Below are 144,179 nucleotides of genomic sequence, written 5' to 3'. Positions count from 1 at the left end.
CTGTGTGTAATAAATTGCAACCACTCACATGACAGAATGCAGGTGAGGGCCTGTAGACATGTTTGGGTGATCACAGCCAAATATAAATTGTTTGGGGTGCAGGCCCGCGCCTTTGCCAGTGCAAACACTCCAGAACACAGGACTTCATCAGTAATGCGCAAATGAGAACCACATAGTCGCAGCACAGCCATTGTGGCACACCTGCTTTTCTGGGTGCTTCCAAGTCACATCAGGATGAAAACATCTAAACTTTTGGGAAAACAGCGAACGCTTTCAAAGCATACCAGGCCAAAGAAGTTGGTCAAACTGGTCTTTTTTTGACTCAGAAATGAGCTTTGAACCTCCATCATCCAGATGAATCTCTTGAAGGAGAGGATACACACAGACACAGCTTTTCCACACATGCATCGAGCAGCAAAGCTGCAGTGAGGGAAAGGCTGTGCTGATAATCCATCGTTTTTGTTTAGTTTCATGATCTTTCTTAGTGTAATGTGTTAATTAAGTCAGAGACGCTGAAACAGTCTTCATAGCAGCTCCCAGGTTCTGGTTGCTTAACGACAGTAAACCTACAAGCTTCTCCTATGTGTTTGTCATTTGTTTTTGGAGCCGCATGTGAACAGCCTCTTATTGACGCATACATAGTTAGGTAATACAACAATTCTGAAACAAACCATTCCTGACGGTTTCTGAACATTGTACAAAGCTCTGTAATTCACCAATGTATATACTGATTTGCTTCACATTGAAGGACAAAATTGAGTTAAAGTTGTGTTAACCGCAAAAATAATTTCAGGCTTTTAACCAAAGCCCCATTTTAAATTGTAAACCAGACACTAAAAATGGCAAAATGAGCTGACTCACTGCTGGTTGTCAGTGCCAAAACCCAAAGCAACAATATTTAATTTTCATTTCACCAACTTGTCAGCTTGGTTTAATGTGGTTCTCTGGAGTTATTGGTGTATAAACAGGCAGATTCTGAAGCAGAATAAATCCAGAATTTTATTTGTGTCTGTGATTTGCCAATGCTCTGCAGAAATATGCATTAGTGAGCAATAATATCCCTGGTAGGTAGCTCATTAGAAAGTGTTGTTTGACATGGCTTGACTGAAAAACATTGTTTCTAAACTGGCGCCTGTGTTTACAGAAAACAGCATTGAAGTAAGAGTTTTACTTAAGTCTAAATGTATGTAAAGAAGAAGTATTTTATTGCTGTGTTGAGGAGTACCATATGCATTTAGCTTTTTTTCCCTGCTTGGAAAAAAATGTCAACTGCCAACTATTTTCTGATTGTGGTATAAAGCACATGATATATTTAGAATAGTTGAGGTTAATTAGCCAGCTCATAAATTAGTGGTTGGGTTCAGATCAAACCAACATGTCACAGATGCTTGTGAACCTCAGTGCAATGAGGTTACAATTGTAGGATGTTTTGGGATATTTGTTGTTAACGATGTGTGTTCTACAGTTAGCGGTAATTGATTGCTGTGATGGTGTGTGTTGGAACATGTTGTATTTTTCCGTATGGCCAGTGGCTCAGACGGTGGGGGGGTGGAGGGGGCTGGGTCTGCAGCAGATAAAAAGCCCTCTAGGACTGTCCAACCTTCCCAGGAATTCCCAGAATTCCAGTTCCTAATTATGACATCTGCAGAGCAGAAGCTGAATCCCCACCACCACCACCTCCATTACCCCATCACCCACTGCAAATACTACTATGTGAACGCATGCACACGCACAACACACACTCATTCCGATTGCTCCTGCACGACCATCATCCCAGATGACAGACCCACAGTGATGGAGAAATAAAGGGAGGAAGACGAGGAAAGTCATAGAATTACCCAGAGTTGGTAGTTCAATCATTAATATTTGTCCTTCTGTCACTGCAGGTATTTTGAATACATGCCATGCTTGTTCCTTAAACGTCAAATGTCAAGTACCAGGTCTTCTAGAGCTGTAAACAGCTCGAATGCCTTACCTTATATATTGATAAGGTAACAAACAGTGCCTCTCTAGCACATAAACAAATAACACCATTAGCATTCATTTGAACACATTTCCACTATAGAAATGATGATATTCACTCTCTTTTCAATTGTGCTTAGCCGCTGTTACAACTGAAACACCCAATAAAGAAGCAAATTTAACAACGAGTTTGCCAAATGTGCAGTCCTCGTACTCAAGTGTAACTTGAACTGATTTGTCCGGTCACTAACAAATCTGACAAGAACAAATTGAGATTGGTGGAACACTTGACACAAATTGGCACTGAGAACACACAGAATAAAAATATTCAAACTTTAAATTTAAAAAAAAAAGTATTATTCAGTGATCCAAACACTTGCTCCCATATTTCCCATTCACATGAAACAGGTTAAAGCTGGTTAACAGTGTTGTCAGCCTGGCTTTATGTACAGCTCATTCATCTAAGAGAGCTTTGGGACAAAAATTCTGTGGTGTGAGTCGTGGGAGGTATGGACTGAGCATGGGTGTTTCTGTTTGCTCTTTGTTCCTTGGGGAGATCTCACTGATTAAGTGCTACTATTTTGACAATATGTCAACTCACAGTGAGCAAAGATGAATTTATGAGCTTGGCAGTTCTGTAAACAACATTGCTGACCAACATGTTCCCAACCTCATCCCAATGCTTTCTGAAAAAAAAAAGGGGGGGGGGGGGGGGCAAAAGACTGCCTATTAGTGCTGCTGTCAGACTGTGTCTGTAGTGAATCACTTTAATCATATCACAGTAAGTGGCCCCTGCTTTTTTCTTTAAAGGTCCACTGTGTAGGAATTAGAGACATCTAGTGGTGAGACTGGAGACTGTAACAAACACAGGAGTCCACTCACTGCTCCCTTTCCCTAGCTTGTCAGAGAACTACAGTGGCCTTCACATACTAAAATAAATGTTGTTTTTTGTTGAAGCCTAAGTTTTTATTTTCAAGTGATTATACATGTATACAAATACATTTAAGGAATATTCAGTCAGTTTCTGTCAATACTCCAGTCACACTGAACCTGTAATTTATCTATCGATGGTCAGACCACTCGGAGTGGCCTTCAAGATAAAAGAGCCCGTATTTAGAGGGGGTACACTGGGGACCTCCATAATTCCCCCATGGCCACTTCATAATATCTGACATAAGCAATTGTGAGTGCGGTTACTAATGCTTGTGGTTCCATCACTGACGTTGCGTGGCTGATGGAGACCGGTCTTATGGGGTTGGACGGCACTCTCCTCTGTTTCTCTCCCCGCCACCACTGTGCTTCACCCCAGAGAAAGATAAAGGCAGGGAAAAAAGCAGATGGAATAAATATGGGACCAGGAGAAGGTTAAAGGCAAATCGAGTGATGCTAATTAACATTAAAAATGTCATATAAAAGCTCAGAGAGAGCTTTGGCTGAAAGTTTTTTTTACCTACAATTGTCAGCCAACAACAAATGACTTTCCATCAGAGGTTGTTCTTGTATGAAGTTCACACAATTAATACTACATTGTCTATAGCTGTAAAATGGACACACTAAGCATTGTTAGTTTGTTTCTATGTGTTTGCCATGGGATGGACCGGCGATCTATCCAGGGTGTACCGTGCCTTTCGTCCTATGTCAACTGGGATTGGCACGAGCGGCCCCACGACCCTCACGTGGTGGATAAAGCATCTTATTTTATTTTTTTTGTCAATGTATTTGCATATGGTGAATAAAAAAAACAATGTACAAATCAATGGTGCAAAATTCAGATGATTGCAAAAGTTAAAACCAACGACCACTTTATCCTCCACATGATTGTACACCCTGGACAGGTCGCCAGTCCATCACAGGGCCATATAGAGACAAACAACCGTCCAATCTCACACACACACCTACGGTCCAATTTTCCTAATCCCAAAATGTGCATGTTTGTGGGAGGAAAATGAAGAACTAAGAGAAAAACACCCCCCAACGAAGGCAATCTAAGCAATATTAATATTTCGTGCCACATCAAAAACACAGGAATCATCATCTGGAGATCACTGAATGATTTGTCAAATTTGTTCTGATCCATCAAGGATATGTTTCGATAAATTATCGTGGACATAACTAATCAAAGGACTGACATTTGGTCAAAAAAAGGTTTTGTTTTTAAAACCCTATGCGGTTCAGTTTAGGGCATGATGATATCATGGTTTAATATAGCAAAGTACATAGCTGGAAGTAAACAAGTATCAAAGTTTACCAAACACTAACAGAGACCCTTTGCCATGGATATTTTATGGAGCATAAACAACGTCACACTGCTTCCACCATTGCTTTTGACAAACAACAGTTATAATTCACATGGCCACACGAGGTCCTTCTCAGAAAATCAAGCCTAGGTCATTTAAGGCATTTGAGCTAAAAAGGAGTGCTGTGACTCTGCTGGTAAGGACCGGTCTCCAAATTTAGCCAATGTCTTCCAGGTCAGGAATGTTAGATAACCTGCTACCAGTTTTCAGGCCATGCCTGAGTGTTTGTGTTTGTAACCGTATGTGTGAACATTCCTTGAGCTGAGTGCACAGAGGGGAGTCAGTAGAGTGCTTGTAGATCAACTCAGTGAACCCTGGTAGGCCAATTCATTACGTTGTGTTGAAAGATTGCAGTAAGAGAGAAGCAGACTCCCTTCAGTTGTTTGTGCACACTCAGAACACACTTTTATCCCTCTCACAATCCCTTATCTATCCCTTAAACCCTTTCTCATCCGTTGCCTCTGAGCACCTTTTATTGACTCATGTAATAAATCTGTTCTTTGTTCGCTTGGTTGGATTTCAAGACAAGTTATTTCTTATGTCTGAATTAGGGCTTCTCAACCTCTCTGACCCAGTTTTCAGGTCACCAAATTCTGTATGTTACCTCTGTTTTCAAGAGCTCCAAATAAATCACTTTTGAAGGATTTAAACCCCCTTATTTTTCATCTAAATATATCAGACATCCATGTATCGGTTTGACAAATCTCCTGTGAGCTTGTTTGTGGTTGTATTAAGCAACCACAAATAGCATCTCAACCCCAAGGTTGAAAAATCTGCTGTAAACATTTGAAGCTCTGCTCCTCTTGTGCAATGATTTGAAATAAACTGGACCTGTGAGTACTTGTAGTAACTGCAATGTTGATGTCTTCCTCCAGTGTTTGGCGCTGAACTCTCTAAACAGGGGACCGGGCACTTTGCAGAGTGTGACATTTTCAAGGACCAGGGAGCTTCATCGCAGTGAGGTGCAGCTCGGTTTTCATGATATTGCGATGGTGGGCGCCACTCATCTTCATGGCTGCAGATTCCAACCCCAATCTGATGATTACTCGGCCATTCCAGCATGCATAGCCATACCTGTGGGTTGGATGGGAGCTACAGACAGCTAGTGAATTGAAGTTGAGTGTTTATGCTCCTGGGGTCTAATCGTTGGTCTTAGTGGAGTCTGTCACGGTAGGTTTGGTGAGAGAGGCAGACAATGGCTCCTCCGGTGCCTCAGTGGTTTTAGGCCTCTGTGGTCGGAACTGATTCCCCGCTGTGGTATCACATGATTCGTGCTAGCTTAAACCTATATGTCTGTGGGCTAATCCTTATGGTTAACAGCTAGCCGATCTGTATGTGTGTGGGTTAGATTGAGCTGCTAACCCAAAACCAGGCTTGTGAGACCTAAGCTGTGTGGGCTCTCTGCTGGTTGAATGTGCATCGTTGGTTTGGGTTAGAGGGAATTGGCCTGAGGAGCTGAGGATGTAGCAGACATGCACAGTGGTGGGAAGTATGTGGTAATTATTGTGTTCAGGACTGCCATCTGTCAACTCTCCCCTTCTAGATATTTACTGGACCCACATTCCTTCTTGGTTAGTGGATGGGATACACTTTGTAATGTGTGAGTGCGGGGTGGGGGTAAATGGATGTATGCAGTCCACAAAGTGGTGCATATGGTGTGTATGCCAAATGCGCTGCCCTGGGCCATCTTCCATTATAATAGCTCATTGTCCAATTCTTCACCAACTCTCCTATGGGACAGCGTTCACATTTTCTCATGGTCAATATCCCCTCTCAAGATTCAGTTTGTCTGAGTTATTTACATTTCTCAGATGTGCAGTTATTCATTGAATATACAAAGATAACTCAGTCTGTTTATGTTTGTTTTGTGTATGTTAGATTCCAGGCGTTCTCCTTTGAATGCTGTGCATGAGCTGTACTTGTCTGTGGACATGATTTTCATAGGGAAAACAAAATCCTCTTTGGTTTATGTAGCTACACACAGTCTTTCCAAGAAAAACTAATTAGAAATCTCCTGGGTTGATTTGTCTTCAGTGTTGTTTTAAGTGTACCTGCCATGGTATGTCCTGGCTTCACCTCGACAGATACTATAAGACCTGAGCCCTTGGCTTTGCAAAAGGAGCTCTATCAAGAGTTTAAATGGTACGTGGGCATTTGAGTTTTTTTGTGTGTGCGCAACAGAGGGTAGAAAACGATTAAAAGTTTGTGTTTGAACTGATTTTACTTTGCAGGGAGTGATGAATAAACAAAGGCAGATATAGACATGTGCTTGCCTTCCTCTTTGTCACTCTGGATCTGTCTCGCTGTCTGATAAATGAACAGCTGTAATGGTCTCAGGAGGGAGTGGCCTTAGTTGCATCCCCTGAGAAGCCGGAGCTGATTTGGAGGATTATTATAATCCAGTCATCCAAAAAAAGATGTGAAATTGTCCCACTGCAAAAGAAAATGCACAAGACAGACACCTGGGACAGAAGGAAACAATAACCGGGACAGGCAGAGGGTCTTGCAAGACAGCCTGGCATGAACCAAGTATCCACAAACGTGTCTCTCTGGATGTTCTGTGCCTATGGAGACCAGTAATACACGTGCACATGCCTGATGCTGGTTTCTTATAGCTCCAATAAGTCTACCTATCATTCACCCACAGACAGAGATGAGTGGTGATGTCAGACAAATGATTTATGCTCTTGGCAAACAGCCAGACAGTTGGTCAGTAAACACAGCACAGGTCCCCTGAAGATCGTCTGATGTTTGAAGTCTGTACAGCAGGCAAGGCCCAAGGAGTGGTCTTGGCTGTCATGGCAGGACCCTCGAAAGAGTCTGTGTTGTTGTAGGAAGGGTCCCAAGCCACGGCATCAGCTCTTATTCCCCACAGTCACTCATGACAAACCAGCAGGCCTCAGATGTGGCTTTTCCACACGTACAAGAGCAGAGTGGTTCAGACTAATATTTTATAGACCTGTAAAAACAACACCATAAACAGAGGCTTCACTGAGTAACACGTGGGGGTCTTGTCCTGTAAACTAACAACTCAATGAGGCAATGATTTTTGTATACGAGTGTGCATGTGAACACAGATGTTATGAAGCTGAGTTTTTAACCCCCATCTGTAAAGCTGGGTGGGAGCTTCTATGTTTATGAAGCCAGCAGTTTGTGAGAGCTGGCAGTAGGTGCTGCACATCCCAAGAGTTCAGTGTGGATGTCGTCTCCTGTCAGCCATGACTTTGCTGACATTTCAGCTTCTCCTTGATGGTGTGTTTCTCATGGTAATAAACTTTATTTGTTGGCTGCATCTATCGCTGGCTTGACTTACTCAATCACACTTTCCTAAATCAAAATTTCATTTGATATATAGTTGTCTGAAATACTGTATGATGGAGTTTTCCCAGAAAATGTTGTTCCTAGAAAACTGGGTGTTAAATCTCAGGAATGCATCTTAAACCAAATGTGGGCCAAATGGTTTCTACGAAAGCTCAGCTTGGAAACTGGAGTCACCGCGACTTTTTTGGACTATCAATAGACAACATTATGAGATGGGATGAGGTTTCCTAAGGGGAGGAGGCGTATCATATAACGATCATATCGCTCATGATTTGGAGTAGTGAAATTATTGATCCACTGAGAGGGCATTCTTATACTGCTACCTTATCCGCTGAGGCCAGGACACTTATCTGAGTCACGCGCGTGCACACACGCATGCACACACATTGCAGCTCAAAGCCAAGTAAGAGTGCCACCACATATAAATGGAGATAAATGCAGTGAGTGCCTGAGGTTTCCAACGTGGCTGTGTTATATGAGTAAATGATTAATCCGCATAGTTGGACACTGTCTCCTGTCCGCAGCAGCATACTCCAAGGCCACACAGCTGGTACCAATTTGCATGCCCTCGCCACATCGGGATCCAACTGCATGTGTAGGAATCATGGCTTATCGCAGGAGTAATTCACTCCTTCCTCTCATGCTGAGGCTATTCTTGGCTTTTCTGTTCCTTTATTTTTACTCAAGACCGTGTGTCTGGTTCATTGAAGTGCTTTTGATGTGGTGTGTCAACTCAAAGCTATCAACTCCGCCAGGGTCCTTAACTGTCATGAATAACCTTAGGGATCCACGCTTAAATGCAGTAACAACCTTGCTGGCAACACAAAAAGTGTTTTGTGTGTTGCTTTGTTCTTCTTGAAAGCTGCAGATGTTACCAGTCACCTGGACGTGATGGAACCAAGAATGCACCTGCTTTTTCATGTGTAACTACATGTTTACATGCAAAACTTCCCCCGAGTGCGTCACGTTTAATATCTTGCACAAAACAATCTGGCCCCATTAAAGCGGAACTTTGCAAGTCTGGTTGCTTTTTCTCGACAGAGTGAATATTTTTAGGAAACCACCATAAACATCCATCCAACCATTGTCTACTGTTTTATTCTCACTGTTGTAAAATCTCACCGCTGACACTCCTCCCTCCCTTCCCGTCTCCTGGCCATGTGCATTTGTTTTCAACAGAGCCGGCAAACACAAGCCATGAAGCCATGAAGTCCATACCGGTCAAATCTGTTTTTTAACGCTTCTGTATTTTTAAATTCTCGCCATTTGAAAAAAAGTCGATGCAATGTTTACTCATGTGTGGCCGCTCGCTATGCCAGGACGACCGTTTAAAATAATGCTATCGCTGCCTTGATCTCATGGCCCGTACCTGTATGTGTGTGTGTGTGTGTGTGTATTGCCCTGAAGCAATTTGTGTTTCTTGCAAGACCCCGAAACTTTGTGAGACATCCTGATTCTGTGGATTACAGGTTAGTGGCCCTGATCTTGCAAGGCTGGTTTTCCGCTATCAGACAGTAGGGGGAGTGGAGACAGCCCCCAGTCTCCCACAACAAGACAATTGACCATCACAATGACTACAAGGCTGTTTCATTTGGGTAAAAATCCTGTTTGAACCCTAACCATAACCCTGCTCAGTTTCGCTTAATATCTTTGGGCAAAAGATAACACACACAGAAAAGACACAACACAGTCTCTGATAAATCTTCATTTAAGCATTTCTTCTACAAAGGCATCACAGTGGTCACTGTGGTCTGTGCAGACACTGAGAGGACCTCACAGGAGAGAACGGAGGACCCCAGGCTTCTCATTTCATGACCTCATTAGCTGTCCGGCAGGAAATTAACTTGTCTCCCTGTCCTCTGTGTCTTGGCTTATCCCGGGTTGCTGGGTATACTGAGCCACAGGGAACATGGAGTCCATCCCAGATTAACATAATGGAGTTAATTGATCAGCTCCAGTTGAGTTTGGGGACAGTCCTTCCTTTTCTGTGTGTTTCATCATCCAACATTACCTCACTCCATTAGTCACTTCATATCTGAATCTGAGCTCTCTTGGTCACATCGATAGTAATGACAGCTCCCTTTGTCTCTTTCTGTTGCCTTTCCTTTTTTCAGCTCTTATTTCTGTAGGGCTCAGACTGGACACAGAGCAGATGGACCGCTAACTCTTGCGTCTTGGCCGTGAATTGGGAACAAATAGATATTTTAAAAAGTTTGATATTGTGAGAAACACAATTATTTGTCAGATTAGAAAATGCAACTTTATAATCTATATTATATATATCCTGAAGTCCTGTCCTGCAATTAAAAACTCTACTACAACCTTGTCCGTAGGCAAAACTGCTAATAACTATATCAACTATAAGGCACCTAGTGTATTAATTAGAGTAGCATACACATTTCAAAACAAATACCAACCCTCCATCTAATTCCTGGTTAATATAACATGAGAAAAACACTGGGATTTCCTCAAGTTGAGGATAGTTATATCTTAAAGATGGGTTTAAACAGTTTTACTTCAGATTTTCCCATTCCAGATTTTTGCATTGTTGCCCCATCATCATTTTCATCGGCTTTCATCAGATTTAAAATACTGTATGAGCCTGACCTCCATGAGAGCTATCCCAATGTGTTAAACTCCATCTTAACTTCAAAATGTTTTATAGGAACAGACCCAGTCAAAAGCCTTCTGTCTTTTAGCTCTTTTAGAAATGAATTCTGACCATCCTGGGAGCTTAAAACCATGTTTAAAAACCTCAAGTGACAAGAGACACTCGGAAGAAACCAAAGTCTTGCTGAATCTTCATGTGTGCTGTCAAAACACTTTTGTTTGAATGGCATATATGGACACGGTGCCAAGTGCAATCTTAATGCTGGAAGCTCTACCGCCCTTCTACACACACACACACAGGTTTGTGCAGCTATTCTTCTTAGGGCACTGCATTGACTTCCATTCATTTTGACAGCTTAAACAAAGCATTATCCCTAACCAAGTAATGCCTAACTCTAACCTCAACCTATCCACAATTGTGTATGCCAGAAAAGGGCCCTAAAGAAGAAACAAACAAGCACACACACACTCACTTGCAGGCATATGCAGACACACAAACACATATACAGTATTCCACCACATCACTACAAACTTTAGCATCAGAGGAGTAAAGTGACTTGAGTGAAAGAGACTCCCACTGTGAGGGTGCTGTGTAGTCGAAGGGGGAACTTAGCTTTCACTGTGGCCAGTCATAACCCATTAGCAGCAAGACTGATGCTGATGCTTGAGCCGACTCCAGAACTGTCATTAGGCTTGTTTTATATGGTCTGACAAAGTGCCTATAGGGGGTATTTAGCCAGCTGCCTCTTACACGGGTGAGCCAAGATGCTATCCATCCTTCATCTTGCCTTTCTTCAGCAGTGATGCCGCTCTGACAGATAAAAGGTGGAGTAAAGGTTGAGAAGAGACATGGAAAGTCAGTGGAATGGATGGCAAAGCAAAGCCAAAAGTTCTCACAGCACAGCCAATACACCTTTACCAAGATTTAGAGAGTGAGTTACATGGTTTGAGAAATGCGTGGGATGAACTGAGGTAACGTCTAATGCCCTCCCGTTTACTGGCTTATGTAGATCTTTGTTAGCTCATTAAAGTAACTCCACAAGATGGACCTCAAACTCAGCTCGAGGGACAGCTCCAATCTCTTTAAAGGATTGATACTGGCTTCACATTAGCTTAATAAAGTGTGTGCATGCATGCGTAAATGTGTGTTTTTGCAGCTACATGTGTGAAAAAGAGACAAGCTGAGAGAAGGTTACTTAAGGTAGCTCCTGTTGTTGCAGATAAGCTGCCACCGGCTATCCGGGGATTTGCCAACGTGTCAATTGTACTATCAGTGTTAGAGTTAATTATTACTCCTGAGGAGAAAAAAGTATTAGATCAATATTGGATTAGGAAGGCAAGTGACATGCTGACAGACACTTCCTGAATGTTCATTTAGTCGAGGTACAAACACTTTAAAGGTGTGTAAGTGAAACTTATTGGCTTTAAAAACAGTAAATAAGTCTTAGTGATGCCGCAAATCAGTAACAAGCCATTGTTGTGAAAAATATCTTTGGCTTATATTTATCCTCCTCCAGCATGGCAGTTTGACCTTAAACTATGCAGGATTGTGACCCTAATTAACAAAAAAAAAAAACATGGGCCACTGACCCAGAGTTTTCAGAATCAGGAGCTGTAGATGCCGACGGGCATGGACAGTGAGGATGAAGCAGTTTATGGTGGCGTTGTAAAAATATGCACTCCAGAACTGTAGGGGGAGCTGTGTAGAGGAAAAAAAAATCTCACTTGCCAAATTCGCTTTTAGCTTCTCTTTCCACCTGGAAACAACTCTTTATTGAAGACTTATTACCAGCAGACTTTAGTTAAGTCTTTAATAAAGGTTTGTGACTTTTTCACATTTTAATGAGCAATCATCTCTGCAGTGATACATGGTATTAATTAGGTACTGAGTGAGTTTTAGAGCAGTGGTTGGCAACTGGCAGCTGCCAGACAGTTTTAATCATTGGATGTGTTTTTTTTATTATTATTTCACAATGTTGTACTGACACAAACGTTCACAGCTGCTGCGAGTGTTGATCTCCATCATGGCAACAAATTTCATAGGACTGCTTCCTCTTTAGCAATTTTGTATACTAAATAAAAGTGTGGGAACATTCCAGTCTTTTAGCTGCAACGCTTTATTCCTTCCTGAATTAGACATACAATATGTTATATGAAAATAATAATATCCTTAAGGCAATTGCAAACTGGTGAATATACATTACTATTGTGAGAATATTCTTTAATGCTGCACAAATTTGACTTTTTGGGTTTTTTTGTTGTCAGCGGAGGGCGTTCATGACGTATTCTGAAACAGTTACAAATTCCAGGTGCATCTTTTAAATGAGTTTCTTAAATTATCCTTGGATTATGTTCTGGCCCGTCATCTAATGGCTAAGAAAAATGTTGGCCTTCAACCAAACGAATGCTGTTTTCACACTGGATACATGCACAGTGTGTGATGGCAGCAGCGCTGATCTGCCGCATCTCGCACGCATCTCTGCTCTGGAGCTTCTGCTATGTTTTATGCAGCGTTTGCCTTTGAAAATCATAAAAAAAAGTATTTTAATACTCTAAATACTTCTCTGTACTCAACAAAATACCAGGACACTTCAATTATGCATCCATCTGCATACATAAATGGAATCAGGGAACTGAAAGACTTTTACTTTGAAACAGCATGTGTTGTGTTTGCAGCACATGCTGTTTGTGTTGAGAGATGATGAAACTGTGTTGAAAAAACATTTTGACTGTATAATTTTCACTAAAAGAGCCACGCAGTAGTGTGTTTCTGTCCCAAATGGAAGAAGATCTCTTCTATCTCTTCTTCCTGGTTAAACTAAACAATTGTCTTCCACTGTGTCGATCGTTTAACGCGCCTCCAACTAACTTCCGTGTCTCTGGATCATTGTTGTCATCGTCGTTCGAGCAACCAAGATGTTCAGAATAAAACGGATCTGTAAAAATCCGATCAGAATGGCATTCAAAACCACCTCTGAATGTGGTTTGAATCAGCTTTGGAAAAATCAGATCTCATGGTTTTTTTTTTGCTGTCCAGACTGCCTAAAAAAATCAAGCTAGATTCAATCTGGATGTGCTTAAAAATCCGATTTGGGCTGCAGTCTAAACAAGGCCTTAGTTCCTGGGGGTTATTCCATCAAAGTCGCTAAACAAAGACAGACTCACCCAAAAAAAGTCTAAAGACTAAAACTAGCACCATCTCCCAATTAAGCCTGAAGTCGTTCCACTAACCCAACTCAGCTTTGTCTCATCCAGGCTGATGCAAGACAGACTTGCATCGTCTCACTTAGTGCACGAACCTGGGATATTAAAGAAGATCTTTTCTTCATCAAACACTTCTAATGGAGCTGTATGAAGAATGCAAACATATAATCATGAAAAAAGTCAATACAACAGCCATTACCAAAATTTGATTTTGTCGTTATGCTCAAAATCTTACAAAGAAAAACACCCTTTGGTTACAGAATATATATGTTGTGTTTTGATCTAAGTAAAGTCCTTTATAACAGTAAAAGGTCCACATAGTTATACCTGAAATCAGCGCATACTAAAGCCTATGTAGAAGGACATTGACTTAACATGGTATGATTCACAAACATTACAACATAAAATAATAAAGTCTAACTTTGACCACTGACTAAGGATATACTAGCCTATATAGCATGTATTGTCCCATTGCATGCAGGTTCTGAAAATAGTTTTTAATAAGTAAAGAAACATGGACAAAACAGGGGTCTTTGTATAAAACTGCTCCCTCCTGTGGTACATTATGGAAACTGCAGTTGTATGGAAGTCTCTTCCATACAACTGCAGTATGCCTAGGCAATTTTACATAAAAATATAAAACTTTTGTGTAACATTACAGATAATATTGGTGCAGATGAAACTGAGCATGATTCTATAGTGAGAGACGTGTAAACATATAAGTAATATTATGAGTTTATTATGACTGTGTGTCCCTCACACTCTCTGTCGTCATGCAGGGTTTGGTCCCAGCTTAAAAAGGCCTTGCTTTATTTATTTATTTTTTTTACCAACCAATAATATACAGAGTGGGGTGGGTCTTTGTGGAATTAATGAAATAAGGATTTTTTTTTTTAAACAATTATAAATATATGTTGCCACTCTTTGCATTTAATGTTTGACTTTTGCAATATTGTTAAGGTTTTCATTAAATCAAATTTATTCTGGAGACAATGAAAGTGCTGAGATGTTAATAGGCTTTATTATTTTTATTACATGACTGGAAGTCTGTTTCCACCTGTTGGACGAAGCTAAAACAAAGCTTGACAGTTAGCCTGGTCCGGAGCAGACTTGTTCACCAGCACAGGTTACTATGGTAACCGAGTGGTGATTCATTTAAGCCATGGTGAAGGAACGGAACTCCCACTTAAATGAGACTTTCCCTTAATCCTGCTTCATGGAATAATAGAATAATGGAATAATGGTGTTAGTTTTGCTTTTCTTCCATGCTAAGCTAAAAGCGCGCTAACTCCAGTTCCAGCCCATGTACCATATCAATCTTTTATGTGATCATAAACCGAAAATTAATAATGCTTTTAAAATGTCATGTTCATTTAGTCTGAAAACACAATGCTACTACATAACAATTCTTCTTAAAGTACTGCCAATACTGTAGTGGTTTGATGAGTGTGTGTGTGTGTGTGTGTGTGGATCCTGGGTCCCGAGCCGCCACATCAGACAGCATCTAAAACTGACAGAAGCCAAAAACCTAATTTTGTTTATGAGTCATTGCACCTGTGACAGATTCGGGGTACCTCGGGGCATTTTATAAATGTGTGTGTGTGTGCATGTGTGTGTTAGAGAGTGTGCGTGCTGCCAGCACCTCAGTTCTTCTCATGTCTGTCCAAGCACAACACTAGCATGGTAGCAAAATGGCCATAGCGGGCGCCTGGCGAGGCAATCCAGTGGGACAGCGCCAGGCTGAGGCAGCAAGAATCAAGTCTATGCAGAAAAAGGTCACACCCTCACCTCTGCCCTACATTCCACGCTGCCACAACACACGCTTGTCGGACAAATTAGCAGCTCATTGTAGCAAATTACACACCTGGATATCAAATGGCATGGAGTTCATGTTCGGATTATCAAATATATTCTTAACGGTTATTATTCAAATGTAGGTCTATGCCGTGCAAAGGTCTTAGGTAGTAAGATGCTAGTTATTGGAACACATCTAGACAATATGGGACCCAGTGACCCTGGTTCTCTTAAACTTGGAGTGAAACCGTGATTAATGGTATCGGTAAAACCCTGTGTTTGTCCTACTATTTCATCTGTTTCATCAATATTTGCTGAGAAAAAAATCTACTATATCAGATTTATTCAAAACATGCTTGACCATTACATACACATGTTGTATGAGTTAAAGTCGGTTTGCAACATGACAGAAATGAGACATACAAAGCTGCTGGGGCCTTTGTACATATGTATATATATATGTATATATATATATATATATATATATAAACATATGTATATATATATGTATATATATATATATATATATATATATATATATATATATATATATATATATATATACATATATATATATACATATATATGTACACATATATACAATACTGTGCAGAAGACTGGCTTTTGTCTCAGGAATTTGACATTATTGAAACAGAAGCACAGAAATCATCCCTATATGTCTTTGGGTTGCAACATAACTATTTCAAGGATTTCTGGGAAAAAAGAACCACTGATGGATTATTATTTGTCAGACCAAGCTTTACCACTCTCCACCACAGGGGAACAGTAATTAAACAACATATGGAATATTCAATTCAGGGAGGAATGGCAGGGGGTGGATAGATAGATTCAGCATCCCTTCTGTGCTGGACAGAGCCTCCGAAATGTCCTCCATTAAGGCATATGTTCTGATGGGTGATTCAGTGTGTCTATATAGGGCAGGAACTTGAAACAGTGACATGAAAACGCACTTGGCAGCAGCTTCACAAATCCCACATCAGGCCCAGGGAAACCATAATCACCACTTTCATTTTTCAGCCTTGTTTATTTCAGAGGCTGGGGTTACAATTAAGACCATTTGCCTTGCAATTACTGTGTTAAAAATAATAAAACAATTTCTCCCTACCTAAAATACCTGCATTTTGTGTAATGATTCAGGGCGTGCAAATTGAAATTGCAATGTTTGGACATTGTCAGGGAGCTGTGTGAAGCTGCCAGAGTGATAGAACTATGTTTGTCTGGATGTTTGTCTGCCTCTGGATTGCTAGCACTTTGTCAGAATGCAGCCAAACCCCTGGTCACAATTTCTGCCTGACCTTCACAGGATAATTTTAGCTGTGTGGATGTATAATGTCATGATTTACAGCAGGGATTAGTTTTTCAACAGCCACAACGTAACTGAGGAACGTCTCCCAAGGGCCAGTAAGTAAATTCTCCTGTCAGTAACAACCCCCCCCTGCTCCGAACAGCTCCCTCTCCACCCACATGCTCCCCACCACAACACTTACCCTAATTTTCCCAATAAAGTCACACAGCTCAGCCAGTCTGTGCCCTCAGCCAGCACCATATACAACCACTGTGAAGGGCAAAGGCTTGGTTCACAAACTGACCCTTACACACACATCAGGCTGTCACCATCCGAGTCCAGGGTTTGGCTCTATATAATGTATATAAAAAGTGAATGACAAACCCTTCTATAATTGAAGAGGTTGGAGCAGAATTACACCCTTTTTTTCTACATATGAGAAAGCAGAATATTCACTGTCCACCGAATATGGTTGAAATTCACAAACTTTTATTATGATTTTGAGCATCCAATAATCATAAATCATATCATAAGCCTGGAGCCGTTTATACTCTGTCACTCAACACTTTCATGTTGCACCTTTTAACATCTTCCCTCTGTTGCTCTTTTGACTTTCAACTGATGCACTCCATTTCTTGTCCTCCCATTGTCCTCTCAGTAAATTTAAAATATGCAACTTTTGTCAAATCCATCTATTCTATCCATCTACAAAATGAAGAAAAACAAGCAGATCTGTACCAGTCCAATCATACAATGTGCAAAATGCAGGACCCAAAGGCAGGTTGTGCCAAAAGAAATCCAAATGAGGAGGGGACGGCATAGAGAAAAACATTTACAGAAAAATACCAACAAAACAGAAACTTAAGCAAATGAACCAAATAAGACATTGAGGAGCACAGAGATTAGAGAGGCAGGGATAATCAAACACAGTTCTTGATTGTAGACTCATTAGTGTGAGGCACACAATCAAGACAGAAGACGGGACCAGAATTAAAACAAGGGGCAACTACAAAATAAAACAGGAAACAAAGAATAGAAAATCAGACACAAAGAACTAAAAACCTGAGGTTAAAAATAACACAAAGACCAAAAAAAGTCCAAATACAATAATCCAATGAAAATCACTTGGAGTAATCCAGAGGTCATGGCAGTTACAGTGTAAACTGGTGACAACATGGCTGTCAGAGCGCTAGTAGCTTCTGCATCTTTACGTATATATTTATAAACAATATGTCCTGATACAACATTTTCACTTTCGATACGATACCGATATTGCAGCCTTGATTATTGGACGATACCGATCCAATATGATATTAGCACAAATCATACATACTTTAATTACTTATTTTGTATTGTGGAATGTTAGAATAGGCTTGATCCAGTGATATTACTTAAACAGAGAACAATAGTCAGCAACAGTAGGTATGAAAAAAACTGACCCATATTATTATTTATTATACAGTCTATGGTTAATTTCATCAGGAGGAAAGTACCAAGTGCTATGTTTCACAGGTTACAGCGTGTGATCAGAGAACACCCCCCCCCCCCCCTGTTTTCACTATTTTGGATTAGCAGCTTCTAGCGGCTTCATACCCTCTGATTTCAGAGGTTAAAGAAAATTGTTTATTACCTATTACCGCTGAAATAGCAGTAGCACACACACACTGTTGTTGTGATCATGTGATCATCTACATGCATCCAACACGCAGAGCCCACGTGATCACAAGGGGCGCTGCTGGATAGAAGTGCTGGAGCGGAATGGACTGCTTGTATCAGAGTGCTTATATCGGAGATTTTAGAGTCCGATATAATCCGATACTCGTTTTTGGCTGATATCGGACCGATATCAATACCTGATCGGGACATCCCTAAAAACACAAGGAACATCAGTCTGTCTGTCTAATAATTACATAGTTCTGCCCATCAGTTTGCTTGACAGCCTCCTCCAACAAAGCAAACAGCAAACATATTGAATGGGTAGTGCACTAGTGATGATGATGACTCATCATGGGGACTACACTGATTCCCATTCCAGTCAAGCAATGTGCCGCCCTAATCGGACATTCCATTCAAATGCATCAACTCCATTGCATGGATGAGCCTGCATTTCTCCGGCCTCACTCCAGAAATGTCCTCCTCCTCCTCCTGTAGACAAGAAGCTGGTTGTTGTGTGTTATTTGCTCAGCAATATAGCCCATTTTCATTTGTAAAATTTGCCTAATCCCCAAATCTGCATGTCTTTGGACGTTCTACACTGGAGCATTAACACAGCCATGACCAAATGACTATCTAATATTGACATTTAATATAGCTTTAATTTAGCTTGGAAACTAGATTGTAATACAATCTGTGTATTGAGAAAGAACCCATACAGAAAGGATAGTAAATACTACTTTATTACTTAATAAGTACATGGAAAAACTACCAAGAAAATGGATGAAATACAATCTATTTACTACGAAAGTACCCATATGGAACGGATGTAAGTACTGAGTTATAACATACTAAGTACATGAAAATATACTAGAAAAGCAGATGGTATTTCAATATACATATTAACCAAGTACTTGAAAGAAAGATTAAAATCTTGGACTACTGCAACTCCCTCCTTGCTGGTCTCCCTGCATGTGCCATACGACCTCTGCAGCTCATCCAGAATGCAGCAGCTCGACTGGTCTTCAACTAACCAAAGTTCTCTCACACTACACCGCTCCTCCACTCCCTTCATTGGCTTCCTGTAGCTGTTCGCATTCGCTTCAAGACTCTAGTGCTTGCATTCCATGCTGGATCCGGTCCAGCCTACATCCAGGACATGATCAAAACCTACACCCCAGCCCGCCCACTCCGCTCTGCATTGGCAAACCGGCTTGCTGCCTGCTCACTGAGAGGATCGCAGAGGCATTCACTGAACTCAAGACTTTTCGCTGTCCTAGTTCCCAAATGGTGGAACGAGCTCCCCATCGACATCCGGACAGCAGAAAGCCTCCACATCTTCCGCCGCTGACAAAAAACACATTTCTTTCGACTCTACCTCAACTAAGACAACAACGACGACAATAAAATAGCACTTACTTACTTCGAGACAACTTGTTCTCCAACTAAAGTAACACAAACTACTATAACTTGCCCCACAATAATAATACAATTCCAATAGTATTACAATTTTTCAACTTACAGTTAGAGTTTTGCAGATTCTTATGGCTGTTAGCTCACTTTCACAACGATGAGCATCAAAGTTCATAGTCGGTGGAGCCAGAGCAGTGTAAACAGAGTGTTGCCTCATCTCCATTCTGCATTTTGAACTTTCGTTGATGCAACCATGTACCAAGTATGTTATAACTTAGTACTTACATCCATTCCGTATGGGTTCTTTCTAAGTAATTAGATTGTATTACCATCTAGTTTCTTGGTTGTTGTTTTTTAATGTACTTACTAAGTAATAACTTAGTACTTACTATGCTTTCCGATGGGTACTTTCCTGGTACATAGATTGTATTACATCTAGTTTCGTGGTTGTTTTTTTAAAGGCGACATAGAATGCTTGTATCACACATATATGTTAGTTATGGAGGTCTACTTACATATATTAACTTGTTTTCATGGTTATAAACCTCCTAGTCGCTGCAAACGAGCCGATCAAAATATCTCCTCACTGACGCTCTCGTCAGCCAAGCTGTTTCAGACCAAAACCACACCCCAAGAACGTGGACTGTGTTGTGATTGGCCAGCCAACGAGAGCTTTCCCACTCTCCTGTGATTGGCTAGGTACCTGGAAGTGACCTAATAGATAGGCCAGCTCTCAGATACACAGCTCCCCCTCTGGCACGGTGGATGCTCTGCATCTCAGCAGCTACAACGAGAGTAGTTCTTCTTCTTCTTCTGCGGTTGAATGTACGCAACCGGATGTGCCCGGACTAGTGCCCGCACCAGGAGGCGCTACGGTGGTGAGAGGAGTGGTGAGGATTTCTGATGACGACATTAAACTACGGAAGTGCCGATCCACTTCGCAGAGCCCAGGAAAACAATAAAACACTATTTTCTCAGCAGTGGCTGAACTGTTGTTCTGAAAATTTAGAGTTTCATAAACGAGGTAATGACGCAGATACACACACAAACGCAGCGTTAATTGGAGCTTCCGGTCTATGTGGCCTTTAATGTACTTACTAAGTAATAACATAGTACTTACTATCCTTTCTGTATGGGTACTTTCTTAATACAGAGATTGTATTACCATCTAGTTTCCTAGTATGTTTCCATGTACTTACTAGGTACTAAGTTATTAATTACATCAAGTGATTTTGGAACTTTCCTATTAATTATGTTTCGTTATCATCTAGTTTCTTAGTGAATACCAGGTAACATTTCTTCTGAGGGGTGAAGGGTCCCAATCTCTAGTTACAGTTTTGGAAATTATGTTCCCATTTAGAGGAAAATAGACAGTTAAGCACAGGACATTTGAGCGATTGACCGCTTGTACTGTCTAATACTGGTGGCAGGTGACATCTGTAAACTTGCAGTTACAAAAACTGACATGATGCCAGTCAAATTGCAAATTTTGAGGCTTGTTTTGCCACCAAAGGAGAAAAAGTCGAGGCTCCAAACGATTTAAAAAAAAAAAAAAACTGTCTTCAAAGAAATTAAAAGGAATAAAAAGTATTTATCATAAAACAACTTTTTTTTTTTTTTTTACATTACTTGATTACTTGATTTCATTGCAGTAAGCAAACCCAAGACAGGTTTCCACTGTCTTGGGTTTGGTTCTGCATGGGCAGGTTAGTGCATACAGTAAATATATCAGAGTTTTTGTGTTGAAAGCATCTGTCTTACAGTGGTGTGAGAGTGAACCAAAACCAAAAAATCTTGGACCATAAATCCAAAACAACGAGCTGCAAAATGCTAAACAGACTTCAGTCATAGTTTCGGTGCACTTGTCACCACGAGCAAATCATTTCCCATCGCGCGGTGATTTCATTAAATGCTGGTGTGAAGACGTGTTTTCAGCAAATTGTGAGACAAAGAGCAGATGATCTTTTTTGACATTACTAATTACACTGTGGTCATTATTTTACACATTCAAACCCCTTTGTGATTTTGCTTTATTTTAATGCTTTCTGACAAGCCATTCACTTTGCTGCACGCCGTGAACTTTACCCCACAGCTTTACTTCTCTCCGGCCCTCTGTTGTCTTTCAAAAGCTCCAATACAAATCCTCCTGCAAGAACTGTGAGACATTTGGCACTGATGAGCACCGCAGCGTGTTTGCGGGGGCGGCACACGGATATGGATGTCTGTGTTTCCGATGTTTGCGATCCAGTTGTTGTGGAATCTTATTCAGACTGTGACACGTGTGCTGCTGAGATGAGAAATAGTGAGCCCATAAAAGATGTGCGTCACATCCCACGCAATAAAAGCCGTATACGCATGAGAGTCTGGCCGTGTCGTGCCGGGGACAGATCACGGTGCACGGAAAGCTCATGTCTTACACCGAGCTCTGTGCTGCAGGCCCACGTTCACTAATTAGACCTGATATACAGTCTGATGTGCGCTGATTGAAAGCAGGCTCATGTAACTCAGGACAGGGTCCTGTTGCACTGCCGTGCAACGCCGGAGGGTGTCATTTCGTTGCCAGGCAGTGGCCTGAGGTCAGTGTCATGGTGTCCTGATAAATGTCTTTGGTAGTGATTTAGTGAGAGCGTTCTTCCCCATCTTATCGACAGTGTTGTGCTCTCTGCAGCTCGCAATAAGCTGTCCATGTGGCGTCAGCCTCAGCTTCACACAGAAATGAGTGGCATTCCCTAGGAAGCACAGACCACGGCAGTATGCCAACCATGCCAGGCACTCCCTCTGTGCCTCTTGCAGCATGCACCCTGTTGAATGTGCTAGATTTTAACTCCTTGCCAAGAAAAGTGATAACATAGACAATAAGCCCTCATCTTCCATGTTTAATCTGTGTCGTCCCGTTTCATTCATGTCATACAGTTTGTGTGTCATACATCATAGCAAGGTACATCCATTATCCTCTCTGTCTCATGAAATGGATCAGTTGGTAGGTGATGCTCTCGTTTTCACTAGAGCATCTGGAACGTCCATAATCAACCTTTTAGCTAAGGCTTTGCTATTTTCTGTCATGTCAGTTAATGTATTGGTTCTTTGTTTCGATGTGGATTCCAGTAGGAATGATATGATATGAGCTTGGATGTAAGGCTTTTACTCAGGACGTATCCAGTGCATGCTCAAGAATAGAACAGAAGCATCCTCAGTGACCTTGAGCAGTTTTGCCAAAGTGAAAATGTGCAAAATTTCTTCATTCCGACTGGTATTTATATTTCCATTGTTTACATAGTCGGAAAATTAAACAATCTGAGTGTGGTGTGCATACACATGCATCAAAGGTTTAGTCAGAATGGACTATTTTGACATGCGCTTCCATTGTAAACAAACGTTGAATGTGTCTGCTCGTCCCCTCGCTGTCCTCCTCTTCCACGTCTGTATGTATCTGCTCGTCATTCTTTCTTGGAATGGTATTTTCCAGCAGTAACAAAACAGACATATGTCACGTTTACGTGGATCAGACACGCGAGGACCGGATAGACTGTTTATTTGAACACCGATCCGAATGATGGTCAGCGTATAACAGCCCTCTTGTTTCCAAATGAGCTGTATCGGATCAGATTGACATGTTTACCTGACATATTTTCATTCCAGTTTATTATTCCCTATATTTGTGTCCATGAAAACATAGCTAATGTTGCAGTCTGGTGAAAAAAACAACAAAAATTGTTATGTTTAAGGTTGAAAAACCACTATGATCCTTTTCCCAACATTTGTCTTTGTAATCAACCAAAACTGGAACAGGAACCAAAGATAGATTTTTGTACAAAGCTTTTTGTACAAAGCCTAAACACATTGTGTTCCAGTGACACGCAGGTGATTTGAATTTCCTACAATGTGCACATCATTAGTCAAAATATCTCATTGTGTGTGCAATCAGCTCGGTTGCTGAGTTGACAGGTGGTGGACACTGCTGAATAAAATAGAATCACCTGTGGTTTGTGGGTTTTTTTCCAAGCTCATAGGCATGGCTAACACTGCTGGCACATCTGACTACCTAACAGTATGGGACTAATACTGAGAGGCTACGTTACAGATGGGATCACCTGAAGCTATAAACGCACTTCTCACTCTTGCTCTGATGTAGTTAAAGTTAGTGTGTAACATTGAGGTCGAAATTGAATAGAATACCCATAATTGTGTTGCTATAGGTGTTTAATTACTTATACATATACTTAAAGCAAGGGCTTTTCTTTACAGAGGCCACCATTTTGTGCCACAATGTTTCTACAGCAACTCAGACAGACAAGAGAGCGAGTGTGTTTCACTTTTTGAAGCAGAAGAGAAGAAGAACATCCTTTCTGGTGTGTGAAGGCTACCGTAGTTACAGTCTGTGGTCTCACAATTAGATTTCACAGACTCTTAGATACTGGACGTTTTGTATATAATATGCACCTCTAACTACCAGCACTCATTTATTATATTTGTAGTGTAAAAACAACTACAATCTGTTACACTAGACATTCACACACAACCCGTAACTCAAAGAATTTCTTTAATTTAAGTTGTCAGTTGTCCTTTTTTGCTGTGTCCTTGTCGAGTTTTGTTCTGTAATCTCCGCAGTGTGAATGCGTTGTGCGGTTGTACAGAAAAAACAGCATAAATATAGAATGTGTTTGGAACTGGTCCCAGCCAAATGTAGCACGTCAAGGCAGATGTCATGAACACTCCCACCACAAATGAACTTTTCATGTCATTATTGCTGCACTTCAAATTTAAAGCTCTCTCTCTCGCTCTCGCTCTCTCTCGCTCTCTCTCTTTTGAAATACCAGACATCTTACAGAATGACATGCCTATGAGCCAACATAGAGACACAAGTCTGGTGGAAGGATATGCTGATTCAGCTGTTATATACTGAACACTGTGTTTGAAAGAGAGCAGGCTGTGCAACTGACAGCGGATGAATGTGGGAGAGATGCATGATGGGGGGACACTGGCTTGACCTGTGATTAAGCTACCAGATGGAACATCTCGCAGTGACACTGTTTCACTTATACAAGTCATTTCAGTAGCGCCGGCTAAGGCCAGCGGTAATCATGAGTTGCAGGATGCCAACCACATGGTGGACACTGTCTCACTAACTGCCTCCTTAGTCTGTCTGTGCAGACTTACACCTGGAGTGTTTGGGAAGGGAGGAATGTGCCAGAAAACACCCTGTCATTTTTATCCCCTTATCAAACTGAGCGTTCCTACTGTCTGCGCGTGCACAGAGGAAGCCATTGATGCAAACATGGAGGGCTGTATCAGGACACATGGCTCTTAAAATGTTTTACACACAGGTGATACCGTTGACACGGTTAATATTTGACTCTATTCGTGTTGTCTTACTTGCTCTTCTTCCTCGCCATCTAAATGTCTTCTTCCCGTCTCTCCTCCTCCACCTCCTCCTCCTCCGTCCCTTTTCTGTCTCCCACTTGAAGCTGCTTCTCCTCTCTGTTGACAGCTTTGCTCAGCTGAAAAAAAGAGGCAGAATTACTGAGTAAAAGGGAAAAAGAGAGCAAATAACAGCTCTTAGAATGTTTGGATTGTGAAACCAGAACATTAGTACAAACCATAATGGCTGGCCCAGAGAGTCCTGCAGAGCCTCTCCAGAACTTCACTCTCACAGGCAATGATGTAACGCCAGCCATTTCACATGAAGCATTCGCTTGTTGCACTCCTCAAAGTCTATTTATACCTTGTTCGTCTACTCAAAATAAAGCAGTCTATGTTCGACTGATGTCCTTTAAATAGCTTTAGATAGTTTGTTAAAGCTGAGGGAAGTAGGGTGTCACTCTATGGTGGCGATAGCTCGCAGTAACTCAGTGAAACGTTGAATGGCTGAGTTCTCGCAGAGACGGATAGAGACACGAGGCATCTATCACAAGCTCACCTGTTTGTGCTGATGTCCTGCTCTCAGATAACTATAAACGACTTAATTAATGGACATAAAATGCAAGTGACTCACTCAACTGGCAGGTACAACCTGCTGCGCTGTCCAGGATAGATACTTTTACTATTATTACAAAGCAGAGAGTGTGTGTGTGTGTGGGTCAGTCAGTGGGTGGGTGGGTGGGGGTTGCGGGGGGAACACGTGTGTTTGTGGTGCCAACCAGGCCTCAGTGTATACTACGCAGCAGAATAAACAAGTCTGTCTGTGTTCACAGTCTGTAATTAAAGCCGTATAAAAGTGCACACGCATGCAGTAACAGCACACGTCATGGCCCTGAGCGACTCTGTTTCCCTCAGCCCTCAGCCCTCAGCATGGGTTTGACAACAGCTGACCTAAACCACCTATGGCTAGCTTCTCCGCACATATGAAACATAAAAACCTTGCTTTTTTTGTTGTTTGTTGTTGAAAAGGCCACATCTTAAGTGTCTTAAAGCTGGAGTGACAGAGCAACTCTCTGTATCTGCCTCTGCAGGGAGGTTTGATCGTGCCGACTTAATTTCAAAGGGCGATCAGACCTCCCAATGACTCGACCACCACCTCAGCCATAAAAATAACCTAGACATGAGAAACGATCGCGTCATGCCGAGTCCTGCCAGAGTTTGGCTTGAACCAAGACAAACTCCAGCAGCTCATAATCTACCACGAGGACAGCTTAAAAAATGAGTCTGTATGAAGACCTCACAGCTCACACACACACATCAGCTACCTGTTAAAGTATGACCACTGTGAACACTGAAATAAATTCAGGGCCCAATTCATCATCACACTAAATGGGATATTTTCATCAAAGTCAGCTGTAAGTGCCAATCAGGAGAAGGAGGTTATTTCAGTGTTCGCTCAGACTGGTATACATCCACATCTACAGTATATGCACCGCAGAATGTGCAATAAACTGTTCACGCTGTGAACTGTTTAGACTATATGTTACCACGGGTGAAAGAATGCAAATGCTGACACGAGGGGGTTTATATGTGTGTGTGTGTGTGTGTATACATGCACGGGAGCTTGAGAGAGACTCTCCATTATAGTTTCTGACCAGATTTTGCCCTCTGCTGGTGCACTCTAGGCAGCACTGGTGTGGCGTCAGCTCACTCAACAAGTGGAAAGCGTCACAAAGAGAATGCAGACCACACACGCATGATGAGATTTCACTGCTTAAATGCACACATGTGCCACAAATTGATCAGCAGCTTTAATGTTTCAGATCTCCCAGAAGCAGAGTGAAGTCAGACAGATTGTGACTGAGAGGGCAAAGCCAGATCAAATGAAGGGCTCTGCACTTGGCTTTGTGCATTTTATCATTATTATTATTATTGTTATCATTATCATTATTATTATTGCAACCTTTATTTCATCAGAAAAAAGGATAATTAAAATTAAAGATCTCTTTTACCAGAGACAAAGTGGTCAACACAGTGTTCTTGTAGGTGTATGTTCGCGAGGACCCAAAAACTATAAACCACAGGGACTGAGGACATTTTGTCTAATCCTTACAACTTAAAAGGGCTTTTTATAGGTTAAGACCCATAAAGCTTTTATTATTATGGTTAGAATTAGGTTTAGGCTTGGGTTATATGGTAAGGTTAAGGCCTTTAGTTGTGATGGTTAAGGTTAGAGTAAAAGGCTAGGAATGCATTATGTTTATGAGTGTCCTCACTGCAAGTGTCTATTTTGGGCATAAACACTGAACTTGTCAGGACCAGTACTCCTCACCTCATGCAGACCAAAACCTGGTCCTAATGGGGCAGAACCTCATTTCTGGAAAAAAACAGTTGCATTTCCATTGTGGTTAGGTTCGGGTTAGGGTTAAGGCTTTGTTTAGGTTGTCTTAATGGAGGTCAATGCAGTGTCCTACAAAGTATAGCTGCACAAACCCATGTGTGTGTGTGTGTGTGTGTATATCCATGCATACATGTATGTCCGTTTGTGTGTGTCAGTCACCACCAAACACATCCCCTCGGAGATGGTCCAGAGGTCCCACGCATTTCCCATGCTCACTCACACCAGGCAGTTAGTTCCACCACACTCTCTCTCTCTCTCCTCTGCCTTGTCTCTCATATTCACCCTGTCATGTCCTCTTCTACTCTCCTTTTCACTCTCTCTCTCACCCTCGCTCTTGTCGTCTGAGCTGTCATTATCGTCCCACTTTTTTTCTCAGCTGATTTTCAGCCTGACCTCATCTCTAGAGGAGGACAATTACCAAATGGGGACACCGTGTTTTAACAGTGATTTTGAGGTCAACTCCTCGCTCACGTTTACTGGTCGTTTTTGTTCTCAGCTATGAAACTTGCCAATGTGCTTGTTCAACTCCCCCCCTTTCCTCCTCCTCCTCCATCTCTCCTCTGACCCCTGTGCATACATCATTCCATAGTGAGATTGCTTTAGGAATAATCACTGTAATCTCTCACTGTCGGAGGACTTGGCAGTGCAGCCTCCACGTCGTGGAACATTGTGTCCATGCAGTGCTAGATGTTAAAGAGTGGTGATTGCGGAGAATGTGGCATGGTTTCGCAGAATGCCAGCCTATTAAGTTCAGCCATGCCCAAGCTATATTTGTGTTCCAAATGTTCTGCTGAATTGCAAAATACAATGTACTGTACATTTCTAAATGTGCACAACACAAGAAAAGGTTTGACTTTCACACAAAACAATTAAAAAACTATATCTAGCCCTCATAATTGTCCGCATTTTATGTGTGTGTGTGTGTGTGTGTGGAGCCTGAGAGGCTGCTATGTGGCCACGTGTACTGTAGTTTTCGTTTGTGTGACCTGGTTAGGGGACGGTGTTGGAGCAGGTGGTCAGTGGGATGACAGGGCAGAAAAATGGGGGCGCTGAGGGAGTACTGCACCGTGCAGGGCTGACAGGAGCTGCACTGGCACTCCACTCACCTTCAGCATGTAAAACACTATCCCTGTGGAGGCGGTGTGAGGCTGGGGGAAGGATCAGCATGGGACTGAGGCTGCCTCGGCCATGGAGGTCAACTGCAGCAAAAGCTTCACATCAGTGTCACCTTGATCCTGCATGTGAATAAAACAAGAAAGAGGAAGTAGTGAGTTATCTGGCTAATAAATCAACATGACCCTCATAGCTGGCATGCCATTTTAATCAAATTCCATTCACGTGATGGTTCAGCTTTTTGATTTCTGGACGCTCACTCTTACTGATAATATGGCTGCCAACAGGGACAGGAGAAAAAAAGTGATAAAGTGAAAACTTTGGTTAATTTCAATGTTATTATTCTGCCTCTGTATGGTCTCATATTATTTGCAAGCTGCGTCCTTCATCTTGAAATGTGCTCTGTGACCAGACTGAGAGAGTGTTTGTGTGTATACAGTGGCAGTGCAGGGGTGGGCGGGGACAAGAAGCGTTTATCCCATCAAACTGCTGGACGACTGTTTTCTTTTTAGCAGTAAAATTCACTTTTGGAACTTTTTGTAGACCCCTTTTTCATTAGTAGTGCATTTTCATTCATTCTTCAACCTGTATGTTGCTTCTGCCTCCGTCTGTCTTAACATAAAACAAATGACTTCCTGAGTGTAGGAATGTTGCAGAGCGACACAAGATTTAAACACTGCTATATGAAGAAACACAAAGAGACAAGGCAAGTTTATTTGTATAGCACTATTCATACACAGGGCAACTCAAATGGCCCTTTATGGTCCCAGCTTGCCTCGGCACAGCACAGCATGGTTTAGGTTGGTTTTTCACTACAAAAAAAGTACGTACTCAACGCGGGCAGAGTCAGCACTGCACTGCACGGCTGCATGAAACTGTGGTGACTCGGTTTTAAACGCGACACACACAAACAAGTGACTAGTGACTTATAAAGCAGTTGTTTTCAGTGTAACTGAATCATTAGAATCAGTTAATTAAAACTATTAGTTCAGTACTTCCTCCCTGACTGCAGCACAGACTCCGTCTGACACAGTCACTGGACTGAAATACAGCGGCAGGGTTTGTGCTTTCGCTAAACACACCAGACTCCTCTCTTAAATAATGAGATTTAATGTTTGCAGGACTGTTAAGTCTTTTTAACTGAGCTACAGTTAGGCATTGCTCGGTTTGATTATCATGTCGGACGTCTCTTCCTGTGACGGCACTCTGACATCAGTGGTATAAAAAAGGTTATGAATTCATTATTGTCTAAGAAATGTGACAAAATCTGAAAATTTAAGAGAAAGCTTAAACAGTAATGTTTTCAGGCCTGATGTAAATGCATTGACAGTCTGAGCAGACCTCAGGTATTTAGGAAGTTTGTTCCACAGGTGAGGAGCAGAAACTGAATAACTGAATGCTGCTTCACTTTGTTTGGTTCTGCATCTGGGAAACACACAGTAAACCTGTCCCTGATGATCTTAGGGCTCTGGGAGTTTCATAGTGAACTAATAAATCTAGAATGTATTTTGATCCAAGATCATTCAGTGCTTCGTAGACCAAGAGTAAGATTTTGAAATCTATCCTTTGACTCACAGGAAGCCAGTTCAGTGATCTGAGGACCGTTGTGATGTGGTCCAGTTTCCTGGTATTAGTCAGAGAGAGTCGTGTGGAACTGACTTTAGCCACTTGTCCATAATACAGTTCTAGCTATACTTGGCTCTACTGTACTCAGTTTGGTGTCAGATTAGTTCAGTACTTCCTGCATGACCGGAGCACAGACTCCAACTGACAGTGACTGAACAGAAATACGGCTGAACAGGTTGTGCCCACTTTTTGCCTCACGATCGCCGGCTGTCGGCTGTCGCTAAATACACCAGACTCCTCTGTTTAGTATTGAGATTTTAGAAGTTTCCTTGCTAAATGTTGGATTTGGATTTTTAAGTCTCAGGTATAAAGAAAAGTGGCATTAATCAGCATTGTGTAAACTAATATATCAATAGTTTAAATTATACACACACAAAATACAGGTTTAAGGTAATGACATCTCAGTAGGTTTGCTGCTTTTTCTTGCGTTAGACAGACCTTTATGACTGGAAACTAAAGTGGGGACACAGGAGCTGCTGGTCTACTGGTCTCAGGCTGGTTCACAGGTTCCATGCCCTGCGGAGTCATTGTTGATGATGTGTCGATACCTTACACAACCCACTTCAAAAAACTTGCACTATCCCATTAATCCACACCCATCACTACCCTATTCATTCCACAGTGACGCCCATCACTGGCCTTTACGTGTCTGTGAGTGTGTGTGTGTGTGTGTGAGTGAAGGAGCAGCATTCAGGGAATGCAACTCATGTCGTACGTGCCTCGATGTTGCCACAAAAATGAAGCACATAGGTGTAAAGAAATGCCAGTCAGCCTCTCCATGGCTGCTTCAGTGCAGCTCCTGGCAGAGTACTGGTGAGGCCCGAGGCCCAGGAATCTCTGTGCCCATCTGTCAACACAGAGCTGCCTTCCCTGGCAGATGCCACAGAGAGGATTTTTGTAACCTGGCCCTGGGTGGATTTCATAACCTGGCCTGGCACTGAAGCAGCGAAGGCCTTAGGGCTACAGGAAGATTATGTGCTGGGATAAGCTGCATACCTGTGTGTGTGTCTATGTGTACTTGACTGTATATGTTTGTGAGGACCATTTTGAATTATAAACCTAGTAAGTAAGAATATTTTGGCTGGACAAGACAAACACTAATGCAGTAACTACGGCAACTTTCTATTGTCTATACGGAGACAGACGGAGCTTTTTTTTCATTGTACACCTCGCAGGGGAGCTTACAATAATGGACAAAATGGAGCAACATCTGAAATCGTGGGGGCAGTATAGAGTAAATAGTCCAGTCAGTCAGAAAAATGACCTAGAAGAGTATATAAGCCAGAGTTTGCTGGCTTATCCCTGCAGCCAGGAAATGGAGAGTGACTGGCAGGCTTCTGCTTGAGTCACTGTGCGCTGTGGTTTTGTCGATGTAAGGTGTCAAAACTCATGGGGGACACACTTAAAGGGACGATATAGTGGTCTTACATTCCACCACCACGAAATCTGCTAAGGTTTCAGTCTATTTTGGTTCAAGCACAATACATAACCTCTTCAATAGTTGCCATGTTTGTGATGCCTGCAACTTGGTACACTGTCCTCTAGAGGTAGTATTGCATAAATGCCCATACCAACACAAACAGTGCATGGAGGTATGTAGGGTAGTGATGGAGTGTGTGTGTGTGTGTGTGTGTGTGTATGTATGAGTCAAAGTTGTTATAGTTCAGTAGTTTAAAAATAAAAACTAGAGTTTTTTAAAAAAAACTAAGTGAAACTGAAATGTGTGTTTATAAAACTAACTAACGTTGTAGTGAAAATGTTTTTTTTTTAAATTGTGCTCATGTTTTTCATTATTGAGCTCCCTGAGACTCCTGGCTCACAAACAATGTGTTCTTATTATTTATGCTGTTATGTTTATGTGTGTCTTTAGTCTGTTGGCTATATTTTTTACGTTTCACACCAACTTCATCCAACCACAACAACTTTTTTTAACTGTAACCCTAAAGTTATGGTTAAAGTCAAAACTAAAGAAAAATCCCAAACTATTATAACCTTGGTATGGGTATCTTTGTGAGGACAAAAAAAAAAAACTTAGAAACCATAGTTAGGACATGTTGGGTTGTGGTTAGATACAATACGGTTTAGGTTATGGTTAGGGTTAGGTCATTAGTTGTGATGATTACGGTTAGGGTAACAGGTTACAGAATGTATTATGGTTATGATGTGTCCTGTGTCCTCACTAAGGGATAAAAACAAGTTTGTGTGTGTGTGTGTGTAACTTCTGGGATGAGTGGATTATAGAAGACACTAAACGTCTTGCCTCTGAAGAATTTATTGAAATGTCACCTAGCAGACATTTACCATCTACCTGTGCTGCACTCCTCCACTCTCATTGTCTGCATATCTCCTCCTCCGCCTCCTCCTCTGCTTCCTTGCCCTCTCATATCTCTTCCCACCACTCATGCTCTGCCCCTCTAGCTCTGATATTTATAATGAATGGTGTTCTCTATGTGGGGCCTAAATTTGTGCGGTGGAGCCAAGGGAACACCACCTGAGTGATGATTCTGTCTGCCCAACAAACACACACATACACACAAACACACATGCACACACTCACTCACACACTCTCACACACATATGCCTGAACTGCTGGGAACACAGGGTCTTGCTGTATCAGGCCTCTGTGGCAGGAGCAATTAGAAAGGTCCAGACAGAGCACAAGCTCTCTTCTCATACTGTCCCCATTAGAGATGGAGAGACAGGCAGTGAGGGAAGACAGGAAGAGGACACACATTAACACACTGTCGGTCTGCCTCCCTCTCCCTCGCTCTCACACACACACACACACACACACACATTGGCTGTACAGTAACCATTTGCCACCTTCTGCTTGCTTAAAGTGACTTTGTGGCTATGTCTTCACCTGCTCAACAGACTCCTCAGTGAGTGTCCAGGACCTGTGTCCAGCCTCCACGCTGCTGTCCCACAAGTCCACTGTCAGACTAATTGGCTGGTGTTGGATGCAGCACTGTTCAATTCAGGCCAGCCGAGCTCTCGGTGCCAAGATGACGACATGATGATTGATGCACTGAATGGTGCAGAACTCGCCACACAATTAGAGTTACTGAAAATGGGTTGAGAGTAACTGAACGATGTGTTTGTGTTTGTGTGCACTGCCAGAGTTTATGCACAGGAGCCACTCATACTGAGGCCAAGGATGTGGTGACCTCCCTGGCAATGTACAGTATGTACATCACAGCTTAATATGTGTCAGTGTGTGTGTGTGTCTGTGTGTGTCTGTGTTGCCTATTTAGGACCTTTTCTGACATAAACTCTGACCTTGCCAGGACCAGTAAGCCCTAATGGAGACCAAAACCTTGTCCTAATGAGGCAGAACCTAATTTCTGAGGAACTGGTTAAGTTTTGGGCTAAGATTTGAATCGTGGTTACGTTATGGTTAGGGGACATGAACTGGTTATAGTTAAGTTTGGAATATTGCTTTGTTCGGGCTATCCAAATGAATGGAAGTCCCAGTTTGCTGTCTGCTTGACTGGGGATGGGAGTGGCGTGAGCACCGCCTGTCATGTACTTTCAGTGTTGCCGTAGTTAACCCGGAAGTTGTTACATAGGTTAATGCACTGTCACTTATTTTTATCGTCTGGCATCGAAAAACATTAGCCTTAAGTATGTGAACGTTCTACCGCGTTATTATTGTTTGTGAAAACGGCGTGTGATGTCAACGAATGTTTGAAATACGTAGTAGAGTGTGTAACTGTTATATGACTCGCGGCCGATGCTAACCGCTAGTTTATGCGTGTATTTTGCTATGGACGTTAGCGTGAAGCTAACGTAGCGACTTTATACTGTGCTTTCTGTACACCGAATTAATGTGCGTGTTCTTGTGTGCTTAGTTTAACAGTGTTTCTCAAGAAAAGTTCTAATAATTAACTTCTGCAGCGGAATATGTCTTGTCGAGTTGTGATAGCAGCGACAGAATACAATGGAAGTCCTTGAAAGTGTAGCTACACGAGCCTGTGTGTGTGTTAGAGGTAGACAACCTGATGAGTGGCAGTGGCCTCACCCTTGACCAGACACTAGTGTTCTTTCCACATTACCTCTGTCTCCACATGCATTATCTATCAGGCCAACAGTGGTAATCAAGCTGCTCCGGCTCTGCCTTATTGCAATGGTGGTCATTTAGCCTATTAGCAAGCCTCTTACCTCATTTCTTGGTCAACTCCGATTGCATGGAAACCTTAGCAGTCAGCATGTTAAATGGGCTCAGGGAAGACTCTGCGAATTAAGGACCATAAAGCGACGGCAGCTGATACAGCACAAACGGGAGATATGCTGTAAAACCTCAGAGCACATAGTCGGTGCTTGGTCACTGAAACACTCTGGTATGATGAGATCACAATCATGAAAACTAATATTTAAAGAGGGGACACAGAGTTTGTCTGTATATTTACAAATATGCTAAGCATTAGGGGAAATTATATATCTGCTAGTACAGCAGTCAAGTGTAATTTAAAGTTTAAGTTTGGACGAGGAAGAGTTAAGATAAACAAACTCCAGACGCCAGAATCACTTGTAAAGAAGTAGGTAGGCAACATGGGATGGAAAAAATATCTGGATAAAGAAAATTCACATTCAATCGGAATATTGAAACGATGCAATGGTTATTAGTTGTGCAAAAAAAGAGTAAGAGATTACAGACATTTCAGTGGGACAGTTAATAAAGCGTTGTATGATGCTGCCCCCCTGTGGTCAATTTGCAGGCAAACGCAGCAAAACTCAGTCAGATGCCACAGTCGATCAGTCAGCAGCATTGTTAGTTATCAGTGTTATAGCAGCAAAGACAGTAAAGATAAAACATATTAAGCATACATTTCCAAGACAGTACAACATATAAAGATATTAGCAATCGAAATAATCTACATTATAGACAGTTTCCAGGATATATACAGTATGTGTTTGATATTTACAGTATAAACAAGGATTGAACGTGATATATTGTGTATGTATATTGCACTTATGTAAAGTATGTTATTATATATATACATTATATTGCACGTGAGATTTTAGATCCTACTGTCAAACACAAAATAATCTTTTGTCTTTTGTTCCCCCTTTACATGTCGCCACAGTGGATCATCTGCCTCCATCTTGTCCTATCCACTATGTCCTCTTCTGTTACACAAACTGTCCTCTTGTCCTCCTTCACAACATCCATGATCCTCCCTCTTTTCCTGCTGCCCTGCAGCTCTATCTTCTACCAAACAGGCAGAATAATAACATCAACAACAAAAAAAGCACTGCAGCTTTAAATGTTTAATATTTTTGTTTTTATTTCTTTTGCACATCCAGTCAACATATGTCATCGTAGCACAACCTGTCCCTTAAAGTCCATTCATCAGCTAATGAGCTGCAGCACAGCAGTATCCCACGAGTGACCTCTCACACATCAGCTGTAGACAAAACTAAATCAGGCACAGAGTAAGATCCATCCTCTCCAGTTCCCCAGAGGCCTTAACATCACCTTGAACTCAGCAGAGAACTGTGTGAAGCTCTGCCAAGCATCTGAACATGTGTGTGTGAAGGCTGTGAGAAGTAGGAGGGGTGGGGGGGATGGAGGGCAGATGAATGGGATGCTGCTCCCTCCATCACGGACAAGACAAATGATGCACAGACAGATGGCACTCGACATCGCTGCCATATCCAGCCAGTTTCCATTTGCTCAGGACCTGACTCTGGCCCAGCGGATGCTTATGGTTGCTGTCACGTCATGCAGTAAGTGACATGGTGTGCAGGATCTCTAAGGTTTTCTTTTTCACTACAGAACGTTGTCATCATCACCAACAAGTCATGTGTTCCTGCAGCAACCGTGTGGTGGCACTGTGGCTAAATACAGGGGTAAACAGCAGAGATAAAAGCATTTAACTCATCAGGCCTTCAACCACATCAGTCACAGTGCAGTTACTAATATTACATGACAGCAGAGATGGAGATGCAGTTGCCAAGACCTGACCTTGGACTATAAAGCACATTTGACTCTGCACTGGCCTCAGACTGCTACATGTAAGTAAGAAAACCCTCAAGGGGAAATAAAACACATAACAAAGTCTTTAAAAAGGAGGGTGGAAAAACAGGTGGTGATGTGAATTAATCACTGTATCAGGCTACAGATCTGATGAGCTGAGATGTCAGACCATGTCAAGATTTAGCTGTAATTCAATGAGATTATGTCATTATTAGATCAATTAAAGGGGACTGTTTTATTTTAACTTGATTTTCATAAATGACTGCCCTGTTGGGGCTTATTTTGTGTTTTAAATGGACAGGTCACATTTGAAGTTTTTTGTGTGCATGATACCACATTGTACATAGAATATATTTATTCTGGAGCAGTGTGTTGTTTCACTGGATTATTATTGCATTATTTGAGAGGTTGGTTGACTGGATGGGTTGTACTCCAGGATTTGTTAATGACAGTGGGAAAGTGATGTAATAAATTACTAGAGGATTAGTTTTTCATCTTGGCTTGTAATGTCAATTTCAGAATAAAATAAACTTGTAATATCCACCAAATTGAGCTGATTGCCTTTATTTTATTTTATATTTGTTTCAAATGAAAGAAACAATGGTATTTTCCTCTAATCTGGTTTATTTACATTTCCTCATCAAATCGCTGCAGGTAATCTGAATCTATCAAAACAGTGCACGTCTGTTTCTTATGTGCCAACAGGTACATAAGATACAAAAATGTGAAGTTTGCTCTCTCAACAACAAGAAGGAGACGAGAAATAATAACAACAGCATAAAATAAAATAAAAACAATTGTGCAATTGTGTTTTGGGCCGAAGCTAATGACTTTTTCCTGCATTTAATACTTTTCTGCTTCTTCTGCACTGTCTCTCTCCATCTCTCTCTCTCTCTCTCTCCCTCTCCCTCTCTCTCTCACACATACACACACACACACACAGGAAGAGAGAGAGACTCCACACTCAAACATCCTCAAAATCAACAGCTAAATGGCTGCAAATAGCATATAAGCTTAACATATTTGGTTTAATTTTGTAGTTGAATATTTGCTCATTTAGTGCTCATGTCTTCGATGTTTTAAAAACCAAAGGTTAGGTTACTTGTTTAATTCAAGTTCAGTATCACCACATTAATACTAGGCCACTTCTATAGGTGATTTTACTGCCCTCATTTGTGTCAATAATAGTCAAGCAGCTACTCCGAGGTGACTGGAGGGAGGAAGGGAGGGAGGCTCCCCCGAATCTAATTCTGCACAGGGCCCCATAAAGGCTTGGGCCGGCACTGCTGTAAATACTCACACATCGGTGCAGCGGAAGTTTTTAAGCAACCTTATCTGCAGCTTTATCTGAACTGGAGATGTGCTGCAGACAGACAGGTCAAAGGGGAGGACAGGCTGCTGCAGGACCAAGCATTAGGGAAATGAAACACATGCCAGACCTGTCATGTTCAATTTACAGTTAGAAAGTAGGGTTTTCAGTTTAAAAAGTGGATTCTTTTTGACACGTTTAACTGTATACTTCTTTCTTATATATATATATATATATATATATATATATAGGCAGAAAACAATGGAAAACAACATATACAGTCAAACTGCACAGGGACAGAGGAAATTAATCATGTCTTGTGCTTCTCTCCGCTGTGCGTTTACTTTATATCGCCTATTATTTCAGCGAGAGCATGGGCCCGTGTTGACTCTCAGCGCGCCCGGGGAAGATTTTACTGCCATTCATCAGCTGGCGACGCGCACAAATAGTCTTTAAAAACTATAAACACCATCGCTGGGTCGGAGACAGGGAGACCCATTTACCCCTGTGGCTGCGCTAAACGCCGAAGATAAAACAAACGATAATACTGTCTGTCTCCTGTGACCGTCTCCACAGGCATTAATAGCAGCTTTAGTGCCAACCGCGCGCGGGGGGGAACGCCGTGGAAGGCCATGCGTCATTGCGCACACTTGTCTCCATTTTACTGCCGCGAGGTGAAATGATTTGCACGTTGTTATTGTAACATATAAACAGCGCGTTAATCGTGTGCTAAGTTGAACATCAGCTCCCATAAGCTCGAGAATCCAGCAGTGGAGACGAGCTTTAAGGAGACATGGTTCTGGACAAAAATTCACCACGACGGTAAAAAAGGTTAAAGGAAACAAAATGGGGTCCATTAATTGGATAAAGCTTGGGTGTCATTTGCGACACTTCTTTCAGGATAACCTGCAGCGTGGGTGGGAGTGCGTGTGTGTGTGTGTGAGTGTGTGAGTGAGGTGCAGGTTTGTTGTCATCTGTTATCACGTCCTGATAAGACAGACAGTGGCTCCAGAATCTCTTGGAGGCAGACAGCACAGCAGAGTGTGTCGCTTGGTTTCACATTCGGTGTCCAGACTCTCGTCCTGCTCTCTGTCCTTTTTTTCTCTCTCCTTCCTTTAAAAAAAAAAAGAAAGAAAAAAAAAAGAGTCTTTGTCTGTTCCGTATCCGATGAAGGACAGACCAAGACCCCAAAACTCATCATCATACAAGTCCAGCTCCTCACTTGTTACTGCAGCACTGGATATATAATTCTTACTGGAAAATAATCTAAATAATCCACATGTCAGGGCTGGTGGAAGCCTGTATGGGGCCCCCTCCCACCACCTCAGAGTAGCTGTAACACTTTAAATTGCATCAATTATAGTTGTGTTATTTACACCAAACCAGTGTCACCCTTGTGTTGTTTTAACCTTAGAGGGCAGTAAAATCACTGTAATATGTCTCAGTGTTAATTTACACTTTCGTATTCAAAGTGTGGTTTCACTTAACTTGAATTATTAAACAAGTAAACCAGTTTTTATTAAAACATGAAAATGTGCAGTAAATGAGCAAATACAATAAAATAACTGAAGCTCAACACTATTTACATATCTAAATATATCAAAAAATATTCTTTAAGAAGATTTCTTTAATATGTTAAAGTGTTTTTTGTTCCACACACTACTGGCGGCCCCCTGGTCATCAGGGGCCCCCAAGCAGCCGCTTATAGTTCGCCTATGCCTTGGCCCGGCTCTGCCACATGTTACACACATCCACAAATATAGAAATGATCTACTTATCAAGGTGATTACACTGTCATGTAATGGGCAGCATTCTGACAGGTCACAGAGGGGAAAAACACAGGTGTAAATTGTGCAGTTAAAAACATTAACTGCACAGAGCAGCATACATGTGATCAGTAACACCCACAGCTGGCTCAAGGCATAAGTGGCTGCTTGCTAAAGTGTTTTTGTCTAAAAAAAACATTTGAACATATTAAAAAAAATCTGGAGACATCTAAAAAGTGTCTATCTTAAGTTATTTGGTTTTATTATGCAGTTGACAATTGCACATTTGGTGCACAACCGCACATCTGTTTTAATTTTAAACAAAATTCATTAAACTGGTTTACTTGATTACAGCAAATGCAGTGTCTGCTGTTGTGTTCAGTCAGTCATCATCTACCGCTTTATCCTCTGCCAGAGGGTCGCGGGGGGTGCTGTGCCAATCTCAGCTACATCGGGCGATAGGCGGGGTACACCCTGGACAGTTCGCCAGTCCATCGCAGGGCCACACACAGATAGAGACAAACAACCATTCACCCTCACACTCACTCCTATGGTCAATTTGGAGTGTCCAATTCACCTATCCCCACATTGCATGTTTTTGGACTGTGGGAGGAAGCCGGAGTACCCGGAGAGAACCCACGCACACACGGGGAGAACATGCAAACTCCATGCAGAAAGGCCCTTGTTCCAACCGGGGCTCGAACCCGGGTCTTCTCGCTGCAAGGCGAGAGTGCTAACCAATACACCACCGTGTGGCCCCTGCTGTTGTGTTTTGTTATGTTATTAATTCAAGCTCAGTGTCAACACACTTTGTGCTTAACTTAGAATATGAAAGTGCAAATGAATAGTGAGTTTTTAATGACCTCTAAGGTAAAAACAAAACAAAAAACATGTATAGTGTTACAACTGTATCAAGCACAGGTGACTCTGAGGTGGTGAAAGGGGGGCCCCAAAATCAGATTCTGCTTAGGGCCCCATACAGGCTTGGGCCGGCACTGGTAACACCTTACTTTTTTCAACATCAAGAGATGATTGGGCAAAATTGATCTGTCTTAATCAGACAGAGAAACTGGCTGATTTATGGAAATAACACAAGCATTTTTATTTTTATAACGGATGAACCCTTTCTCCTCCTCCTCCTCCTCCTCCTCCTCCATGCGTCACTGGGGAGGAGAGGGAGGCCATGAAGAGAAAAGTTTGGAGACAGAGTTGACATTCAAAATGCACACTTCACTCAAGCTCAGTCTGGTGTTCCAAACTGATACTTAAATCCAGTAAATATTACCAGACAAGAGAGGAAGTTTGTTGACGTCTCCCTGTTGCGTCCATATGACAGGTTAATAGTTTTTCTTCTTCTTTATTTCTAAGTCCTCGTGACAATGTTTGCCAGTGGCAGCACGTCCACTCCCTTCTCTGTGAAGGATATATTAAACTTGGAGCAGAGTCATGGCGTCATGGTGTCTTCTCTGGACGTTTCTGCGCGCATGGACTGCTGCACAGTGCCGGACTCTTCACTGTCCTCCTCATCCTCCTCCTCTTCTCCCTCCTGCATGCTGGCCCGCATGAAGCAGGAGCCTCTGCGGGACATGGCGACCGCAGCAGCCGCAGCTGCAGCCGCCGCCGCCGCGTCCTCGCTGTTTGGAGAAGAGCTGCAGGAGTCCAGAGCAGGCAGAGGGAGCTCTGCGCTCAGCTTTGCCTCCAACTTTTATGGCAAATCGCTCTTGGATATGGATTTAATGAAGGATGAGAAACCAGAAGGGTTTGAGGGGAAACGCAGAAAAGGTAAGATGATAACCTGGGGGTGACTTTGTGATTAGAGGCCTAAACTCTGTTGTTAACCAATTAAACAACAGACTAAACACAACCGAACTCCAAAAAAAACAACTAAATCAGAATCAGTTTATTGTCACTAAAAAATACAAGTCAGGCAAACCATGATACATGGAGAACATATTGTACACTAAGGTTTATACAAGAAAAACATGCCATTTTGAATCTACCGAATAATAGATATTTTTGTATAGTTCAGACATGCAGTGTAAGAATTATTTTAGAAAACAAATGCAGAAAACGTTGCATTAACATCAATTAAATAATTAAAATAAATTAAATTATTAAATTAATGTGTGTATTAAATTGATATGCATTAATATGTTGTTGTAATTGGTGGTTTTAGCAGACTACAAACAATCGGAATCCGATTATTGCCACTTCAGTTTGGCAACAATAATTAAAACAAAAACTAAATTTTCTACAGTTCAGACCGACAATTTAACAGTTATTAAAAAAACAATTACAGCAAAAGTTGCATTGGAACACTTTAAATGTATCATATACATTGTCCTGTAGACTGCGCATCTTTTTCCAAGCTTACTCTAAATGCATCTTTAATGGGAACTGAACCAACACACATGGTAGAATTTGCACCATAATATAATATAATATAATGTTGTATTTTGTTGCTGTTACAATTAAACGTGTGATGATGAACAAATGAAAAGACACTTAAAGTAAAATATAAACACGTCCTTTAAAAATAACCTCACATTTACATTAATCTTTTGTTTCGTGTTGTTATATCAGTGGAGTTCAGTTCTGCTCTCGGGTCCGTGGAGGACGTTAAATCCCAGGATGCGGATCCACCAAAGCCCCGCAGACGCAGGAAGCCGCGGGTCCTCTTCTCTCAGGCGCAGGTGTATGAGCTGGAGCGCCGCTTCAAGCAGCAGAGGTACCTGTCCGCCCCGGAGAGGGACCACCTGGCCGGGCTGCTCAAACTCACCCCGACCCAGGTGAAGATTTGGTTCCAGAACAGGAGGTACAAGTGCAAGCGGCAGCGGCAGGACCAGAGCCTGGAGATGGTGTCTCTGCCGCCGCCACGGCGGGTGTCAGTGCCGGTGCTGGTGCGGGACGGGAGGCCCTGCATGGCGGCGGACACGAGCTCCTACAACCCGTCCTACATCAACCATTTCAACTACAACAATTACCCGCCTTTCACTAACTACACCGGGCCCGGCTGCAACACAAACTACGCGTGTAATTACCCCGCAGCCACAATGCAAACTGTGCAGGGATCCAACAACAACAACAGCGGGACTTACATGAACTTTGCACCGGGGGATCTGAACAACGTGCAGAGCATGTTTCCCTCCACTAACGGCCTACATGGCATCAGGACATGGTGAATATCAAACACAGGATTATTATTATTATTATTATTATTATTATCATTATTATTATTGTTGTTGTTATTATTATTCTTTTGCTGACTGCATGCATTTGTAAACGTGGTGGTGTTTGTGTAAAGTCTCTCATATTTAATGACTTGATTTTGGTTGTGTCTGTTTTGTTTTGAGCACCATAAAATAAATAAATTACAATTTGCAATTTAGGTTCTATAAATAATTTAAAAATGCCCCACACTTAAGTGAAATGCCATTCTAATTATTACTTGTGGCTTTGGAGATAATTAAAACATTTGGATGAAATTGTATTATTATACCTATTAAGTCTTGTTTAAATTATACACTCATATTTCATTTGGAAACTATTAAACCTACAGTATATAATTTATATCAAAATTAACTTTTATAATGAAAGTCAGGAACAAAATCTTTGTAAGATTATGGTGAATGCAGAAATAAAGACTATAAGCAAAACAGTTGTCTTTGTGTTTTATTCAGAGCACACAGTATCACAGCAGTCACATTTGGGCTTAAATTGGCAGGAATCTACCTGTTTCTGCACATTATGAACAGCAAATAGTGAGTAGACGGTGGTACCATGACAGACAGAGAATACAAGAAATCAGTTAATATAGCGTAAACTTTCTATTACAAAATCTCCGACTGATTGAAATGGCTCCAGGTCCACGTAAAGGAGCCCAACATCTGCCACATGGTTTGTGTCTGGTTAAAATGTTCAAGTGGCTATTAGGATGTTTCCTTCAATATGCTCCTGAGGGTTCAAAGGTTGTTAAAAAAGTTTACACTTTCTTACAACCCCCGCTGTCAGCCACGTGTACACTCCACGGGTGTTCAAGAGTCACCGTAGGACAGTGACGCTTGAATAAATGTTTAAAAATGTTTTGAATTTGACAAGGAAATGGGGATATTATTGATAATTCTGCATTTAAAGCCACACTGAAAGTCACCTGTCATGTAACTGTTAGGACATTAGAGATGTGAGCCTGTCAATGACAGTACAACAGATTATTAAAAGTTCACTTTTTGTAAGGTAATGTGCCGAGAAGCCTGAATAGACCAGGTTTAGCAGGACTAGGGCTCAATGGTGAACAAGTTAACACTGGAGATTACAGCACAGCAACAATATGGTAACAATTTTGTATTTGGGGAGTAATATTATGGTAATACCATGTTATTACAAGTTTTGAAGTATATTCTGGAAATGTTTAACTCTGTAAATTTATTCTTATTTAAATAGTATTCTTTAACTTTGTCATTTTATTCTTATGTTTACTCCTACTTCTTCTTATAGTTTGTAATTTTGTAATTTCCAAAAAAATTGCTGTTACAACATTCGTTACCTTTGTACACTGGAGCGCTGTGACGAAAGAATTTCCCGCAAGGGATTAATAAAGTATTTTCTATTCTATTCTATTCTATTCTATGGTAATCACCAAGTAATAACAGCGGAAAAACATGCAACCAAGCTATGACCTGGTTATTACTGTGGAAATAACATAATATTACTGTTATTGTACTGTAAATCCCACTAGAAATAAGGTGCATTACCATAGTTTCAAAAACTGTAATGTAAATGTTACAGGTGAGGCTGACGATAATGTAGATAAAAGTAGCTGTTCAGTTTACTGCTCAGGTATCAGGTCACAGTTTGTTTCCTGTGTTAACAGCGTCAGTTTGGTGCCGTGTGTGTTCCTGTGAGACCTTGACCCACTTGTCCACATACAAACCAAAACACTCGACCGACACTGTCGCAGTGCTAAATTCAAGAATAGTCCAATTTGCTTGACAGAGAGCCAGAGGCCTGGTCTAAGTGTGCAGTTATATGAACAGGCTAAGAACTGGCTCTGCCCAACAGCGGCCACTTTACATGAGTATACAATGCTTGGGGGTCTCTTCACGCACTCTGTTGTCTTTTGTATCACTTGAAAAACAATATTCACTCACTAACACACACACACGTGTCCAACATGAAGGGAGACTTTGACTCTGTGTTTATTGGTAAATCAGTATTGACAGCTTTTACATACGAATAACAACGTAGCAATGCCAGGCGACTGCACAGAAGGGTGGCAAGGTCATGTAGCTCCTCTGGCCACCCTCTCTTCCGAGGCGCTGAAAAGGCAATGTCAGATAACAGCGCCATGCAAACCTAAAAATACTCCCACCTCAACCTCCACCCACGGTGGACAGGGAGAGGGAAACGGGTTGGAATAATCTGCTTTTCCGGGTCTTATCTGAAGAAAGGCAGGAGTGAATGCTGCTCTATATCTTTGCCAGTGTGATGACTGCCACTGCTTTTCTGAGCTTTTCTGCTGAAGACCAGAGACAGAGGACACTGTGTCCACTCTTACCAGGAATAAAGTTTCTTTTTTCCCCGCTGTTTGCTAATGAGTCAACAACTGTGAGCGAGTGCAGACGTGCTTAAATCATAATAAAGTTAAAAAGCATTTAAAATATCTCTCATTTAAAAATAGTACTAGCTCAATATGATCTAATAATAAATTATACCTTACAGTAATTATACAGTATAGCATTATAAATAACAATTACAACACAGGCTTGTTTTTTAGATTAATTGTCAAAAAACAACAAAGAAAACAGCCATTGGTCACTAGTTTGATTTAAGCAAATGCTACTGAGGAAAGTATGTTGATAAAAACTGATATGAACAGTGCTACTAGATAATCACATCAAACTGAAAATCATATTCAGATATTTTCCCCTCAAGATTCTGATTCTTTAGACTTGTGATTTCAATGTGTGAAATCCTACACTTTGAGTTCTACAGCTAAAAACACACAGGTACAGTGCTGTGCTTCCACCTTTGCTTCATAGGAGTGTGTAAGAGAAACTATTTGTATGGGTCGTCCCTCCTTCCATGTCTGACTTGCACAGCATCACTGTCTCACTCCCTGAACACGAACCTCTGGAATGATTCCTTTTGTTTCATGAGGGAAAAAAAATTAATTTACTAAAAAATTTACTTTTTTAGTAAATGAAAAAGCACAGCGTAGAGATATACAGTAGGTGCGGAGGTTGGTGTTGTGGTTAATACTTAGCCTCAGTGACATCACAGTTCAGAAGACAACATTGCTCGTTGATCATGCGAGTGCAATTTGGCACAAAGGAGTTAAGATATTTGTTTGAGGAAAGTATGGCATTTGTGGTTATGGGAGAGTTCCTCTGTGGTACCTTGGTCTACAAGAAGGGGAACAGTCTCTTCTTGAGGATGTAGAGGACTGTGGCGAGGAAGAGAGCCACTGCCAGGAAGATGAGCAGTTTATCTGTGAGCTCCCTGCGGTTGTACTTGGTGATGAGCTTTCTCCCGAGCTGGATGGTCCCCGTCATGGCCTTAAACTCTTCATTGGTCTCCTGGATTGTCCTTGAGGAGGTTGCTTCAAACAGAAGAGAAAGTCACTTTCAGCACAGAGGAGGGTGGTCTGCATTAAACCAGATTAACCTCAAAAACTAAACTTTAGCACATTGAGTTTATTTAAAGAAGCAGGATGATTAGGATTTGGGTAAACAATCCTTCACTAACCCAGTGATGTCATGGTCTCCTCGCTCTGCTGAACCTGCTGCGCCATCATCCGGCTGATGCTCATCAGGTTTTCTGTGATGTCGCTGCTCGTCTGTGCCAGACCCTCTTTGGTCATCTTCCTGGAATAAGAAATACAATATACAAGATTTTTATCTCTGTCCTAACGTTAAACACATCCCAAATGTGGTGTTCTAAATACAACCCTAATAATATGAGCAGTAAAATGCCTGTGTCTCTTTTGCCATGATGACAGAGTGTCAGCTCACCTCTGTCTCACTGTACTGTCTGCTTCATTAAGAAGTGCCTGCTTCTCCATGTTGTCTATAGACAGTTTGCTGGCAAGGTTAGCTTTCCTCCAAGCTGTCTGATTACTGTGAACACACATAAATCACAAAAGGAAAAATACTTAAGAATTTTAAAGGCAATTCAACAGCATTCACAACTCAGAAAACAGACGGTACCTCAGCATCTGTTTCCTGTGTCCCTCCACCTGACTGATCAAGGTTTGCCTGTCTGACTCTTTGTCTTGCTCCATCGCCATTTGCTCTAAATCCTGTCGAAGAAACAAAACACAAATGTTTTTGTTTGTTAATATGATGTTCCGACTTAATCTGCACCTAAAACGTAATACAGTATGGCTTGTAACTGGAGGGTCGCCGGTTCAAGTCCCCACCAGGTCAAAAGGGCTGGGGTACCCCTGAGCTAGGTACCCAACCCCATTGCTCCCCGGGCACTACTTAGTGTGGGCGCCCACTTCTCCTAATTCTAGGATGGGTCAAATGCAGAGAAATAATTTCCCTAAGGGGATTAATAAAATATAAGATTTAGATTTAGTAACAATGAGATGTTCTCATATTTGCAAGACATCACATTTCCTCTTTACTGTCAAAGAGAAACAACTGTATTAACGTTGAGGTTTTCCTTGATAATGTTTTCATCCTTTGAACATTTTCTTGTATGAAAAGATCTATATAAATAAGTAGTAATAATATATAATTTGATTTGATTGCTTTATTGGTAATTGATCATGTAACACCATATGAGACCATTACATATGTCCCTTGCCATGTTTCAGAGAAGTATCAATTTCTATTGCGTGCTGCATCATTATCATGTTCACAAATCAAGTGCTTCTTACCTGGATTCTTAATCTGAGATTATGGAAATTCTTCTTCACATCTGCGTTCAGTTCTATCAGCTTGCTCTGAGGACCTGCGCACTCATTAACATCCTGGTGACACGTTAAAGCAAAAACATTAGAAAAGTCTGCGCCTCATGCTCAGTGTTAGCTGAAGTAACGGTTATCAACATGCTGTGTAAAACAATATCACAACATTGTTGTATGAGCAGCCCAAGGTAAATACTTTAAGAGATCACAGTTTTTACATTCACCAAGGAGGTTATGTTTTTGGCTGCATTTGTGAGGAGCACAACTTGGAAAAAAAATTCTGGGGATGTAGTTGATGATACAAGGAGGAAATCATTTGATTTAGGTGATTTCTTTCTTAAAAAACAACCTTAACCTTGTGAGACAGGGGAGAATATTGACACGGTTGCCAAGAGATGCCAGGGCAGAGGTTTGCACTCTCCAAGTGCTTTCTCTAGTTTTCATTATCATTTTACCTGTACATTAGTTATATAATTCACTGTTAGGTTTTCAAATGTCAAAAAGCAAGAAAGCATATTTTGCTCTTAAACCCTTCAATAATTAAAAAAAATAGAGAAAAACAATTGTTATTAATTTCTGTTTATACAGACTTTCAATAATTATTTCCTAATGAAATAACTTATTTCCCATAACTTAAATATGTATATTGAAGAAAATCTCTAAAACGTAATATGTGTTACGCTAAAATAAGAATATACAGGATAAGTGCGATCCTAGAGCTACGTGGTTCTATTGAAAAACATCCAAAGATTCTTGGTTGTACAGATAGTTTATTTCCCACTTCACGTGATAATTTAAAGTCAGTCATAAATGTAACGACATGTAACGTTAAATGATTAATAACAGCTGCAGCTACCGCTGTTGGTGATGTGTCTACAGCGGCTAACAGCAGCTGCTAAAACGAGATGCTAACAGACAGAAAACACAGTTCTGCTTAATGACAAGCTCAAGCGCTCCCATGTTGCAACTCGACACAAAGTGGTCTTACCAAAGAAATACTCGCACCTGGATGAGAGCTTTAATTTCCAAGTCATATTTGAGTATTTCTTGCTCACATATTCGGACGTGGACATCTGAGGACGCCATGTTTGCCAACGTTGCCGGCTCAAGCTACGGGAAGCAGGAAGGCGGTTTTGGAACGCGACCTAAGAACCACTTTCATGTACAGGCGTAATTAGCATTTATTATTCAAACGAAAACACACACACACACAGTTTTATGTTCAGGAAAAGTCCACACAAAACACATTGGTCATGGACCAATGCATTTATTTATTTACTACAATCACGTGATTGCATTCATTAATATAGACAAAGAGATGAGATCAGCTTCCTTCATTCAGGCAAATGCATTCGTTAATAATAATATAATTAACACAACATATAAACATCATATATATATATACCAAACAACAGCAAGTGAAGGCCCTGTGAATTTAAAGTAAAGCACATCCAGTCAGATCTCTTGGAGCTCCTTTGGGAATCATTTGTTTGTACAAGGCACCAGTCTGGGCATTACTCAGTAATCACACAGGGACCTGATTTTAAGGCAAGTCAGGATGTATCGTCTCCGTTGGTATGCAGCATTGTCGGGTCTCCTCTCCTGCAGAGAAACACCACAACTTGGCATGTATATGCTGAAGGGAAATTCAGAGCTTTAGTCTTTCAGATGAAGAGATTTTTTTACCTGCATACTCAGGAGTTCAGGAAGTGTAATTTAAGGCCAGTGATATTTCAGGTACCAGATGGTGTCCGTGGACAGAGTAGGCCCCGCCAGTGGGTTGAGTTGGGCCAGAATTGCTATTAACCAGCTTTTGGAGAAAAAGGGTAAATAACATAGCACAAACTTATCAGCAACAAAACTGAGCTCTTCAATATCAAAAAGGGTTTATATTATTTCAATTGTTTGGATTATTATTATTTGCATTATTCCATTATTTTATTATTCCACTAAGCATCCTGGAAATAACTGGGCTGCAACACTCTGCTGCCCTCTTTTGTCCATCTGACATGAAACATGACACTTGTGAACATAAATAATTTATCACAGGACAGAAATACTATGTGGAAACCTGGGTTGTGACAGTATTACTCACAAATGATCAGGCAGTGACAGAAGAAATCCCTAGACTCAGTTAATTATCACACAGGAAACAGAAAGCAGCAAATGATCACTTCTTTCTTCTTTTGTGTTATGGCAGATGGCTTTATTGTGCATTATTGTCTTTTTTTTTTTTTTTTTTTAATCAAAGGTAATCACATCTGAGCAACAGAGACAAGTGATTTTGATACATTTTTGAATCTCCACTATTTTTTGTATGAATAGATTCAGAGGATATAGTGTATAACAAAAAACCAGGATGGCAATACTTACAACAGGTAGCAGCAAACTGCAGTTAACACCAGCATTGTGATTATAACTCTGTAGGAGTAACAGGAAAATAATTGTAAGTGATAAAATTCACATTCATTGACCTTCAAATGCATCTCAGGCCATTTTGATCTCGTGATGATGATTTAAGAACAAAAAAGGAAGTTGCACTTGGCACATTTTACAAAGTGAAGTCCATTTACTCTTAAACGTAAGGAGAAACGATTAGATTAAATTAAAACTATGGAGTTACTGCAAAAAGGTGTCAGTAATACTGACATAAACATGTAATAGTAATGTAAAGTGCTGTCAAATTAGCTTTAGTTAGCGAAACCAAACTTTCTTTACTACTTTAACGTTAGCTGCCAAGAGCTAGTTTTAAACCTTGTTCAGTTCGAGCTGTGTAACCCTTTTGGAAACAAATGTCACTCACTGTAAACATTTCAAGTCTACGCGTGTTGTCAAATGAGAGTTACGGAATAAACTAGAGCACCAAAAAACATGGCTAGCTCAATGCTAACGTGGAGCTAACAAACTTACCCTCGGTTTGGTCCTTTCGGGATAAACAGCGGAACTACTCCTCCAACAATAGCCCAAAACAGAGTCACCACCGACATGGCGATGACAAAACCTAACTCCGCCATTACGAAATTTAGTTTAAGGGCAAATATGAACCACAGATATCAACTTTTCACTTGAGATAACTTGAGATAAATACGACTGCGTTCAGTCGACAACAGGGAAGAAGCAGCACGGGATCACATGACCGTCATCAGCCAGAGGAGGGAGGTGGCGACACATCAGCCACGAGCGGAATACACGAGTGTCTGTTTACACACATATGGGTTAACACTCAACTTTATAAAGGTTTAAGGTTTATGGTGAAATATCAAAGAAATGCTTTGACAGTTTCAGCTGCTTTTGTTGTACATGTGCAACAACTTGCTCTTACGCTTCAGCATTTTGCTTTGTGCACTTCCCGAATATTTAGTTGGAGAAATGGTGACACCTAGTCGTCATTTGGTGAAATTACAGCCCTCAGCAGCATGCAGCAGAGCCAGTGATAAGTGTGGATGACTGATATAGCGTTATTGACAAACATGTCATTTTCAATTTAAGATGAATGTAAATTTGTGTTCACTCACACATTCCACACCAGCAGCATTTTTTGTACCATTATTGCCCTCTATGAACTTAGTTTTACATAATATAATTTGTTTGCTTTTTGCAATTAAAATTACTATTGACAAAGTCGAAATGGAAATCATTCCAATTTCAATGGAAATGTCAAACTTATATTTCAAATTTCCTATTCCAGTTCATTTCCCAACAGCCTTAGGAAATCAATGGACTAATAAAGTAATGAACACTGAGTTTTAGGATTGACAAACTAAATTAATCAGTATCTTGAATGTTTTTTTTTTCTTCATTCCAGCACTGGATTCAAAATTGCCATTTAATAGTGATGTATATGCTTGTGTTCTACACAGATCCTTAACTTCCATCTGACTTAACATAATAGTGATGTATATGCTTGTGTTCTACTCAGATCCTTAACTTCCATCTGTCTTAACAAAACAAAAACATGAGACAAAATGAGGCCCATTTACACAGTTTATTGATAGCAAAAGATCATTTTTAATCCTGCATCTTCTCAATGGTCTCCTCCTTGTATTTGCCCTTCTCCTTTCCATCAGCGCGAGACTTGGCCTTGCGCTCCAGGATCTTCTTGCGGTCCTTGTCCAGCTTTAGCCTGGTGATGACAACCTGTCCACAGAAAAATTGATCAGTAAACAGGTCACAAGATTTTCTCTTTGCAAAGCACAAAAAAATAAATCTGAAATCTTTGAGTGAATGATTAGCAAACCTACATGAACCATCCATGTAACATATACATGTATATAGGCTCTAACAGGCATTACACCATATCGACTACAATTATCAGTAATTGCTTGTGCTACTTCAGCCTTTAATATTCCAGTTATCGGACATCGGTAGAAATGTACTGTTCATCTCCCATTTGGGAGGGGTGATAATTATAATTTGCTCAAGTCATGCATGAAATGCTACATCCCATCTTCACAGTTAAAGCTTTCAACAGAAAAATTGACACGTAGTCAAAACTGTAAAAGCCTTATGGAAAACGTTAAATGTTAATGTTGCACAATACCAAACAACTGACAATCCAATTCCAACTCCCAAGTTGCTGTGCATGCTGTTTACCAGTATTGATTATACCAGAAAACTGAAATGGTAGGGAAAGCAACATTGCTTTGAGCCTTTTTTGCTTTACATCTCAAAAAATGCCAATAGTCGAGCCACACGCTCTCCTGTTAGAGTCAGCAGTGCAGTCCCTCTGCTCTGCTCCCTGACTGTGGGAAACAACCACCTTCAAATGAAAAAGTATTTGAGCATCTAAGAACACGCATCCTTTATCTTGTGGGCCATATTTTGACAAGAGTAATCGCCTGTAAACATGCAAAAAAGCACAATGTATCTGCATCCATGATGGAGTAAGCAGGTCACATAAAGCCAAGTTCACACACAATTTTGAGTCAGAATTGCTGTGAATCATTCACTGCACAACTTTTGCAGTCTATTTACAATACATGACTGACCAGTGAGGGCATCCAAACACTACATGATTTTTCACCAGGAGACACTGATGACAAACATACCTTACAACAACACAGATCGATATGCAAACCAGGCTTAACTGTTTCATGTTTACAGATGAGTGCTTTTACATTGAAAGGAGTACATGAGATTTGTGACATGCACAACAGATATAGATGTTGGTAATGTTAATTGTCTAATCTAAATGTCTATTTTTCTGTGAAATGCATGCAGCTCATGGAAAAAAGTAGTAGTCCAAAAATATTTGCATGTCTCACTTGTGGGAGACACGAACAGCACAGTGGAATAAGATTAGCGATTGTTGGCCATTACTCAAAGTCTAATGTTAAGTGTGTTTTGGTGTAATTGTGAATAAAAGGGACAAATTGAGGTCTGACAGTTTTGCTACAGTGAGCCAACAACATTGTCATTGGGCAATGGTTCAGAAATTTCAATATAAACATTTTGAACTGCTTTACTAAAAAAAGCACTGGTATAACAAGCAAAACTAACAATGGCTTTGTTCTATTCAGGTGTCCTGGTAATAGTAAAAGTAATAGTTGGTGAGCACTGTGAAAGGGTGGGGGGGAAAAAAGCAGCAGATTTCTCTTTTTGTGACTGAATATGTATGGGAAATAAGCTGCTACAAAACAAATACCTGACAGTAAAGAGCTCCTAAAATGTATAAAAGCATGTCCATAAAATACTATATATCACTGTCATAGCCAAAAGTGCTTCTTCATCATTTGTCTTTGTGACAATGTGAAATTAATTCATTTATTTGTATCATTCACTGTAAAGAAACCATTACAAGCCAAGTACCAACAAACATAAAAGGTAGTGAACAAGAATGCCCAAGCTTAGATAATTTAAAGTTATAAAAAGCCTACAAGTATAGAAACCCAGTTGACAGCTGATGGTACAACAGTTTCACTAGAGAAACACTACTACACGGATCACAATAAATGCACCGAACCATTAATTCAGTCATCTACCACTTTATCCTCCACATGAACATTATCAAACTAAATACAACCCAGCAAAATACACATACATGACTAACTACAGCCTAAAATCACCAGCGTTTTAACAAACATTTCGATATGATAGAATACTGGAACAATACCGTACTTGGCAGCAAATCTCTCACCTGTAAGCATACACTGTTACAGCAATTCATTGAGCATTTTTAACCTAATGCTGAACATGAAGCTGCACTGTAGTGCTGCTTACCTGCTCCAATCTTCACAAAGTGCTTACAATGTGATCCATTAAGATCACATGTCATTAACAAATACTGGATATCAGCATCTTATGTGTGAATGTTCTGGTGGCAGTCGTTCAATGGTTGTCTTTCAACAAGATGGTTGCAAGTTTGATACCCAGTTCTTCTAGTCTAACCAGGGACGTGTTCCTAGGCTCCCCAGGACTAGGCTAAGTCATTGGCTGTGCGGGCAGTGCTTTTTCAAAGAAAGACAAAGCGGTGCACATAGACGTGCTGTAAATATGTGTGAGTAGATGGTGTGAATAGCTTAATTGCACAACTGTAGTGTAAAGCCGCTTTAAGTGGTCACCAAGACTAGAAGTGCTACATAAATACAAGCTGTATAAATAAACAATGTTCCTACAACATTAAACTGATCTTTAGACAATAAATAACATTTTCAGGGTCGGGAAACACGACATTTAACCATTTTCATGCCATTTATGGAAAAACAGCTACTAGGGATGTCCCGATCCGATATCAGCCAAAAAAATGAGTATCAGATTATTAATCGGACGGCCTCTAAAATCTGCGATACAAGCAGTCCATTTCGCTACAGCACTTCTATCCAGCAGCGCCTGTTGTGATCATGTGGGCTCTGCGTGTTGGATGCATGTAGAGCCCACATGATCACAACAGTATGTGTGCTACTGCTATTTCAGTGGCTGCAATATTGGTATTGTATCAGAAGTGAAAAAGTTGTATCGGGACATCCCTACAACCAACTGCCTTTTTGCAAAAATAAGATGACAGATTAATTGACAATGACATTTGTTAGATGCAGTCCCACTTGGCTGCACAGTTTCTGTGTTAATCTTTATCACATCTCCTCAATCACCTGCCGATCACTCAGAAGAACAACAGTACAATCAGATTCACTTTTACACTTGTCCACAGTGAGGTAGACAAACATTTAATGACAGACATCTGCGTCTCACCTTGCTGGGGTGGATGCCGACATGGACTGTGGTTCCGTTGGCCTTTTCTCTCTGCACACGCTCGATGTAGATGACATACTTCTTCCTGTAGACCTGCACTACTTTGCCAATCTGCTGGCCTTTGTAGTGTCCACGGACCACCTGTTGATAACGCCACAAACATGTCAAGCAAGCCCAGCTTAACCTTTACAATCCGTTAAAAGCAACTTTCAGCAAACTTGAATACAATACCTGGACTTCGTCATCTTTGCGGATGGGCATGGACCTCACGTTGTACTTCTGACGGAGCTCCTTGGAGAGGGGAGAAGACATGATCTTCCTCCTGATGTGAGAAGGGGCATTGAAGTGCCTCTTGCGGTTCTTGCGGCGGGAGGATGTTACAAAAGGATTGAGCTTCATGGTGCTAAGAGGGAAAACAGGACATTCAAGATTTAAGAACTGCAGTTCTTTGAAGTTTTCCCCCGACGACTGACAACGTGACGCTGGCTAGCATAAACAAACCCAAATAAAAACCGAGTTAGAAGAAAATGCTCACGTGTAAATGTTACTATCAACATACTATTAACGATTTACGACTTCAAATCACGAGCTTTCAAACAACAGTGTGACATGATTTCAATGACGCTAGCTTCTCAACCGAATGCTAAGCTAGTGTACAAATGCTAAAGTGTTAGCACAATACAGAGGGACGGGCTGGAGTTTTACCACTACCAACATTCACCCAGGTTGCCAAAATTAACACTATTTACTAACAGTTAACACCACAGACGGTGAACGAAGCGAATAATTTACTGCTACCACCAAAACCGAGCAGCTCCGTAACCTGAAGCCGACATGCGGATACAGCCGCGACCGAGGGGGACTGAACAGTGAGGGATTTTATTTACTCATCTATCCTAAAATGGCTCCAATACTGGTCGCATTTCTTTTGTGACAAGTTATAAACTGTGTTTAGACTTTGACTTGGGATCATAGTGGCATTATAAAGAGGATGGATGGAGATACTTTAGTGAAATTGCCTGACAGGAAAGCATAACCTACCCTTAGCTCCTCTATGGCCGGCGGAAAAGAGGCTCGCAAACTACTTCCGCTGGCATTAGTTCACGCTGAAGTCTCGCGAGATATTAAGAGAGTAATTACAAACATGAAAAACCAGCGGTAACATCATGTTTAATTAATATTTCTCACACAGCTGCGTGTTTTTAACAGCTAAATTTGAGTTGTAACGTTTTCCCCTCGTTTTATTTACAATTGTTTTTAAATTATCCTACATTATACAGTCACAATACAAACATATTTTACAAACACGCTTTTTTAAAAATAAGTTTGCTATTGTTTGTTGTGTGCTGTGTTATTGCTAACGTTGCTGTTATTCTACATTTCGCCAAATCAACATCCTGTGCAGGTACAGCAAGTTATGTGTGTTGGCTTCACTGTATAAACCCACTGAATTGTAACTCCACGAATAACACAGTAGTAAATACTATAACAACTGTAAATACATACTAAACGTATATATAATAGGCGACTAAAACATTTTTCCGAGGACTAGTTTAATCGTTTGGCTACTAATCAGTTGTAATTGCTCTTTCCCCCCAAATAGACTAAAATAATTGGTTAAATTGCTTTTCTTACGCATTTCTATTTATTATATGCAGATTTTACTTTACTTTAAGCTCAGTCTTATTATGTTAATAATTTATCAATTCGTTTATTTGACCCTTTCAACGTTGTTTATTACTTGTATACATGTGTATATATATGTGTGTGTGTATATATAGATAGATAGATAGATAGATAGATGGATGGATAGATAGATAGATATGTTTATTTATGCATATGTATGTATATGTATATGTATATGTAAAGAGTATATATGTATATATATTTGTTAGTTCTTACGTGATTTTTTTTCATCCAATGCTTCTAATTCAGTGTATGCTCCCTTTTAACAAATTATTATGGACTGTATATTTTGCCCACTTTGTATTGATTTCTTCCAGATCCGTCTCTTGGTGTGTTTAATGTCTCTGGGCAGCACTTAAATTTATAAAGTGCTATATAAATAAAAGTGCCTTGTCTCGCTTCATACTTGGTGTAGATGGGGGGGTTGTGATTGGGACAGACCTCATATGTGACCTTATATCAGAGCGGACAGGATCGACACACACCGTGTTCTCACTCACGTGAACCACAGTGACACGAGTGGAGGCGCACTGACACCGTGCGCTGTTTGCTCCCCGGGCGGCGCGCAGTTCCACCACAGCCCGCTGCCTGACTCCTTCCCTGCCTTCCTTCCTGCGCTGCCTGAGAAAAAGTGATGCTGTCATAGCCTCCTGCACCGCGGACACACACAGAGCCTCTTCCCCCCCTCCCGCAGCTTCTTCTCTGGCTGGCTGTCGCGGCGGCAGTGCGGATGTGGAGCCCGCAACGCAACGCTTTTCACCCTTCTGCACGCACCGGAGAGGAAGATGAAATGTTTTTCCCGTTATCTCCCGTACCTCTTCCGCCCTCCGAGCACCATCCTGTCCTCCACTTGCCACACCGAAGGTAAGGGTGGGACGCCGAGAGGAGGCTGTCAGCGAGCTGCGAGTTGTTTACTTTGAGCGAGTGACATGAACGTCCAGGCTGTTTATCTGTCCGGCACATACATGTGTGCATGTGTGCAGAAGTTAGAGTGGACAGCTGAAGGGCCACACTTACTGACCACTGCATTTGTCACAGTGCATGAAGTTATATACACATATGGGACAGATGTAATGGATCCTGATGCAATTGTCCTGTAGAATCAAGTACATAGAGTGTTGAGTGTGCTTGTTTTGGAGACTACAGTGGCTGTCTCTGTTAAAGTAGAACTTATTTAGCTTTTAATGAAAGCTGTCAGCACACAGGCCTGCAGCATGCCTGCCAGGAGAGACCCTCTTGTTTGTTTGTGGAGTTGCATGACAAGCAGGGCTGGGTGATGTGGGCAAACATTTTATCTGGATAAAAGTAAATCAAGAAGGCCAATTCAGATCATAATTGCAATGCATGTCTGCTAATTAAAGTGCTGTTTTACCCATGTTTTTTTTCTCTTGGTCAAATGAAGAATACACTTAAAATGATGCTGATGCTGCTGCTGGGTTTGTTTAATTCACATGCTATTATATAGTTGAAGAGCAGTGCAGGGCTTTTATTTTCTGTTAAGGAAGTGACTTTGACATCGACCTTTTGTTATTTCATTTATTTCTTTCCATTTTTCAATCCCAACCTCCTCTGTTGTTTTGGGAACGAAACATGTCTCTCAGCTGTACTGTCTGATGACAAATTAACACATTTATCTCTGGAAATTATTACAAAACTGTAATTTTTGGGGGGTTAAGTGGCCCTTTAAAGCTCAAGTTTTTTTTCCTCAGAGAAAGTTGAATAAACCAGTTAATTGTGGTTTTAAAAACACTTAAATCGACAACATATTTCACAAATCTGAGCTAAAGCACCCAAAGCAATTACAACGTCCCAGTGTGTTTGTGAATAAATATTATATTGATATATAAACTGAACATTTGTTGAAGTAAATTACATTGTTATCTCTGCTGTTATTGAGTTATAACAACAACTACTTGCTGTTGTTTCTCTTAATTAATTTCTGCCCTCACGTTTATCCCTAAATGCATTTTAATAACTGTTTGTAATCAGACTGCAGTTCAGCCAAATGAGAGGAGGCTCCAAACTGTTCCCTCTCAACACACCAGACATTTATTTGCCTTGAGTCGTACAAAGTGAATATGTTGTTTTGGCTTAAATTGACCCCGGTAATGATAGCAGGAGAAAAGAGCTGTGCAATTCATCCTGCAGATTGTGCTGTCAGAGCGGCGCAGCCCACTGAGGGTCTGTGTGTTTGTATAACCAGCCATTTACTAGGTCATAATGTGGAGACTGAGCCTCTGCATTATTTAGCTTTGCATGGTCGCCCTCCTTCCCATGTGAGCTCTGCCCTCAGTCCTCAGCCCTGTGGCACAGGAAGTAAGAGACTCAGAGTATGTGTGTGGTGGTCACATGAACAGGGCCTTTCACAGGAGCTGCTGACCTATATACTGCTGTATATATACATTCAGTATGAGGAGACAGAGCAAAAAAGCATGAATCAACTCACCCTTGTGACCCATTTTATATCAATTACCCATTTAAATAATAATCACATTGCTCACAATGAAGGCTCCAAACACTTTCATTGCATTAATTGTCAAACACAGAGTGTAAATTATTAATTAAAAACAACATTAAGGGTTTATGTGTATTTAATCCGTGCAACCTAAAGGTTGTTACAGAATTAATCGGGGATTATTTTAAGCACTTCACATCAAAAAGTCATTATTTAAAATGTAATGTAAAAGGATGTGCAACCTTTAACATTTTAAATGGTTCCTGCAATCTCAACCCAAAACATTGTAGAGTTGCCAAAAGAGTTGCTAAAGTTTCTGGAACTCGGAGCTGCACTCTGCACATACACAACTGTCTCATGATCTGTTTTTGTTTCATAAACATTGAAGGTATTTCACAGTGGAAACTGAGAGTGAAACTGTGTCTGGTTGAGAGCAGCGGTGGAGAATTATCGCAATAAGAGGCTGAAACAAAAGATAACAGAAACAAAGTTTGTGGGCTGCAAATGAGAAGTGAATACTGGCTTTACCTTTGTTATCAGTGAACCAGTTCTTCAGTTTCCTTCATTTCTGATTACATGTCAAATTATGGTCATTTTATGGCATAATAAAATAAAATACATTCCTTTCATACAGCGCCAATTCAAATTCCTTGTGGATCTATGCACCTCACATCTGACCATGGAGAATGATTTATTAGGTGAAAAGTTAGACTTTCTCAATTTGTTTTCAGCCAGTTGGACTCCTGCAAATTGAAACATGTTCCAGGGACCTACTCCTTGATGATACATTGTTTGTTTAAAAAGTTAATCTATGAACTCTGTCAGATTACAACATGAATGTTCCTTTTTACTTTTCCTTCTATTTCATTCATTTTCAAGGACCATATGTGAAGCTCTGATTTAAATAAAAGCACAACACTCATTATAACTCGATAGTATTTTTACTTTAACCACCTGTTATGCTATGTTATGTTATGTTTCAAATGTAATATTAACTTAACATTGAAATCATGTGAGCAGTCGTGTCTCTACCTCTGTTTTCGCAAACATGCAAATCATAAACCACAAACCGTGAGTTGAGTGTCTATATGTGACAAGGTGAGGTCAACAAACACAAGCCTACTCTCTACTCTCACACACTCTCATCTCCCCCCCCCGCCTGAGACACGGGGAGTGGTGGATAATAGAGGAAATGATAGATCAGTAAACATAGAGATGCAGAGCCCAGTCACAGTAATGCGATACATGATCCTGGTTGTGCTTTCTAAATGTGTGTGTGTGTGTGTGGGAAATATGAAACAGTTTTACGCAGCAAGTGAGAGATGTCGAGTCTCATGTGCTGGAGGCCAGCGGCTGTGATGGTGCAGCAGACGACCTTGAGAATATGATGTGTAAAAGTGACACACGGCGACATCTCTGGGCGATAGCTACAAAAATATTCATGAAAAAAAAAAAAACAAAACATGTGGTAAAGGAGAGTTGAAATGCATGTGTATGAAAGTGTGTTTGTGTCACATGGAAGCCTATAAGTGGTTGTTGACGCATGTGTTTGCACTTCCTGTCATGACCTGCTGGTCTGGAGGAGGCTGCCCTGCTTCTGTCCTCCCACTGTTCACGTCAGCTCCAGCTGAGCAGAGTTCACCCAAGGGAAGAGGAGTGAGCAGTTACAATGTTAGTGGGAAATACATCATATAAGCTCTGTTCTGGACCATAGTGTGAGTGTGTGCGTGAGTGTGTGTCTTCTCTTTGTGTATCTGGGCCATTGTGCACAGCAGTGTGCCACTATCAGTCAGGTTCACCTGGGTCCAGACACAGACCTCCTGTGTCCGTTCACTGTGTTTGTGTGCCACTGCAGGACTCCCGGTGTCTGTCATACACACATATTGTTTTTGTTCTTTTGGCCCTCAATGTTCCCGCTCACCCCCCTGGTTTCACATCAGCCTGTCACTTCTGGTGTGATGGATTAAGTCTCAAAGGTTTCTGATCGGTGTGAGCTTTCGTGGTCGTCTCCCCGTGGCTGTCTTTTGTTTGAATCAGGGTTGGAAAAAATATGAGTGTCCCCAAATAACACCATCTCATTCTACGATGTCCTCCTCATCTTCCTGCAGGTTTGGTTTGAGTGGAAGCAGTGAATGTTTATGATCAGACCCGCGCCAACAACTTCTGTGAGATTTTTGTGGATGTGTTTTATTTATAAGAAGAGCATTGAGTGTCTTATGACAGTGGCTGGGGTGTGTGAGTGGACGCTTGGTGGGTGAGGAACCTGGCCTGTGCTGCTGCTGTGTCCGGGTTATCGTACATTCCACAGTGTTGCAGTTTCCCTTCCAGACACCCACTTCAACGCTGCAGGACACACGTCTCGTAGTTGTCCCGTCCTTGCATACCACTGGGGACAAACACCCTGCAATCCACACACTGAAAAAAGCATCTGCCCTTGTGTACATGTGACTGTTGAGTCTAGTTTAGTCAGCCTTTCTGTGCAGAAGGTGGAGCGATGGAGCAGCAAAGGGATTATAAAATAATATCACAGAGAAAAGGTAAAGATTGATAGTTTTCCAGTTTAAATGTGGGAAGGAAGTAGCAGTTAACCACCACCACCTTTGGCTAAATTAGCCTTCTTCTTTGATTTATAACAGCAGTGCACATTTCCTTAGGAGTTAATGTTTTCACTCTTTTAGTTTCAGGTCTTTTTCAAAAGCACAAGATATCAAGTTTGTAAATTATGTTCCAATTCAGAGGAAAATGGACGATAAACCACGACACAGGACACATCGGCATGTAGACTAGCGGAGAACACTCAGGTGAGTGCTCTCTGCTAGTCTACATGCCGATGTGTCCTTGGGTAAGACACTTAACCCCACGTTGCTCCTGACGGATGTGCTGGCAGCGTATGAATGGGTATGAAAGATGAGTGATAGAAAATGTGCTGCACACAGATGTGCTGTATGAAAGTGTGTGTGAATGGGTGTGAACGGGTAAAATGGGCAAAACTGTAGTGTAAAGAGGCTTTGAGTGGTCATCAAGACTAGAAAAGAGCTCTATAAATACAGACCATTTTACCATTACACCTGAGTGACTGACAGCTTGTTTGCAGGTGACATCAGTACATTTCTCATATATGTATCATATCATCAAATTATTGCCAATACACAGTCCTAATCTGCACTTGTTTTTCCTATAATCCCTGACCTTAAACACTCTTGGACAGGGAGCTTGAGTGATGGGACCTTGGCACATTTTGCTCCCTTGCGGTGAAGCTCCTCACTGACACACACATATTGCATCAGGCATTTGCAGAACATGGTCTGTAATACAGTGTGTACCCTCCTGAGGCTAACAGGGCAGCTAACAATAATATAGAGTGCACTGGGAAACATCATCATCATCATCATCATCGACAAACTTTATTATCCCATCAGGGGAAATTTGATTGCAGTCAGGCAAAGGACACATCATCACATCCGTAAAAGTACGTAACACAACACCTCACAAAACAGACGATATAATGGACTCTCAAGTTTGTGTCTTATTTTTGTTAGAAAATAGTGAGAACGTGTGAGAACTGTGGAGTAGGGGCGGGCGATAATTAGTTGATGTTCTTTAAAAATGGGATTTTAATTGTTTAAGCCGTTTATTGTTGCTGACGTCATTATATCAACGGACACAATGTTTCAGGAAAACAACCTTAGCATTAGCAAGTACAAAATCAGACTTATAACTAAACTACAGTGAAGAAAGATTAAACTCTAAATAAATACTAAATTAAATACTCAATAATGTCAATTATCGACATTATAACATTCACAATGTTATCTCAAATCATTTGGGGGCCACTGAGCGTCTAATCTGGCCAGGCAAGGGCCAGTCAAGTGGAAAAAAACCAACTCATTTGATATGAGCTTAAAATTATATTCCATAATGATATCTCATTAATGATAATTGTGACAACATTTCACAGAATTACAAAATAAAATGGAACAGTATATATAGTTGTCACAATAGTAAACATATTTATAGTGCAAAACTAATCTGTAATTAAAAAAAACAAAAAAACATTGACATTGATATTGAGCTGTGGGCCACATGAAGAAGCTGATATACCTTGCCCACCTCTAAGACTAAAACTATATTTCCTCCAGTTTCCTGTTCAAGATTCTTTTTTTAACTGTGTCTAAAATATGGCTCACATTATGGTAACATGAAAATATGACACTGATACTTTATTTAAAATTTGAAAAGGTGAAGAAATTATCTAAAGAAGAACAAGAAGAAGAGCAGACCACAGATGATAGAGACAGAGAGCAGGACTGTGTACAGTATATGTCGTTAAACTGTGAGCAAAATGGTCGAAATGCTGCTTGTTGAACAAGTGGTTTGATAGTGTAGCATTAATATTCTGTGTAAACCCTAACAAACAATGCTCACCCGACCCATGTGTATTAGGTTCTGGTCCTAATGAGGCAGAACCTAATTTCTGAGGAACTGAGGAAGATTAAGGCTTAGGCATTAACTGATCAGGGTTAAGGTTAGGGATAAGGATATTCAAATGAATGGAAGGTAATGCAGTGTCCTAAGAAGAATAGCTACTCAAACCTGTCCCAGTGCTTCAGGACACAGAATGTTGCTGAATTTTACATGATTTGAAACCTAATTTTAAACATTTGGTAATTTTTTTTAGCAATAGTTTTTGATTATTAACACAATTCCCTGTGGGGTGAAAAACTCAGATGAGACATGGCCTTGCATACACTTTGAATAATGACTACCAAGCCAGAGCAAAAACCAGGTGAATGTGAAAATGCTGATTAGCTGAATGTTACAAAATACAAAACAATCTAAAGGTGTAAATCCATAAAAAAGCACAGGCAAACTACAAGCTAAAGTGCAGAGACCACATGTGCAAATTCAGGATCTAACTGCTGTGCAGACAAAAGAGACTTGTTTATATATTATTGTCCTCTAAGCATGAACTCTGTATCTATGGCCTGAAGGTCAGAGGTGGAACTCCCTCTGCCGTGGGGGATCGGGCCAATTCGATAAAGCCTGGACCGTCCTCAGGAACTGCCCAGATTAGAGGTCAGAGGGCTGCAGCTTACTGACTCCAATCATTTTACTGGCCACTTTAACAAGCTGCCCAATCCTATTGGTCAGATTTAAGTTAGAACACCATGACACCACACAGAAGGACAGAAACACACACAAGTAAGAGTGGAACAGAGTCAGAATAATGCATTTTTGCTCTTGAAAAGTACAGACATCTGTGAGAGATTGCATCTATGTCTGCTTGTAAGTTAATCTTACTTCATCTCCATGATGCAATGAACCAAGAGGAGAAACTGCTGGGAAATCAAATATTTACATTTCCGACATTACACACCAGTTATGCTAAAAATAATATTATTTGGTTTGCATTTCTCTCCCTTTTGCTCCACATTGACTTAGTTATGGAAGCAGAATTCACCTGGAGGAAAATCACAAGTGTTTGGGTGCTTTGGGTCTGTGCAGTAATCACCCTTATACTGAGATGAAATGAAGGGAATCAAAGCAAAATGCTGATGTTATGCTTTGGAAAAAGGTGAACAGTAACATTTCATTAAAAATGTAAAATGTTAAAATGTATCATTTCTGCCACTAGGGGGTCTCTCAATCAAAAAAACAAACAACCTATTCGATGACAGGGGAGCAGCATTGGATTATGGGAATCGTTGTCTTGTTAAGTGACAAATAAACACAACACAATGCCACACTGACTAACCTTAAATATCGGACATTTCCTTCCATACTTTGGTCTTTTATTGTCTTTTATTTATTTATTTGCCTCCGTAGTTACAGCAGAAATGATAAAGCAGATGACGTTGTTTAAAGGAGACACACATGTTAAATGTTAAATAGAAATATTGTATTTCTATGAATGCATTGGAAACAATTTGGCTAATTTAAGTAAACTCACTCACTCATCTTCTCCTTCTAGCCAATCTCAGCTGACATGGCGAATGGTGGGGTTCACCCTGGACAGGTCACCAGTCCATCACAGGGCCACATAGAGACAAAACAACCATCCACTCTCACACTCACACATATATTTAGAGTGTCCAATTTGCCTAACCCCCAAATCTGCATGTTTTTGGACTGTGGGAGGAAACCGGAGAAAACCCATGCACACACGGGGAGAACATGCATTTAAGTAAACTACTCAACAAAATATGTAACATTAGTCTTCTTGTTTTTGTAAATTTTAATGTGAAATGTTACGTATTATATCTTTAAGTGTAATTTGGATGTAATCGGGTGGATGTGGATTGAACTGTTCCGTGTCTCAAAAACAAAAACATCGTAACATATCAGTGTCTTTCTCACACCACACGCATCCACATTAGCAGAAACACGTCCTGCTAGGTCTCCTCAGTAAGTCTACCTGAAAACAGTGAAAGGAGAGAGCAGGTGCAGTATCACTGAGACCCCCTTCGCACCCACAGCCCCGACAACAGGCAGTGTATCATTACAGCAAACACAGAGACAGAAAAAACATTCTTTCTTTCTTCTATTTATCTCTGACTCACACCGTGTAGAACCAGTTGAAATGTTTCACCTCTGACCTGTAACTTAATGGTGAGCCAGAGTGTTTTGAAGCCCCTGTGGTTACACTGCATTGACTAAACCTCTGATGGGAGCTATAGAGCCAGACAAAGAGGCTCCTTATCGAGCTGCACTGCTGGGCCTTTGCTCGAGCTGGCAGACTGCAGCACACAAACACAGCTACTATTGGATCTGAGGTGTATATATATATAGAACATCAGGATGTCTCTTGCAGGCTCCCTCTCCACCCGTCTGTCTCTGCAGTTGTATAAAACTGCCTGATATGTTGCGAGACACGTGACTGTATATTTATTCATAATTCCTGCAAATTTGGTCCCTGTACTAAAAAGCTTTTAAAACTATGGAGAGAAAAAAATACAATACATTTTCTTCACTGTTAGATATTTGACAATAAAGAATTAGAATCTCAGTTTCTCTTTTGAAGCCTCTAGAATTGCAAAATTCACATCATGTTCTATTGGAGAAGAGCTGAAACTAGTGATCGAGACCATTAACTTCTCAGAAAATAGTTGTCTGACCTTATAAATCTTATAAAAGTGAGAAGCTGATTTTTTCCAGAGTTGCCCCCTGGTGGCTCTTCACTATATTTTACTTCTGCATTAGTGAGCTGAATACGACAGTATGTTTATTCATTTTTTATATTTGGTCTATGAATTGTTCTAAGATTGAAATTATGTATCGTGTATAAAACTTAAAATGGTTAGGCCCACTTCCATGATATGACACCAGAAATTCCTCTTGTGCTATACAATTTTATCACATTCCATTTGAGAAGTCAGGTTTTTCTGTAGCTGCTACAAATAAGTGAAAGATCCTGCCTGATGCTCTTTTAGCATTTTTAAAACCAACTTAAAAAGTCTCAGCTCTGCACTCAGTGATTCTGACACCTGTTGGTGTTAATGTGCTTTATTTGCTGTGCACTGTGTGTTGTTTTGACCACAGATATGAAGCTATAATCTGATACAGTGCACCAAATGGTAACATGTTTCAAAGAAAGATAAATAAGTGAATCAAATAAATGAATTAAACCCTGACACAAGGTCCTTTTCAGCCATTAAAATAATGTTATTGAGTAATGAAACAAATAATAACTGAAACATTTTATTTCAATGTTATGCAACCGACTTATTTTCGTGAGAGGCAATTTGGGTTGAGTGGTCTCCTGGTGTAATTAAAACAAAGTTTTACAGGCACAACAAACCTTCATTTTAATGTTTTTTTTAATGTATTCTTTTGTTTTACCACAGGTGAATCCTCGTCTTTTTATTCTGTGTTTTTAATAATCTGGGAATTATGTGTCCTTTGTTGGCTGTTTGCTGTTCTGCAGCTTTTGCAGCACTTTTGCCCTCAAAAAATGGGAACAATAAAGTTGATTTGATTTGATTTGAAATGTCAGCACACACTGTTTGCATCTCAGCCTGTATAAGGTGCAGGGTGGTGTTAGTGAGGCAAGAAGAATATACAAGCTTACGGGAAACTTTCATGATGTCATGCATCAGTGAAATATTGAGCTGTTAAGAAGAACAAATAGTGTTGCAGCAGAGGTTAACATTTTGAGTAATGCCACATAATAACCTAATCACATGTATCCTAGGGGTTAAGGCAGTCAAAGTTTCCATCCAGCAGTATTTATTAGAATATGTGTGTAAACACAAGCATATCATGTGCCAATAATAACACAGTTTACCTGCAAGGGGTACTTACAGCCAAATTGTTTTGTTTTGGTTTGATTTTGGAGCAACAACAAGGAATTATTTATACTTAGAAGCAGACAAGTTGAAATAGCTTGCAAGACACATTTTCAGTGTGAGTGGTAGTTTTTGTACTAAATACTAAATGAGTAATCTATAAGAAAAGGAAAATAAACCATAATATGCACTTGGCAAAAATGGCAGCATATTGTGAGCGTATGAGATGTTACTGAATCGATGTGGTAGCAGATGCTGTGCTTGTAGTATTGAGACGTGAGGTGCAGTGTTGATTAAAGCCAGTGGGTGGCAGCAGACGCAGTTAACGCAATACAGTGCATAACGGAAAACATCACTTGTCCTTGCTGGTCAACATTAATCAAGCAGTGTTATTGGCTAAAAAGAGACTTGTTGCCTCCACCTTCATGTTCTGTACTCAAGATGGAGATGTTATTTGTAAGAATGCTCCTTCGCATAGTCTGTCCACGCTCGACTCTGGTTGTCATGGTGCACTAAAGGTTCATTACGAACTTTAAAGCCTGTACTCACTATTGCCTTTTACATAGCTGTGTTGGTTGGTCTGATTTGTCCTGGCACAGACTTAAACATGAGTTTTTATTGGTCAAAAAGCAAGTACAGGATTTGTTTTTATTGTCAGTTCCATTAGTCAGAACTGAACGTGGAAATATTGCTTATAAGTGACTGGAGTCATCGCAGCAAAATGACTTAAAACTGAAGGAGGTGGTCTCACTGAATATTTTTTTAAAGGGCTACTGAATGACTTGTTGGCACAAACTTCTGGCTGTAGATGATTTTAACTGATTTTAATTGGCTTTAGTGTCACTAAGCCTACATTTGTTGAACACTTGTACTTTAATCTGTTTACTGTCTATTTATTTCTTAAATGTGTGATGATTACAGTGCTGTTATGGTGTTGTTCATGTGTGTAATTTGTAAATTGTGCTGTTGCCTGTCTTGGACAGGAGACTCTTGTAAAATATATTCTTAGTCTTATCCTGGTTAAATAAAGGTTTATTCATTATAATAATAGTACATTCTGTGTAGGATAGAGTAATTTAAAAAAAATAAAAATAACTGTCTATCTCAACATCTATTGTATTGGGTGGGGGAATGCGTTTGACATTATCTAATAGAAACGCCCAAAAAACCATACTGCAATGTCCCAAACAGAATCCTTCCACTCTAAGGAAACACAGCTATACACATATGATGAACACACATATACTTGACCAAGAGGCTCCACAAGGTCACAGTGTGCAACCACAAGCAAGAGTGGACAGACAGTTTTACAAGTACTGAGTCATTGCTGGGGTTTTATCTCAGCTGCCTGCAGAAACCCAGCCATACCCACAAAAACAATGGCTGTGTTCCAGATCTTTCTTTAGGTTTCCTTTTATAGTTTCCCAGCATAGGATTTCAACAACCCTCTGAAAATAGCCAATCTGTTTGTTGCAGAGTCATCACAGTCCTGTTTGTACACAAAAACCTGAGTAACACAGTCGATATGGAGCAGCGATCAAAACCAGGACTTCGTCTGAAGCGGAGATGACAACAGGAAGCTGTTTACAAGGCATTTGTTGTGTTTTCTGTCTGTCAGCACCACGGACAGAGACGAGTAGTGCATGTCTTTATGCATATGTGTGTGTGTGTGTGTGTGTGAGACAGAGACAGAGACACTTCATCACTCCTGCAGTACTGAAGGGTTTTACTGTTCTGTCTGAATGGTCTGCTACACATGAGACATGGCACTGGATAAATAATGTAGCCTAATGCTACTGTATGAGGCAGCAGACAGCAGCAGTACATGAAGTACCAGCCTGTCTCTCCTTCCTGTCTCCTCCTCATCACTCGCTCTGCCGTGCAACACAACCTCCACACACGTATAAAACACTGTCATTTTCTGATAAATGACGAGTCAGGGGTGGGAATCACATGGTACCTCAAGATATGATACGATACATGGTCCACAATACCATAATATCATGACACAACAACAAGAAGCTGAAAGTGCAGGATTTCTCTATTTATTTATTTAAAAACATAGAGAACAAAGTCCATACAGTCTATGTATTGAACATAGACAAGGACCTACAACTTAATACAAACAAGCTCACAGGCAAATTCAGACACACACAGGCACACATAAAGAACCCACAGGGTGTACTCCTCACAACCAAGGAAGACCAGATGAAGAGATGGAACGAACACTTCAGAGATCTGCTCAACAGGCAGATATCCTAGCAGCCCCAAACCCGCCGGAGATAAACTGCAACCCCCCCCCCCCCACCAAAATGGAAATCAAGAAAGCCATTAAGGCCTTGAAAGGAGGAAAAGGGACCAGACGGGATCCCAGCAGAGGTCGACATTGAAACCTCCACCAACACGCTTCACCACCTCATGAAATCCATCTGGGAGGAAGAAAATGTCCCATCTGACTGCAGGATAGACACATTGTCCCAAATTCCAAAGAAAGGAGACCTCCGGGAGTGTAAAAACTACAGAGGAATAATGCTCCTGTCAACACCTGGGAAGGTGCTCAACCATATACTGCTGGAAAGACTCCAGAAGGGAGTCGATGAGAAACTGAGGGAAAACCAGGAAAAAAAAAATCATAAACATCATCAGGAACACATACCAAGGGACGAGATGTCAAGTCCTCATCGAAGGAAGCATTTCGGAGTCGTTTGAGGTCCTGACTGGTGTGAGGCAAGGATGCCTGCTCTCCCCCTTTCTTTTCCTCCTTTGCATTTGCATAGACTGGGTGATGAATGAAACCACCAACAATAGACAAACCAGCATACAGTGGAGTCTGACTAAGCAGCTAGAAGATCTAGATTTTGCTGATGACCTAGCACTGCTGGCACACACACACCAGCAGATGCAGGAAAAGTCTGTAAAACTGGTGGAAACTGCTGCCCTGCTCGGACTCAAAATAAACACATCAGAAACAAAGGCCATGCGCATCAACAGCAAGAACAACACAGGCATCATCATGGATCAAAGCCCACTAGAGGATATAAACAGCTTCACTTACCTCGGTAGCATCATTTCTGTTGAAAGTGGTACGGAAGATGATGTCCAAGCAAGGATCGGAAAGGCAAGGACAACATTAAGCATGCTAAACAACATCTGGAAGGCAAAAAAATCTGTCACTTCAAGACCAAATTACAAATCTTCAACTCAAAGGTAAAGACCGTTCTACTCTATGGTTCAGAAACCTGGAAAATCTCTACCCCCATACTCAATAAACTACAGACCTTCATGAACCAGTGCCTCAGATGACCATCTCTAACGCCAACCTGTGGGAACTCACCAAACAAGACACACTATCGAAACTCAAATCCGGAGGAGGAAATGGAAGTGGATAGGCCACACACTCAGTCAATCACTAAGCAGGCACTGACGTGGAACCCACAGGGCAAGAGGAACCGAGGAAGACCGAGAACCACCTGGAGAAGAAGCACAGAACAGGAGATGAAGGACGAAGGGCTGTCGTGGCAACATCTGGAGCGAAGGGCCCAAGACCGGAGAGGATGGAAGAGCTTTGTCGATGGCCTATGTTCCTCTAGGAACTTAAAGGCCTAAGAAATAGAAGATTGAACATGGATGGAGCATCTCTTAACACCATTACCCCGCTGTAAACTCCCTCTCCTTCGGCCAGGTAATCTCGCCCAAGTTTCATTTGAGCAGCACCCCCGCAAGGAGACATGAAGTAGCGACACCTGGCGAGTCAAACTGGCAGGGACTGTTTACTTTAGAGCTCCATAATTTGATAATTAAAATATTGATAATTGCCCTTACGTATTGATTCTCGTATTGCATGAGGACAGACGACGATATATCACTAAATCTTTATTTTGACTCAGCCCTACTCTCCATCTGCTACAGTCTTTTTATGTTTCTATGTATCTTCCAGACTTCTGATGATTTTTAAGATAAACAGCATCTATATGAAACAAACTCTTAGTGATTCAAACAGCAGGAAACACAGTATCAGTATTCTCATCAACTATCAAACCAGTATAACATGTCCATATGAACAGTTACGCAGGTGTATTGTGTTTGGGTTTTATTTACTGTGAAACTACTATTATAATGTTTTTATATAGTGTGAGATTTAGTGACATCTTATGGTGAAACAAGAGAGTGTAACAAATGGACTTCTCCACTCACCCCTAGAGAATTACCGTCATTCCTCTTTATTTGCATAGAACGTTTCTGCTTCAAAAAGCAAAATGCACACTGTGGCTGGCTTGTCCTTAGAAACATGGCGGCACAAGATGCCGCAAAGTAAAGCCCATGCTCACGTGCAGATATGGCTAGATAAGTCTATATGTTTATTCTTAATATTGAATTTTTGACAATATACTCTCCTAAATGTTATATACTGGACCTTTAATTACAATTCTTGAAGTGAATCTGTAGCTTATATAACACCATATGTCTGTTTGTTTATAATTTCTGCTCTGTTCTAAAGGCACACAGCATTTTTATCGAGGACTTAGTTCAATAACAATCATTTTCAGTTCTATAAACATCTAAATCCTTGATACTGTATTGTAAGTTCTTAAATATAAATAATTGCATATACTCATGAACATCTACTCAGTAAATACACCTGATTTACAAGGTCTGTGCATTATTATTAGTATTCATGGCATGTTTAAAAAATGTTGACGAAAGCAAAGGAAAAAAAAAACATGGATCTGACCTTTTTTATGCATCTGCAAAATAATTTAAGACTTTTTTATTGGCCGAGACTCAACCAGGTTTGGAGAAATCTGTTTCATAATTTTTGAGTTATTCTGTCAACAATCAAATGAAAGAACAAACACAAGTGAAACCACCTTGACAGAGGTGACACGGTGTAGGTGGCTTTCATGCTGAAGCGCTCGAGGCTCTGCTGTAAATAAACATGGCCTCATAGAACTCAGAGCCTGTTTGTGTTCTCGTCTCAGGTTGCAGGTTGTTTTATTTCTTCAAATGATTTCAGCTACAAATATTTAACCCGATTTAGACTCTCTTCTGGTTGTTAATGATCTTGTTTCGGCAAAGTTGTTCACCGGCTTTGTTTTGCCACTGAAACCGTATTTTGAAAATCAATGCTGACACGGTTTTATACATATTTTAGATTCACTCCTGCCTGTGCTCCAGTGGGATCACACGCAGACGTGACAGAATGAGACTGAGGCGGATCAGAGATTAGAATTTTCATTGGGTCACAATTCCAACTTGATGCCAGTCATGGTACCAATGCTTTTATGTGGATCCCGTGGAGAAGCAGTCTGCATTTTGACAGGTTAGAGAGCCAAATACACCAGTGTGGACGAATCCAATTCACCATTTCATAGTTTGTCAATGATAATAAACCTGAAAAGATGAACATTACATGGTGGAAGTTTGGGTTTTCAATGGATGGACAACATGGCTGACAAAAGCCACTGCTGTGCTTGTTTTTACATAAACATTTTCTCAAAACTGTGCCAGTTATTGACACCATACTTGTGTACATTTAGTGGAAATGCATAAATCTCCCAAAGGTTGTTTAATTCAATTCTCATTGACGGAGAGAAAAACGATGTGTCTGAAACATTTTCAGTTTTGATAATCATAATTTAAGATGAGCCTTTCAAGATTCAAGATTCTTTATTGATCTCTCTCTCTGTCTCTCTCTCTTTCTGAATCTGCAAGTAGCCTACATTTGCAGACATTCCAATCTTATACTTAAGATTTATAGTATGTGTTTTAAATATCATGCATTGAATCAAGATGTGATTCATTAACCAAACATGTCTCTTGCAAAAGTCTGGTTTACGTGTTCAAAATACCATGAGAAATCACTGTTAAATTCACAATTTATTATGTGAATAGTGTTGTGATATGTTGATCATGCTTAAAAAGTTAGACCCCATGTGAAAAAGTGTGAGGAAGACTTATTATTAGTCTTATTACTATTGTTCAGGAAAATCTCATCAAATTGCACAAAAATGTGGCGTGATGAAAATGTTCACATTTTAAAGTGGGCATGGTAAAATGGCCAAATCTGATATACACATTATAGTAAGTCATGTCCAGACTTTTTTTTATCTAGCAGCCATAAGAGTTCCACCCTTAACGCATAGACATGTCATTAATGGGTGACAGTTATTGCGCCACCTACTGACAGCAGGAAGTGAGCCTCATGTGACAAACATCATTTGACTTACATGAAATTTAAGCTCGATATACTCCACAATTATAGTAATAATAGATTTTTATAGTGCGTATAGGAACCAATGTCTTAACCAGCCACACCCAAACTTAAGAGTGTCTCGACCCATTTTAAACTCTGAAATCTTCTGTGGTCCACCATAACTTCAATTATCTCAAATATATTTGTTAAATGGGCTGAAAATAACATTTGAACTGTGAATCTGGCCTGTGGTATAGTGTCAAATGTTATAAGTGAAACAACTGGAGCAGGAAGTGGACAAGCAGGAATGCAGAGAACAATAGTTTGGTACATGAGCAGGAAGCCAGAATAAGTAAATGTACCAAAATCACTGGACTGAGGGCACAGAGTCACAGAGAACAAGGGTCACACACACACTAGAGACAACACAGGGAAAATGCTTTAACACTTGACTGAAGAGACACATGGCAGAGACTGACTGATGAGAGAAGGCTGCATATATAGATATACTGTACTGCAGGTGCAAGTAATGAAGGTGGGACATGTAATTAAAGTGGAGGAAGTGTGGAATTATGACAGGAAGTAAACTGCACTGCAATGAGAGAAGAATGTTCGTTTTCAAAATAAAACAGGGATCGCACTTTTCCTCAAAAATCCGGGAAACTGCTTGCCTTGTTGACTTTGTTCCAGATTTATTTGGATTGACTTAATGTTGTGAAGTTGTTACATAGTGAGCGCATGCGGCTAGCACAGTAGCCTCACCGCAAGAAGGTTGCTGGTTCGTGTCTGTGTTTCCTCCCACATGTCCAAAAACACACAGAGATAATTGGACACTCTAAATTGACTGTAGGTGTGAATGTGAGAGTGAAGGGTTGTTTATCTATGTTGACCCTGTGATGGACTGGTGACCTGACCAGGGTGTACCTCGCCTTTCGCTCTGTGTCAGCTGGGATTGGCACCAGCAGCCCTCCAAGCTGACAATGGATGGACGTTACAATTAAAATAAGGAATGTTGCTTTTGAACTTTAATTAATCAAGAATATTTTACAGATATTAAAAGCTGAAAAAATAACTGACTTGTTTTCGATTTTATTTATGTTTTAAAATATGTTCTCTCGTGGCTCATTTACAGTCTGTGGCCCACACTTTGAGAATCACAGCTCTGGAACATTCAGAGCTATGTCCTCAGGTATAGGTGGCTGTTTTCTCTTCAAACTGATCTTTATTTTTCTTCTTTCGGCTGCTCCCTCTAGTGGTCGCCCCAGCACTTGATCCAGACGTGGGGCTGTCATTAAACTATAGGTGTTTCCCCCGTGGCTGGAGTCAAATGAATGACCGAAATTTCACCTGGAAATGATGACGTTTTCAAATGTCTTGTTTTGTCCACAAAGCAAAAATGATTCTGTTTTAATGATTTCTTTGGTAGATGGAGCAAATAAACCAGAAAATGTTCACATTTAAGAAGCTGAAAAATGAGAGAATCTTGATTTAATTCTTAAAATAAAAACCACTCAAACCAAATAATCGATTATCAAAATGGTTGAGGATTCATTAATCAAGTAATTGTCTCAGCCCTACATAGTTCGGTCGTCAACCTTGGCTCACATTGATTTGGACAAATTCCTCAGTGAACCACCCGAGCACAGAATGTGTTCAGAATGATTAAATGTGTCACAAAAAACGATACTGAGTCTAAATGAAGTTTATCACCAGCAGCTAAACAGTAAAATGTTTCTGAGTGCCAAGACTCAACATGACTCACTCTTTTTCTTTGGTTTTTAATGAGCGACACATTCCGGGCCTGCTCACTGTCACACTTAGCCACTTTCTCAAAACTGTCCTTGAAGATAAAGCAGCCCAGGAGAGCAGTAACATTATAGTGATAGATCGCTGGAGACAGTCGGGTGTATTTCATCGAACCCATCTGGCCTGTTTGAAAGTGTTGCTGAGTCTAAGAGAGGCGGGCAGGCGCTGGAATACAGAGAGTGATGGATGGGGTGATGGATGAAGGGGAGGAGGGGGGATGATGAGAGTGCAGATTTGGGGGAAAGGAAGTATTTTCCCGCAGAGCTGAATCTCAGGCTTGGCTGCTGCACACTGCTCTGCCTGTTTTCATACCAAGCACTCAGCTCTGGCTCCGCACCAGCTTCAATTCCACCAGTGTCTCCGAACAACAACCTACAACCCACCAGCTCGCTCGCTTTCTCTTTCCTTCCCTGATACTTTGGCTCCTCTGCTTGCTGTTTTTTTTTCCATTCACTTCCTCCTTCCTTTGGCTCTCTCCTTACCTTCACTCTGTGTTTTCCACTGCTGTCGGGCCTTTTCTCTGTAGCCTTCCGGTAGTACAGAGGATTGGGGGATACAGCCTCCAGGTTTCCATAGTGACACTTTGTGTCCTGATGTCATTAGTATTGACGGTGTGCAGCTAGGCCAAGCTGTCCTGGCAGAGGAGCTGTTCACTGTTTACCCCAAACTTGAAGCATTCGCTCTGTGTATATGTGTGAATGTGTGTGTGTGTTTTACCTATTAAGGACCTTTTCTGGTATAAAGACTGAATGTGAATTGTGATTAAGTTCAGGTTAAACTGTCCAAATGAATGGAATGGATCAAACGGATTGGGTGTTTTAGTTAGACTTGGGTTAAAATGAGTTTAAGTTAGGGCAAGGGTGGGGGTTTAGCAATTATGATGGAATGAATTAAGGTTTTAACAACTAACTGATTAATCAGTTATTAATCGATGACTTAATGAATCCAGAATGATTTGGATATTCGATTTGTCAGTTTGAGTAAGCTCTGGGATATGAACATGTTTTGGTTTCTTTGAGGACAGTCAACCCAAAATCTTTGATGACATCATCATTTTGAGGTCTGGGAAACACTGGTTGACATTGATCACTTTTTTGTGCATTGTATGAACAAAACAGCCAATCCATTAATCTAGGAAATAATCAACAGTTTAATAATTTATGAAAACAATCATCAGCTGCATAATACATGGGGAAAAAAGATAGCACTCTCAGTGTGAAGCTGTGTGGTCTGATTCCAGGAGCTGGACTTACCCAATGGAGTGTCGCCTCCATCTCCTTTGCTGAGTGTTTGATTATTGAAGTGTGTCTGAAGAGCACAGCTCCCAGCTTTATTCCCACGTTTCCCTCCTCATTCCTCTGGTTGTTTCAGTTGATCTGAGGTGTTTGAGTTCCCCGAAGCATTCCTCCCCTCTGAAATATATGAGCGTTTGCTTGTGTGACCACATGTATGACCTTGTACATCTGTCAAGTCACAGGGCTGCTCCCATGTTACTGCAGCTTGCTGATGTCAGAGCAGATCCTGCAGGCTCTCAGCTGGCAGACTGTGGCCTCTGTGTTGTGGAGTAATTAGTTCTGCTTGGTGTCAAAAGCCAAGGGTTGACTAAATATGGATCCCATATTGATGCTACCACATCGAATGCAGGGAGAGCACATCTACAGTCATCTGGCACGGGCATTTACCCTGAGCTTGTTTCCACATACGTGCGCACAAAATCCTCTTTGAGTTGTCCTCTGATAATCCTTCACATTCAAAACAATGGCAGAAGATTGTCCTGGGATCCAGGAAAAGACACTTCCTGCATTGATTGAAATGTGAACTGAGGCCTGTCCATATAAGATATGAAAAAATAAAAGAAATAAGGACATGGGAGTTTTATTTAGAGACATTTTCTGTCCTCATATATGAGTCAGCAGTAGAGAGCTGACAGGAAATGAGACGAGAGACTCACTAAATGTTCCCAAAGCTTGTTATTTTTCCTCTTGTCCAAACACTGACCACAAAGAGATTCCCTTACTAAAGGGTTTCTAAATAAGTGATGAATGAATGAATGCAGGTCTGCTGTCTGTGTTGATATTGTACAATTAATCTACAATGATTATGCAGAACTGTGACTTTTCTACTTTCTAGTCACTTGATTTGGCGTTTTATGGCATCTGGCATCTGTAATGTTACATTACTTCATTCCTCTGTAGCTATGATGAGTGTTTACACAGAACAAGAGGAAGAGTCATAGCAAAGAGAAAAGCCTTTAATGTACTTGTGAACATGTGAGTATTGCTTTAAGACAGACCTGAACCATAATTTGTCTTCAGTAAGTAAGTTAATTAGTCAAATGTGAAACAGTCTGACTCAGTAAGTTTGGAAATATTTGCATTTATCATGTTCGTGTTAAATCAATTGAGTATTGACCTGAGCTCTGCATGTGATATTTCCTTTTTGCCAGATGGTGGTGCTATAACATTAGCTCTGACAGTCACCCAGGCTGGAGTCACTCAGATTGTGTGTGTGTGTGTGTTGTGCAATAGAAAGAAAGAAAGAAAGAAAAAAGAAAGAATATACATTAAATATACACAATAAGACAGAATGGCATGTGCAGTATTTCCATTGCTTCATATTGACTCTGTATTGTGTCACAGCAGAGGAGATTGCTTTGACAGACCGACAGACAGCGTGATAAACAGACAGATGGACAGAGCCTTTTTTCCAGCCAGTCTTCTCTCCTCACACTGTGCTGTGTCAGAAAAGGCCAGTCCTTGAGGCTGATATGCAACAGAGATCCCTCATCCCAGATCAGTCAGCTGAGCAAAATGAGAAAAATAAAAAAATGACTGGCTCCATGAGTCTACTGAGGTGTTTCTATTAAAAGAAGTGGCATGAATGTATTGTCACAGTGGTCGAGGACTTTTAAAGCCTGCTTTTAAATGTGTTTGTGTGAGTCTGGGTGATAGAGAAGTGTGGACGGACAGCTTGCCACCCCGTGGGCACCACAACTACAGTCTATCTGTGATCCACACTGACAGCTGCTCTGCCAAATGGGATTTTCCTGGAGATTACAGCGTCTAAGTGTGACACGGTTGCATGTGTTTGTCTTTGTTGTTGACGGAGTATGTGTGGACTATTGTAATAAAACTGTGTGTGCTTCTTTTTCTGTGTATGTGTCTGTGTGTGTGTCTAAGTTGTATGTGTGCGTGGTAGTGAAAGGGCGGGGGTGTGTGTGTGTGTGTGTGTGTGTGTTGAGCCGAGGTGCACAGAGAACATGTTGGGTTGTCACATGGGGCTGGTTGAAACATGACTGCATGGCTTCAGGGGAACCTCTCTGGCAGAGGGAAGGGGACGTGCTCAGATTTGGGGTGAGGCGTTTTTCCACTGTGCTGCTGCTGCTGTTGCAGCTCTTATTAGCAACATTGTTGCCTCATCCCACAGTTACATGTGTGTTCATTAAAACACAACTGTCTCTCTGCTGTTTAATGTTCAAGCTCCAGTATAATAACCAATTACTATTTTCATCAGTGTAACAGCCAGGGGACAAGGAATTAGCTTCTCTTTTTTTTCTTTTTTAATTCCAATGTATTTAAATTTATTGTTCATCAGCTCAGTTAAGAGGTACACATAGGTATACATTTGTATATATATATATATATATATATATATATATATATATATACATATATATATGTAAGCTACATTTAATATATTGTTAATCATTTCTGACATAAAATACCAAATGATTACTTGATTTATCAGGAAAATAATATTTAAATGGACACAGTCGTCACAGCAGAAAATCACAAGTAATCAATTTTGTTTTTATTCTATACAAATCTAGCTAAATCACCCAAATGATCACTGATTGAATTATTTCAGCTTTCTTGCTCATCAGTTAAAAAAAAATAAAAATAAAAATTTCTTGCACGTTCTCTTCTTGCATCATGAGTCTACACAGTCCTGACATGCGAATATTTCAATATTTTATTATATTCAATATTTTGAATATTTATCACCGGTGTCTTAAATCATTGTCTCACCGAGTGTGATTTGATAATGTGACATTTTGAGCTGATTCACTGATCATAATAGTGGCAGTTAATGAGATATATTTTATTTAAATGGCAACTAAAAAGAAAAAAGTCCTTTAATTCCAATACTATTATTATGTGCGGTGAAATAATGTCCTCAGTGTTGTTCCATTTTTTATTTTACTGTACTTTAGTGCCGCCCTAGGCTTGGTTTTTAGATGACATCATTAAACTGAGCTGTGCGATATCATTAACTGCCACGTATGAATTCAAGGTTTAGGCTGGATTTTTTTTTCCCTTTAACCCAATTTACCTCAGCGTCTGCTCTGTGGAGAGCTGTGCGATGTGCATGCGTCTCTGGTCGTTTATGGTGAGGTAGCTTTATAGTCGCTCACTAACCTGCTTAACCTACTTTCCACATGCTGGTCTTTCATCTGTCCACAGAGAGAGAGAGGTGCCGTTGGATAAATATAGCTTACTTAACGACACTGTCCTTCCAAGCTTTTCAAGCAACACAAATGGCATCATGCTTTGTTGTAGTGCTACTCCCTTTCCCTTGATGCATCGCTGATCATTCCACTAATGAAATCCAGCTCCGCTTGGAACATGAACTCCCCATGTTTGGCCCATTAACCCAACTGGTAACAAACGTGTTGGGATGCGCTTGAACCTTTATTGAGATGAATATGAGCAAAATAATGACGTTTTAAGATCTTAATTGTCCAATTGTGTAGACAGCTGTTGTGCTGCATTGCAATGCCAGTTCAATTGCAGTTTCCTAGCAACCAGTGAGGTACAACGCAATGATTTTCTGCTTTAAGTGGCATCTTTTTTTTTCACTCTGAGTGAGACAAGTCGGTGCATTCACACAACAAATCTAAATCTACAGTGTGCTCATATTTCTTTACCTTTGGGCTGCTGTTTGCACGGTGTTACTGCCTGTAACACAGAGGCATTTGCAAGTGTGTGTGTGTGTGTGTGTGTGTTTTTTCTACCTTTTCTGAATGAGTGCCAGCATATGTTGACGTCCATATGGGTCATGTGCGAGTCTCTATACTCTTGAGGTATGGTAGAGTCTAAATAGCCTTGTGGCTTCAAACGGAATAATTTCATTTGATTAATTTTCACCCAAAATGCTCCGTCCTGTGCTAATCATTGTACACACATTCTTTTCAATTAATCCATTATCAAGGGAGGCAGGGCGAAAGAGGGGGGAGGTTGGGGGAGGGGAAAGGAGAGTCAGGGGGAAACAGAAAATCCAATCCTGCTGGTCTGAAGTCTGTGCAGTAGAGCATTAGTCTCATCCTGATGTAATTGGAATGACACCAAGAGTAAAGCCTACTGATTTAGGGACAGCCCTGAGGCTTGATTTAATACCCTCAACCAAAACTATGCATCTATCTTTTTATCTTTTTCTGCTTCCCTCTCCAAGGCTCTCCGCTCTTCTCAGTCCCTCCCCCACCCTGCCTTGCACTGTATTCAGTCACCAGCCATGTATCTCCATCTGCACTCCATTAAAAGAACAGTAGCCACCTTTTATTTTATTAATTTCTTTTAAAAGCCAGAAGGTTATAAACTACCTGAAGAGTGTGCATTTCCCAGTATGTTACTTACTCCTAGTGGCATTTACACACTTGAGTGGCTGTGTTTTACTCTCTCAAAGGTTATGTTTTAATCCTGACTAAATATCTCCAGAGAAAAGTGCTAAGAAAGGGCAGAGAGAGCAGGTGTATCCAGGCCAGGGTGCTGCGTCCCCAAGGTCTGTTGCTGCTCAGTCCCCCTGACAGATGGACAACCAGGACAATCCTATTACCCCCGTGTGTTCAGATGTTCTTAATGCCAGGGCATTTCATGGCCAGTGGAAGGCAATGGATGTTTGGACGGACAATTTCATGCAAACCAGTGAACAGGCAGTGAAAATAATATCTACGATGACTTTGCAACTCATTAATATGGGCACACACTGCTTTCTTCTTTATCTGGCAAAAAAGGGACAAAAGTGACTTAAACTTGTGTTTATTTTATGTTTTCTTGCTTCTTTTATCCCCTTGGCCTCAAAAGGCAAGTTTCGTCCACTGTCACTATCACCAACAACGAGGAACTATGTGTGTTTCTAATAAAAAAGTAGCATCCATCCATTATCTACCGCTTATAACCCCACGGGTGTGCTGTGCCAGTCTCATTTATCTAATCCCCATATTGCATGTTTTTGGACTGTGGGAGGAAGGCGGAGAAAACCCACACACACAAGGGGAGAACATGCAGAAAGGCTGGGTCTTCTTCCTGCAAAGGCAAGAGCGCTAACCACTACACCCATCTTGTGGCCCATTTAAAGGGCACTTTGCTACAAATTTCCCAGGGACAGTCTTTGGCATGTAGACCCACGGAGCAGGAGATGAAACCCCCGATCTTCCACTTGAGCCATGGAAGATGGCCTCCTCAGCCACGGCCACACTGCAAGGACTAGGAACTAAATGTAAGTTCTAGGTAGATATTTTGGCCCCAAAAGCTCCTTCCTCTAGGTCCCTTTTGCTGTTTGGGGTGATCCTTGTCTCTTGACCAATGATAGAGCAGCTATAGCTCCCTCACAGAAATGTATGAATAATTTCTCCACTTTGATTGTACCATCATTTATTTTAAAGTATAGCATGTTAACTCAATTTATTTTAAAGATACTATGAAATATTGAATTAAAAAAGATTGGGATTGATCTGCCACAACCACTCATCTGCTGGATTAAGGATGAAATAATCAATATCTATCCTATTTAAACCTAACATTATCCAGTGGTCAATACAGAGTATTGACTTGAGTCCTGCTGATATGAGAGAATTGCAGTGAATACAAACATATAACTGCTGTGCAGGTGCTGTGTAGTGGAATATCTATAGCCTATGTCGCCTATGTTGTTTGGTATGCAGACAGCATCTCCACCGCCTGTGGCCCCACACCAGCATTCCTAGGTCAAGCAATTACCACACATCAAGGAAAGCAATTGGGCATGACTAAAACATCATTGCCATGTGATCGTGTCCCTATGTTTGGTGCTGCTCGGGCCTAATTTAACCCACTTTGTCCATACGATCGTGGAAAATTGAGGACACGCTCTCCAATTCTGGTGCCTCCCCCGAGCATTTCCTGCAATTCTGACACGCAGAAGCTGGATCGTATAGATGCATTGTCACTGGACTGTCACCCAGTGGAGTGGGCGATGGGGGGTAATGAATGGGAGAAGTAAGGGAACAGAGGAAAACTAGTAGCTGGAGGTATGGAGGAGGGAAGATTCAGTGAGCCATGAGTGGTAGAAATTTGAGCAATTCTGTTATTTTTTCAGTGTAAAAGTCCATTTATAGACATTATTTATGTGTAATGTTATCTACCCTACATACCTCCATGTGTCACAATACTAATAAATAATAATAAGTTCCAAGTTGCAGACATCAACAAACATTGACAATTGAAGAGGTTTTTGTATTGTGCTTGATCCAAAATAGTCAGAAATGACTGAACGTAAGTTGTCCCACTAATGGCAAATATGACTTGTGACCGACTGTATACTGCCCCCATGATTTGGGGTGGTATTGCTCGGTTTCATCATTGCAAGCTCTGCTGCAACATTCAACAAATCATATATACAGTATGTATATATATATATATATATATACACATACTGTATATGCAAAGGAGAGACAAAAGGCTCCATCCGTCTCTGTCTTTTGCATAGGGTATAAATTGACCTTAAAAGGATTGTATTAAGCACATGACTATACACTTATACAAACATACCTGAAGTATAATTAATTACAGTCAATATCAGAGATTGGAGTACATCATACAAGTCTTAAGCAAGTCCAAAGTCATTCTTGCAAAAGGACTGCTTCAAGGTCTCAAACAACTGAATCGTTCATAATATATATATAATTGATCAAAGAATCAATAAAATTAAGATAAATAAACCTACAGAGCCTAAAATGTAAAGAATACTGAAATTAGGCCTACATTAAACTGTAGAAATATTAATCTAAAGAAACGGCACTTTTTGAGCACCAGGACTTTAACTTTAGATTAGGACTTTAACTAAATATATTAAAATAGCAACCAACACACTTCCTGTCTTCCCTTTGTTTGTGGGATTTAAAATGTTGAATGAAATTTTACGTAGTGGTGTTGGTGCCGCTCGGTTGCCAGGTTTGTATGCAAGGCCACCAAAGCACGCACCCAATGTTTTCCGTGTTTCAAAATCAAAGTGTAACATTAAATGTAAATATTCGATTAGTCAAGTCATTTCGAATCATTTTACTCAAGTCTAAGTCAAGTCCCCCACCTCTGGTTAATACTACCCTCCATATTGTTATACACTGGACCTTTAAGGAGAAAGGAGATTGGCATATGCGCACAGGCTCTGGCATAGAGAGGCTCCCTCTTCATATTCCTTCATTACACAGTCAAATATGTCTGTGCCTTTAACTGTCACTGTCTGCCTCCCATTTCTCCCCCTCACCTCAACAAAAGGTGACAAACCTGAACCTCTCATCCATGCCGCTTCATTCTTCAAAATCCATTATTTCACTGATTCCATTTCAATTTCATTCAGTCTCACTGCTCAGCTGTAACTTAGCTGAAGTCTAAGTTACAGCTGAGGGGGGCGGGAGAGGAGCGATGTGTGCCTCTTTTGTCCTCACGGTGCCTGTTTAAATATTGATAGAGATGGGGAAACACCACTGACCACTCAGTCAGATCTGAGGGGGGTCAAGGATGGCAGAGTTTCTCTGCAGATTTCATTAGGGGAGCAGAGGACTGTAAATATGGAAGTATGTGAATCACCAGGCCCTCGCTGACGCTCCAGCAGCCTTCATTATCCCCCTGCATGGATAATGGCCTGTAATGTATTCCAATGGAGGTGGAGGTTGGAGGGTGATGGGGTGTAAAATAGCATGTGTAGGAAGGTTATGTGTGTTTTTTTTTTCTACAAGCAGGCTGCCTCTCACAGCCAGATTCCCATTAGTGCAGGAGCCGAGGATTGGATGTGCAAATGGTCCTGAGGATTAGAGCGCTGTAATGTATTTAGGAGAGAGGGTTCCACAATCTCTTTATTGCTGCTGCTGATGTGTGTTGGGACTAGCACGGGGGAGATGCACAGTCCCTTTGTGGAACCACAGAGATTTAGGGTAAAGTGAGTTGATTATGGCAGGAATGCACTGCACACACACACACACTCAGAGATTATGATTTGAGTTGTGTGTGGCGTTATTAGAATCAGCATGGAAATTAGATCTTCCCAGAAAGCGATGCAGACGGTGGCACTACTAATCTCATTAATCAGTGTCTGGGGTGTTTTTTTTTTCCCCTCATCTTTTCTCTCATCTTCTTTTCCATCTTCTCCTTCACCCCTCTCTCTGTTTCCTTTCTCTCCTGATGTGAACTTTATTTAACCTTTATTTCACTGGTTAGTCACACTGGGATTTAAATTTTACAGTCCGTTAGCGCCATCATCCATGCAACTGGACAACCATGTTGACCAATAAACACTAGTTTCAAATGTGAAGACAAGGCAGCCATAAATTGCCATCTATTTTGTTAGTTCATTATTGGTACATTTGTTTAAGTGTACAAGTGCTTTAAAACATTTTTGTTTTTGTAGAATAAGCCTTTTGTTACTATACGTAAGGCAAGGGTCTTACTTTATGGAGGCCACCATATTGCGCCGCCATATTTCTACAGCAGCCTAATGGCGTATTTCCACTGGCTCTACTCGCCTCGCCTCGCCACAGCACAGTTTAAGTAGTGTTTCCACTAGCAGTGGCGAGGTTCCAAAAGCATGCTGAGTAGGTACTATGCAATGATTGGTCAGACTGCCGGCCACTGACGGGCCAGAGTGCCGTCACAGGAAGAGACGTCCGACACAGAAATCAAGCCGAACAGTGCCAAACAGTAGATCACTTAAAACTACTTAACAATCCTAAAAACGTGGGTTAATTTCCAACAACTACCAGGAGTCTGGTGTATTAAGGGGCAACACAGACCCTGCTGCTGTATTTCAGTCCAGTGACTGTGTCAGACGGAGTCTGTGCTCATGGAGGAAGTACTGAACAAATATTTTTAATTAACTGATTCTAGTGATTTGATTCAGTTACACTGAAAACAACTGCAAGTCACTAGTCACTCGTTTGTGTGTGTGTGTGTGTGTGTGTGACGCGTATAAAACAGTCACCGCAGTTTCACACAGCCATGCAGTGATGACTCCGCCCACGTTGAGTAGGTACTTTTTTTGTAGTGGAGATGAAACCTAAACCAAAGTTTACTACGAAATGAATAACGGCATCCTGTCAGTATATGAAGGCCATTGTAATTCCCGACAAGCAGCAATCTCTTGTATTACACATTGGACCTTTAGAGCAATTAGGGCTGCAACAAAATGATTATTTTCATAATCGATTAATCTGTTGATTATTTTCCCGATTAATAGAATACTTGCTTGGTCCATAAAATGTTGATCAGTGTTTCCCAAATCTGGAAATGGTGATGTTCTCAAATGTCTTGTTTTGTCCACAAACCAAAATGATTCAGTTATAGTGATTTCTTTGTTACATGAAGCAAAGCAACCGTAACATATTCACATTTAGGAAGCTGAAAAATCATAAAACTTGTTTAAATTATTAAAACAAAACATGCAAACTGATTCATCGATTATCAGAATAGTCGAACATTAATTTAGTAATCAATTAGCATTTGATTAATAATCGATTTATCTTGGTAGCCCTATACGAGCAATTGCAGTCAGCAGTATTTGTATTTATGTATTCTATGTTTTAAATGTGGACAAACCTTTCAAGTTTGAGTTTGGACTGATTGTTCCAGGACAAGATGCCAAAAATGTTAGATTGACCCGACAGCTCTTAAACTGTAGCTGATTGTGAAACCTGAGAGGACTTTGTCTTACAAGATTGCCTGAGATAACTTTTAATTAAAATATTAAAATGTACTAATGTTTTGTTGATAACCAATTAAAGCTCCAGTTTGTAACTTCTGTTGGCCCCTGAGGGTTTCTGAGTATGTCTATGTAATCTCACACCACCGGCCACTCCTCCACTACCTGCTGAAATAAGAATTTGTCCCATCAAAGTGTTGAATGACCAGAGTTTCTTGGCATTTTCAGTCACACTCTGACTTCTTGCTGCCATCTTGCTGTTGGAGTTATTTTATATAGCCATTGTGCTTCAGTCTTGCCTGCACTTGGGGAATGTCATGTGCAGTTGATAGGCTAAATCAAACCACAGGATAAAGAACAGAATTGGGTGTTGAGAGCAGAGGTGGTGGTGAACCTCAGGGCTTCTTGCTCACTGCATCAGAAATGTGCCATGTCATGCCCTTCTCATAAGGCTGCTCTTGTCTGACCTGAATGTCTGCTGTCAGGGGAAATGGATGTGAATGCGCAGAGAAAAAGCATAGAAAGTAAAGTAGCTTAAAGCTCGACCTGCTCTGACTATGTGTATATGTCTATATAGAGTGAAGGAAGTGATGGGGGTGCATGTGTAGGATCTGCAGGCTTAAGAGGCATGAGGCAGCTGTCGTCTTTACATGCACAGAGCTGGTTAATGGTCAACGCTTTGAACCAAGTCTGGTGTCAGGGGACATAAGGTGGCTCAGCTCTCCACTTATACTGTACATGTGACTATATGATTAACAGCTTCAATGTTTAAATCCAATTCAATTGGATTCAATTTTTTACAGGTACTGTTATCAATCAAAACGCAAGTCTGACCCAGGACTATACCATACCATACCATACCATACTGTACTGTACTGTACCAAACCGACCATACCTTGATGGAAACACAACAAAAGTGGAGGAGAAATGGAGAAAGACAAACAGGTGTTTGTACTGAATCTACCTCCCTCCTGCTGATTTTGCCTGAAAGTCATTAATAAATAGCCTATAAAACAATATTTAGTGCTGTGCTACATTTAGTTAGTTTGCTGGTCACCTATTCTTCTATTAATAACTTTGAAACAGTTGTGTAATGTTATTTGGCCTGTTTGAAGGTTTTCTAGTGTCAAATCAATTCCTTTTGTTTGATGAATATAAAAGCTATGTGCCACATGGTGGAGTCATAGTTGCACTGTTGTCCTACAGCAGAAATACCCAGGTTCATGACTTGGTCCGACTGAAGGCCTTTGTGTATGGAGTTTGCATGTTCTCCCCATGTGTGCATGTTTTCTCCAGGTTCTCTGTTTCCTTTCACAGTCCACGTTAACAGCAGGTGTGAATGTGAGAGAGAATGGTCAGCTGGGATTGGCTCCAGCATCCCGCTGAGCCTTTATCCTCATGCAGAGGATAAAGGCCTGTTTATACTCCATTCTTGACAATATACAATACTTCCTCTAGAGCAGGGGTGTCAAACTCAAATGACCTGGTGGCCAATGAGCATCTAGTCTGGTCAAGCGGGGGCCGACATAGAGGTGGGCAATATAAGATATTCACTATGATATTAGGCAGAATTGCAAAGTAAAAGTGCTTGTTTTGATATAAAATGATTATCAAAAAAACATATTTATGATGCACAAAAACAGAGAATTAAATAGAAAATTTAGCAAATAATGACAAGGATAATTGTGATTAAAACAGCTTAAATATATGTAATTTCATGTTGCGTGTAATACATTTAATAAAGCAATGATTACAACCAAATGTCTTATTACTATTATAAAAATATTGCTGGCAAATACATTTAGTCTTATATTCTGTCTCTATTCCATCACCTCGCATATTGGTGGGCGGGCTGCATGTAATCGATTGGAGGGTCACATGTGGCCCCCGGGCCGCCAGTTTGACACCCCTGCTCTAGAGGGCAGGGCCTTTCCGACATTTTTAAATGGCAGTATAGACTCTTCTTCGTCATTTTCCTGACTGATTGGGACTATTGACTCTATACTGCCCCCATGATTTCCGGTGGTATTGCTCGGTTACATCCGTCATTGTAAGCTCTCCTGCGACTTGCACCATTATGGACAAAAGTCTCCGTCCGTCTCCACATTTTGCTTATAAATGAAACTTATAGCAAGTCTGGTCACTGGGAGCTCCCCCTACACTTTGGGAGTACAACACCACTGTAAACACCCATCAGTCTAGTGTCCATTTATTTCCAATGGAGCTGGTGAATATCCGTGGAGCCATGTCCATGCCAGCGGTCAGCATCCGTTTTCGGCATTCTCAAAAAAGCCGGTCCAATGCTTACTTGTGTTTGTGGCCCCTCGCTCGGTCATTTCCTCTTCCTCGCTTCCTTCAGCAACCGTTTTCTCTGCTTCTTTGTGGTCGGCTTTGACATGATGAACATCAAGCAATTCCTGTGACTCCTGAGACCAGGTTGGCCATGATCTTGCAAGGCTCTGCAGTTGAGGGAGTTGAGACAGCTCCTAATTTAGCCAGCACAATGACTCTGAAGCTGTTCAATTAATCCTGCATAGTTCTGCTTTAAGCAGTAGACAATGAATGAATGAATGAATGAACGAATGAACGAATGAATGAATGAAAAAAGTTGTCACAATTTTTAAAACAGGACCTTCAGCCACTTCCTCTGGTGCCAGGACTGATCTGGACTCTCTCTGTGTGTTTGGTGATGGTTCAGCTGAGCGTCACATTTGCAGTTTTCAAGAGGCAGCAGCCACACAGCATGGGAGGGGCCGACCTCTGCTCGCGCACAGCAGCAGCAGCGCATCAGTGGGCAACTACAGCACAGGATGGCGCAGTGAGTCAGCTGAGCTGCCCGTGGACCAGAGCCGCAGAGAGACACAGAGAGAGACACAGAGAGAGACAGAGAGGGACAGAGACAGAGACTTTGCAGGGTGTTGAGACAAAATAAAAGAGCAATGTGCAACTTCTGAGAGTCTGACATGGAAATACTGAAGTGATCGGAGAAGCTTGTTGACGCATTATCCCGCCCGCCCCGCTGGCTCAGAGCGAGAGAGAGAGGGAGAGAGAGAGAGAGAGAGAGAGAGAGAGAGAGATCCAGTCCGTCTAAACTAAACCAAATCCTCCATCAGACTCTTAGGACGTGCGCTGCTGCGGATTCACCACCTACAGGAGGACATGATTTGATATTTCTTTAAGTGGAGAATAAATGATGAATCATCGCACACAGAGGACGTAACGCTCTTCAATCACTCTTTAAATCCACTGTTTCTGTCTCGCGGACGCTTTTGGCTAAATCACAAGGTATTTGATCGCGATCGTGTCTTTTACGCCGGTGACCTGGAACCATGACAGCCTCCCTGCTGGTCCCACAGTCCGCCTGCTGACGGTACCGGGCATGATGGGAGCAGGTCTGCCGCTTTCAGGATCCCAAACCTGCCGATTTATCAATGGAGGAGGAAAGTGACACCCGGAAAATCAACAACAGCTTCCTTCGCGACCACAACTATGCAACCGAAGGTATTTAAAAAGCGCTGATGTTAACCTGACACTGTTGCTATGGAGGGATGACAGCATATGGAAGTGACTGCATGATATCATAAATGATTCAGAGGAACTAATAGGCAAATATCACAATACATGAATGTCTTGTTAGGCTTCCTGGGCTTTTATTAAGATCATTTAAAACGAATGTAATCACAGTGTAAGCTTATTTAATCATGCTAATTAAATAAGGAACATCATGTTACATTCAGGTGGAGGCTGGTGTGTCAATAGCAGGGAATGATGAGGTGGTGTAGCCATTAACCTGCTTTATTTTTAATGACCACACTGACTCGGATTAAATCTGTATGGACAAGGGAATAAAGCTGCTTATATAATGCAGTCAGAAAGTGATCAATAAATCATGCGTAAAATGTATTTTCCTCATTCTGTATGCACTTGTTGAAAGAAGGAGACACAGGGATGTGGCCTAATTCAAGGAGGCAGCACATTGAAACATGGATCTCTCTCACACACACACACACACACACAGGTTTGCATAACTATTCTTCTTAGGCCTCTGCACTGTAACCCTAACCTAAACCTTAATTTAAATCTTAGCCCTCAACACAACCAGTTCCTCAGAAATGAGCTTCTGACTCATTAGGACCAGGTTTTGGTCTCCATGCGGCCTACTGGTCCTGACAAGATCAGTCTTTGTGGCAGAAATTCTGAAAGCCATCACAGATACAAGCACACACACACTTTCAACACCCCCGTCACCATGCACTGAACAATAGCTGTAGATGTTGCAGAGCCATAAACGCTGCCCCTGCACACGAGTGAGTTTCTCCCCACTGACCACACACCAGCTTCTTAAACATCCGCTTAATAGTTCCCTTATGTTCCTCCAATCAGCTCCATCTGTCCCCTGCAAGCTGCTTAGCTCACCGAAACAACATTAAACACTGATTTACAGGTAAAAGTTACCTCTGATGTCCTCACCGCCTCGGTGCCATGCATGCACTGATTATGCAGATTGTTCACATGGACGCTAAGTGCCGTTATTATAAAATAATAAAAGCACTGCAGACCGAGAGCTTTTCATTATACAGACAAAGCACAACGTCAACATCATTAGCTGCTCTTGTATGTGTAATGTCTTTCGTTAAGGGTTGTGATTTATGATCACAATCATTATTGATTCATTTGCAACGCATTCTCTAAACAAATCAGATCATTTTTCCGTCAATTAAATGAGTAAAACGTCTGCTTTCATTTCAACCGTCGCCATCACCGTGATTGTGTTCATACTGCCTGTTGTAGTCAGCCAAAATTTTAACATTTTTTATTTCACCATCATACGTGGCAAAGAAAATTCTCATATTAAAAAAGATCTGGATGATATATTAAAGCCGTCCATTTATCTCACACTATTCCTGGCACCCACATCATTTTTAAAAAAGAAACTCAATGGGACAAAATAGAAATTTGGATTATGAAAATAACCGAAGAAATCAATTATAGGTTGCTCGATCGACCCTGACGTTGTCTACAGGAAAGAAAATGAGTGTAGAATAGAGGTTGTTGGAGAGTGTGTGTGTGGCCGCAGGGTGGGTCAGGCCTCAGTGCCTTCTTGGATTTACCATTAGCTCAGGTTACTGACGCCAGTGCAGGTTGGAGGAGAGTCAAAGTCAGAGCTCATTCTCCATCTCACACATTCTTCAATGTTTCTGTTTTAATTCAACACAGGAGAGCATCATCATTTGTGCAGCTCCCGGGCACTTATAGATGATTCCCTGTCATTGCTAAACACACAGTCAGTGGTTCATAGCAGGAGGAAGTGAAGTGGGGGTGGGAGTGGGTGTGATGGATATCTTTGTGTGATGTGTGTGCTGAGAGGAAAACCAGGAGGGGAGCTTCCTCCAGCTTCTCTCCTCTCTGTCTCTGTCTCATTCCTTTGATCAAGAAAAAGTGGATTAGAGTTTTACCGGTTGTAAAACGTGTCCCCTTAAAGAAAGGACGGTCTAGTCGGTGGCCCATCTGTGCTCTTCAAACAATGAGAGACTTTTGTTATGTTTTATAGCTATAATTTATGGCTGATCGTCACACCTCATATATCATGAATGGGTGTATGTGTGCGTCCATTCACTCGCTCACATCGTGTCACGTAAATGGTATGAAGTCAGTTTGCAGCCAAAGATCATACGAGCCGGTGTCTGGGTCCATTGCTCTCCTCATAAATTCAGCAAAGTGCACATGTTCCATCAGGCTCCGTCCATTCAGACCACACACACACACACACGTATATACACACACACACACACACACACACGTATATACACACACACACACACACACGTATATACACACACACACACATACATTTGCTCTCACATGCATATACAAAGGTCCCTGATGAGTGTCGACGAGCTGGTAAGGGTTTCCCCTCGGGCTGTGCCACAGCAGCAGGACACTTTAATGATGTCACACTTTAATGATGTCACTCTTGCTGACCTTTGCCTTGCACCAATCCCACGCCTCGCTGGATCTGAGGGTGGTTACAGTGACTCTGAGTGAGCAAAGCTGGTCATTTATGGTTGAGTATCAAATTTCAAAGTCTCCTTAACATTAAAGTTCCCCAAAACGGTGTTGACTATAGATCATAGATTGTATATAAAAATGGACAAAGTCCTCTAGTCGCAAACCAAAATCCCACTTTGAAGCCTCGAGAGTTGCAGTTTTGCAACAAGGCACCTGATGGACAATATCAGCTGTCAATCACACCGGTGTCCACTCATATGTACCATGCTCTTTTTTCTATTTTCCTCTAAATGAGGACATTTTACTAAATTGACATCATGTTCAGTTGACGAAAATCTGAAATTAAGATGATTAAGAAATAGTTTTTTTCCCATAGATTTCCATTCAATTTTTTGTGATCATTGGAGTCGCCCCCTGGTGGCTCGCTGCTACATTTGTCCTGTTTCCTGGGCTTTACTTTTTCAAAATGGGAGATGACGTCCATGTTTACAAACTGTCTGTGGTCTGTGGAGGAAAGAAAATTGCATTACACTGTCATTTGCATTCACCATCTTCCTGCACATGACACAGTGCTAATGGTGACAGAATGGATGGTTCTGGGCTCTCTCTCTCTCTCTCTTTTTGTGTGTGTGTGTGTGTGTGTGCATGTTTCAAAGCAGTTGTGTTTAAGTGTGTGTTAAATCAATGTACCGTTACACTCCTACAACATGGGTGTCGGTTAATTTTCATAATCTCCACCTTGAATGTGTTTTCAGTAATGGATGAATCTGTCAAGTGTTGGTACACTAACGCCACAGTGGATGTAAAAATGTAAATGGCTTCCTCGCTGTGAGGCAGGACCTAACCGAACGTCTGCTTTAGTATTGATTTCTGGTCCTTTACAATTTAGCTACCGGAACAATGACCTAAAGATCTATTGGTAGGACATGTAATCCCTTCCTCCCTCTCTCCCCTGCCCCCCTCTGTCTCACTCCCTTCCCTTTGCTGCTTGTATACTGTATGTCGGTCTGATACCATACAAGCCTGAGTGTGTTGTGACCCCTGTAACCCCCCCTGAATACTGATGCAGACCCGTAACAGAGATCCTACAGCCTTTATTGCCGCTGCAGATGCTGATGAGAGCAGGAGCGAGCCTGGATGCTTGTGCCAAGGCAAACGGCCTGGGGCCACACTTTAAGACCCCGGCATAAAAAAAGACTTATCCCACCATACCCCCAGGTCCCATCCATTATTCACTATACGGAACACTCCAAACGCAGAGCCCCACCTCGCCGCTATAGCACGAGAAAGATAATGTCTATGTGTGCTGCGTGTATTGGGGGGTGGTGTCAGGGTGGCAGGGGCTTAATGGCAAGCTGTGAAGTTGGGGAGAGTCACACTCCTTATTCAGCAGCTGCTTTCATCTCTTGATTAGCTTCTTATTAAGTCTGCAGTTCCATTAAATTTAATGAGAATGTGTTGAGAATACCCGTGGTGTTGCTACTGTAGGACTGTGGCAAAGGAAATATCCTACGTCTCAACCCACAAAATAGCTTTATGGCGAGTGGATTTGAGGTGCGGCTGTGATAGATGTGTTGCGTGTGAGTCATTCAGAGCGCTGCTAGCCTGCAGGCTGAGCAGAGTTTGACCTTTCTGGACTTTATAATGGAATACATTTGTAAGTTTTGATAGCTAATTCCTGTGTCCTGCGTGTCGAGGAAGCGGGCGTCACTAGAAGGGCTTTGTGTTTTGTTGATAAGGTCATCCAAAGCACGTTGTTTTTTTTAACAGCGGCTCTTCTTTGATTCATCCCTGTCTTGAAAACAAGGAAGATGAAAGGATTCGCACCAAAGCAGCACATGCAGACAGACAGCGAGGGAGAGAGTTTTTGTTTTGGTGGTGGATTATAATTCTCTATGCCCCCACTTCACCATCCCCCCCTTCCACAATCTTCAATTTCTGAGAGAATACCAAATAAGAAGCATTTGAAATGAATCCTCTTGGCATGCAGCTCAGTGCGTGCAAGGCTCGGTTACTGGTTTCACTCCCTTTCGCGCCACCTGTCCTCTCCTTCTGTTTCAACCTGTCCCGTGTTGTGTCTGTAGTCCGATGTGTGCCACGCCAACGTGTTAATGAAGTGTGAGGAGTGAGGCAGTAACATGTCTCGCCCATTCCACCATCAGCTCCCTGTGGGGGGAGAGTGGGGATACAGAAAGGCACATGCACACGAAAGATGCACAAAAGAGTACGCACACATTCACACTCATCTCAAGGGGCTGATCCTGGAGAAACCAGGTTAATTAGCTTGTTCACTCCAGATCTTACAAAGAGTCATGCTCTTCAGATGAAGAGAGCTGCGTTGTTCTCTGTTGCTGTGTGTGCGGCTAATAAAGCCTTAATCATGTGGCTGAGTACCAGACCAGGAGGTAGCTGGGCTGGTTCAGAATTGTATTTGATCTCCATTGTTGCTGGTGTGAAACAAAAACTATTATCAGCTGCTTGTACAGCACGGGAATTGGATTTCATGTGAATAATTTCGACATGAAATGTTCCTGGAAGAAAAAGATGTGCCGACTGATGCATTATTGTTTGTTATCATTAAAAGGAACGAGAGCAACGAGTGAAAGAGAGTCCGAGAGCGGAATTATCCCCCAGTCTGATCCTTTGACGTAGGCAGCTCAGTGTAATCCTCTCTTCTCTGAGTCTAACTCTGACAAACATTTACACAACACTCACGTAACTCCCTCTACCTGGACTTTCTCCACACCTCTTATACAACTGTCTCTGCATGTGTAGACACACAACCGTCCAATGCCACTGGATCAAGACTCTTTCTGTTTTTTGTTGTGTTTATTTCTCCCCTGACAGGATTAAGTGCTGTCTAGAGGTTAGCCAGGGTGCTACTATTTTGGCGTTTGCTTTCCTCTGTGCTGACGAGACTCACTGTACTTTTTGTTGACCTACTTAGTGCAACAAACCTCCATCCCCAGAACCCCCCCCCCCCCCCATCATCACATCATCACAATCATTTCCTTTAGTGGCCCCTTCTGTTATGTGTGATGGATGTTGCAGGCTTGGGGGGTATCTATAAATACATTCAATATCCTCACTCTGGTTTTCATTCCAGAATCAATGCATATCTATGTTTCCATCCAGTCGGTTTGACGCACAATTCTATATTGCATGCTGACGGGTGTTATTGCAGTTCACGTTGGCGAATAGGAACAGATAAGAGAGGTGCCATGCCACGCACACACACACACACACACACACACACACACACACAACAGCAGCAGCAGGCCAACAGGCTTCTCTGTGTTATTACTGGTGATGGATGTGCGTTATCTCTGATGCATCAAGAAGCTCTGACCTGTCTGTGTCAGACCTGGCTGACCACAGGATTTATGGGCTTCATCTGGTTATGGTCTGCTGATGAAGCTGTGTGTGTGTGTGTGTGTGAGGGAGAGAGAGATTGTGTGTTCTTTGAGAAGAATCCCCACCCAGCTGCTAATTCCACTCTTCCTTGACCCTGCATGGTGCTCGTACTAAAAATCTGATCTGACGCAGGTGCAAATCATTCAGGAGACACCGCCCACCTGCAGGTCTGCTGCTAATCAATTTGTTCCCTGTAATGAAATTTCATCTGGAAAAAAAAGGAAAAAAAAAGCACTGCAATTCAAACACAGGTCCACGAGGCTGTCTGGTTAGAATACATCTGCATGGAGCAGGGGGGGAAGCGTTCCATCACGTTATGAGTTTCATCTCAGTGGTTCTGTCCGATTCTGCATTTACTGAGATGAAGGAAGGAAGCATGCTTGTGTAAACTCGTTAAACAGCAGTCATCAATTACTGTTTCTCCTCAGTGACTTAATGTGTTGATGATCATGGGAGGAGAGAGGGAAACGGGGGAGACATGCAAAAAGGGGAGGATGAAGGACAAAGAGAGAGAAAGAGGCTTTGATAGAAGAATGCTGACTGCTAAGCCGATTCCACTCGATTCACACCAGTGGCTTTGGCTTGATGGTGCCGGGGAAGACAATATTGTGTGTGACTGTGACTGTGAGTGTGTGTGTGTGTGTGTGTGTTGCGCATGTACAGCTCTGTGCATTCAGGGGGGTCAATATATGCAGATAATCAGAAAGCGAGATAACTCCACTTGTGTTGTGTGTTTCTCGGTTGCGTGTGCAAAAAGGGTGTGAGTGTGTTTTCAGTCAGTGAAGGTCTGATGTAAGTAGGTCAGAGTGTGTTTAGTCTGTGAAAAAGTTATTAGTTTCTAAATTCAAATATGATTAAGATTCCCACCACCCCCCACACCCACCTCAGCCCGCCTCCACCTCAGCAGCTCCAGTACATGGCTTCAAGACTCCATCTGGCCTCATATCTGACTGTGGCTTTTCTCTCCAACAATTGAATCAAACAACTGGAACACACACACACACACACACACACACGCATGAAAACATGACGCTTTGTCATTTGCGCCGTACACAGCAGCTTTATGTGAAGCGATGAGCCCGTCCACAGGGACTCCATTGTCTGAAGTTGTGTACTGCGTTTAACTGCACACACTCCCCCAGATGCAGAAGCAGGTTTTCACTCTATTGCAGCACTCACTCTGTCTGCTGAATTACAGCTAGCATCAGCAACTAAGTCTGAGAGCTATTGGCACACACACACACACACACACATACACACTCTGACTGCTGCTGCTAGAGATGGAAACTGTCTCCATAGCAACATTCCCCTCTCCTGTTCAGAGCTCCGCCAGTAGCAGGTCCACAGAGGGCGTGGGGGGTACAAAACAACAAGCTCACTCTCTCGTTCTCTCTCTACCTCTGTCTCATATTATTGTCACTATTAAATTGAGGACTAGCCTCTGCTCTACGTATATGTGTGTGTGTGTGTGTGTGAGAGAGACAGACATTATGCTGTGCCCTTTTAGCCTGAGGCTACATACTAATTGCAGCCACCATTAGCCTCTCCTAAATCCAGGCAAATGTATGTCTTTGAGGAGGAGAGGAAAAGCTACCTTAAGGGTAGGTGTCTGTTATTTACATTTTGGGGGAAGTTATACTGTAGTGATGTGGCAAAACTAAGAAATGATGGAGATGCAGAATGGATAAATCAATTTGATCTTTCTACTGTTATATTGTTGCTGTTCTGTTGATGCACCAACTGCATTGGAAGTTAAGAAATGACAGGTAACATGTATCATCAGAATAAAAGTGCATGGTTTAGTTTTCTCTTAAATGAAGGAGCAGGAGAGTCACTGAGCAGCATGGGGTCTCACAGCCGGGGAACAGGGAAGAGAGATGAATGGCATTATTAGTGCGGTGAAAGTGTCCAATAAAAAACAAGAGTGCTCTGAAATGGCACAGATTGGCTCACTTCAGTGAGACACTGGGCTGAATTAGTTGATATCATGCAGTGACTCATCTAATGGTTTGTCCTATAACCTATATTTCTCCAAACTAGGGTATCTGTGCCACAGAATCCTCTGTGGGTTAGAGATGAGATTCCCCTCCCTACTCAGATGTGTTTTCCAGAAGTCACTGTACCAGATCTCACTGAAAGGCCTTTCTTCTTGTCTGACTTGTACCTTGACAGCCCTGTGCACATCCACACTGACATGTTCTCCCCCTTCTCTGCTCTGCTTCCTGTGTTGCAGCTGACATTATCTCAACGGTTGAGTTTAACTCATCGGGGGAGCTGTTGGCCACCGGGGATAAAGGAGGCAGAGTTGTTGTCTTCCAGAGGGAGCAGGAGGTAGGAAATGCTACAATAACTATACTGCCCCACTGTTGAAATGATTTTAAAATTTTAAGTTTCATTGTTTCCTTTCTAGTTGAGATCCCAGGATTTCCAATGATACCAAATATTTATCAATTAAACATGTGTGGAATTCCACATTGCATGCGATGACGAAGATATATGTAAAAAAGATTTAGCTACAGCAACAACAATGATACTGATACTAGTTTTAACCTAGTTCTGGCTGTAGATTTATATTTAACATACAAGTGACAAGAAAGTGAATAATCATACAATTCCTGACTTTTCAAATCATGAAGAATGCAGCTCTGGATTAGATGTAAATAATGATCCCTGTCATGACCTCAGTGAAACGAACAGTGAAGAGTCTCTAACTGTTTTTCCTCCTCATGCAGAGTAAGAGCCAGCCTCAGCGTCGAGGGGAGTACAATGTTTACAGCACATTCCAGAGTCACGAGCCGGAGTTTGACTACCTGAAGAGCTTGGAGATTGAGGAGAAGATCAACAAGATCAAATGGCTTCCTCAACAGAACGCTGCCTACTTCCTGCTCTCTACTAACGGTCAGTCACTTAGCCGCAGCCTCCCTGCCTCCTTCTGCAGGAGCAACACTAGGCGGCCAAATGGTCAAAGGGAGACTTTGTGTTTGAATGTGGGTGTAGTGTTGTTGTTCTGTCAGTGAACGACATGATTCATGCTTCATATGGCAGAGTAGTCAGAGATAAAGCTGATATAAAAGGCAGTGTTATTAATATCTCGTAAAAATGCAATTTTTTGCCTTTTCCTGCAAACATATTGTTGAGTGTCGCCAGCAGAGCCGTTTAATGACTTCACGCATGACTGCCACAGCAGGAAGACGCTCACATGTGCATATACAGTATCATGCACTCGGGCCATAACGTACACACAAACATCAGAGAGACATCTTGCAGATTGTTGGCTTCATGCATGGCTGCTACAGTAGTGCTCGTGGTGGCTGGAGCAGATGGTGGAGGCTCCTGTGGCGAGGGCCTCGTCGGTCTGACACAGATATTCACTGTGGAAATTAAAAAAAATAAAAAATAAATAAAAACCTGCAGCAACCTGACGGCTGCCGCCACCCACTTTCTCTGAGAAGCTGGGATGTAACTGGTGTTTATGTGATGCAGAAAAGAAAAGCACACAGATGGCGTTTTCAGGGGTAGCACACACTGCAGCAGGGAAATGAAGTCAACTTGTAGATTGATATCAGTGACACCAGAATCTACACAAGGAGCCGCAATTCATCATCCTTGCTGGCTGCTGCCCAGCTACATGCCAGATTGGCCACCCAACCCCCCACATCCATCTCGTATGTGAGCTTCACTGTGGTGAGCCATGATCTGTATCATAACTTCTGTGTGTGTGTGTGTGTGTGATGTATTCCAGATAAGACAGTAAAGCTGTGGAAGATCAGTGAGAGAGACAAGCGTCCTGAGGGCTACAACCTGAAGGATGAGGACGGACGCATCAGAGACCCGTCGACCATCACCTCGCTACGGGTAAGTGTCTCTACTTCAGAACTGGGAGTGACCTCGGAGTTCCAGTTGAGAAGTCAGAAAAAAACAAAGATGCCAGTGTATCTTGGTCTAGTGACTGTTAGCAATACCAGTCCATAACAACGTCCCACAGGCCATTATTATATGAATATTAAACATATTATTTTTTTGTTCGTGTTTAAGGCAGTATATATATTCAGAACTTATTAGACACACATTTTGGGGAAATACACTTTTGCACTAAGAGACAGATCCCATCTACAGTCTGATGTCTGTAGAATATATATGAAGCTAGAGATAGTAGTAGTAGGGTTGCCAATTTCCTGATAAATTTCCTGTATAACTGCCTACTCAGTTATACAGTTTACATATTGCACCCCCCCCCCCCCCCCCCACGTACCTGATGTACTGCACTTTACAGCATGCTGTTTTACAGTATCCTCCTGTCGCCATTTTGCCTTTACACTTCGCCGCATCTCCTTTGCTGTTTCTGTTGGATCATGAGGACCTGACAGCAGAAGGAGGATTTTATCTTCCCTCATACAGATTTGCACAATCGCCATTCATGGACTAATCTGTAATGTTCCTATCATGGTTTTGCACTGACTCGATTATCAAAAATAAGAAACAAAGTGGGATTCTTATCTGTTCAATATGCAACACGTCTTTTATCTTTCAAATATGGAACAAATCTGTCATTTACAGAATGGTTGGCAACCCTCCATAGTAGCAAGTTAGCTTAGCATAAGGACTGCAACAACAAAATCCACAAAATGATTCAGTAAATTAAAGGAAAACTGTCAACAAGAGAGCTTTAGAGAGGCAGGTATACTAATCTTGTTACACAGTACATGCTAGCTGTTTCCTCTTGTTTCCAGTCTTTATGCTAAGCTAAGGCATGCGGCCACTGGCATTAAGATTATTAGAATTAGAATTAATTTTGCACACATACCAATTAGTGATAGTGAGTTTGACCTCTGCATGTGACCCATTATATTTTTTACACACCAGTTATGAACATACACAACTGTTTTTTTTGTTTTATTGGGTACCTTGCTCAGGGGCACCCCAGCCCTTGACCTGTCCTGGAATTTGAACCACAAGCTTTTCAGTTTCAATCTCAATTCCTACACCAAATCATATGATAATGACTGGAATATTAACATAGAGAAACAAGACTGTTATGAATCAATGGAATTAAATTACAGAATAGACAAAACAAGAATTAGAAATGTCAAACTACTAATTTTACCATTTATGATTTAACCATATCTTTCTAGCAGGACAGTTATTACTGTTGCATAATATCCGGACCTCTACTGTAATAAGCATGTATGGCATGATTTTCCTATTGTGACAAATGCCAATCCTCAGTTTGCACATTGAGTCTTAATACTGAATAGGAACAGTTAAGATAAGCCGATTAGAGTAAATCAGAAATTGCCATTCAGCTTATAGCGTTTAGCTTTTAATCCTGCACAAACATCTTCACAACACAGTCAGTGCTACAGTATATTTTCACAAAGTCCATTTATTTTCCTTTTTTAATAATAGCTGGATGTCATATGCGCCATGTGTCAGTGCTGGGGAATAAAAGACTGACGTCATCCAACACACATTCGTCCTGTTTGGGCTAATTTGAACTTCTGAGACTGGCAGAAGAAAGTGAAAATGAGCGATCAATATGTGCAGTGAGGTGAAGACCACGAAAGGATCATCCTCTCATTCTTATCACTCCAATACCACTTTAATTTTCACACAAAGCAGACGGGCACATATTGTGTGTGTGTGTGTATCTGCCATAGTAGATTAGTGCTGTGTTCAGCGTGTCGTCCCTCTTTGTCTGGCTGGTGTGGGGATCATAGCAACCTGGAGGACCGTCCAGGACTGTGACAATCCTGTTTAAAGACTGTGAAATCTTTTCAGGGCAATGAAGCAATAAAACAGAGGAAGAGAGGGTAAAACCTGCAAATATTAGTCTGAAATATAGCCTCTATATATATGTTATTTTTGCCATTTAAAAAAAAATAAATATCATATAATTTTTTTTGTCATATCAATTACACACAAAATGTGTATAAATTGTTTTGTATTTCACTGTTTGGGGAAATGCTGCTATAACAGGAGAAACTACTTTTACATTTTGTGTTAACTTGTAAGCTTAGATCTTAAATATATATTTGAGATATTCTATTTTACATGTGACAAGGAAAAAGATGTGTGAGGTAGTTGCAAGGTGCAGGGCCAAGCTGAATAGTGCAACTGTCAGTGTTTGGGGGGGTTATGGGTTAATAAGGTCCATGTCTCTTTGGACACCCAGTGAAAGACATGGAAATGAAGTGACACCCATGGAGATACAGCAGCCTGCTGGGCTGCCGTGTCTCTCTGTCAGTGCCAGCAATGAACGACAGAAAGAGGGAAGAAGCAGCCGATTTGTTCTCTTCTCTCCCTCCCCTCCCTTCTCTCTTTGTCTGGGTTTTATCTGGCCAACGGGGGGCTGCATGCAGACTGATGCAGGGTCTCTTTGATGCTGAAGCAGCACTGTGAACCTGCATGTATATGTGTGTGTGTGTGTGGTATACACACACACACACACACATATATATATATATATATATATAGATATGCAGAGAGAGAGAGACAGGGATCATCTGTAAAGTTCAGTTATCATTCCTCAGCAGGGCCTTGCGACGGCCTCGGGCCATTTCTCTTTCTGCCTCCTTTGCTTTCTTTCTTTTCTCTTCTTCAGCATATTATGAGACAGACGGAGACATGGGGGCGGGGGCTTGGGTGGGGGTCATTGAGTAGCTGTGTTGCACAGATATTCTCAGGCTGATTGAAGCAGCTCATCAAACAGGCCCCGAGCCCCCTCAGTCACTGTTTCTGTTGCATTAAGATTTGGGCAGTAAATGTCATATGAATCCCTGGGGTCGTCTGTGCCTCACAATAACATGCACACACACACAAACAGTTGCTTTATATTCACATAATTCATGCAGATAAGTACATGCACAGCCACACACACACACACAGATCACAGATACATACTGTATCTCTGAAGGCCTCTGGGAAACCAGCTTCAAAGTGCCTCAAATAATGCAGGATTCTCCTTTTTCATTACATTTTCTTTCCCCCTCTCTGAACTGATGACTGACAGGTGCCAGTGCTGCAGCCCATGGACTTGATGGTTGAGGCTACAGCCAGACGTGTGTTCAGCAATGCCCACACCTACCACATCAACTCCATCTCGGTCAACTCCGACGTTCAGACGTACATCTCCACTGACGACCTCAGGGTGAACCTGTGGAACCTGGAGATCACAGACCGCAGCTTCAGTATCCTTTCAGTCGGGATTAGGAGCTGACCTTTGTTATTCACAACTGTTTAGACGTGAAACAAATCAATTACAAAACTGCATGTGTTAGTTGTCAGTTGAATGATTCATAACGAAAGCTGTCTACAAATCAGAGTTTGTCCTTAGCGTCCGTCTCTCAGACATTGTGGACATCAAGCCAGCCAACATGGAGGAGCTGACGGAAGTGATCACCTCAGCAGAGTTTCACCCGCAGCATTGTCACACCTTTGCCTACAGCAGCAGCAAGGGCTCAATACGCCTGTGTGACATGAGACAGGCCGCTCTCTGTGACAAGCACTGCAAATGTGAGTATGCATACAGCACATGACCATTCTGTCGGCACTCCTGCTCTCTTTACCTCATGAGCACCTATGGTGTGTTCATCGATTCACTCATTCACTCTTTATGGAGTTCTGGCTCCTGATTGGATAGTGAAACGCTGAAAGGTTTCTCTGAGATTTACTGTCAGATCTTTGAGACTGAGAGACCAATGTCACTGAGCAAACATGTCACAGAGGATTGTTAGAATGTAGAGCTCAGCTAAAGGAATTCAATGACAGCTGGTACAGTAGTGAGGATCTTCTGACTTTATTGATCAATAATTTGAGCTTAATGTCAATTCATGGATCAGAGAGAGAGAACTAGACTTCAGCTCCTACTCTGGGCTTTGTTTACAGCCAAAAATCTGGCTCGTCTTGGGACACTGACCAATCAAAGTGCAGCTGCTTCCAAAACTTAAAGAGAGCTGGACAAGAAAGTCAACAAAACGTGTGTCAGTATCAGCAGAGAGAGTTTCAGTGATGCAGAGATTGCCTCGGGTCACCTGAATGTCCATGTTCGTTTAATAAGAAGAGCTCAGGACAGAACTCTGTATTTGTCAGTATAGCAGGGTTGGAGGCAACAGCAACATTGAGCTAGTAAAGTTGCAAAACAGTTTGGAATTCCTCGTATGTGAATAGACAGTGGGCTTTGAAGAAACACTGGTCGCAGGGGAGTGACCCTTTTCTGTCACCCTATCAGCTGACTGTCGTGAGTGGAGTCAGTCTAGCCCTACATGTACCTTACTGTACCATTACTCTTGTAACCCAAGCGAAGGATACTGAAAAATGGAACGAACCATTCCATATAGAGGCAGAATAATAACATTAACAACAAAAATCACCAAAAAGTGACGCACTGCAGCTTTAACCACCTATAGTAGTTGTGCCTACTGCAGCTTTAATTATTATGTCCATGCTACTGTACCTCATTATGTCTACCTTTGTTGTTATAATTGGAAACCGGAGAGAGTGCTGCATGTTCACCAGAAGAACAGATACACACTCAATATGACGGCGCTCATGTTGCAAAGTCACACTCAATGATTCCGCTTCAGCGACACCTTTGTGTAGCATTGACATGCAGCCGTCCACCTGCTCCATCCACCAAGATGACTAATTTGTTCATGCATCTGTGTATCCGTGCGTGTGCTTCAACCAATGAGCGGCCTTTTAGAAAGCGTCGCATCGCATGCATACACTTTGTTGGAATGAATTATGAATACATTGACATTTACGCTGGGAAATCAATGTCTTAAAAGCAACCACATTAGTCCCTCGTGGACACGCCTTGCCGTTCGATAATGTCAGTCATTTCCTCAGACATATTGACGTGCTCACTGGACCGTGCGCTCACACACGGACTGTTAAATTTCACATGAGCGCTGTGAGGGTTAAATAAGAATCACACAAAAATGTGTGTGTGTAAATTTCAAATTGTGTGATTCAGAGATACACACACACACACACATGGAAGCGGCAGGTGCTCTTGTTAGCCTCAGGACAGGTCTGTTAATACAGACCTACTGTCTCACTGAATGAATGTGAATGGCTCAGAGCCACATGCAATGCCCTGCCTCCCTCTCTCTCTCCCTCCCACACACACACGTACACACACATAAGTTTTTTTTTTTGCACAGCTAGTCTCGTCAGGACACAGCATTGACTTCCATTCATTTGTACAGCCGAACGAAACCCTCACAACGTCTGTGTTTATGCCAGAAGGGGTCCTAAACAGCTTCAAATACAAGCACTCCCACACACACACACACACATAAATAAATATAGAGAGAAATCCTCCTGTACCTCCTACACAAACAATAAAAAACACAATCACAATGTATCGTCTCCTGTACCTATAAATCCAGGAGGCTGCTGGTATCAACCAGAATGGATTACTGGATGTGAGGATGGATGGGTGGATGAGGAAAGGATGGAGGGATAGGAGAGGATTGTGAAAGCGCTGAGCCCCCGGACAGAGCGGCAGGGACCAAAGAGATCCCCTGCCAACTCCCCAGGGACCCTATTATACACCGCTGGAGTGGGAGGGGAGGGAGGGCAGGGACAAATGCATATATACATGCACACACCCATTTATGCACAAACACTCATTCACTGACATATAAGAAAATCCAGCGGGGCTCAAAAGGGCCCAGGACTTTGACATTGATTTGTTTTCCTCATCCTCCCCTATTTTTCTATCTCTCTCACCACATCCCTCGTTAGACTCCCCGCTGACACATCTCAGAGCTGTTCTCCAAGACTTGGCTGAGGAGCAGGGAGGACATGGGAGGGGAGAGAATGGTGGGGGCATTTTTGGAGGAGCAAGGGGAGGGTGGGAGAAAAAGGAGGAGGAGGAGGAACAATAAGTTGACAGCTAACGATGGAATGTCTGGCTCTTATCCCCAGCGTGCTGGCCTGCACACCGATGAGCAGCTGCCAAAATCAATATGAATCATAACCAATATTTACCCAGCATGCTGACCCATGACTGTCTCCCTAAACACACAGAGAAATAATCCTGTGAGGAGATGCAGCTGCCGCTACAAACTCAGCGCCCAGGCATTGTTGTGGCTGTTATTGTTCACTAATGAAGGCTCCCACCACCCAAACAAAACCTACCATGTGTTTTCTTGCTGTGAATGATTAAAAGACTCGCTAAAGGAAAAAAAACCGCGACCTACGATGGTGTAAAAATGTGTTTCCTCCTGTCAGAAGATGACAGCTTCTTGCTCTTTTCTGTCTCAGACTTTGAAGAGCCAGAGGATCCCTCCACCCGCTCCTTTTTCTCTGAAATCATCTCATCCATCTCAGACGTGAAGTTCAGCCACAACGGGCGCTATCTGATGACGAGGGACTACCTTACTGTCAAAGTGTGGGACCTTCAGATGGAGAACAAACCACTAGAGACATACCAGGTACAGTTTCCTCATGCTGACATGTGCTCTGTGGACAACTACAAAGCCTCCAAAGATGCCTCTCGGCTGGTGAAGCTAGCAAATACTGGTTAGGCCCGGATCAAATAAAAACTTATTGATTTCAGACTAATCACTCAACATAATCCAGTTGCAGTGTCTCTCTGTCAGTGTTAGTGATTAGCCCAGGAAGGGCATACTGAAAACCAACTGTCCCTGAGAAAAGACAGATAGTGTCAGAGCTGATTCAACCTGAAGGACAAACCTCCCAGTGTGCGGTCACTGAGGTCAGATCAGGGGAAGCCATCTTAGGGCGGGTCATGATTGATAAGGCCATCAGCTTGATGGGGATTCTCTGTGCTATCGCAGCTCGGCCTCCACCTGCTACCTAACATCTTAGCATAGGTCACCAGGTCTGGATAGATGTCTGAAAGTGGAGCATATGGAAGTGCAGCTTATGGTCATGTGGCTTACAAGTTAAAGACAGTGTGGGGAAATTTAGATGCTTGAAAAATCCACACATAATCCATCAAGTGGGCTTAGATCAGTGATGCCCAAAGTGTAGACTTTAGCCCCCTTAGTGGGCTGTGAAGGTACTGCAGGTGGGCGACAAGAAGCCGTTACGTTTTGTCAGTAAACTTCAAATAATCTTCAAATATTTAGGATTAGAGTTCTTTGTTTTTAACCCAAGCTTAACGATATATGTCATTTATAAACAGCTTAAAAAATTAAATAAAAAATCAACAAGTAGATAAAGCTGAAGATATTACATTCAATTAACTTTTTAAGTTATATATTAAAATGTTATTTTTGGTCTGTTCATTTTTGTTGAGCTGAAGAGGACTTTCACAATTTAAAAACATCTTTTTTGTTTGTTTTCAGGTTCATGAATACTTGCGTGGCAAACTTTGTTCTCTATATGAGAATGACTGCATCTTTGACAAGTTTGAGTGTGTCTGGAATGGATCCGACAGGTAAGTCTCCATCCATCCATCCATCCATCCATCCATCATCCATCATCCATCCATCCATCCATCCCAATAACCCGCCACTGTTTTTTGTGTCTCTTTAGCGTCATAATGACCGGCTCCTATAACAATTTCTTTCGAATGTTTGACCGCAACACCAAACGTGACGTCACATTGGAAGCGTCCAGAGAAAACAGTAAACCCAGAGCCATTCTCAAGCCTCGCAAGGTACAGAAACACTCATCTTTCTCTCCTAACTCATCAACTTTGTCCTCAGTAGACTCTGAGTTATACCCAGAACAAGCTGTATGTCATCAGGCTGGGCAATGCCTCGGGTCCCTCAAGAGCAACTGAGAAACTTTTTATTTAGCATTTTTGCCCTCATTTGATAGCTTTAGTAGCAATAGACAGAGGCATGCAACAGGGCAATTGCCTGGGGCCCCAAGCTAAGAGGGGGGGCCTTTAAAGCAGCTGAAAAACATCAAACTTAAATTTCCATGACTTATTTATGTACTTTTCGACCGTTTTATGATGTTTTTATGAATTATTAAAACCTAAACTCATACATAAATTGACAAATATAACCATTAATTGAAATCTATTGTTAAGTGCAGCTAGTGATAACCTTGAATGCTATTGTATTCTGTTCTTTTCTATTCTATTTCATTATAGTAGTGTTTCTCAAAATGTAGAATTACTATTATTATTAATGTAGTATTTTATTTAATGGATCAATTTAGAAAGAAATACTGTAGGTATGATTTGAATGATCTTATGCTTTGTGGGAGTCAAATAAGAAAGTTCAATGTAGGGCCACCTAGGTCCCTTTTGCCTGGGGCCCTGTGTTCTTTAAAAGCACCCCTGGATGTAGACAGGGAGTGTGGGATGGAGAGAGAATGAAGTATGACATGCAACAATAGGTCCATGTCCATTGGTCATTTTAATGTAGCAGCTAAAATGATGTCAATGTTGTGCTTCTTCTGTTGCCCCACGTGGTCAAAATTAGAATTGAAAACACTGAAATCAGTGTTTTTGAATGGTCTCCTAATGTTTTCCTGCAGGTGTGTGTAGGAGGTAAGCGCCGTAAAGATGAGATCAGCGTCGACAGCTTAGATTTCAGCAAGAAGATCCTTCACACCACGTGGCACCCACACGAGAACATCATCGCTGTGGCTGCCACCAACAACCTCTACATCTTTCAAGACAAGGTGAACTAGAGGGTGATCTGCCCCGCTGACTCCTGACCTCTACTCATGTCACTGGGCACAGGGAGAGGGTGGGCATTAAAAGGAGAGAGAGAGAGAGATGGACTCTTTACCCTCTCAGTCCTTCTCCTCCTCTCCCTACATCTTGTTGCTGCTGGTGTGTTTATTTTTTGCTGCTCAGCTGTGGACGTACAGGACTGAGTTTTCAGTGGCCGGAGTGGAAGAGTGGACAGAGTGAATTCTGGGAAGTGGGAAATCAGTACAACACGTGGAAGAAGCTTCCAGGGAAATCAAGAATGGACTTTGGTTCTTCAAACTGACGGAGAGTTTTATTTATTTAGCCAATGCGGACACCCGAGGAAGCAAATCTTGTGTATTTATGCAACAAGAGGATTGCTGCATGAATAACATGACGTAGCAGCCATTTGGACACTGAGGAAAGGAGCTGATCGACATATAAAAGAGCACACAGACAGAAACCAAGCTTTCATGATGGTGGCTTACTGTCATGTAGCAACAGTGCCCCCTGTCTTTGAGTCTGCTCTTTTGGGGACAGTAGTGCACCCTGCTTAAGAATTCCCAGAGAGGAGGATGAGACTGTTATATATCTCTGATTGGGAGAGTTTTTTTTCTCTGCCTGTGACACAACACAGTCAGTCTTTCTAGCACCAGTTCTGTGTCTCTCTGCGGAGACAGTTGTCTGTAATGTGAAAGAAGCCCGTCCAGGCTGTGTCGATCCTTTTATTTAATGCTGTTGTTTTAATGAGTCCTTCTCTTGGTCACTGAGTCTGTTTAGAAGCTGTGGTGCCTTCTTTTGGTATGTTGGGGTTTGATGTTATGGGTGTGGGGTGGTGGGGTGGTGGGGGGTGGGGCGGGGTGGACAGATTTACAAGGCAGGAGTGCGAATGTTTTAAAATGAAATGTTAACTTTAGATATTTTTTTTCTCGCCCTCATTGTCTCTCTCTCTCTTTAGAATCAAACGTTACATAAAGAAAAATCTTCACTGAGGTTTCAAGTGGAAAAAAAAGCTTGTCGCCATGATTACATGAAAGCACCGACGACGTGCTTGTGAGTTCAGGGGAGGGCGCTGTGATGTGTATACAAAGTAACCGTCGCTCTTATCACACAGCAGTCAGTCACATGTCACCACACACACAACACAGCCACAGCAAGACTGATAAAAAAATATCAAGGCAACTTCTGCTCAACACGTTTATTTGGACAGTGCCGAAAATGATCTGTAGATGCTAAACATTACATACTGCCTGCCTGGCTCCTGATCTTGTTTTTGCATGTGTTTTTAATCGGAATCTGATTTAACTGGTCATCATCTACACATCGTTTCAGGTGCTATCAAAATAAAACCTGCTTTCTCCAGAAGGAGCCATGAAGTGTAATAAAATGCTTGATCTAAAGTTGCTGCATTGCATGACTGTCCACGTCCCCGCTACTGCTGAAGACGGGTGACGTGGAACAGCAGCAGGTTGTGTTTGACGCCTCTGATCACTTTGAAACATCCTCGCTTGTCTCAGATTTACGTTGTGAGCCGGGTCCCGTAAAAGGAAAAGCAGTAAAAGGTCTACATGAACTCTGTGAAATCAGGGAATTATTAAGTGTGATTCCTTTCAACAGTGATGTCTTCTTGACAAACCTTCTTTGTGACACTTCTAATTGAAACAAAAAAAAACTTTTATAGCTCAGAATGTATTGAAATGCAATTAATGACCATGCAGTCTTTATGCTTACTGGACTTTCTTTGAATAAAAAAGAATAAAGCTGTGCAAGTTCAAACCCTGCAGTGTTGGGCCTCCTCTGTTAAGACTGTTGAATGAAAATGTCTCATGTCCTGACTATTTTCATCGCTGATTATGGTGCAAGGGTGTCCTCATGTGGACACAAGAGTAGGACATGCAAAGGCTTTCACAAAGAGGGGAGGAGACATGCGTTTCATCACCCACACGTCGAAGTTGTTACACAGTTTTGTTGATTTCCTCCAATTATTCATGGTTTATTATTAGTTCACACAAATATTGACTTCTGAATAAAGAAATGCTGACCCTCCCAAGAAATAGACAAAATTGATCTGGATTGCCGATGGATTGTTTGTATGTAAGACATTTTAAAATGCTGTAGCTGCAGAACAAAAAATAGCCAACAGTTAAAGCTGCCGTGTGTAACCTTTAGTGATTTCTGCATTTGTTGATGTTGTCATGGCGCCTCTGTTTGTTCTTTGTGAAATGAAACGCTGTAATATTATTTGTATGCTGTGTCCTTCAAGCATTGCTATCAGACCTGACTGAGTGAGCGCTTGTGTGTATACAGTGGCATCGCAGGGGTGGGTGGGAACAAGAAGCATTTATCCCATTAAACTGCTGAATGACCAGGTTTTTGTTTTTCTGTTGAGCAGTAGAATTAACTTCTGAAACTTCTTCATGTTTTCAGTCATACTCCAAACTGTCTGCATCTGTCTTGACATAAAATACATCACTTCCTGTGAACATCTAAACACCAATATACTGAGAAACACAGAGACTTGTGTGGAGCTGCTAAACTGAATCAGCTATGAGTGAACCCTGTGCTTATTTATGTTTTGTCTATATTTCAAAGCTACAAAGATGCACAGTAAACCTTCATGTATAATAATCACTTATTCACAAGCATTAACACATTATGAATCCAATACATTCCAATGTCATACTGTGCACATTATGCAGAGATCTTCTAATTGGCCCCGTGAGGCTGTGGTCTACGCACATTTTGTCAGCTGGCAGCAGCAGCTGTCAGTCAAACAGCACCTTTAAAACCAGCCACAGAAGCTGCATCACTGTGTCTCGGGATAAACCCGGAGACAGCAGCTCCACTGTGGTTACTGATTTTCAATCGATACGTTCACTGACACGAGAGAGCGTGGACGTTTTTAGAGACTCAATTTAGACAGCTCCAACTTTTTTGAAATCTTCTACCCTGAATCTTTTTTCATCTCTTCGCTGCTATTGACTTTTGTATATTTTCCTCGCCATCATATCAGCATCATTCCAGAGGAATGGAGGGGTTGAGTGGGTGCAATGCAACTTTATTGAACAACTCCGCAGACAAGGGGTTGTTAAATGAACACAGATCCTTCCAGCACCTGAAACCTGAGGAGCTGAGGGTCCTGGTGCCGACTATCCTGGGACTCATCTGTATCTTGGGTGTGGCTTGTAATATCACTGCAATGGTCATCTTGTTCTCAAACGCACATAAAGGCAAACTGTCTCTCATCAACTCCCTCATCTTCAACCTGATGTTTGCTGACGGCCTGCTGCTGGTATTTACGATGCCTTTCAAGGCTGCCTTCTACTCCAAGGGCAGCTGGGATCTGGGCTGGGTTGTGTGCAAGACGGCGGACTGGTTCCTCCAGTCCTGCATGGCCGCAAAGAGTTTCACAGTGGCAGTCTTGGCCAATGCTTGCTACCGCTATGTGTCCAACCCCACTAAGCAGGTGAGCATCCACATTGGCTCTATCCTGGTGGTGCTTTTCTTCATCTGGGTGTCTGCCTGCTCCGTCACCATGCCTCACTGGTTGTTCGCTACACTGCAGAGAGGAATCCATGAGTTGGTGTGTGAGCTGATGGTTCCTCCTGAAGCCCGGTACTTCATGACAGTGTATGTCAAAGCTTACCCCCTGTTGGTGTACTGTGCACCTCTCAGCTTTGCCCTGATGTTTTTCTGGAAGGCTTACGGCCAGTGCCAGCGCCGCTGCAGTAAGACTCAGAATCTGCGCACACAGATCAGGTCCAGAAAGCTCACGTTGATGTTATTCAGCCTAACTTTGGCTATGGCTATTCTCTGGCTTCCTCAGTGGGTTGTGTGGGTTTGGGAGCGTCATATTACAGAAAAAGAGATTGAAGGAGCTCAGCCTTTCCTCCCCTCTCCTCCCCTCCTTCTCATCCTCTCAGCTCAACTTCTCACCTTCTCTATATCGCTGGTGAATCCTCTCATCGTCCTCTTGCTCTCTGAAGAGTTCAGAGAAGGCTACAGGGGGCTGTGGAGGCGCCTCACCCTGCGCAAACAACTTCCACCAAAAGCACACCCTGGACCACACAACCCTACCTCTCTCCAGTCGCCTTGCCCCAGACCAGAGACCTCAGTCCAGCTACGTGGAGAGAGGAGCCTTCAATCAAGCTTCAGCGCAGGTTCCGGCAGAAATGCTCCACCTCAGCCTGAACAAAGTGGAGGACGAGGAGGACGGGGAGAGATAGACGTAGACAGGGTCAGCCTCAAGGATGGGATTGTCTTGTCTGATGTGGAGCAGTTCTGGCATGGGAGGGAGACGGGAACAAACACAGGTGAAAATGATCCGGTGCCGTGGGAGCATGAGAGCAAAGAGGGCAAAAAATAATCATCGCCTTCCATCTGATCGTAACATTACTCTCATTAAATCCTCAGACAGCAGCAGACCTCATCTCGGTACTACACCATTAATCACTGGTTATGTCAACTGTGTGTATGATATTATTCAAAGGTAAGAGAAGAGTCAGTGTGTGCACTACGAATAGAGCAGTATCATCTGTATATAAGATAAACTTTGCAATCATATTTTTTTGTTGTTAAATGAGGAAGAAATAGATCATTATTATAAGTATGACTTTTGGTGGCTGTATTTAAAGCTATACTTATATTATTAGATTATATATATTATACTGGCATATACTGAATTAACAAGTTAACAGATATATTGTTGTATTTGAACATTGATTGTTGATGCTCTGAGAAATGTTTTCATTTAAAAATGACATCGTAATTTACGGCACAGCAAATGTTGGAGCATAAAATGTGTTTGCTACCTACGTGCAACCTTTACGCCATGTATCATACATATATAACCACTTTCATGACACAAAGTGATGTGATGTTATGCAGTCTGTGTGTAAATGTGACAGAAACTGTCGCTCCTGTCAACTTATTTGTCACTGGATCATTTGACCAGTGTTTCACAATAAAGACAAGGCTCAATACGTTCAACGTGTCTGGTAAACTTGTCTCGTGTTGTGAGAAAGGCATGGATTAACAGCAGTAATCCAGGAGATTGTGTCACTCTGCATACATTAATCCTAATGACTGACACACACAGACAAACAAGCAAAGTCTTAATGAGATGGATTAGACATCAGTGGATGGACTCCTGCTGACATCGCATCATTAGGTATATTTTCATAAGGGCAAGCATTAAAATTACCATGGGTTCTAATTAGAGGCAGAGAGCTGTCGTCTGAACTCTGAGTCGTTTCACTGGACTCGCCGCTCAGTGGGAGTCTCATCAGAAATTCTCTCTACATTGATCTGAATACAGAGGATAGGTCAAAATCTCACAGTTAAAGGGGTAAACAACATGAGAGGGAACCGCGCCTGAGTTGATATGTGATCGATTTGTCTCTGTGCTGTAACAGTAACCCCGCTGTGAAGAACACTGAAGCCACATGTAAAGACACATCGATGTGACACACGCTTTTCTAAATCTTACAGACACCAGTGACGGCTGCTCGACTAAAACTGACATGTAAGGATGGAAGAGGGATATTTAAGATGCAGGAGTCAACCCATGGTTACCTAATGCGTCTTCATTGCTGCTCACCTTCCCTTATGACATTTTCCTCTTCTTAATTATTAATGTTGACCTTTTATTGCCACAGGCAAGTACCTCGATCAGAGGAACACTTCCTGCCATCAGCCCCTGAGGTAGTGACCTGTCCTCAAACACTGAGGTCACATATAGCCATTCAGTCATTGTTGCACTGAAAGGTTAACCATCACAGTTTTAAGAGGGTAACAATTAAAGGAAAGTATAACAATAACACTCCTCCAGTATTCACTTCACTTTAGACATTTATTCTGGTAAATGAGCCCAATCAGCGTCCACCATCCCAGGTGTTTAGACCTTAACTGGCCACCTGTCACCATCAATCACTGTGTCCCCATTCAAGGCATTGTACAATAAAATGGGTTCACTTTCAATCAATACAGCAATAATGCAAATGTTCCTAGAGATTGATTAATAAACCTAAATTTACTTTCAACATTTTTTTTGAAGTTACAAGCGTCTAAATCTTATACTTTACATGAGAACAGAAATGGGACATATGAAGTCAATTATGAAGTGCAAACCCTTATATTCAATAGTTGCAAATACACTAGGGATAAAATATGGTTTGATTTTAGACGTTGAGTTTGGTGTGGATAATTAGCCCTGTTTGTCATTTTGACGGTAGTAATCACAGGTGTAAAGAATCAATATAATAATGTCTGAATTTCATTTAGCCTCAGCAGTTTCAGAGTGCAGTAGTTCACTGTCTCACCCTTATTAAAGGCATTGTTAATGTCATCAGTAACATGAATTGTGTCTGTCTGCTGTGAAAATTCTTAGTTAACCCTTAGAACACAGAGCATTTCAGCTGCTTTTCAGTTTTTTCCAATCACTATTAAAATATATACTGAGGCTATAAGAATGTGTGACATAGTGTCTTGCATCCTTTCTTTCAGCACAACCGCCATTTTTCACATTTTCACCATAAACACACCTGAGCAAAAACTACTCATAATGTTTAGAATCAGATTGAATTTGTCAGTCAGTCAGTCATCATCTACCGCTTTATCCTCCACCAGAGGGTCGCGGGGGGTGCTGTGCCAATCTCAGGCCGATCGCCTACATCGATAGGCGGGGTATACCCTGGACAGTTCGCCAGTCCATCGCAGGGCCATCGCAGGGCCACACACACACAGATAGAGACACCATTCATTTTTATGAACAAAAACAAAAGAAAAACAGTCTATTTTCTGACTTCTGCACAATTATTGCTACTTTATATCACTACTAAAAATGCTATATAAAAGTAATCATAACTTTGACTCAACAACATGTAAGAAGATGAAAAAAAACCTCTATTTTAAAGCCTGAATATGTGACCTATAAAAACCCCCAGGATGTCCATATTAGGATTTGTGTATTATATATATGGAATTTTACCATGAGTGTACCTGCTAAGTACTAAGGGTTAATCAGTGTTATTTTGGTATGGGTGATTTATTTTTGACCATCTAGCTGCAGAATAATTTGTAATAAGAAGGGGAAAATGTTCCGTACTAAAATAGCAGTATATACTGTATATAGGGTGACTGGTGGATAGAACAGTGGAAAAAGGAAAACCTGAACACATTTCTGTGTGATTCTTTGTCCTAAACAAGCTGCTGCCTGTTGGACAGTTCAAGCTAAACTGTTGCTTTAGTTAATGACTAAATGTCAATCAGCTGTGTGTCCTCAGCTTCAATCAGGGTCGCCATGGTGATGGCACCAGGAGCTTGAATCTGTTGTACACTGTGAGCACTTGGATTACCTGGTGTCAAAAACAAATCAAGTACAAGTGTAGCTTTTGTTTGCTGATCATTTGTATTTCAGTCAAGCAGCTGCGGTTAGATAATTCTCCTGTCACGGTCGCCATAGTTACGCTGAGCAAATCATATAGTAAGACTGAACATTTACATTGTGCACATGGTAAGAACATGAAGTGGTGATTGCTTGCTCAGCAATCACTTACAAGTGGGAAAACAACTCAAGTCTTAATGAGGTCATTATACAAGGCAGGGGAGATTTCAGCAGGTGAGCTCCTCTCTTTGCTGCCCTGCTCCTGCTGGGCGAGGAGGTGGGGGTGTCACCCCCAGGTTTTATACCTCAGCCAATCATCATCTCTAATAAATGAAACTCCACAGGAAGTGACACACTAGCTGACACTAATTACGCTCAGCAGGAGAGGCTGGCTGCAATTATACCACATGCTAAAACCTTTGCCTGCCACTGTCTCGTCTCCCTCTGAGTCACAGAAGCTTTGGCCTGTAGAAGATCACCTGGCTCTTTAGTCTGCAGTGAGTGTGGTTGTTTTTGTGTTGGAGGAAGGTTAGTCCATGGGCTCCGGCCTTGGTATTTAGCAGTCTTTTGATTAGAATAAATCAGAGAGCTTTCATCTCATTGAAGGATGTGGAGATTTAAAGGGCAGGAACCTTACAGTGTTGCCAGCACCACTTAAGAGCGGCTGCCACTGAAACCTTCACTGTAAACTATCACTTTATAACTGATTGGTCAAAAGGTTTCCTCAGCAATCTGATGTTAATATAACTATGCAGCAGTTTGGTCTCCTTTAACACATTGTTTAGTTTTGGCTTGGTGGCAACACTGCTAGAAATGCAGAGTCAGCCATTCACAACTATTGTTTCCTTTCCTTTGTCCCTCTTTTATTTTTTTCTGATTTCGGTGTGAGTGTGAGAGTGAATGGTTGTTTGTCTCTCTGTATTGGCCCTAGGATGTCCCGCCTTTCGTCCTATGTCAGCTGGGATTGGCTCCAGCAACCCTGCGACCCTCATATTTCAGGATAAAGTGGGAGACGATGTAATATTTATGTTTTTTCAGCCACTTTTCTCCCATGTGACATGAATTGAAAGGATGCAGATCGAAGAGAATGGCTTGAGTTGAACGGATATCTTGTGCAAACTGTCCATGAACAAATTAAAGACGGACAGCGATGAGCTCATGAAAATGGGACAAAGACAATAGTGGCTGACTCTGCGTTCCAACTGTTTCAGTTGGCAAACAAAAAAGGTTCATAAGAGGACAGGAGAACAATAGTTAGGACTATTCAGCGTCACCAAATGGATAAATCCTTCCTCTACATCTTGAAGATAAATCAACAAACAGATCCAGTGACGACCTGAGGGGTATTCCAGAAAGCAGGTTCAACACACTCTGAGTCTATCCCTGAACTCTGAGTTGACTTACTCTAGGTCGGGAAACTCTGAGTATCCGGTTCCAGAACAGCTGATCTGAGTTAGTTCAATCAACTCTGAGTATGTTAACCTCGAGGTACGCGCGTGCACAACCACTGAAAAAAGCCATCATCAATGGAGCCCCGATACCACGAGTCACCATGACAACCGAGAAAAAAAAAGATCAACATATTTCAGTGCGAAGGAGTTGGAGATCCTTATGCTGGGCTACGGAGAATATGAGCACATATTTCGCCGCGAATGCAACACAGCTGCAGCAGCGAAGGAGAGAGAGACCGCATGGGAGAAAATTGCTGCCCGAGTCAACGCGTAAGTTTGAATGTACTATTCCATTGACGTAACATTTAACCGTAAGATCGTAGCATAGCCTATAGTTATGAATATAAGTAGGAATGAAATCGGAGTTTTTCATTTAGGTGCAATCCAACAGGAGAAAGGAGTACTTGGAAGCAGCTCAAAATGAAACATAAAAACATCATTCAAAAAGGTAAGGCATATTTTGCTAGGCTATGATTGCACCTCACTTTGATTTATTTTTTTATTTTTAATTGACTTAGGCTATTAAACGTAACGTAAATATTAATTCAGATTGCAAACATTGAGTTCTGCTCAGCCAACAGAAAGAAGGCAGAGGCCCGAAAAACGGGTGGAGGGCCACCTCCACCACCTCTGTCAGAGGCTGAGGAGCTGGCTCTCAGCCAATACAGGGGTCGCCCTGTGGCTGAAGGCATCCCCGGGGGAGGCTCATCTGAGCCTGTCACCCCCCAGGACACAAGTGCCTACATCAGATGCAAGTATACACTTATGTCTTTTTTTTAAATAAAACTTTTATATATATATATATATATATATATATATATATATATATATATGCAATCTGAATTATATAGAGGAGGAGGAGACGCTGTCTGCTGCCACAGGGAGAGATCCGGAGGGGCCTACTGAAGTGTGTCTTAATATTATGTATAGCTACTGGCACTGCTCTACCCATTCATATTCATTTACATTCTTGAGTGTAATTTGGAGTTTGACATGTACACTGAAGTGATGAGCATAGATAATGGACAAACTAGCACATTCTTGTCCTTCAACAGAACATGGCTGGGCATCACCATGAGGAGGGTCCATCAACTTCGAGAGCACAGCTTGACACAGTGAGATTTTCGGTCAATACCATGTTAAATCTGTATGTAGAACTGCAGGAATTAAATTAAACGTCCATATGTTTCCGAGTTGCCGGTAAAAGAGTTGTACAGGGTGCACCTAATGAAAACCATTCAAAAAACCGAGAAAGAAATGGTGTACCTGGACCAGCAAATCAGAAAAACAGACTTGTAAATTCTATTACTTGAACGCCAGTTGAGGTGGGGGCATTGTCATGGTGAAACAGGTGAATATGTGAAATATGTTAATAGTTGGAACTATATTACAAATCCTGACTGTTGCTTTTGTACTTTTAATGAATAAAGAAGAACCAAATCACATGTGAATTTGTCTTTTATTTTTAATCAAAACGTCTAATCTGGGTCGGAAGATTCTCTCACGACGTAATGCATTTCTAATAAATACGGCTTCGATGTCGATTGGATTTCTAATGAATGGGCAATCCATGTCTAACTGCTTTCTTCGTGTGGGAGAAGACAGGTAGAAACTCTGGGTTTCTTATAGTAAACCTGCCAGCGAGCAGGTTATGTTCACAGAGTAAGTTACCGCAGTAACAGACCCAGAGTTTAAGTTACCTCTCTTTCTGGAACGGATAACTCAGAGTTTCCCTCATCTCAGGGTTAACAAACTCAGAGTTCTCACATAACCCGCTTTCTGGAATACCCCTCTGGTGAACAGTGAGTCCATGTTAGACATGTAGCTGCTGAAACTGGAGGACAGTGAATAACAGCCTGACAAACATGTTGCTAATGTTGCCCCATGTCTGATTAAACCTTTGTTTGCCAACACCTTCACTATTGACCTGCTTGTTGTCAGTGATGTTATTCTAGTGTGCGTTGCTGCCCCCAAGTGGCCGACATGCAAATTAATTTCAAATAAAAAAGCTTGACCGACCCAGCACTTTCATAAGTGACTTATCAAACTGTTATTCAACAGGATTACACTGAGCAGTTTAGTATAAAACAATGACACCGTCAATGAAAACACTCTTGAATCTGTAAAGCATTATGATGCACATGCACAGACAAAAGCACGTCCACTAAACATGTGTAACATGACATTTTTAATTTTCATGTGTTCATGTACATTCCAGTTGAAGACACAGTGTTGCTCAGGGGCCTGAGTTTGCATAGGTCTGATTAAAAAGGTAAAACATGGCAGCTGATAGACAGTATTCTCATAATACAGACACAACTGGTTCATCCCTCAAGCACTCAAATGAACCATGGGGTTTTTAACAGTACCATATCGTTGTTATTAATATAATAATAATAATAATAGTAATAATAGTAATAATAATAATGATAATAATAATGCCAGGGTTATGTTGTAACATAGCAGTCACAGTACACCGGCTCATTAAAGAGTCTACATAATATTTTGGTCATGACTGAACTCATACTGAACAGCTTTAGTAAAATCTTTAGGCAAACATATAAAATCATTTCATTTTCATGGTGCAAATTAGTTTAAAGTTTAAAGCTGGGGTAGGCAAGATGTGTTTGCGTAATATTGATCGATAATTCCACAATAAGGCAGCTGTTATTGGCTGTTCTACTCAGTAGCTGCACATAAGAATTGCTACTGCAACACAGTAATGACTTCATATAATGCAAAATAACCTAAACATGTAAAAAAGTGTTGGCTAATGGTCTCAATGTTGATATCTATAATATTGTTTCAGGTCATCTGTTGGGAGGAGCTCAGGACAACAATTAGTACTTAGTAAGTGCAGGCATGAGACTCCAATAGTTCTAGAACAATCCTGCCTACTACAGCTTTAACTGACACAGGTACCATCTCATGTTTGATCCTTATGGGAAAACACTTTCATCACAGATTGTCAGTGATGGAAGTAAGAAATCAAATGTAACGATGAGGTGCCTTTTTGAAAAGTGACTGTCATAACTTGGTGGAAGGACTCATTTCCTGCCTTCAGGAGTATTTGACGATTAAAAGACGACTAAAAGTGCAACCGAACAGCAAAATAACATCTGAACGCTGTGAAACAAAGAAAAAGACAAATCTCTACATTTCCTTCTATACATCACATACATATTTGTCAGCATAAGCATAGACTTACAGCATGCGTGCAGGGCTTTCACTGGTCCCCATTAGTCCAGTAAAAATCACATTATTTTTCACACTTAAGAAGCTTAAGCACTTCACTATTTGCATCTTTTCTTAATATAAGATATCCCATTACAGCTGGTGCTCTTTAAAAGGGAGAGTGCAGGTTTTCTGAGGTAACGGCACATGTCAACACTGACTTTTCTGAGTCTGCTGTAGTTTTCTCCTAAGGTCTAATAACATCCATGCCAACACAGAACATTTTAAATATCTCATTGAGAAACCAAAACATGACCGTATATCATCAGCTACTGGCTCTTTATTTACGTCATTTAAAAATATCCTGTTACGCCATCTACAGTTGATCTCTGTGAACTACCTCCCAATATTAGCTTTACAGCAGCTGAACATTTAGTTTGCACTTAATCAGAAACGTAACATATGACAGCTCAAGAAAATGTTTGCAGTGTTGAGAATGTGTCAGTAGTTCATACAAGCACCCTTTAAAAAAAACCAAAAACCTGAACTATCCCATGAAGAGACACCATGTTCAGTACATAGGCTACATTGTAAACATTCCTTTTTCTTTGCGTTGAGAGTAAATCCTGCAGGAACAGTGCTTAAAACACAGCTCACAGCAGGAACAGGTTCACATTCCAGTAACTTATGGGACAAAAAAAACTAAAAAATAATTAAATGACTGTTTCAGCTGGATACAGCGGAAATGTAGACTTCAAAAAAAGTTGTTGTAATTCCAACATTTTCCCTTATTACACATCATAAATATACTGCAAGTGTGTCAAGTCTAATCCCATAGTGCCATAGTGTCTTGTCCAGTTGGTGTAAAGCAGTCCAGTACTGGGTGTGAGTGGCGTCCCCCAGTGAGTCCCTGAGATCTTAGTTTAGGGTCTAAACAAAACAGAAAAACGTTAACAAGAGGTTTGCATTGATTTACATTAAGGAGAAAACTGGAGGATCTACCTGTTTGGCTTTTTCTGTCCAGCAGATGGAGCCAAAGCAACACCTGTCAGTTTTTGTTGTTCCTGCATCAACAAGACAACATTTTGTGTCACATAAAAACTTGCATTGACCTTTACTTGAATAAAAAAGTACATAAATAACACTCACCGCTGATGGTTTGTTGACAGGACAAGGTGGTGGAGGTCTGTTAGGGGGGTCAGGTCGTGGTTTAGGTGCTACAGAAGGGCGGCCTTTAGGGTCCTGGCCAGGTAAAGATGGAGCCCGGAGGATTTGTCTCTGTTTGGTCAGCTGTGCAGATTGAAGAGGAGGGGGAGTGTAAGCCTGAGACGAAGAAGGTGTCGGTTTGATGTGAGGCTCTGCCGTCTGCTTGTTTTGCTCTGCAGCGTACGCCGGTACAGGAGGAGGCTTCACTGCTGGACGCACGATGGGAGGTCTGGACCGGGTGGAGGGAGACGGGCTCGGACAGGCAGGCGACTTCACCTGTGGGAAAACGTTTATTCTAGTATTGAACAAAAAAAAGAGACAGTACGTGAGGCATCACATGATTCTTTACCAGGTTGTCTGACTGTTGTTTCTTCAGTAAGAACGTCGGGTTGGTGTGGCCGTTCAAATGACCGTCAGTGCACAGAGGCTTGACCTCCACTGGGACTGAACAGCTGTTAGAAACAGACCAATTATTCACACTGTTCATCCACACAATGAATAATAAATAATGTCATTTTACACTTTATTTTCTTTGGTGACTAGGTCTATGTCTCACGAACAAAAGTTTCTAATCTCAATGTGACTTTGTGGTAAAATAACGGTTATAGAAAAAGAAGATGCTTCTAAAGGTTTTTCTTTAAGGAACAAAAGGAGAAGAAGGTAATAACACAACTTTACAGCTGCCATAAAACAGTGTTTTAATTGACTAGTCTTGTCTGTGTCTTGTCATGTTTGTTGTTGCTTTCTGCTCCAAGACACTTTGTCATCTCTGCTTTTGAGTGCTACAAACATAGAATTATGATTATTACTCATATTAGCATTTTTGAACACTTCTGTACATACTTTGGAGGTGGAGCTGACGCTTTCAGTGGGTGGAGTTTATGCCTGTAGCAGCACCACAGTCCAGCAGCAGCCAGAACCACAAAGAGAACCAGAGGGAGGACCAGCAGGACTGGGAGGAGACCGCCTGGTGGAGTAGGAGATAAAAAAGAGTGAGTAAGTAGAAGAAATACAAAGAACATGTATATTTGAAAATAAAAGGACATGTCTCACTTTGGCTGATGACAGGTCCACTGTCCACACTCCCACCTGAGCCCCTCTGGTCACACAGAGGAGGAGCCCAGCCCGGGTCACAGTGACAGTTATGGTTGTTGTTACACAGCTGGAGAAAGAACATATTACACACATTACAATTACAACACAAATGTTGTAATTCACTACAGAGAAAGCAGGGATTCTAGAGAGACACACGTTGGGACAGCAAAAACATTCTGTGTATAAATATATATATATATACATATATATATATACATACACATATATATATTTATATACATATATAAAAACTATATAGATAGATGAATAGACAGATACATTTGACATTTTTGGTGAAAATACTCTACTTTTACTTAATCCCATTTATCTGACAGCTGCATTTACAGTATATTGTAGATTAAGATTGGACAGGTAACATCCTAATGTATAAATGGATGCATTAAATTCTGCTGATACCACTTTTCTTTATGTATAAAGCTGTAATTTAACTTTTTCGTTAAGTGAATTATTTAAGAGGTTGTACTGCTGCCAAGGTTGCCATTTTCTGAAATAGTGGGCAAGCAGTCAAAATGTTCCCCAACTCTCCCAGACGGCCCACTTCCACTGCACCCCCCCCCCACAATCTTTCAAACTTACCCCGTGTCCGTGGCACTTGGCATTGCACTCATCAGCTCTGAGAAATGATGCATTGCGGCACTCTCCATTAAAGCAAAGCTGTGGAAACGAGGAGCGCACGGAGTCATAGTCAGAAGAGACACATTTTAACTTCCTGAAAGTCAGCAAGTTCATACTGTGATGAAGCAAAGAACATCATGATGGATGTAGTTTGGTTAAACATCATAAGAGGAAAAAAGCAACACTTTGAGTTAATATGGAAGTGACAAAAACATGATCATACATTTGTTACATGATACAAAACCAAAAGAGGGAATAGGCTGAAGCACAAGGCTTATTTTTTATAATACAAACCATAGAAACAGTAATACTAAAGGCAAAAGAAACAAATATTACTCTAAATTCTAGTCCTTTATTTTGGTTTTTGGTATTTTTACACTTTTTTGGGTGTTCTTATTTAAAAGATGTATTCTTAAACCTGCTTTTAAATAATATCAAATATTATTCTGATATCTGACTTGTCTGTGTGTGAAGTAGACTCCCACATATCATATTGAGCGGGAATAATTACGTTTTCTGTATCTCTCTGTGTCTGTTAAAGTCCTTCATTATTTTATATTTTAAAGCTTTTTTTAAAGTGAAGTAGATAGTTTCAGCTTATCAGCAATTTAATTTCATAGTATGACTCCCAAAACTACAGTCAATTTCACCCACTTTAAACACTCAAAAATGATACTTTCCTACTCTTCATTTTAAAAAAAGGCACCTCTACTTATTGTCGTAAAGAAACCAACAAACTGAAATCACAATAAGAGATGAAGAACATGATATTTGCCACTCACCGAGTCATCGCCACACTTGGTGCCTGTCATGACCAGGCCCGGGTCCAGAGTGTCTCCCTGAACCTCCTCGTCCCCCTTGTACACGTGTGTTCCCATACACCGGATCCTCTTGCTGCCCACAGTGACCGTGGTTTCTATACAAACTGCATTGCTCTCAATGGGCTTCACAGCTGAAGATAAGCACTGGATTTTCCCACATTTAGCATCTCTGCGAGAAACATTGATCCACGTTCAACAATGAAAACATGTCAAGATGATGAGAACATATAGGAGCACTTCTTTAATTAAAGGGGTTTGATGTGATGATGAGATGTCATCAGAGGGAACTTAATAAACTGAAATACTGGTTTCACTGAACAACGGTGCAAACGTTGGTTCAAGGTTTGAAACTACAACGCCAGTTCCGCACTTTTTAGACTCACCCATAGGGGGACGGGACTTCATTCCCATAATGTAAACACGTAAATGTTGTACATCTTTTACATATATCACCCTTAAAGAAGCACTGTATCTTAATACTTTCATCTTCACCTGTCCTTGCAGCTCCTGTATTTGCCCAACAGATCTTTGCCACAGTTCCCATACATGTCTCCAGCCTCGTTTACCTTCTGAAAACACAGGTCAGGGGCTGGACGGCCATCTGTGGTTGGCAGAAACAAACGGCACACAAACGTATTAACACTGCTGCACACACGCACAAACAACACATTTGCACACAGTGTGTTTTGCGCCACCACCTGATGGAGACCGGCCGGCTTCCCTCCAGGGAGGAGCTATCACAACATGAATACACACCTGGAAACTCTGCTTGAACATGCACTACATGTTTAACTGCTTCAGTTGATTTAGAGCAATTCACCTTGTAATCTGTTTTTTATATCGCTGAGAAGTTGGTGGATGATCTCAAACATCTGAGGAAGAGATGTTTGTGTGTTTTGGAGGAAAGACAATACATCGTCAGCATAAAGGCCAGTTTTGTGGTTCAATTGTGTTGTTTGGATACCTGAAAATATGTTTAACTGCTTTAAAGATGTAAAATGAGACTATTTTATGGTCAAAATGTTTAAATCCTCCATTAGTCCATTAGTGATCTGTGCTACTTAGGCTACATTTAATCTCTTTCTTATCACCCCGCTGTGTCTGTAAAGGTCTAGTGTGTAACATTTAGGAGAGTTTATTATCAGAAATGCATTACACTACCCATGAGTATGTTTGTACATGTGTATAATTGCATTAAGATGTCTGCTGTAGCCTTAGAGGAAGTCTTAAATACTTAAGACGAGGGCCTTGGTGTACAGAGGCTGCCATTTTGTGCCACCATGTTTCTACAGCAGCCCAAAAGGACAAACCAGTCAGAGTTTGCCTTTTTCATTTTGAAGCGGTAGCTTAATATGCAAGCAACGATATATCACATGAGTTCTACAGTTAAGTACACATTACTGAGAGAAAGCTTGACATAGTAGTTGACCACAACATAATTCCTGGAATATAAAGGTGCAAAAAAAAAGTGAAAAGTTGGATCTTTAAGCATATTTGTAAGAGCAAATAGCAAATTCCTTGACTAAATTCTGCTCCCAGTACATGTTAATTTAAATCTGAATAACATATCTAAATGTTCATCTTTTACACCCTCAATGTTGATTTAGAGTAATGCTAATGTGTATTTTTTGATTACTATATTATGCATTAATCTCTCTCTCTCTCTGTATATATATATATATATATTGTTGTTTTATTGTATGTACTTATTTATTTTCCCTTGTGTTTACCTCCCTTGCCTTCTCTGTATCTGACACCACCTTTGCTATTTATTTTCACTACCTGTCGCACACATAGAGTATTGACTGCTGTAAACAAAATACTCTGACACATAATCCCTCACATTTACTCTATTAGTTCTATTGTTTGGTCAACAAGATTAGTTTTCCTATCATGATCGTGAGTAGTCTTTATTTATCATCGCACACAGTGTGGAACATTCGGTCACTTGTGTCTTATAAGTAACCAGTTTACCAACCTTGTCCCCACAGTGAGCGGCACTGCTGCTCCAGTGTCAGACACATGCCGGTGTAACAGTAAGCCTGTCCGCCTGCACACGATATACCATCCACCAAATAGAAATTAGCAGGACAGGACTCTGCTTTCCCATCGCAGTACTCTGGCAGGTCACATGGTCCTGACGGAGCACGACACAGCACACCGGGGCTCTTCAGCTGAACGAGAGAGAAGAGAACACTGGAATAAGAAGAAGCATAACGTTGTAGACCTGTGATTCAAGACTCTGCTGTTCCTGCTTTTAATTATTCCCAAAGTTAGAACACAGATCTAGGATCTTTCTCGTGTTATAGCACACGACTGAATAGAATCAAGGCCTACCTTTTGAATCTGGATTTTCATTTAATTGCTTTTTATTTATTTGTCCATTTAGTAACATTGTATTAACATTAGTATTTTACATAGATTTATTCTGTTTCAATCTATCCAAGGTTCAAGGTTCACTTTATCGTCATTCATCATGTTAAACCAATAAAAATAGTTTACAACATAATAGATAAAATACTAAATTAAACCTAGTTAAAAGCAAGCAGCATGTGTAAAAATTTTTTATTTTATAATAATAATTTTTCTTTTTAATTCTGATTATTTTGTGCTTAGTTATTCTGCCTTCCTTACTTTACATTTGTATTATTTATTTTATAATAACTACATCTGGTGTTTCCTCATTTTCAAAGTGGTAAGATAGTGATTCCTCAGCTCCTTTTCTGTGTGTTTTGAATTTTGAATCACTCTATTCTGAGTGTGTTTGTTATATGCACTGATGTGTGTGGTTTTATGAGATTGTTGCATTTCATGTGAATAAAAAGCTAGTAGTTATCTAGCAGTGAGAATCCCATGCTTCCCATGTTTCCATGCTGACACAGTGTGGTGTTAGTACCTTGCAGTTATCACAGCAGATGCCATGAGCGCACTCAGCTCCAGCTCTCAGAGTGCAGTTGTTGGCGTTACAGCAGGGACTGGTGCACTCCTACACAAAAGAGTGAGTCATGAGTCCTGGCAAAAACATACAAGATAAATGAACACAGCACAAACACACACAGACCTCTTCCTCTCCACAGTCACATTCCTCCCCATCCTCCAGGTAACCATTGCCGCAGCGCTGCCCTCCGTAAATGGCTCTGGTGTTGGGCAGGTTAAAGAGACACTTCCCTCCTCCAGAGTTCAGGTAACTCTTTAACTCCTTCTCATTACAAGCATTAAAAACACGGGGAAACGGGTGCCTGTGCCATGAAAGAAGAATAAATACATTAGAAACTAATCCCACAATACTGTCAAATACTATTTTATGCCTTAAAAACAATACCCAGTGGCAGCAGCCATGATGCAACCTCCATCTTCTGCTCTGGCCTGACAGCAGCCTGTGCTGTCATGGCTCATGCCAAAGTTGTGACCCATCTCGTGTGCCATGGTGGCGGCAACGCCAACAGCTGATTCTGAGTGGTCCTGTGGAAGAGAAGAGCATTTGGGATTAGAGATCACACTCGTGTGCTGCTTTCAATGTCACTGACCTTCAGGGTTATGGATCAGGTCAAATTTAGAATGGCACTAATGTATAATCTGCTTCCATTCAATATAGAGGAACATGTATATTAAAAAGATGATTTGAGAGGAGAGCTAAATTTAATAAACTCAGTGATTGTATCAGTCTGTGAGGTGAATCTGTATACAAATAGGTCAGGTTAAAAATATGTATAAAGGATATAGAGTATATAGAGCTGGTAAAACTGTTTATTTTTATATGTGAAAGGGGATTTTTTCTCTGCTCCTTTTGTACTAAGCAAATAAATAATTTGTGTTACTTTTTTGTTTAGTCTCCTTCGCTCTTATTTGAATCATTTATTGTTACTGCAAGTTGAAAACCAAATTAAGTGAAGATGTCTCCCGATGGACCGAGAATGATGATCGTCTCTCACCGTGTTCACTCCTCCAGACTGGTAGTCGGAGCACATGGCTCTGAGAGGTGCCAGCCCGATGGTGGTTCCCTGGAAAGACTTCCCCCTGCAGGCAAACAAAATAAATAAAAAAAGACACTTGTGATGATGATGAGGGCTACAACAACAAATTCATTAATAAATGTCCTATCGATTACTTAAATAACTGCCACACTGTTTTACGATACAGTCTACTTTATTGTCCACCTGGGGAAAATGGTCTTGGACTCAAGTCTAAATCTCAATGTTTCCACAGTTACAGTGAAACTGAAGAACTAGAGAACAAATATTGTTCACACCCAGTGGTTAAAAACAGCATAAGACTATTGCATGAACCCTGCACCCCCAAGTTTGATTAAATAAGTCGAATGTTCATTTTTCAAATGGTTGAAATTACAGTGAGAGACTTGATAAGATCTTGTATTCTGTTTAAAGGATTCATGATGGATTGGTCACTCTCACCCAGAAACATTACATTAAAATGATTAATCCGACTGAGTGTTGTAGTTTTTTAACTAAAATTAAAAGACGTTCTCTGATTTTAGCTTCATAAATGTTAACATGTTGTGTTTTTGTTTTTCTAATATACAGTATCTTGAAGGATATTTGAGTAGATCGACGTTTGAGAAATCCTGCTGATGGTGATTTGTCTCATACAGTGATTGTAAAAGATAAACAGCGAGTGAAAGAACGTGAGAAGACACTGACGTGATGAGCTGAGCGTTGTCGTTGGGAAGCACGCGGAGCTGTTTGCGTCTCCAGGACAGGAACGCTGCCAGAGTGCTGTGCGGGTTATCCGACACGTTGATCAGGTCCTGGATGGTCCACACCTCCAGACCGATCAGTGCCACACGGATGCTCAAAGCCTTGTAGTACTGCAGGTGTGCGGCGACAAATCATGAACTTCAGAAATGATAACTACATATATACGTGTGGTTTTCTCACTTCACTTCAGACGTTACCTTGTCGACCAAATTCGCCGCCTCCAGTAGTTTCAGTTTGGTTTTCTCGAGGCTGCTCCCATGCTTTTCAAACTGCAAAACGTATTAACCACATGTTTATTGAAACACACACCCACACACACACACACACACACACACACCCTGTCTTATATTCACATCCTCACAGACCACAAACGTTTTTATTTTTTCACTTCTAGTAACAAACAGGACATGATCCATAGGCTTGTATTTTAAAATTTACCACGAAATAAACATGAAACACAAAAATAGACTTATCTCCCACATTTAATGACATGAGTTGCTCAGCTGCTCACAAACTTTTACAGAGCCACGATAGAGAGCATCCTGTGTCTCAGTGTGACGGTGTGGTACGGCAGCTGCACATCACAAAACAGGAAGGACTTAGCCCGGGTGGTGAGAACTGCACAGGGGATTGTGGGCCGCCGTCTACCTGATCTGGATTCTGTTTACACCGCACGACTCCAGAGGAGGGCCAGACGGATAGCAACAGACCCCACCCACCCAGGCAACGCTCTTTTTGCACCACTTCCATCAGGAAAACGGTACAGGATCATCAGATCCTCCACCAAAAGACTCAGGGACAGCTTCTTCCCCAGAGCTGTGAAATCAATAACCCCCTCCCCCCTCTGTAGTGGATGACACAGGTCTGGCACTAAGCTGCACTTTATATTTATATTTATAATACAACTGCCCCTTTTTCCCCCTGTACATACATTTCCCTGCACTGTTCACTTTTTGCACATTTCACCTGCAATAACCTTTCTTGTTTCTGTTTTGTCCATTCGTATTTCAATGTTTGCTGAGAGTCTCGGGAGGAAATTTTGTTATGCTTGCATAATGACAATAAAGAATCTTGAATCTTGAATCTTGAATGAGTTTGTTGGGTTGTTTGGTTAAAAAGTGATTAATATGAGCATATGCACAGACGTGTCCTCCTCACCTCAGCCTTGTCTGCCACCATCAGCAACTCCACATACTTCATGGCTCGACTCAGGTCCCTTTTATCCTGAAAATGGAGTCAGTTTAATGCAGAATATGTACTCAGTATATTAGGTATGATGTGGCAGGTGTGGCCGTCTGCTGCAGTACTACTAGTCATTTTCTAGTGACGGCTGTGCCTCGAAATCCCAATTGATCAGAAGTCTCTGAAATACTCAGACCAGCCGAACCAGCACCAACAACTACTCCATATTTAAAGTCTCGTAAATCACCTTCCTTCTAAGTTCTGATGTTCGGTCTGAACTTAGGTCTGAACAAAGTTATTGCTCATTTTTACCCCTACTTCTGGCCCCTTGCTATTTGGAACTGAGTTGCAAGGGTTAGTAATGGAAACCGAGCTAGCTTTTCTTCAGAAAAGGGTCATGTCATCAAGTAAGCAGATAAAACATGAAGAAAAACAACATTGTTACATTGTTATATCTCTATTGTGGAACGTACATGACACTCAAACAAGTTTTGTAGTGGTCAGTGAAGCTAAGAAACCAATGTTAGCTCTATGATGGTAACATCATGACATTTTCACTATTCAGTTCCAGCACGACTCGGCACGGTTTGGTATCGTTTTTTTATTACTATAATACCTTCTCAATGTGGGCGGAGTCATCATAGCACGGATGCTATGGATGAAACTGCTGGGACGTCATTTTATACCGGAAACACACAAACTACTAACTAGTGACTTGTAAAGCAGTTCTTTTGGTGAAATAAATCATTAGACTAATTAAAAAAAATTAAAATTATTATTATTAGTTCAGTACTTCCTGCATGACCGGAGCACAGACTCACCGACATTCGACAGTGCTGTCGCTAAACACACCAGACTTCTCTATTAAATGTTGAGATTTTAGAAATTTCCTTGCGATATGTTGGAGATTAACGCATGATTTCGGGATTTTTGAAGCCTTTGTGACTGATCTACAGTTCGGCCTTGTTCAGTTTGATTCTTGTGTCCGACATCACGCTCATGAATCTTCCAGTGGCCGGCCAGTCCGTCGATGTCACATTTTAGTATCGGCTCAGCTCGCTTGGAACCTGGCCAGAGCAGGTACTAAAGAAGTACCAGGTACCAGGTACGATCCCTGATGGTAGAGCTGAGTCGTGCTGGAACTGTGTAGCGGTGAATGATCACTGCTCATACAGACTACATTGTTTACTCTACTGTGAACATATGGCTGTAAATGTTTCTGCATACTGTTTCTATATAGAATTATTCCAATGAACACTGAGAGGTGTTATGCTGACCTCCACACATGATCACCTGACTCATCCTGTTCTCATCCTCTCATCTATCTTTAGTTATCTTATCTCATCTTATTTACACTCACCCTCACGTTCCCTTGTGACATCGTTCCATGGATGAAGTCATCAAGCCGCTCCTTCCGCCCGTTGCCATGGTGATGCAGGCAGCTTCCTTTGGGTAGACGAAGACTCTCGGCTCTGAACACGGCGTGCTGCTGAGCATCAGCGTGAACGGGGAGAGGCTCGATCAGGTAGCTGATGCTTGTGTTCAGAGAAATCAGTCCCCTGGGGAAAAAAAAGGCACAGCTGATGGTTCCATCTCATCAGAGCCTAAGGAAATCAATGTGGCTGCAATGATGCTGCTGCCTTTCTATAGGCAATTTATAAAAATGCTTCCTGTGTGATTTCCTGTAAATCAAAATGCATTTACAGGCTGAAGCATGTGGAGAGCCATATGGTTGCATGCAAGATCTTATGTTTTTTATTTGGCTGTGGTGAATGAGTGGAGGGTGGAACACAGCAACACTATTTACTGGTGTATATAAATGAGGATCCGCTGGGGCAGACACAGCAATACACGATCCCTCTTGACAAAATCACTCATGTGCAGCCGCCCATACAAAAACATAGGCGCACGAGCAGCTGCAAGAAACATCTGGAGAGGTCAGGTCGCCCACATGACAGTGTCCTTCTATGCTGTGTCTGCATTTCTCCAGAGGATTTGCCTTCGTAAGAAGACATTACTCCACTTATCCTCCAGATGCAAAGCAATGAACCTGCACAAACACACATGGCACTCGACAGTTCCTGCCGCACTGACAGTGTTCCCTCCTCTCTGTGTGTCTCCTGCAGGAAATATCAGCTGCTCTGGAGCTAAACCAGGAGAAAACACAGGATCTCTATATGGAGTTGTACTCGCTGAACCAATGCTGGACTACACAACTGTTTCCTGTCACCTTATCTCTTCAGCCATGGTTTGACAACAGGATCTGCATCACACACACAAACAATATAATTCCCCTTGAACACTTCAAACCTCTGATAAGGCTTTTTTCAGCACAGATGTGTCTGTGTCTGATCATGATGTTGCATGCTGTTAGACATCAACACACATGTAACCTTATTTCAAAGCACGATCCCATGATAACAATAATCTTCCAGGGGCAGCTGTGGGTCAGTGGTTAGAGGGGTTCACCTTCCAACTGTTAGGTCAGGGGTTTGAACCCCAGATCCTCTCATGCTGATGTGTCCCTGGGCAAGACACTTGACCCTTAATGGCCCCTGGTGGCTTTGCTGGTAGCACATGAAAGATGTGTGGTAGAAAAAGAAGATATATTCAAATACTGAAGTGCTGTATGGGTGTGTGTGTGTGTGTGTGTGTGTGTGTGTGTGTGTGTTGTATCAACAAATACATAACAATTACTTTTGTTATTATTTAAAATTATTTTATTTAAAATAAATAAATAAATAATTATTGTTATTAATAAGTGATTTTTTTTGCAAATTAAGGCAAGTCAAATCAAGCCAGGGTTAAATGGTGGTAAAGAGATTAGCATTATTGCCTCACAGCAAGAAGTCACTGGTTCGAATCCCAATTCGAATGAGGGCCTTTTTGTGAGACGTTTGCATGTTCTTCATGTGTGTGTGTGTGGGTTCTCTCTGGGTTCTCTCTGGGTTCTCTGAAACATGAAGAGGTTAATTGGAGACTCTAAACTGGCCATAAGTGTGAATGTGAGACTAAATAGTAGTTTGTCTCTCTATGTTGGCTCTGGGATGGACTGGCATGACCTGTCCAGGGTCCCTGCCTATGAATCATGTCATTTCATCAACCGCCCATTGTCGAGAAAAGCCACAGACCCTTTGCGGTGAAAAACGAGCACAAATCCAGTCTGTGCAACCCTTTAGTGCTGACTATGCCCGCTCCCTGAAGCAGAATACATCCCAGTCCAGTTGGTCTCATCTTTTGGTCTAAAGAGACAACAAAGAAGATGGCAACCATGGACTCTTGCTTGATGTTATGCGAGGACGCCTGCTGGTCCCCACACGTGAACTCACCCCTCAAAGAATACAAGCACAGACAAATAGGGCTGAACTCCTGGAGCGTAATCAACAGTGAGATTGAGTGTTCTTGCATGGAGTGCTAGACTGTATGTAATGTGGAAATGTGACATGGCGCTCTGCTAAGATGGAACCTGCAAAGTATGATCCAAGCCTTTATCTCACTGCTATCTCTGACTCCTTCCACTAAACTAAACTGGAAGAATTGTGCCCTCAAAAATACTTTATCCTGACGCTGTTCCCTTTGTTCCATCTCTGTTTTTACTCTGAGGCCACAGAAACGTCCTCTCAACTGTCTTCATGCACAGTCTTTACTTTTTTGACGAATATAGTTGTATGGGATGTGTCTTGCACCACAGGGTCCAACTCTAAATATTAGAACACTTCATGAATGTGGCACCTGGTGGACTCTTACTCACCTGAGTCCTGAGCATGTGCTAACAGCAACGCTGGAACCTTCAAACCCCTGGACCTCCCCGTGGTAGAAACAGTGTCCCTGGGAGACAGAAACAATCACACTGCAGATCAGCCATTATGTGTCTACATATACACCATTGTATTTGATCATCTGCAGTGATGTCTATCTCTTCCATAGCAATTTAAAAAAGTCCCTCTGCAGTGAGTGAACATCAAACTGTCCCAGAAACTCACAGTGTTGGTGGGAGAGGAGGATTTGCGGGCTCCATTAGGAGTGTACCATATTTCCTGATATCCACGGGCCAACAGCTGCCTGGAGAGAGACGACACAAACTCAGCTGCAATTTGCAAGAGGATATATATGTAGTGTCAGACATTCACTCAGGGAAACAGCCACAACATGAAAAATATGGAGGATAATAGGTGCAAGAAACAGAGGCGATAGCAGAAGACTGATTCTCTGCAGCAGCACACAGCTCATAAAACATTTATTCTGACAGAGACACTCAGACAAAAGCAGACAGCTTTAAACATTTAGACAAACAGTCACTTAAAGGGAAATGAAAAAGAATCAGGGAAAGCGTTCTAATAAAATCCATATCTACTCATAATATATCTACTTATAATTGAGAAATGTCCTCATTTTACTCTTTTACTGGAATTTTCCATTTGTATACAATATAGACAATGCAGGGGATCTTTTTGATAGATAATCAGATAAACATGCAAAATACTCACACTACGTGTCTGTGAATGTTTGCATGTGACTGAGTGGATGTTGACCCAATATTTACATCTTGAACAGATGCTTGTTTTCATGTCTCTCTTTCCTTCCAATTCTGCTTCAGTCCATCTGTCCTGTTTTCTTTCATAAACTCTGTTTGCCCCACAGCTGGTTTTCTTTTGCTCCATGTCCCTAAATCTCTTCTCCTCTCTCCTCCCACGGTCTAACTCAGATCCATCAAATACAGTGTGTCTGTGGTGAAATTGAGCTGTGGAGGAAAAGCTGCTGATGCTGGTTGAACGAGCAGGTCTGACTGATGTGTTTTCTTTAACAAAAAAAAAGAGAGAGAGAGATCTATGTCTCCAAAATGAACTGAAGTCCCAATGCCTTAAAAAAACATTATTATTTCGCATGTACCGACATTTATTTTCATCTAAAGTACCTTGTCATTTTACCTCAGAAAAGTGTAGCTACCCATGTTAAAAGGAAGTGCTACTCCCCTCTCAACTTCAGTGGAAAAATTAGATTACGTCTGTAAAGTAAATATGAATTCACCGCTGGTTTATTTATCATAAACTCAGGAAGCAGAGAAAACAACTAACATACTTTAGCTCTGAGTTGACAACAGCGTATCAAAGCTCCACATTATGACCATTATAGCTGCATCTATGCAAGAAACTGAAGCTCACCTAATAGAATGTATGCTGTTTTAAGAATATGCCTCTTAATCTTGCAGTTAGATAGAATTTTACAACAGGAAACTGAAGCTTTGTGAGTCATTTTTCTTCCCTGCACCAAAGTCCATAGAGAAAATCATTGTTTTTAGCTCACAGGACGTGTGCAGAGTTTAGGGCTGCAACAAACAATTATTTTCATAAACAATTCATCTGTTGATTAGTTTCCTGATTATTCGAGTACTTGTTTGGGCCATAAAGTTTTAGAAAGCGTAGAAAAAATGTGATCTGTATTTTTCAAACCTGGAAATTACGATGTTTTCTAATGTCTTGTTTTGTCTACAAACCAACATTATTCACTTATAATGATTTGTCTTAAAGTGAGTAGAAACCAGCTCCTTAAATTAACATTTAAGGAGCTAAAAAAACTTGTTTTAATTATTGAAAAAACACTCAAACCACAGCCATAAAGGAGTTGCTGCTCTACTGATGTCTTTGTTGGGTAAATGTGTGCGATACTTAGGTCAATCCAAATGAATCATTTAAATAGGTGCTTGGGAATAAGCCGACTACAAAATGACACAAACTTCAGAAAAAGCTGTTAAATGTTAGAAAGAATGGCAAACATATTATTATGATAACAACACATTTAAGGTGGTGTAGTGGCAGAAATATATTGGTCTTGGTGTCCATACTGTGTGTGTGTGCCCAATATGTGTAAGTACCTCCTACAACCACTCTGAACTATGCCTTTAATAAGCTTTATTTGCATAGACAGTAATATTTTATTACTGACAGAACCAGGCTGGAGCTTTCCTCCATTTAGCATGAGGACTTGAAAGTGGCATCAATCCTTTCATTTAACTCCCAGCAAGAAAGACGGTGCTTTTCCCAAAAATGACAAACCACTTCTTTAAAGGATGGAGAAGACAAATGAGGGGAGGATGGGGGTTTTCCTTTACTCCACCCCGATGTTACCCAGATGCCCTGAAGGAGACAAGCCTCTTGAGACAATGAATGACTGTTGATGTAATCAGCGACAAAGCAAGTCAAAGACAGAAAACGGCTTCTTCATCCTTTAATAGATAGCCACTCTGAGGTTTGGAGGAGGGGGGGGGGGGGGTTGGGGTCCTAAAAATGATTGCTCAGTGATAATGTATCCGGCTGATGTCACAAACTCTGTGTCGGGATGTGACCCTAACAACCCATTTATATCGGGCCATCCTCTGGTTTTCCTGCTTCACATAAGCCTAACGTGTCGTCCTCTCCTCTGTGTGACTGTGTCTATGAAGGATGACGAACTGAGCTTCACTCTGCTGCTGCTGCTGCTGCTGCTGCTGCTGCTCCAGTCGTTACACAGGAAATGCAATCATTTCTTACACGAGGAAACATCATGACGCCTCTCCTCGATTGACCCCTTCCCTCTCATGCCACTAATCAGCTGCCTGTCTGAGCTAAACTGTGCAGTCTTACTAGTCCCTGGGGAAAACACAGTGTATAGAGTCAAAGGCTGATATAACGTTCCTTTGTGTGACATAAAGACTCAATATGACGCCATTAACAAACCACATAATGGATAGAACCTACATCAACTTTGATGAAAAGTATAAAATGTGGTAAATAATCTGTATTTATAAAGCACTTTTTTAGTTTTAATGATGACTCAAAACTGCTTTGCGCTACAATTCTGCTATTCATTTATTCATTCATTTTTTTTTTTTTTTAAATATCATCTTCGCTAAGTATGCCAACTGATGTAAAACACCAAAGAAGAAAAAGAAGGATTCATTCATTAATTATTGCCTGCTTATCCTGGTGTACACCCTGAGGGGTCACCAGTCTATCACAGAGTCAATATACAATGATGACCGGTTAATCAGTAACACATGTGCATTTCCTGCTTTATCGTGTCTAAATGGCTGTTGTGCAAAGGACCATTAAACCAAGTCCATGTTTGATCTGAGGGAGGACGACATACTGTAGTACCCATAAAAATTGAACCAGAATTGAAACCGGGAGATTTTTTTGCTAATTAATCATCTGCTAAAATCTGTCTCATTTCAAAAGACCTTGATCTGAGTCCTGAATGCATCTGGCAGCAACAGGTCAAATAAAGCTTGTAACAGTGCGTTACTTTCATTGCCAAGCCTTGAGTAAACCAGTAGAGATCTCTGCATCATCACTCTTGGAATAGCCCAAACCTTTTATGCCTGATTGAATTGTGGTAAATACCACGGCTGCTTTTTAAATCAAGACTTGTGAAAACGCAATGGTGTGAGTCCTCCTCAGAGTTTGGACGTCCTCCAGCGTCCAGACAGATGCTGTGATTGAGCAGCGGAGTCGTGGCTGAATCACGACAGTCTGGCAGCGAAGCTGAGACAAAGGCTCGGTTCAGCCTACGGAGGAGAAAGGAGTTGGGGGAGTAATGCTAATGTACTTGAGAGATAGGGTGGGGGGGGGGGGGGGGGGGCAGAGAGGAGAATAGATGTGGGGCAATGCATTAGGGTCAGTGGGTCGCATTCTCTCACAGTATCAGATGACATCACACATGCGTGGAGGGAGGGAGAAGGCTGACGTAAAGTCAAAGTAGCACTCAGCAATGGATGATTGAGAGGGGAGGCCAATGTTCTGTTGTGTGAAGCCCAACACACACATTTACAATGAGGCCTAGATTAAGACATCTAAGCGCAGAACCACACTACTGCCAATGTGAGACTAAACACAGACACCAGGGAAACAAGGACAGTAAACTCATCCCTGCAATCCATCAGGTCTGGGAGTTGTGTTTGTGTTCCTTTGGGGTGCTGTGTGTGTGTGTGTGTGTGTGTGTGTGTGTTGTCTTTGTGTGTCTGCGTGTGGCCACAGTCTGCCGAACACTGACCTGCAGGCCCCCGACGTGGGAGATGTATATTTGCGCTAAAGCCCCGGGGAATATCAGATAAGGTGAGGGAGGGGAAGAGAAGATAAAAAGAAAACAGGGTGTCCGTTTTTAGGATGGACAATGAAAGATACAAGAGGAGAAGTGAAACGAGAGTAGAAGAGGAATAATGGTGTGAATGTTTCCCAGGGGAGTGATTAATTCAGGTTTGTGTACAGAAGGGATTACAGGAAGGGCGTCCAAACCGAAGAACGAGTGAAAGACACACAGAGGATACCCACACAATTCATTTCTGAACCCGGCTGTCTTCATTTTCCATTTTCCATGACTTTCCATGCTCACCTCAACACTGCTCCTATGATCTATTATTCACTTTCCTCCACTGTTTCTTCCTCTTCCTCTGTTTTTACATCCACTCTTCCTGCTCCCTGAGTCAGCACATTATGGCTGTTGGAGCCTTTCATCAAGATAAAAGCTCGGGCAGACACCGACGCTGATGCACAAATGTAAAAGCCAAAAAAAGACCAACATACGTGGACTGAATCTAAACTCAGTGGAAGCACTCAGGACATTAACATGACAAAAACAAACTACTGTGTTAGTCTGACCAAAAACAGACTTGTTTAAATTACACTAAATTGTATTACTTACACCCAGATAATGCTGTTGGGATTCAAATTGTACATTTGAATAGACCCAAATTAGCCTTGGCCTTCTGTGCACGTACTTTTTCTGGTGGCCACTTGTGGTACTGCAACAAAAAATACTACAATAGACCACAATAGTAAAAGAGACACTTTTAAAAATCTGTTCATGGGACACTTCGAGACGTAGACATAGGCAGTTATCGATTTTTTATATACTATATTTTTTTTTGAGCCATGGGACGGGTCATTCACACGATGTGAGGGATGCTCCGGTGCAATCTTTGGGCTGCATAACCCGGAAATAAACCCAGAAGTCCAAAAGTTGTTTGCCAAATGCACTAAGTGAGCAGCTTCATAGGAATGAAGGGCACCAGAGAGGAGGTGCTCTATCCAGTTCTAATATTACATTCATGGTTTTGACCCACCAACAAATGTTGAGATGAAATAGGCCAACCGGTAAATGCCAAAAGCTGTGTTTCCACCAAGTGGAACTGTTTGTTTCCATTAGGAATAGTACCAAAATAACCGTCCCCAACCATTCCATTTCTCTGTACCCTTCCCTTGGGGTACCAGAGTAATGGTATGGAACAGTAGGGGTGGAGCTAGGCCCACGAAAGTCAGATGATTGGGTGACAGAAAAGCGTCACTCCCTTGTGAACAGTGTTTCTTCAACGCCTGCAGCCTATTCTCATACAAACAGCCACAAACCGAGTAGCTGGACGTCCTCCATTCTTGTCCATTGTGTCGCGTTCAATGTTGTTGTCGGGTTGTTGTTGGAGGGGCTTTACCGTTGTTGGAGGGGCTTTACTGTTCCAAACTGTACCGTACTGTACCAAACTGAACTGGGTGTCTAACCAATATGCTGAAAGGGGGCATATCGCCAGACACTCTTCATTCAATTAACAGATGTTCTGCTTGTAAACTGGGACAAGGACAGTTGTCCAATTAAACAGTATAGTCAAGGTACAGCCATAGCTCATGTGTTCCTTTATGATTGATGAAGTAAAACATTAAACAGAGGTGAGGTGGACAGAATTTAAAAGATGAAAAGTGGGGATGAAAACTAAGGAGTACAATGCTGCAGAGGGATAAATGGAGATTTCCATGGGTAATTTAGGTTCTTCCTTATCTGCTGACAGTCAGAATAACAGTTCCAGGGGTTAATGCAGAGACCAGGGAGTAGCCAGGGCACAGACACAGACTCCAGCAGCATTTGCTCTGGCTCCTCTTGCCAAACTTAGACATTGATCTTCACCGACAGTGTAACTGCTTTCTTACTATAGTCTCATGTGGACAGACTGGTGAGAGAAGGGGTGAGGAGGTAAACCTCAGACTAAAGAAAACATTCTGAATGCTGTTACCAGCATGTGTTTGCTTGTTTACCTTACTGATATGTTTTTAAGATCTTGTCTTGAATGGCAGTAGAAATAAAAGTAAAAGTCGTACTGAAGCTGCATTAAAATGAGGTATTTAATATTTAATAGGTGATATATTCTGTCAATAAATTCATTAGTATTACAAATTGCTCACTCATACAGCACATGTGTATAAAGGATCATTATTACTTGATATTGTTTATGTATGTGGAACAAAAACAGTCAACAGACTGCATGTGTAACCTAATAACACATGCACCATAATGCAAAGTGAATCTTAGTTTATACAGTTTATACAGTTAAGACTATAGACATAGAACATTGATGAATCAATACTACACACAAGGGATGTGTTTTTAAAACAGGAAACAGTCTGTTTTAACTTTGAAAAACCTCACTTTCTCTCATCTGCTTCATTTGCAACAATATTCATGAGCAACGGCTTTAATTTCTGTGATTCAAATCATTAACCAATTCAGTATTGGTTTTTTTCTGAAAAGAACAGAGTGTGAAGAAATTCAACCTGTTCCAGGAAACGACTTCTTCTTCTTGCTCAAAAATGGTTTCAAAATGTACTTTTCTTGCTTTTCTTGCTTGCTGCAGTGCATGTCCTCATACTTAGATCAATCCCAGATTTATTTTTGCATCAGTTTAAATGAAACAATAAAACGGAGAAAAAGATTTATCAAACCAACTGTCCTTAAGTCTCTGTCCCTCGTGTAGAGGGACAATGTGTGATTGATGAAAATTCCTTACCCAGGAGGGAATCTAACAGTGTGACCACCTGCTGTGCAGGCAGAGCGGGGAGTGTGTGGGGGGGGGGGTTAAATCCCTGAGGGGACGCTCGGTCAGACACAGTGGAGTCATGGTTTGTTAATGTGTGCGTCTGTGACCGAATGACTGACAGAGTGGACGTGCATTTGAAGGTAGAAAAATGACTTTACATCTGAGGCCCATAAAAGCTTCCTGTTCTACTTGTGCACTGGCACAAGTCCACAAGTGATAAACCACAGCTCTGCTGTCACAACTGACATCTCAAGGGCTCCACCACACACACACACACACACATACACACGCACACGCACACGCACACGCACACACACACACACACACACACACAGAACTATTTTGCTTCAGACACTGCATTGACTTCCACTGATTTGGACAACCTAACCTAAACAAAGCCTTAAATCCTAACTTTAACCAGTTTATACCTAAACCTAACCTTATCTTAGCCTTTAGACCTCATTGAGACCAGTTTTTCGTTCTCATGAGGATCAATGGTCCTGACAAGGTCAGTGTTTATACCAGAAAAGATAACAAATACACTCATTGACATAATGCTCTTCTGAGCCCCTTACTCTAACCTTAACCATCACAACTAACCCCAAAACTTAGTCTTAACCCTCAGAATACCCTTTTAGTGTGTGTTAGAGAACACAGTGTCCTCACACACACACACACCAATGATCACACTGTCAATTAAACTCTTGAGATACTCAGCTCACTTCCTATCACCACACCATTGTTACTGGCCAGGAACCGCTCCATCAGATTGCAGGATATGTGGTGCCGAGGATCAGTCTTACTTCCTGTTTGCCCAAGGCAAACCCTAACCCACAGATCGGGTGTCAACCCTCTGTCGTCCAAAACCATCACGCTCTCTTCCTCCCTTCATCCCTCTCTCAGCACCCACGGGGGCTTTGACCTTATAAATGCATCTGTGTGACTGTTAACATCTGGTCAAGTTTGGGGAGTCTCGTCTATGTCTTCAGATGCACAGGCTGACTCCGCTTTAAGCATGTGGGGAATATTGAATCACGCAGCATTTTGCCTTTAAAAACATTCCTGAGGCCCTGTTTGTCAAAAGGTTCTTAGTATAAAACACTGCACATTATTCTCCTAGAATCACTCACTCATTTTTCTCCAGCTGCAGTCTGAGCTCCTGGCCCTCGGCTGAGATCACAACCTGCGTCTCTGTAGGATACTGCTGCTGCTGCAAAGAGGAAAAGGATGGAGGTTAATCCGGTGAAAGCAGGACATCACTGAATGAATGAATGAATGAATGAATGAATGGGTGTCCACTGTCCAGTCAAGGTTGAGGGTAGAAATCAGGGTGTGATGCAGTTTTAGCTGATATGTTTCTCCTTTTGTATTTTTCCCTCCATTGATATAATATAACAGTTTAATAAAAGCAAATGATTGACTGATTTACTTAAATAACATTTATTGATGGATTTGTGCATGTACTCTTTTATTTGTGTACCGGCACTTCTAACAAGATGTTTATGTTATTTGTCCAATTCATTATTATGGCTCAGAATAATCATTTCTCAGGGTTTCTCACTACGTAACATTCACCAGTTCTCACCCGAGAGTCTAGTTTTTATTCTTATTGTTAAAAAAGAACAATATCAATATCAATATCAGGCAGATGATCTGCAGTGGCACACCCTAAAGGGAGAAGGTAAAAAAGGAGAAGAAGAACAACAATATCTATTAAGTGTTTACATTTTTTCACAAATGTTTAGTTATATTCACTGACTTCTTGTGTCCTGGAGGACAGTCCAAATCAAATGGACTGTGCTTGAGGTTTAAATCATTGTTGGAAATGTTAAGGATAATCTAAATATACAAGTTTGCAAGTCCAGTTTTTAGTTATTTTAATATGGACTAAATATTTAAATAAATAGATATTGTAAACATTACGAACATCTGCTATCTTTTATTTACTGAAGATGTTCATAGACATACGTGCCTCATGTGGATAAGGGGAATACTGGCACTTATTCTTTCCCAATTCACAAACTTTTACTTTTATTAAAGTACAAATATAAAATAATAAAAATTAACTTTGATAATGGATAAAAAAAACACAGCAGCGTTCAAGTTTCTGAGAATAAAAATGTGGAAAAAAACCTGACCTTCCTGCTGTAACAAGTGAATTCCCCCATTGTTTCAGTAATTAAGTCAAATCTTATCCTAGTAATATTATTAAATTATAGTTTAACTTAATTGGCCTATTATAAAGAAAAAGGATAAAAAAAACAGCCTCATGCAGCATCTACCGCCTGGTTATTTAGTATATAAGTCAAATGGACAGAGTGACAGAGAGCCAGGTCTCACCTCTCTGTTGGCAGAGCTGCTGTGTGTCAGAGGATGCAGCCATCGGGGATAAGTAACCTCATATCTGTGGACATGCTGGAGGTTTCTCCTCCCTGACTGTGAGTCCTTTTCATTTAGTCCTGATGGAAAACAACAAAGCATGGGAAACATGTAACCATAATCCAATTCAGTGACTTTTACAAACATAATCTAATTTAACCCCATTAGTGCACTGGATGACTCGCTTTTACTATATTATAAGAACGAGCTGCATGCTGCTTTTTGAATTGAGCACTAACAAACAAACAAACGAACAAACAAACAAACGAACAAACAAACAGGTGGTGTTAGAGTCAATTTAAAAAATTCCAGTGCAGTGCATTCTCGATGTAGCTGCAGCCATGACACACACACACACACACACACATCATCATTATCATCATCAGACTCACCATCATGAGCAGCGCCTGCAGACACAAGAGCCTGGCACAGCAGCAGCAGCCACTGGAGCACAACGAGGAGCCGGAGACACAGAGAGGAGCGCGCAGCAGAGAGAGGAGCAGCAGGAGGAGGACACGCTCCTGCTGGACGCATGCTAACAACAACAACAAACGGCTTCACTGAGGCGACACATTCACATGAGGCGGACTGAGTGTGAGTGGACGGAGAGCTTCACAGTGGATGAAGGAGGAGAAGACGCCGCCGCTCAGACATCGCGATAAAAGCCGCGCTGTCTCCTCCTTTGCTGCTGCTGCTGCTGCTGCTCTGAATGTGACCGCCGAGCGACGCACATCACTCTCTCTCTCTCTCTCTCTCTCTCCTTCAATCCCTCCCCTCTCATACACACACACACACACACACACAGCTATCCTTTTAAGGACATGCATTGACTTCCATTCACCTGGACAACCTAAACAAAATATTATCCATAACCTTAACCATAACCAGTGAATGCCTAACCCTGACCTTAACCATAAACACAATTCAAATCTTAGCCCTAAACGTAACCTGTCCCTCAGAAATAAAGTTCTGTCTCATTAGGACCAGATTTTGGTCTCCATGAGGACAACTGGTCCTGACAAGATCAGTTTTTATGCCAGAAAAGGACCTAAATAAATAAGTACACACACACACACATTCTCTTGCATCATTCATAACCCTAACCCTGAGGACACTCAGACATAATGCAGTCCACAGCCCCCTACACTAACCTTAACTAGCATAACTAAATCCCAAACCTTAACCTTAACCCTAAAACCAAGTCTTAACCCATAAACAGTTGTGAAAAACAGACACAATGTCCTCACTCCACACAGTTTACATTGTTTTAGTCCTCACTAAGATACCCATGCAGTCTGGTTTCCATCACTTCAGAGGACATTACATTTAATGAGTCATTTCCTGGATACTTACTCTAACCTTAACCATCACTACTTACTTAGTTAACCTCATCCTAAAATACAATGTCTTCACCTTTACCATTAGTCCCCATAATGTAAGATTTAGGTCCTCACAACATGAGTAATACCAGGAACAAACACATACTTTGTAGTGAGGACACACAGACACAATGCATTCCCTAGTCCCATCACAACTAAATGTCTAAGCTTAAGTCTACCCTAAACCTAAAACCCAGTCTTAAGCCATTTTGAGGAGTGACAGAACATGAGGAACATGTCCTCACTTTCTCTTTGGTTTCACTTTGGTTTCTATGCGTTTGGTCCTC

General features: G+C 41.4%; 7 protein-coding genes across 11 annotated transcripts; 3 read left to right on the top strand and 4 right to left on the bottom strand.

Moving 5' to 3' along the window:
* The first annotated feature begins 40,333 nt into the window (after positions 1-40,333).
* Positions 40,334-42,579, top strand: nkx2.5 (NK2 homeobox 5). The gene is made up of 2 exons (XM_058650244.1): positions 40,334-40,895; positions 41,697-42,579. The coding sequence occupies exons 1-2, from the start codon at positions 40,493-40,495 to the stop codon at positions 42,293-42,295; spliced, it is 1,002 nt and encodes a 333-aa protein (XP_058506227.1). The 5' UTR covers positions 40,334-40,492; the 3' UTR covers positions 42,296-42,579.
* A 1,705-nt stretch (positions 42,580-44,284) lies between these two features.
* bnip1a (BCL2 interacting protein 1a) lies at positions 44,285-48,196 on the bottom strand. The gene is made up of 6 exons (XM_058650019.1): positions 48,031-48,196; positions 46,996-47,088; positions 46,319-46,410; positions 46,124-46,228; positions 45,858-45,976; positions 44,285-45,711 (listed from the first exon to the last, which is right to left on the bottom strand). Exons 1-6 carry the CDS (start codon positions 48,109-48,111, stop codon positions 45,515-45,517), a joined length of 687 nt encoding a protein of 228 aa, XP_058506002.1. The 5' UTR covers positions 48,112-48,196; the 3' UTR covers positions 44,285-45,514.
* A 43-nt stretch (positions 48,197-48,239) lies between these two features.
* On the bottom strand, positions 48,240-50,158 carry atp6v0e1 (ATPase H+ transporting V0 subunit e1). 2 transcript variants are annotated; one of them, XM_058650018.1, is made up of 4 exons: positions 49,936-50,158; positions 49,399-49,446; positions 48,712-48,835; positions 48,240-48,646 (listed from the first exon to the last, which is right to left on the bottom strand). In XM_058650018.1, exons 1-3 carry the CDS (start codon positions 50,037-50,039, stop codon positions 48,742-48,744), a joined length of 246 nt encoding a protein of 81 aa, XP_058506001.1. In that variant the 5' UTR covers positions 50,040-50,158; the 3' UTR covers positions 48,240-48,646; positions 48,712-48,741. The 2 variants fall into 2 exon arrangements, with proteins under 2 accessions (XP_058506001.1, XP_058506000.1); XM_058650017.1 differs by having other exon boundaries at positions 48,240-48,627; positions 49,936-50,151.
* An 838-nt stretch (positions 50,159-50,996) lies between these two features.
* On the bottom strand, positions 50,997-55,320 carry rpl26 (ribosomal protein L26). Its single transcript, XM_058650015.1, has 4 exons — positions 55,255-55,320; positions 54,445-54,616; positions 54,214-54,354; positions 50,997-51,162 (listed from the first exon to the last, which is right to left on the bottom strand). The coding sequence occupies exons 2-4, from the start codon at positions 54,610-54,612 to the stop codon at positions 51,034-51,036; spliced, it is 438 nt and encodes a 145-aa protein (XP_058505998.1). The 5' UTR covers positions 54,613-54,616; positions 55,255-55,320; the 3' UTR covers positions 50,997-51,033.
* Positions 55,321-56,404: 1,084 nt separating this feature from the next.
* Positions 56,405-108,463, top strand: ppp2r2ba (protein phosphatase 2, regulatory subunit B, beta a). 2 transcript variants are annotated; one of them, XM_058650262.1, is made up of 10 exons: positions 56,405-56,763; positions 97,242-97,339; positions 97,741-97,906; positions 98,751-98,863; positions 102,018-102,195; positions 102,356-102,520; positions 105,281-105,450; positions 106,330-106,421; positions 106,520-106,643; positions 107,477-108,463. In XM_058650262.1, exons 1-10 carry the CDS (start codon positions 56,685-56,687, stop codon positions 107,630-107,632), a joined length of 1,341 nt encoding a protein of 446 aa, XP_058506245.1. In that variant the 5' UTR covers positions 56,405-56,684; the 3' UTR covers positions 107,633-108,463. The 2 variants fall into 2 exon arrangements, with proteins under 2 accessions (XP_058506245.1, XP_058506247.1); XM_058650264.1 differs by lacking the exon at positions 56,405-56,763 and adding an exon at positions 88,389-89,086.
* Positions 108,464-110,471: 2,008 nt separating this feature from the next.
* Positions 110,472-112,597, top strand: gpr151 (G protein-coupled receptor 151). Its single transcript, XM_058650212.1, has one exon. It carries the CDS (start codon positions 110,665-110,667, stop codon positions 112,000-112,002), a length of 1,338 nt encoding a protein of 445 aa, XP_058506195.1. The 5' UTR covers positions 110,472-110,664; the 3' UTR covers positions 112,003-112,597.
* Positions 112,598-118,644: 6,047 nt separating this feature from the next.
* Positions 118,645-143,217, bottom strand: adam19b (ADAM metallopeptidase domain 19b). Of its 3 annotated transcripts, none has more exons than XM_058650281.1 (23): positions 142,906-143,217; positions 142,475-142,593; positions 141,265-141,344; positions 133,284-133,362; positions 133,052-133,128; positions 130,661-130,859; positions 129,277-129,342; positions 128,316-128,387; positions 128,062-128,228; positions 127,336-127,420; positions 126,726-126,865; positions 126,465-126,642; positions 126,300-126,389; positions 125,382-125,577; positions 123,896-124,004; positions 123,365-123,572; positions 122,544-122,621; positions 121,905-122,013; positions 121,695-121,818; positions 121,201-121,303; positions 120,795-121,127; positions 120,648-120,709; positions 118,645-120,575 (listed from the first exon to the last, which is right to left on the bottom strand). In XM_058650281.1, exons 1-23 carry the CDS (start codon positions 143,045-143,047, stop codon positions 120,569-120,571), a joined length of 2,823 nt encoding a protein of 940 aa, XP_058506264.1. In that variant the 5' UTR covers positions 143,048-143,217; the 3' UTR covers positions 118,645-120,568. The 3 variants fall into 3 exon arrangements, with proteins under 3 accessions (XP_058506264.1, XP_058506265.1, XP_058506263.1); XM_058650282.1 differs by having other exon boundaries at positions 141,265-141,341; XM_058650280.1 differs by having other exon boundaries at positions 141,265-141,348; positions 142,476-142,593.
* Positions 143,218-144,179: the final 962 nt, after the last annotated feature.

This window comes from Solea solea, chromosome 14 (genome assembly GCF_958295425.1).
Source record: "Solea solea chromosome 14, fSolSol10.1, whole genome shotgun sequence".
Lineage (NCBI taxonomy): Eukaryota > Metazoa > Chordata > Actinopteri > Pleuronectiformes > Soleidae > Solea > Solea solea.
The sequence above is the reverse complement of the archived record's forward strand: the minus strand, read 5'-3'. Positions and strand labels throughout refer to the sequence as shown.

Bases quoted from the DNA above. Each gene is read 5' to 3' on its own strand.
- nkx2.5 (XM_058650244.1), top strand. From the start codon at position 40,493: ATGTTTGCCAGTGGCAGCACGTCCACTCCCTTCTCTGTGAAGGATATA. The intron at 40,896-41,696 runs GTAAGATGATAA...TTGTTATATCAG, and splicing joins TGAGGGGAAACGCAGAAAAG to TGGAGTTCAGTTCTGCTCTC.
- bnip1a (XM_058650019.1), bottom strand. From the start codon at position 48,111: ATGGCGTCCTCAGATGTCCACGTCCGAATATGTGAGCAAGAAATACTC. The intron at 46,411-46,995 runs GTAAGAAGCACT...TTTCTTCGACAG, and splicing joins ATCTCAGATTAAGAATCCAG to GATTTAGAGCAAATGGCGAT. The intron at 45,977-46,123 runs GTGAGCTGACAC...TTCTTATTCCAG, and splicing joins GACAGTACAGTGAGACAGAG to GAAGATGACCAAAGAGGGTC.
- atp6v0e1 (XM_058650018.1), bottom strand. From the start codon at position 50,039: ATGGCGGAGTTAGGTTTTGTCATCGCCATGTCGGTGGTGACTCTGTTT. The intron at 49,447-49,935 runs GTAAGTTTGTTA...TTACTCCTACAG, and splicing joins CCGAAAGGACCAAACCGAGG to AGTTATAATCACAATGCTGG. The intron at 48,836-49,398 runs GTAAGTATTGCC...TTTCTCCAAAAG, and splicing joins GCAGTTTGCTGCTACCTGTT to CTGGTTAATAGCAATTCTGG.
- rpl26 (XM_058650015.1), bottom strand. From the start codon at position 54,612: ATGAAGCTCAATCCTTTTGTAACATCCTCCCGCCGCAAGAACCGCAAG. The intron at 54,355-54,444 runs GTATTGTATTCA...CGTTATCAACAG, and splicing joins GCAAAGATGACGAAGTCCAG to GTGGTCCGTGGACACTACAA. The intron at 51,163-54,213 runs GTGAGACGCAGA...TTCTGTGGACAG, and splicing joins TCGGCATCCACCCCAGCAAG to GTTGTCATCACCAGGCTAAA.
- ppp2r2ba (XM_058650262.1), top strand. From the start codon at position 56,685: ATGAAATGTTTTTCCCGTTATCTCCCGTACCTCTTCCGCCCTCCGAGC. The intron at 102,196-102,355 runs GTATCCTTTCAG...TCCGTCTCTCAG, and splicing joins GATCACAGACCGCAGCTTCA to ACATTGTGGACATCAAGCCA. The intron at 106,644-107,476 runs GTACAGAAACAC...GTTTTCCTGCAG, and splicing joins CCATTCTCAAGCCTCGCAAG to GTGTGTGTAGGAGGTAAGCG.
- gpr151 (XM_058650212.1), top strand. From the start codon at position 110,665: ATGGAGGGGTTGAGTGGGTGCAATGCAACTTTATTGAACAACTCCGCA.
- adam19b (XM_058650280.1), bottom strand. From the start codon at position 143,047: ATGCGTCCAGCAGGAGCGTGTCCTCCTCCTGCTGCTCCTCTCTCTGCT. The intron at 133,129-133,283 runs GTGAGTTTCTGG...TCTGTCTCCCAG, and splicing joins CCTCCTCTCCCACCAACACT to GGACACTGTTTCTACCACGG. The intron at 120,710-120,794 runs GTGAGTGTTATT...TTGTTGATGCAG, and splicing joins CTGTCAACAAACCATCAGCG to GAACAACAAAAACTGACAGG.